We start from the raw sequence: 121,896 nt of genomic DNA, 5'->3' as shown, positions 1-121,896 counted from the left end.
TCTGTAATTATTCTGGCCATCCAACATATTTGGTGCGTCCAACTGTAGCTGTGTTGCTTGCCAAACGTTTGCAACTGAAAGTCTATAAAGGCATTAAGGTCTGCAAAGCTTTGTCTCAACCCCTTCAAACTGTAGCTGCAGCAGAACACACAATGAAGCCCATTTAGACCTATCTCATAATTATGACTTAGTATCTCATAATTATGACTTAGTATCTCATAATTATGACTCAGTATCTCATAATCAGTATCTCATAATTATGACTTAGTATCCCATAATTATGACTTGGTATCTCATAATCAGTATCTCATAATTATGACTTAGTATCTCATAATATTGACTTAGTATCTCATTATTATGACTTAGTATCTCATTATTATGACTTGGTATCTCATAATGTTGACTTAGTATCTCATTATTATGACTTAGTATCTCATAATTATGACTTGGTATCTCATAATGTTGACTTAGTATCTCATTATTATGACTTAGTATCTCATAATTATGACTTGGTATCTCATAATATTGACTTAGTATCTCATTGTTATGACTTATTATCTCATTGTTATGACTTACTATCTCATTATTATGACCTATTTTTTTTTTCTTTTGACTTTTCCTAAAAAACAAAGAAATTTTAATTTAATTTGATTTTTTTACACTGGCGGAAACGGCCCTCCATAGTAACTCAATGCGTTTACATTAAAACATTAAAACCAGAACCACTGGAAATGATATCCAAACATGTTTCACTTTAAGCCGAGTGGTGGCGCTATTTGTCTTGACATGTGTGAGGTGTCTTTGCCAGGTTTGAATATTAATGTTACCATTGTCATAAATGTGTCAAAGTGGAAACATTTAATAGTGATAATAGTACACACGGAAACGTGGATCGACCACGTGCACATGGCGACTGAACATCCTGACAACAGAGTTTTAAGCCCCGCCCCTCAGTGTGATCACGTGACCCTCTGCGTCAGCAGCACAAACACACACAGACGCCATCGAACCTGATGCTGAGCTGGAGCAAGAAAGGATTCTAATCAAAGGTGAGCCTGTCTGCTGTCACTGCTTCACCTCACTACATTTACTTCATTCTAACTGACACCTTGCTACAGAAACGTTAAAACGTTCAGGATTCTTGTAGCTTCACAGACTAGTTAATGTAGCGGAACGATCCACAACACCAGGGACCAGATCACAAGCTAACAGAGCAGTTAGCTTCCTGTGTGGAAGTCCGTAAACAGCAGCTGGATTATCCCTTTACTTTATATTAGAGACCACAGAGGAGGCTGTAAGTATTTAATTATATTTAGTTTGTATATGTTTAAGCTAAGCTCTGTCCCTGTGCTTGTTAAACTGCTAACGGTGATCTGTAGCTGACGGAGAGCTAGCGTTAGCTAACAGGGCAAGGCAGGTTTATTTATGAAGCAGAGCATGCAGCAGGTCTGAGAGCTTTTTAAAACTAAACACTTATAACGGTTAAAAACATGAGACCTGACTCTAACAGGAGACATTAAAATATAAAATATATTACATACAGGATAAAGAAAGATGCATCAGGGGAAATATGACTGTAGGATAATTTATTTTTAGCCCTGGACTGCATTATTATTTTAATAATTGTTTTAATAATTATTATTTTAATCATTGCTTTAGCATTAATTTACCGATTTATTTATCTATTTATTTATTAATTTTACTGTATTGATTTTATTTTATTTTTTAGTATTTTATTTATAATCATGCCTTTTATAATTTTACCATTGCTGTTGTTTTCTGTATCTGTTATTCTGTGAATCACTGTGGGCTGCATGTTTTTATGTATGAAAGGTGCTATATAAATAAAGTTAAGTTGAGTTAATATAACATATATATATAATAAAAATAAAAAGCATAATTAAGCTAACATATGAAGAAGGTTGAATTTTAAGATCAACTAAAATTCAAGTAAACATTGATCAGCTGAATTTACTGAAACAATTGAGTAGAAGTGATTGCAAGTTATTATTATTCCCTTGTATTTTTAGTCTCTTTATGTGTCTTTAGTTATTTTTTAAAGTGTTTGATTATTCTTTTATTATATTATATTATTATTATTTTTTTTTTTTAGAACTTTGCTGAAGTACTATATAAATGAAGTGGATTGGATCTTTTTCACAAACAGAGCTAATAGATTGATAAAGGAGGTTCCCTAAACCATGTTCTGCTTTCAATACTACACAAAGGATCTTACTTAGAGTCAGAGTCCATGCTTTGACTCGCAGGACGTCTGCGCAGAGATCTGAGGACTGCTGTAAACGTGTTCTTCTTTCTTGAAGTCTGTAGAATCCTGGATGATCTGCAGATTCCTGGTGAGGATTTTAGTTAGACCTGCAAAGACCCCTTCACAGTAACCAAGCCTGCTACTGTCTTGTTTTAACATAACTGCTTTGATTTAAAGACTATTTGTGACACAGTCCTAATCAGACGTAAGATTCCTGGCTTGATTTGTGAGTTTTAATCTCTTGAAGTCAAAGTCAGCGCTGATTTTTAACCTTCATTTTTATGGCCGTACACTATCACATCAAGAAGCTGCAGCTTGTTTACTGTCTGCTGATTCGGCAATAATCAATCAATGTTCAATCAGCATGGCATCATGAAGCACTTTGTTAAAGTCGATAACTAAACTGTCCCTCTCCCCTGATGCTCTTAAAGTTAACATGAGGATAACTTACTGTTATGGTTGATAAAGGACGGTGATATGAGTGCATGGGAGTTTAGCCTGTTAGTTACATGAACCGTGAGAAGCTGCAGGTCTTTTGTTTTAATGTTATGGAGCTAAACTAGTTAAAATAACTGCAGCTATGCAACACATGCTTCCCCCCTGAGTGTTATAATGTTTGTTTTTAATTTCACTGTTTAATAAAAGTTGTGGGTTTAACTTTAGGACCACTAAGGGGGCTGTGCTCTGTGTTTTAGTTGCACTGCTCCACCGACCATCGTCTGCAGAAGTTAAAAACAGGGAGGAATGAATGCAAGGTGTTTGTTTTACACCCTGCATTAGTTTGAGTGTGTGTGCCTGTGTTAATTGGTGCATAAGCAGAATCTCAGCTTATCACATAATACAAAGGGCAGCAAAGAGACTCTTAATCAGCTCGGACTCAGTCGCACAAACACAAGTCTCCACAATGACTTGCATGTTTTAGTTCCTTTTAAATAAATGTTTCAGTGATCCTGCAGCACTCCAGAGCCCCTGTTGCTGGTCTTGGTGTGAGGGTTTTGGTGCTGTGCAGAGATCTGTGTTATGCAGCGTTTTTACTGCGGGTCAGTTCAGTGTGACAGGCTGCTGGCCTGCTGATCTATCTTTGACCACAGGTGCTGAAGCTAAAGTCAATGGATCCATATCAGTACCAGGAAGTAACTAATACTGCACCGTCTTGTGTCGGAAACTCAACGGTCACGTGCAGCAGTAACACTTCAGGATACTTCAACTGAAAAATACTGAATATTTAAATGCAACATTTTTCACTGGATGTCGTAATAAAGCTTCCTCCTGTGCCAGAACTGTTCCGGAGCACCTTGTTTGCTGAAGTAGACCGCTCAGGGGGATCCTGCTGGCTCCATTAAAGTGTCATGTTCATGTAACAGAGTTCAAAGTCCCAAAAAAGGCACCGTGACTTTGATATCAAGCCCGAGGAGCAGCACAGTGGCACGATTTACTGTTTACAGTCACACGGTCACATGCACTCCTCAACAAATCAGACATGCTCACACACCGCTGCACCGAAGTGTTGCTGCTCCTCAGGTCTCACACTGAGACTTTACAGGCCCTCCAAGACGAGTCTGCAGGGCAAGGGTTACAACTCAAAGTTCTTCCTGTTATTGCATCTCTCACCTGCAGCTTTGGATTTATCATCACTGCAGGTAATCCGCGATGGACTCCAGATCGCACAGACTTCCTTTTTGTCTGTCCAGCTCGAGGCCGTCTTACACATCCAGCTCATCAGTGTCCTCCTCATCGCTGGGCTCCACCAGGCTGTACAGCAGAGACTCAGTGCTGAATAATGATCGCTTTCCGAGGGCATCACCTGCCTACAAATCAGACCTGGACCAACAGGTGGGCAGACATTAGAAACTCTAACCCTCCTTCTTTACAGTTCCCCTCAAAACACATGATTCAGATAAATGTTGTGCTGCTTTTTACTTTAAATTAAGATGTACTTGGTACACTTGTTGTATTTTGGTGCTCGTCTGTTTTGGAACATCAGCTTGGTCTAAATGATCCGTGCATGCAGAGGTCACGTTTGGTGGAAAGAGTGAGTTTGAGTTGGATAAAACAGCCGAGAGCAACAATAACAACACATCTCTCAGTCCTGTGCCCTCCTCCTCCTCACACAGTGTTTCACTCCACCATCGTCTCTTTGAACCAGAGAGAGGGCATTCAAGTTATCTCCCTTCTTACTGGTTCCCCTCTGAGTGTGTTACAGACGCTAACTACGTTATCAGTGGTGCATCAGCAGACACTGTGGAGGTCTTTTTATAGGACAGCCTAGATTCCTTGGTGCACGCTGTGTGTATTTCAGTCCTGCTGCTCTTTGGGGCCCATCTAAAAAGATAATGTTACTGTTGGCCTGAGCCCCGTCTAGTTGTTCCTGTTCCTTCCAGAAGAGTCCATGTTGGGTGAAAAAAAGAAGCTCCTACAAAGCACTCACTGTCCATAATTTAATGTATCACTGAGATGAGCACCAATTCCAGCAATCCTCTTAAAATAGTAGCTGTATTATTTTACCTTCCAAGTTTAGCCACACGAACATTCACGATGAACTCTATAAACTCAACACGTGAATGTTTAAAGACACATATCTTGATGTTTTGCAAATCATTTAAAGTTTATATTTAATTAAGAATGGTGAAAGACAACAGATCAAATGTTAAAGCTGGAAAATCTTTAAATATGGTGACAAAGTTTGGAGAGGGAAAACAAAACAGGTAAAAAGCTGCGTAAAGCTAAAAAAAGAACACGTAGAGGAACATCTCCAACTAATGATGTTAATAATCAACAGGTGAGTCACATGACTGGGTGAAAAAAGGACTCAAGAGAGGCTGAGTCTGAAATCACTGCATTAAAAACAGACATGACTCTGTAGTGGAAGTCAATGCATTAAAAACAGACATGACTCTGTAGTGGAAGTCACTGCATTAAAAACAGACATGACTCTGTAGTGGAAGTCAATGCATTAAAAACAGACATGACTCTGTAGTGGAAGTCACTGCATTAAAAACAGACATGACTCTGTAGTGGAAGTCACTACATTAAAAACAGACATGACTCTGTAGTGGAAGTCAATGCATTAAAAACAGACATGACTCTGTAGTGGAAGTCACTGCATTAAAAACAGACATGACTCTGTAGTGGAAGTCACTACATTAAAAACAGACATGACTCTGTAGTGGAAGTCACTACATTAAAAACAGACATGACTCTGTAGTGGAAGTCTCTGCATTAAAAACAGACATGACTCTGTAGTGGAAGTCACTGCATTAAAAACAGACATGACTCTGTAGTGGAAGTCACTGCATTAAAAACAGACATGACTCTGTAGTGGAAGTCACTACATTAAAAACAGACATGACTCTGTAGTGGAAGTCAATACATTAAAAACAGACATGACTCTGTAGTGGAAGTCACTACATTAAAAACAGACATGACTCTGTAGTGGAAGTCTCTGCATTAAAAACAGACATGACTCTGTAGTGGAAGTCACTGCATTAAAAACAGACATGACTCTGTAGTGGAAGTCACTACATTAAAAACAGACATGACTCTGTAGTGGAAGTCAATACATTAAAAACAGACATGACTCTGTAGTGGAAGTCACTGTATTAATAACAGACATGACTCTGTAGTGGAAGTCAATGCATTACTAACAGACATGACTCTGTAGTGGAAGTCAATGCATTACTAACAGACATGACTCTGTAGTGGTAGTCACTGCATTACTAACAGACATGACTCTGTAGTGGAAGTCAATGCATTACTAACAGACATGACTCTGTAGTGGAAGTCAATGCATTACTAACAGACATGACTCTGTAGTGGAAGTCAGTTGGATAGTTTTATGATGTTTGTATTTTCTGAAGCATGAGTTCGATCTTAAACTTCACCGTTCATCTCTCTCCTCTCTGTTAAAGAACTCTCGTCTCCTGAGGTCGTCCAGAGACTACAGCAGCTCTGACAGTCACTCCACCAGCTGGAAGTTGCCCTCCTCTCTGACATCCTCCAGCAGATCTTATGATCGGCCGTGGACTGAATCCTCTCTCAGCAGCAGGAGCAAACCGGTACTGAAGCTCCACAGTGTCATGTGTTTAAAAATACAGCCTAACATATATACACACGTATTTAAGACTTTTCAGAGGCAAGAGGAGGTGACATGTAAACACACTGATTTAACGTCTGCCTTCATTTTCCCAGAGTGATTCTGAGGGGAGGCTGGGGATGCGTTCAGTCCTGTTGAACCCCAGCGATGACGGCGACACTAAGAGGGCCAAACTGTCGTACAGCAACAGAGGACTATACTCCAGGATGAACAGCACCTCGGCCTCAGGATCCACGTACTCCAGCAGTGGGCTGAGCAGCAGCAGAGGTACAGAAAGTGCTTTGAACCTGTTTTCTCTTTGGTTGATGAAAAGACAAGATCCAACATGTCCGCTTATTATTTCACACCATGCAGTTTACAGAGAGCACAGCAACATACCGTCTGCATTGTTTATTTTTTCGTGCCACGCGTTTGTGACAACTTAATTTTTGTTTCCATTCTTTTTTTGTTTAAAGCTACTTATTGTTTATTTACTTAGATACTTAATTGATTTAGCATTTTTTATTTTTATAGTTGGCTGTTTTTGCATTTTTCTTTTATGGGAACTGTGTTACTTTAAATAATTGTTTTTATTATTTTTATAGTTCTGTTGTGTGGACCTCAGGAAGAATAGCAACCACACTGTGGAAGCTAACATCCTCATAAAGAATAAAGAATAAACAGTTATTTACCAGAAAGGCACACAATAAAAAAAAACAAACTAAGATGATTATCTTTAATAAATGTAGATTTGACTGGATTATGTGAACACACACAGACATGGAATAATTGTTGATGCATTATTCTTTGATTTAAGAGTCTGTAGGAAAATAATGGTTTCCTAACTCGGATCTGTGGTTCAATATTTTTTTATTGACGTGTACTGTGTTAGTTTGGGGATTATACTTTTATATATTATATGAATTACCATTTAAATAAAGTGTCAAGATAATCTTAACACCTCAGCTTATCATTTGGTAGGTAATCAGAATCAGAAATACTTTATTTATCCCGGGGGGAAATTCAGTCATTAAAGTTGCTCCTATACATAATAATTAAGAATATCAAATAATATTAATAGAAGAAATATAAAATAAGATATAAATACAAATACAATGAAAATAATGATAATAAAAGTATGTACAGAACACTATGTAGGTTTAAGGTAGCAGCTCCATGGCTTTAAATTCAAACAGATTGTAAATCATTTCTTAAACACTCCATGGTTTCTGCTCGTCTCTGTGCAGGTACAAGTGATTCATCAAGTGACACGTTAGACTCATCCTGGAGTTCATACCGTTTACTCTCCCGGCCTTCATCTTCATCCTCCAATCCGCTGCTGTCCAGGAGAGAGCGAGAGACAAAGACGGAGCCGTCTCTCTCAGGTTTGGGGGAGAGGAGAAACAGAACATCTGGATTATCTTCCTCTTTGTGTAAGTGTGACGTTTGTAAACACATCGTGACCACGTGTGTTGATGTGTTGTTGCTCGTGAGCTGATCTCTCTCTCATTTCTTCTCTCCCCTCAGATCAGACAGACAGGATGACCTCCACGTACGCACAAGGAGCTCGGCCCAAAGAGTCTGCCTACTCCTCCTCCTCCTCCTTCTCCTCCTCCTCTCCCTCCACCATCAGAGAAAGCTCCCTGAATCGCCACCTCTCACCTTCCTCCTCTCACCGCTCGTCCTCTCAGTTACGTGACATCAGCAACAGCAGAGTCTCAGCCCGCTACTCCGGCACGTCATCCACACTCCACTCATCTCAGGAACAGAAAGGAAACCCTGAATCCCCCTCCAGTGTGTCCTCCTCTTACTCCTCCTGGTATGCCCCGCCCCCCTCCCGACCGGAGGCCACGCTCCCTCCGAGACCAGCGCCTGAGGGCGTAGAGTCGGAAGGCCGAAGCTCCACTCGACGTCTTTTGTCGCGTCTCTTTTCGCGGCGCTCCAGTCAGGACTCCTCTAGCGGCTCCTCCAGCGTCCGCTCGGTCGATGACGACACTCCGTCGACCGGAGGAGAGTCCGTGGACAGCGATGAAGGAGCGAGGACGACTGGGGAGCCTGATGCTGCAGGATCAGACGCAAACTTTGGAAGCCTCAGGAACCGTAGAGCAGATCTCGCTCCTATCCAAGAAAACAACAATGTAGGGTATCAGAGCGGCCTGCCTCGGTCCAGGATGGCGTCATGGCGAGAGCCTGGCGTCGGTAGTAGTAACAGCACCAGCAGCAGCGGCGGAGGAGGCAGCAGCTACTCCTGGCTCTCCTCCTCCCTCCGCAGCCGCTGCCCTCCTCTCCTCGCTCGCCTCAGGAGACACAGGGAGGAGAACACGCACTCTGCAGCGGGCTCAGAGGAGGGATACACTCATCCACCACATTTACTGAGAAGATGGGACGACCTTGAGCACAAAACATCACCGGATGATGATGATGAAGATGAAGAGGAGGAGGAGGAAGAAGAAGAAGAGGAAGATGAGGAGGAGGAAGAGGAGGAGGAGGAAGGAGCAGTTGGTGTGGAGGCATTTGGAACAGGTCATCCCTGCAGACTTGAGAGTGAGATTCTACCTGAGCTGGAAGACACCTCGGTCGAGTTTTCTCCTCGCCGTAGAGTCGGCGTGTTTGAGAACGCCTCGGCTCCTCTGGGTCCTCTGAGCGCTGCTGACAGCCAGCTGGAGGGGCAGAGGGAGAAGCAGATCTCCACCGGGGATCAGGAGAAGCTGCGCAGGATCAAGGAGAGGTAATGAATTTGATCTACCACAGGATGTGCTTTTATCACGCTCTGCCCTCAGACGGGTGTTTTTATCCATCACTGATACAGACGATGTGATCATGTGATGTGAGCTCATGGATCCTTCCATAACTCCTTCAGCACGGTTTAGCTTTCATATATGAGATTAGAAGTTGTCAAGTTGTCTCAGTTCAGCTCACTAAATCACAAAGAGTCAGAAGTGAGACATGAATCTGATCTGTAAACACAGAGAGAGTTTTATTCTGTAGATAAAGTGTTTACATGTGAAAAGAGACGTTGTGAAAAGCATCCTCTTCATAAACCGCCCTCCTGTCCTCTTCAGACTGCTGCTGGAGGACTCCGACGAGGAGGAAGGCGACCTGTGTCGAATCTGTCAGATGGGAGAGGAGTCTTCCTCCAACCCTCTGATCCAGCCGTGCCGCTGCACAGGAAGTCTACAGTACGTCCACCAGGAGTGCATCAAGAGGTGGCTCCGCTCCAAAATCGGCTCGGGTAAATACAGAGGTCTCACTTTGCTTCACAGATTCCTCTGAAGCGACACAATTTAATGACTGTGTTTCCTTTCAGGCACAAACCTGGAGGCCATCACGACATGTGAACTCTGCAAACAGAAGCTACGCTTGAATATCGACAACTTTGACATCCAGGAGTTATACCGGACACACGTACAGGTGAGGGAACAGAAACCTAATTTAAAGCATGATTCAGAGTGTTGATCCTCTTGATGTCTGTTAACCTCTGTGTGTGTGTCTGAATAAAAACAGCGTGCTGACTGATCTTTGATTTGTGATTGATTGATTGACTAATTGATCGATACTTGATTCTTGCTCCTCAGTCGGAGTACGATGAGTTCATCAGCAGCGGTCTGTATCTGGTTGTGCTGCTGCATTTCTGTGAGCAGAGGTTCTCTGATGTCCTGGGAGCCGTCGATGCAGCCGGGGTAAGAAAGCACGCACGCACGCACGCACGCACGCACGCACGCACGCACGCACGCACGCACGCACGCACGCACGCACGCACGCACGCACGCACGCACGCACGCACGCACGCACGCACGCACGCACCTGAAAGTAGATTCACCTATAACTCTGCTTCACGTTGAATCTTATCGCTGTATTCTTTTTAACATCGTCTGAAACAGACTGTTATATCGTATTACTCTAAGCCGTCATCACAGTTGACTCAGTGTTTCCTGTCCTCTCTTCAGTCTTCACACACATTAACCCACACGCTTCAGTCCGTCCTGATAACTCTGAAATGTCTCACTGTTGATCTGTGTTCGAGTTCAAACTTTTAAAAGAGAAACTTCTTCCCTTTCTCCCCCAGCTGTTCAACCTGGTGAGAATCCTTCATGAACACATGGACAATCTGCAAAGTATGTTTCTCTCTCTCTCTCTCTCTCTCTCTGCTGTGATGATGTGTTTAATGTGATGATATGTTGCTCTGAGTGAACGACCATGTGATATGTTTAATGCCATCAGTTTCACACACAGCGTTAGCCTCTGAGGGAACCAGGCGTTGACCTCTTCTTATTTATTTTAACATAGTTTTTATTTCACTTAAGGAAACTTAAACAGTCATTTATACATCTCCGCTGCATCTGATGTTACGGAGTTTCATAAATATGATACACTAACAGACAAAACATAAAAAAGACATATCTTAAAATAAATAAATGAACAAAATAGAATAAATAATGAATGAATACAGAAATAATAAAAAAGAACGCCGAGAAATAAGAAATAAATAAATGAATAAATTCAAATAAAATAAAAAATAGATACATTAAATAATGTGATTAGATAAATTAAAACAATAGAGAGAAAAGAATAAATACATTACATTTAAATGTAAATAAAAAAATAAATACAAAATAAATTAAATTAAAACATAAAATAAAAATGTAAATACATAAAATAAAATGTAACTTTAAAAAATGAATACATTTTTTAAATTTGATTTAATAAAAAAAAAAAAAAAGAAAATGTTAATAAATTGAATTAAAATTATAAAAAGGTCTTTTACTTCACAGACACAGTCAGGGAAGGGCTCCACCTTCCAATAAACACATCCCTCTGTAGCCTCACAGAGTCTGTGATTCTTTCCATTAAATAAACTTCAGAAACCTCCTCAGACCACAAACTGAGTGATCTGGTTTTAACCTCTTAATAGTGATAAATATGACCACTGATGTCAACAGTGTTTGTGAAAGGTCCTTTTTGCCTCTTCCTTTGATTCCTTGTGGTGTCCCTATTGTCATTTTTTCAAAAATATATATAAATCTACCTTTTAAACCAAATCATTCTGTAATAATCTGTGAAACCGTTCACCAGAAGAAGTCTGGTTCCTGTCTTCCATCACACTCTGAAATCCCAGCTGCCTCCCTGTTTGTTTTTATTGCTGTATTTATTTTGTGACTGTAGACTTTAATCTAAACTCTCTGGATTTCAGTTCCTCACGGAGAGAGCGATGAAGAGCTCAGAGACAACAGACCGTCCATCGAGTTCTCGGACCTGGACGACGATCTGGAAGAGGAGTACTGAGTGTGTTCCAACAGCAGAATGAGGGTAAAGAAATGTGGGTCAGGGGTTTGTAGTTTCAGGGGGGGGAGCTCCCCCGTGCCAGATGGTGGCTCACCCAGTTTTCCGTTCATGCTTCGACGTTTTGAAAATCATCCGAATGCAGCAGAGAGAAACGCAGAGCGCGCAGGACGAGTCCGCCTCTGTGGCTTTTGCAGATATGCAAACTTGAAAAGAACTTTTGCGTGAATATTTATGTCCACACCATCACATTTCTGTTTCTATTCGAGTGCACTTTATTCAATCATAATAAATAAAAATGCAAGTCTTTTTAACTGTTATACCACAAGTGCTTTAATGTTTAATGAGGACGCAGAGGGGACGACAGCAGGAGAGGAGAGGGAGGGATTTTAAATGTGATGGTCGGCCTGATGCTTTACAGAGAAGATAAAAAAAGTGGTGTTATTCCTTTAATGTCTTTATTTCCCACTGAGGACATGTTGAACTTACCCCATCGTGGATCTCCTTTATGTTTCAGTGTTTTGGAAACGCTTTATGTCTGTACAAATCTGGTTTCTTGCTTTCACTTAAAAGAATAAAGATTGAATGCAAACTGCCATTTCAACCACGTGTTCTTATTTCCTGACATAAGATGAAGTCTGAGGCACGGTGAGGTTTACAGGGAGCTGCTCATAGATTCATGAGGACAGGTTTCTCTTTGATGGTTATGATGGAGGTATTGATCCACTAAAAGCTGCTGAGACGAACTCCAGGTCTGTGTTGAAATATGCACACATCACTCTCTCCTGTTCATGGTAAAGTAGAGCTTCCATCCATCTGTTATCTTTATTACTCATTCTATTCAGGGATGTAAGGGGCGGAGCCTAACTCAGCCTTCAATGAGAGGCAGGGTCCAGTCCATCAGGGGCTAATATGTAGAGACACACACACACACACACACACACACACACACACACACACACACACACCTAAGGGTAGTTTAGAGTCAGCAGTTAACCTGACGAACATGTGTTAGGACTGTGGGAGGAAGCAGGAGCACCTGGTGGTGAGAACATGCAAACCACACAGAAGGTTCCTGCACTGACGGGGCTTCAAACCAGGAACCTTCTTACTGTGAGGCTACAGAGCTCAAGGTTCAGACGACAATGATCTTTCTTTTAACAGTTTAATGTGTCACTCATTGTGGATGTTTGATATTCAATCAAGCACCAACAAATGTTATCCTCAGACTCTTTCCAAACAGAGCAGGTCTAGACCGTACTCTATGTTCTATTATTAACAAAGACCCAACATCAAGACAGGATGAGATCCAGTCCCATCTTACAGACAGGACTCAGTCTGATCTCATCTTAATCCACCATGAGCAGAGCACTTTGCAGCATTTAGCAAGTTACAGTGGCAAGGACAAACTTCCTTTAACAGGCAGAAACCTCCAGCAGGACCAGACTCACGTTATAGACACACATCTGCTGAGGCCGTGTTGGAGAGAGGGACAGAGGGAGATGGAGAGAGAGAGAGAGATGATAGTGGTGAGACGAATAGTAGTAGTTGTAGCAGCTGGAGTCTGGCAAGTCCACAGCAGCAGAGATCCAGAGGAACCTACGAGACAAGGGAGCTCAGGGACTCCAGGGAGGTCTATGGTTAGTAACTTTAATGGGACAGGAAGAGTTAAAGTAAGAGACAGGCAGAGAGAGGAGAGAGAGAGGGAAAGACAGGATCCCAGTGTGTCAGTCTAAGCCTATAGCAGCATAACTAAGAGCTGGTCCAAGCCTGATCCAGCTCTAACTATAAGCTTTACCAAAAAGGAAAGTTTGAAGCCTACTCTTAAAAGTAGAGAGGGTGTCTGCCTCCCGGACCCTGACTGGTAGATGATTCCAAAGGAGAGAGGCCTGAGAGCTGAAGGCTCTACCTCCCATACTACTTTTAGAGACTTTAGGTACAAAAAGTTACAGTGGCAAGGACAAACTTCCTTTAACAGGCAGAAACCTCCAGCAGGACCAGACTCATGTTAGACACACATCTGCTGAGACCGTGTTGGAGAGAGGGATAGAGGGAGATGAAGAGAGAGAGGGAGATGATAGTGGTGAGACGGATAGTAGTAGTTGTAGCAGCTTATCCAGAGGAACCTACGAGACAAGGGAGCCCAGGGACTCCAGAAAGGTCTGTGGTTGGTGGTGACGTCATGAGTGAATGAATAATGACTGAACAGGAGAACACTTTGAAGACAGTAAATTTTATTGAAAGGCTTCAGTACCTGATTTGAGATCTGATGAGAAATTAAAACAAACTTTAACATTTGGTTCTGAACGTGATATGAATGAGCCGACCCGCCGCGCTCGGGCGGTTCTAGAAAGAAAACATTCAAACAATCCATCAGAGCATCTTTGGTTCATCCCCAGAAATCAAACAGCTCATATTTACAAAGCATTCACAGCAGAGGCCAGTGCAATTTGGACGTCTCATCACCTCTAAAGCTTCGTTGTGCTTCAACATAATACGACCTATTAAAGTGCGTCTCGCTCAGTAGTTAAGTGCATAGGAGAGTTTGATCTACGTACAGACACAACGAACACACAGCGTCGGATCATTTAGAGGGGAAGACAGAGTCCACATCTTAAGACTCATCAGCAGGACATCAGATTCATGGTTCACATGATGACGACTAAAACAAGAATCAGGAATTAAAAATCAACAGAATCAGAAATTACATTTAAGATGAGCCAATCCAGTGACCTCACCTGTCCTGAAGACACGATTAAAGGCACATTAAGGACATCTTTAAAGGAACAGTTCAACTTTATACACACTTTGTTTCACTCTGACCAACGTGCGTCTCTCAAAGCAGACTTCATGTTGTGATGATCTCAGCGTGAGGAGCGTTTTAGTAAACATTAAAGATCCAGTCTTTAATTTCTGCCTTTGGCTTGTGGACATCTGAAGGACTTACTTTGGTAAGAAATGGATCTTAAATACTTCAGAGAGATAGAGTCAGGCACTGAGTGAGTATTTCAGAGGAAGCTGAAGATTAAAAGGTTTGTTTGTGTTTTTGGTGAACGTTTAAAAAGTCGATTAATGCTCCGGTTAGTCGAGACTGAGATCAAGTTTGAAGACACTGATGGAAGAGTTTGATTTATAAAAGAATAAGTACCTTTAGTTTGCACTTTTTTGTTTCTGGTAGTTTGGAGTGACTCATGGATCAGTGCAAAGAACCCCTGATGTACGCTGAGGCAGCGTCTGTCAGGAGGCATATTTCTACAAATCAACAAATTAAAACAGAAGCAAACAAAAACGTCCCGCTCGTCACGTCGATCACCAGCGAGGAGGAGAAGCTTCAGCCTGCAGGTTTACGTTAGGTAGCACACAGGGCTCTTCAAAAAACTCAAACATTAAGATGCTGGATTGGCAAATATACACGATTCTCTAACAATATTTACAGGTTCACAAATAATCAAAGGAAGACGTCGGCTCGAGCTGGATAAATAAATAATTTAAAAAAGGGGGAAAGGCTGAATCCGCTCATTCTGAAAAAAAGGCTAAAACACACACAGAGGAGGAGGAGGAGGAGGAAGAGGAGGAGGGGGAAGAGGAGGCACATCTGATCTCCCTGAGGCCGACCGACACAGCGAGCTCAGTCAGTTTCGGTGATAATACTGTTGGTGTCAGACTCGTCGAACGTTCTCTTGTAGCGGACGGTGGAGGAGAAGTAGGATCTCTTCTTCTTGTAGATGATGAAGGCGATGGCGAGGAGGAGAGCGAGGACGACCACGATGAAGAGACCCAGAGCCACCGGGGAGCCTGAGGACTCTGAGGAGAAAGAGAGGAGTCAGTCAGTCAGTCAGCTGGTCTGGGTTAGAGCTCAGGTCTGATCTGATGAAGGAAACTAAATCTGAGGTATGATGAGCGCGGTGACAAACTTACAGAGACATCACTACGTTTTGAGATGACTTTTAGTTTTCCAGATTCACTCTTAATGAGCTGTGTGTGAGACTTCAATCAGAGCTCACTCTGTAGTAGTTAGTTTAGTGGAAGTGCAGAGGGACCGGTTTGAGAAAGCCCACTAAAGTTAGAGGACATATAAAACCACATCCACTTAAAGGAAACCCTGAAGCTCAAAGAAAGAAAGAGAAGTCTGATCATATGAGAGGAGTGGAGAGGAGAACGAGTGTCAGATTATTTCTCGGCCAGGACTGAAAGCGTTTGGATGTCTCTGGTTGTTATCTTCTTGTGCTCTTCCATTCCAGCTGTTTCCCTCTGTCCCAGTCCACATGCTAAGCTAAGCTAACATGCTGCACCATATAAACATTGTGCTGTTCAGATATCAGAGTCCTTAACGAGGTGGGATACTCACTGGCTCCAGTTTTGCAGATAACTCGACTGTGGCTCGCCTCACAGTTCACCAGATTCCAGATTCCATTTTCATCTCCGGACATCATGACGGCACAGGGAGGCCCCGACTTCTTCCCCGTCAGCGTCGCCTCAGACTTCCAGTTAGAGTAGGACAGAGAGGAGCCGTCCTGCCAAGACACAGGCTTACCTGAGTGAGGGAGAGAGAGGGGGAGGAAGAGAGAGGGGGAGGAAGAGAGAGGGATATAAGAGATTACATTTGGTGTCAATTAATACAAATAAAACCTGAAGTTCATATTTAGGGACTTTTAACCCAACAATGAGCTAAATCAGAGTAAATGATTTTTTTAAGCTGTTTGAGCAGTTCAATTGTTTTATATCATCACATGTGGTTATTTTAGAAACACTACATTTGGGGAATCTTATTGATATATATAAACAGAATTTAATTAAGCATGTCATGTTTTCTAAATCTTTCAAAAGCTTTCCTTCTTTTTCAAAGATTATATTATTTTAGCATCACTCTGTTTTAATCTCTCTGTAAAGTTTCCTTGAGTGCTGAAAAAGGCGTTTTTAAATAAAATGTTTTATTATTATTATCATTTTTATTTTGACTTTATTCTATCTAATTTTATTTTATTTTATTTTATTTTAATTGATGTTTCTGGTGTTTATCTGATTTAATTTGTATTTATTTAATTGTAATGATTTAATTTTTTAATTTTTCTGTCATTCATCTGACTTTATTGTTTTACTGTAATGATTTTATTTTATTGTATGTTAATGTTATTTTCTGGTATATATCTGATTTTATTTTATTGATCTTATTTTATTGATTGTATTTTACTGATTTTATTGTTTTTTTTTTACATATCTATTTTATTTTATTTTATTGTCATGATTTTATTTTATTTTTCTGTTATTCATCTGACTTTATTGTTTTACTGTAATAGTTTTTCTTTATTTTTATTTGATTTTTCTGATTGTATTTTATTAATTTTATTGTGATGATTTCATCATGATGATATCCCTTTCCTCCATCGTGTTTCAGCCTCGTATAATTTAACCCAGGGGTGTCAAACATGCGGCCCGCGGGCAAAAACCGGCCCGCCAGAGGTTGCAATCCGGCCCATTGAATAACTTTGCAAAGTGAAAAAATTACAGATTAGACATTAACTGCAAATTTTCAATAAAAGTAACTACTATTTTAAATTTGTCCTCTGAGGGTCGCATACAATCATAGTGCTGATGGAGCGCACCTGAACAGCACTATTTCCCGGGACTTTTTTCTCAAAGTGAGAAAATAGATGACTTGCTGTTTGCATAATCCGGTTGAGATTCATTAAGTCTTTTTAGAGCACTATAAGATGATCCACTAACTACTAACACTAGCACAATACCCCTGCATACAACACTGTCCAGCAAGCAAACAGTTCCTTTCGGAGCTGAGGGGTCCAGGATAGCCAACTTTACCTTCATCATTATTATAATCTCTCTGTTCTTTTGCAGTAAACATTACACTCTGTGTCAGGTGAATTGATAACTTGTTTGGTGTGTTTGCAGCAGGTTTCAGTGCTTAAAGAGTAAAATGTTCTGCCCCACTATGAGACTCATCATGGAGAACTGTTTTTGTAGAAAGATAGTTGATTACATTTTCAGCACATACTTGTACTATTTTGCACTAAAACAAAGGGAAAAATGTAAAGTTGTCGTTATTTATAGGTTATTATGTTATGATTTTACTGGTCCGGCCCACTTCAGATCAACTTGGGCTGTGTGGCCCTTTAACTGAAATGAGTTTGACACCCCTGATTTAACCTATTGTTGTTATTTTCTGTCACTGTTCTTAGTGAAGCTCTTTGGCTGCATGCTGAACATATGAAAGGTGTTTCATAAATAAAGCTGAGCTGAGCTTACCTTGAGAATCAAAGTCCAGGTCCAGCCAGGCTCTCCTGGTGATGAACGGATCATCAGACAGGTGGTGTGACACAAAGTCGTTCTCCTCTATGGATTTGATGGTCAGCAGCTGAGCGTCTGTGATCACAGAGAAAGAGAAGGATTGAGCATGAGTCAAATCAACACATGAGGACGTGTTAACGGTTTGTACTGGACGCAGCAGCAGCTCACCCATGCTCTGACACAAGTCTCTGGCTTGCTGCATGCTGAACACGCTGTAGTTGTAGAAGCTGCTGTTGAAGGCGTAGCAGTGATCCTCATGCTGCACCCACATGGACTGGCCTTGACTCTGAGGGCAGTGATTGGACTCTGGGGCCGCCTGCAGTCTGGCTCCTGATTCACAAACACACAATCATCATCAGTCAGGAGCATTCCTCCTACCATGAATCTGATTTTCAGCTGTGATCCTTCCTGCAGAATGACCCTACAGACTGACCCTGCAGACTGACCCTGCAGACTGACCCTGCAGACTGATCCTGCAGACTGATCCTGCAGACTGACCCTGCAGCCTGATCCCCTCACTGTGCCCTCAAAGAGGAGCAGTGTGGTTTCATGAACAGTCTGGTGTCTTACTCTGGGATGGGGTGGTGATGGTGGTGGTGTAACAGATGGCTCCGTCGATCAGTGTGCTGCAGCTGGTCTTTACCCAGGCTCCAGCAGGTGTTACGTACACACAGCTGCTCTCCTGTTTCCCCGAGCCGGAGCTCCCCTGAGCGTCAGAGACCGTGGCTTTGTAGTCCAACTTTGTTCCATCAGACCACTCAAAGGCCGGACCGCTGACCTGCACGAGACAGAGACCGTCGAGTTAGCCATCCGGTCTGAAGTTCAGTCATGTTTAAATACTTTCCTGATTTTATGTCTTAATAAAAAAAGACCCTCACATCGTGGTTCGACAGTCCTATCCAGAGTGGGAAGCCGTCTGTTTTGGCGATAAGCTTCACATGTGCGCTATGCTGGATGTCGTGGACACTCGCCAGGCGACCTCCCCGGTGTTCACACTCCTCCACGGCATGGTACCAGCTCAGCTTTCGCGTGATGACCTCATACGTTAAGTTTCCGTACTGCTGGATGTCCTTGGAGGACTGGTTGTACTCGTGTTTTGGTTCTTTGGAAGAGAAGGTTTAAAGAGTGTGAGATCTTAAAATTATGAGTGAAGTTAAAAACAGAGAAATGTGACTGAATGTGAAATCTGAGAACAAACCGTTGTCCAGTTTGCAGGCCACGATGCTTTGCTGTTTGAACTCTGAGAAGAAGATCCGGTTGCTGATCAGGATCCAGTTGCTGTCGATGGTGACTCCAGCCAAGAACGGGCCGCGCACATCCGGTCTGCCTTTAGCCCAGTTAGAGTACTGGACATTAGTGCCGTCGTACCACTTCATCTGGTTATCTGCAGCAGAACAAGATCACTATTAACCCTCAAACTGAGAAATGTTCACATGTGAGATGAAAAGAATCTGCACGCTGTCTAATGTGCAAAACAAATCACATTTATTGGGATTATTCAGGACCTCGATCTTCATCTGGCACCGAAATGTTCCAAATAGACGTCATTTTTTGCACATTAGAAAGTTTTCTTGCAGTTTTTTAAAGGTCTCAACCGTCTCTAACTCCTGTCTTATGAAACAGAGGTGCTAAATATTTTTACTCCTGAGGGGATTACTGAGAAGAAGATCAAGTCTCAGGTTATAGCAGCACCTCCATGCGTCTATACAAGTTAAGAGCAGCAAGCTTCTTGATGGTGCAGGTGTAGTTACAGTCTATAATCCGGTGCAGCCGTCTGATGTCAGATCAAGTTTCCAAGAAAATCAGTGTGATTGGATCTCTATCAGCACATTCACTGAGTTTAGATTGAACACACTGCAGATCGACAGCAAGTGAAAAAGGAAACTTAAAAGATGCCCTTAATACTTCTCATATTCAGTGTCCACATCTGCTGCATAAATAATCTGGAGGGTGGTTAATTTACATTTTTAAAGGTAAAAAAAACACAAACCGTTTTCATCCTGGAACAGCCCAAGCCACACAAACTGGACCAGGTTCCGAAAGGGGACGAGCTGCTGCTGGATGAACTCGTTCTCCTCTGGGTTTCTGATGGTGAGGATGTCTGCGTCTGCGTCTGAAACATGAAGGCGTCAAATCATGAAACATTAGTCTGGATCTGTCTTTAACTTCTGCATCACAAGTGTTTAAAAAGAAGACATGATTTAAACAAAGGGACGTGAAGAAGAGGTTTGACAGAGACCAGGTGTTTACAGGTATCACTGCGTGTTGTTACTTCCTCTTCATGCAAACAAACAAACAAATGTGAGATCCTTACGGAGTTTTTTGCAGGTGTCGTGAATCCTCCCTTGGTCGAACTCCTCCCACCTCGAGGCGACCAGCTGGAAGGAGTAGCAGTTGTTCTTGAAGGGGATCCAGTTTGGACCGTTGATCTTATGAGGACACTTCACGGCTACGTCCTCCGGTGTGGTGATGATCTCCGCTGCAACACACATTCACATGTTCATGTTTCATAAAGCCAGCGTACACCAGGAGAGTTTTTCAGGGATGTGAGAATGAGCTGATTTTAAACAACACAGAGATCTAAAAACCTGAAAAGAATATTTAAAATGTATCGATTATAAAACAGTGTTTATAATTTAAAACCATATTTGAACTGTGTGGCCTTCCATACATTTTTTTCCTTTAGTGTAAAGCACTTTGTAACTTTGTTAAGAAAAGTGTTCATAAATAAGGAAATAATCATTAAAACAATAATAATAAATGCATAAATAAAATAAATGAATAATAATATCAATAGAAAAAATTAAATGAAAATTATAATTACATTATGATGATCGTTAATATTATTATTTTATTATTATTTGCATTAGCTGAAAAAATGTAGCTTTTTCCAAAAGGACCAAATTCTAATTAAAAGTGACAATAACACAAATATCAATAATTAAAAAAACATACATCAAATAAATTATTAAAAATAATAATAGAAAACTTAAAAGTAATTAAAACAGTAGTAACAATAATAATAACAAATGTTATTTCTATAATTATTTTTTTTATTGTTATCATTATAATTATTATAAATGTTATACTTTTAAAAGTTGCAATGGCTGAAAACATGTAACACTTTCCCAAAAAATAAAAAACGAATTTCATTTCAAAGACATCATAATAATGCTCAGTTATACACATTTTAATAATAATAAAAAATAAAATTAATAATAATAATAAAATAAATAAGAACAAAATCGTTTTAGGAATTATAAGGGTTTCAATTTTGATACTTGACTCTCCTCAGGGGTCGAATCACTCGATGAGAAATATGCCAAAACAGTCATTTGAAAGATCGATATGTGTCACTATACTTAAAATGCTAACAATATAAAAATGAATAAACTGTTTAAATAATTCCTCCTTTAACCTGGCTTCAGAACAAACAATCCAGGACCTCTAGTTTCTGTGTATCTACTCATAATCATGCAGTCTTTGTTATACCTCATCATACTCAAAGGTTTTTCAGTAAGACTTCATCTTGTTATATCAGAACACTTTAACAAGTTTGCACAGCAATCACATTAAAGCACATCAGCCAACATCATGAGCTGCATTAATGAAGTAAGCCTTAAAATAACTCCAATAAGTTCTCCAACTCTGAACACATTTATCCTCAGACACTAAACAGGTATGGTGTAAAATGTAACACCGTTCCTGTGAGACTTTCAGAATCTTCTCTTTCTTTTATGTATTTTTTAAGCTCACTCCTCCGTCAGTCGGAAGCAGAACAGCTGTTTGTGTGGATTTGATTTCTCACCATGTGGTTTGTGGCAGATAGCGCCCCCGAGCTCCTCCTCACATTCTGTGGCTTTCCAGAAGCCATCGGTGTCCAGATAGACGCACGATCCTCCGGTGACATCAGAGGACCAGCGGCTGAACACGGTGTGACTGTGGTCTGTCCAGCGGTAATGGATCCCATCCTAAGCACAAACAAACAAACATCAGCGTTACTTTAAAGAATCTTTGAGGTAGAAAGCAAAAATAAAGGAGACTTTGTTTCTATGTCAAGCTTACATCTTCACTGAAGAGCCCGATCCACATGGGCGTGTTAGCCCGGCTCACATGCACAGTCAGGGTGGACTGCAGGAAGGTGTCGGACACACTAGCCAGGTCCATTTTATTACTCCTGCACTGCTCCAGAGCCTCAAACCAGGTCAGGTTCTTAGCCAGCAGCAGGATGGTGTGGTTATTCACATCGAAGGGCTCCTTGAGCATGCTGGGCGCCTCCAGTTTATCTGAAACCACAAAGGAGGGCGTATGAGACTGTGAAACTTTAAGGTATTCCTCTGAGAGCTCGATCTGTTTTGTTGGAGATAAGAGGGAAAGAGACGGTAGACAGTCTGCATTTTTGATTTCACCTCCACCAAGCTTTAAACTAAACGCAGCTTTGCAGCTCAATAAAACATTCAGCATGCCGGATTAAATAACTTGATTCAGTTAACATCTTGTTGAATATCAGACTAACAGAGCAGGGTGAAGGGTTGAGACTGAAGGTACCTGCATAGTGCTGACAAACACCCAATTTTCGAAACTGTGTGCAGGAGGAATAGTCCCAGGTACCCAGCATGGCAGAGTTTGGGTTATTGATCATGAACACACACAGATCCAAACTGGCTGGATCCAATGTCTATCAGAGAAGAAGGAGAGAATAAGAATGAAGCTTTAAACTCAAACAATGTTTAAACATTAGATCAAACTGTGACTGTGAGTCCTCCCGCTTACGTTGACTTTGATGGCTCTGTGCATGCCGAGGAGCAGGGGGTTGAAATTCAGGTAGTTAACGGGGGAGTTGTCCACCCACTCAGGGTCGTCACGTTTGATCTTCAGACCGATCCAGATCATGTCCATGTTCATCATCCTCGGCAGGAGAGTGGTGATGAAGTCTGAAACGCACACATGGAGCAAAACAATGAGGACTTCAAAGACCGACTCTGAGTTTAAAAACTAAACTAATGATCATCTAAATCATGACGGTGTGTTTACCACGCTTCTCTTCTTTAATCATATAACTAGTAGCTCACCTTGCTCCACCTGGTCTGAGATAGTGACCAGCGTTCCTCTCAGAGAATGACACTCTTCGTTTCCATAACTGAATGAGACGGGCTTCTGGCTGGTCATCACAGTGTAGCACTAAAAGAGGGACGAAGATGAGATGACATCACTTTATTTAACGTGTTGTTTTAGAGGTAATGGAAGTGAAGAGAGTCCCACTCATAAGAATATTCAGAGGTGTGCGGTGAGCAGACTCAAGGCTTTAACTGTTTTAATGTTCATCTCAGCAGATAAATAACTAGTTAGCCTTCACAGCCAATCAGAATAGACCAATGAGATGACTTTTCTTTATTTTTGTATTTATCATTATTTTTTATTATTAACTTTTTCAACAAATTAAAAGGCAAAACTAAGAAAACCAAACAATGGCTCAAACATATGTAATAAAAATAATAATAATGATAATAAAAATACGTAATAATAATACTACTAATAATAATACTATTCATGATAATAATAATAATAATAATAATAATAATAATAATAATAATAATTAAATAAATTAATAAATTAATAAATTAATAAAAAACTGGTGAGGATAAATTGAAAATGTGAACAATCTGCTAATAAATTATTTTAAAAAATAAATAAATGAGGAACAAACAATAAATAAATTGGAAATAAAAAACTAACAAAAAGAGAATAAAAATCTGCGGATTATGTCGTGCACTCTGGCCGGATGTTCATCAAGTCTGCAGACTGTTTTGTATTTAAGATATAAAATGATGATTTTACAGTTAAAGCACACTGATTTAAGTTAACCATGTAAACTCAATAAAATGACATTGAATTTATTATATAATATTTCCTGTATCTTTGTCTTTTTTTTGTTGGAAATTCAGTTTTTGAAAATGTTCCTGTTTGTTTTTCCAGCAAAGTATAAAGTGATCCTCTCCACTGATCTCTTTCTGGGTGAACTGTGTTGAGTTCAGTGTGACAGCTGCATGAACAGGAGCTGATCTGTTTCCAGGTGTAATGCAGGGTCTAAATGTAGATACAGTATTGAGCATGTTGAAGGTTCAGACCTTGTTTCTGAAGGACTCAGAGCTGTTCCCACAGGGCAGACCTTCGGGCCGAGGCTCGTGAGGATTAATCTCCACCGATGTGGTGTTGTGTTTCTCACACACAAAAGACAACCGCTGTCTGCAACTGCGCTCGTGCTCTGCAGATGAACATAGGATATGAGAGGTGTTAAGAGTACAGGACAGAGAGCATCAGAGATCTTTTTACTCTCTGAAGGATAAACGGTAAAAAGTCACATTTCGTTCTGTTGTTACTTTATCATTCAAGTATTTTCAGCTGAATTGTAAACATAAGTTACCCTAACTTTTGAGTTTGTGAAGAACTTCACTTCCTTTAATTTAATTTAAGGCGCTTTAATATATTCAACAATAAACTGAACAATCTCTGATCCTATAAAACAGAAAAACAAACACACTAATGTCTTCAGATTTGAACAAACTGTTGATGTAGCTGGATGTTTTCTACATCAGAACATGGATGATCTCTGCATTTTTAAAACTAAAGATCTATCTTTTTAAAACAGCTTCTAATTTGGGGAAACTGGTCTACATTTTAATAAAAAATTTTAACAATAAATTTTATTTTATTTCATCTACTTATTATTTACTAGTTTATTTACTTATTTACTTTATTAAAAAAAAACTTTTCACAGATTTAAATTATCCTCCATTTAATTTTTTTTTTTTTTTACTTTCTTGATTTTATTTAGTTGTAGTCTTTTATTAATTATTGATAGCTGTAACTCTTCAGTCTATTTGTTCTGTATGAAGCTCTTTGGGCTGCGTGCTTGTATACATGAACACAAATAAAGAGGGATTGGATTGAAAAACAGAAACGCACACATAATGACAAAACCATAACTTCTCTTATTCTGGAAGCACACAGCATCTCGGACGCTTATTTTATTTTATTTCATTTCATTTTATTTTATGTTAATTTATTTCATTTTATTTTTCTCATTTAATTTTTTACATTTTTTTATTTTGCTTTTATTTCATATTCTATGAGTTTATCATTTTATTTTATCAATTTATTTTATTTTATTGATCATAATCAGCTGTCATGTCTGTTCAACTGAACCTGTTTCTTCTTAGTATAAAGTTTGACATTGGTGAAAAAAATCAAAGAATCTATATTTGTCTCTCCTGTATCTGATGAATAATCTGTCTCCCTAAAGCTGTGTGATGAAGGTAACACTCTACCTCATGTAAGGGTCATCCTCCTGTTTGCATGGATGGATTCATCGAAATGATTTCAGAATGATGTCGTGTAATATCTCTTAGTGATGCTCGGCTGTGTTCAAACACTGCAGTGAGTACTCACCTGGGAAGTAGTTTTCAGGACTGATGGAGGTGCACCTTCCCAGGAAAATGGAGTGATAGAAGTACATCTGGGTGTACCTGCAACATGATTATATAAGTCCAGATCAACATCACATTATAATGTATTTTATATAAGTCTAAGCATCATAAACATGGGGTCAGTTTGTGTTTGCATGACATGATAAGATGTGTATGTGAGGGAGCGTGCACGCTTACGTCATGGGGAATATCCTCCCAGGCTCTCTCAGATCTACCCACCAGCTATGTTTGGTAGAGCTGGACCTCTGCTCAGAGAGAGAAGGGAACAAGTCAGGCACAGATCAGGAGGACCGTGTTAAGCACATTAAAAAACATCATCAGTGTGAGAGACGTTACCTGATAAGTTTGTGTTTGTTCCTTTCAGATCAAACTATCATTGATAAATTAATGACTGTATTAGAAACTCATCTCAGAGACAAAGCTTGCTTTGTTAACGTGACTCTGTTTCATGACTTCATGTTTGTATTTTTCTTCTGCGGTCAGCTTCAAGGCTTCAGATTCAGTTCTACTTTATTTTTACAGCTTCCAGCTGCATTCTCATGAAGAGCTGCCCACTTCTTAAAACCGAGAAAAGGAGGAAGGAATGTCTCCGGTCATTAGGTCCTACGCTTCAACAACAGATGTCCACAGAGAGGAAATGTAAACATCATAAACTTTCAAAATAAAAGTCAGTTTTATTCATTAAATCTAAACTGTAGGGGCGTTTCATGTTCCTCTGAGCTCGAGGAATATACAGTTACACATATTAATATTGAATAACTCCACCCTGAAACAATACTGATAGCTTAACAACCAAAAAAAATATTATTCTATCATTGTTATTTTTTCACTTTTAACTGTTTTTATTTATTTAGTTTGCAACACACTTTGCAGGTAAACGAATACAAAAACAAAAACAAACAGCCCTCCCTTCACCCCCATAGCCCAGATCTTACATATGTGATTATCTCATGTGTGGACATATATATTTTGTGATGAGATAATAATGTTTTAAAATTAATTGATTAATTCATTAATAAATAAACACACAAAAAATAAAAAATAAAAACAATTTGAAATTGAAAGTAAAAAAAAAATTTGACGTCATCCCTCCTTCTACTATGTTATTGTTCATCTCTATTTGAATAGAGATGAACAATAGAGGGACTTGTAAGCTGTCCTAATATTCTAAAAAGGGGGTCCAAGTCTTGTTAAAATTGTGCAAAGAGCCTTTCAAGGTATATTTTATTATTCCAAGTTTAAGAAAATGCATGGTGTCTCTAATCCATCTAGTGAAGCTGGGAGGCTCATTATTTATTTTCATACATTGTTGTATGTTCTGTGTTCTGCATCACTGTGCAGCACTTTGGTAAACTTTCCTGTTTTTAAAATTTCTTATACAATAAAGTGGACTGGATTGAAAAAGAGGCGTCACAGGCACGTCTACTTTCAGAAGATATCATGTGTATGGGACCGTAACAGCCATTGTAAATTCTGTATTATTTACTCAAACTAAAGAATCTGAATCACTGAGAGGTAATCACCAGATAATTCTCCATTCACTTAAGATGTTTCATCATAAGCAGCTTATTTTAGCTACTCCATCTGATCCATGATGATGATCATCTTTGCAGCCTGTCATTGGTTAGAAATAAAGAGCTTGGTATTTCTCCCCTGTCTGAAATCAAGGACTCTTTATTTTAGAAGAACTGCTGATAGTTATAACACGGAACTTTCCTCCCTCTCTCTGTAACCTGCCATCTAAGCATCCAGACGTAAAGGGGTGCAGCATCAGTCACAAAGAGGGGCGTGGCTCATTAAAAGGCAGTTCACCTGGTTTGATGGCATTTCTTTTATCCAATAATTACACGTCCACTTCCTCTCCTTCTTCACTTACTTCTGTAATCTGGTCGTGGATCCGGCTGGCAGCCGTCGAGCTGGTCGGTGCAGCCAGTTTGCTGCCGTTCATGCTGCAGAAGAGCTGGGCCTCCTCAAACGTTAACTTAGGCTCCTTCATGAACCAGAACTCTGCCCCATCAACGAAGACGGAGGTCTCATGGTGCCCGTCTGAAAAACACAACAAGCAGCTTTAAAGTCACGGCTCAGCTCAACATCCACGAACCTGCAGATCTCTGTCCGCTCCAAAATACAAACTCAGCAGAGACTTTAACAGAAATGTTGGAAAGGTTCGGTCGTTACCAGGATTGTACCACTCCGGGTTCTTCGGCTTTACTCCTGTTGAAGCAACAAAATGAGTTAGAAGAAGAAGAAGTGAACTCAGAACAAACAAACATCAGGATTTATCCGGTTTCATTCGACCTTAAGGTTTCAAATCCTGTGTGGACACATCTCCATCTTTACCTCTCTGTTGTGTTTTATACAATTATGTTAAAACTCTCGTCTCTTTGGCACTCACACTCTGTACTTCTTATAGTCTTACCGCGGGGTATTTGGCAGACCCACTCCAGCCGGGCGTCACAGTGGAACGGTGTGGCGTAGAACGGAGTGGGAGGCAGGTCGTGGAGCAGAAACACAAACAGGTGCTTCAGTGTGCTCCTCGCCGTCTGACGGGGACACAGATAGTTTCCATGAAGTTATTAAGAAGAAGCAGAAACTGTGACAGTGCTGAATTTAAGGAGAGCACGACTGCTTCAGACAACACTGAGACAAGAAGAGGTCAAAGATCAGAGTCTGTCTTTCTGAATGGAGGAGAACAGGAAGAGGGAATCAGAGAAGCTCTGCTCTAAAGCCTGTTTGTTCTGGGATAGGATGAAAGACGTGAAACGCACGCATGCACGCCGAACGCACGCACACACAGGAAACACTGAAACTACATCACTCTAACCAGCCCACCTTGAATGCAGTGCAGTCACGACTGTATGCGTCATCCTCGTAGAAATCCTGGTGTAACACGTCCATAGACACCTACAGAGACATCGAATACACAGAGTTTAACTCCAGAGAGGAAATACTACGGTTCAATAAGACTGGAAAAAACACATGTGGAGGGTTTGAGAGATAGCACAGGGTTTAAACTATAAAATACAATCAAAATATTAAAGTTATTTAGTCCAGCAGAAAGTGATCCGATAACCATTCTGAATGTTTAAGAAGTCTGTTTTCTCACTGTATGGCTGGGATCAGGGTTAGAGTTATGGATCAGGTTTGGGGTTAGGGATCAGGGTTATAGTGAGCGTTAGGGATCAGGGTTGAAGTAAGGGTGAAGGTTAGGGTTCAGGGTCAGGATCAGGGTAAGGGATCAGGGTTTGGGATCATGGTTGAGGTAAGGGTTAAGGTTAGGGATCAGAGTTAGGGATCGGGGTAAGGGATCAGGTTAAGGGTTAGGGATCAGGGTTAGGGTTAGGGTTTGGGATCAGGGTTAGGGTTTTGGATCCGGTTAAGTTAAGGGATCAGGGTTATGGTGAGGGTTAGGGATCAGGGTCAGGATCAGGGTTAGGGTGAGGGATCAGGGTTGGACTTACAGGCTGGCCATTGCTCCACTGCCAGGAGTGATCTGCTGGGTTTCTCCGGTTCAGGCCGACCCAGAAGTACCGGTTGTTGCTGAAACACAAACACGGAAACTTTACAGGATGGATCAAAAAAGAGGAACACATGCATGCATGCGTGCGTGCGTGCGTGCGTGCGTGTGTGTGTGTGTGTGTGTGTGTGTGTGTGTGTGTGTGTGTGTGTGTGTGTGTGTGTGTGTGTGTGTGTGTGTGTGTGTGTGTGTGTGTGTGTGTGTGTGTGTATGTGTGTGTGTGTAGTACCTGATGGTGTCTCTCATGATGCTGTGCAGAGTCCTCATCTCCAGATTACTGGTGAAGCTGGGCAGGTTTCCCCCAAGAGCCTGACAGAACCTCTCGGCCTCCTCCCAGGATCGCTTCCTGCTCAGCCTCTCCTCGTGAAACACCTGAGCAGGTCAAATATCATTTAATAACAGCAGCAGCAGCAGCAGCAGCAGCAGCAGCAGCAGGGAAGACTGGAGCAGACTGAAGCACAGTTTAAAGACTTTTTGTTTTGCTTTGAGTGACTTGTGAAGTTTCCATTTCAGCGCTGATTCAAAGAGCCCTCCTCACACTGATATTTAGAAACTCTTCAGGTTTGATTCAGCAGATCTACACTGATATATTCTCTATATTTCATGCATCTGTTTAATATCAAAACCAGCCGCCTACATTACATTACCCACAAGTCACTCTCCCACAGTCGGTCTGGTTTGTGGTTTTTAATGTTCTAGGTTTCATGGAGCCTCGAGCAGAAAACACACGGTGGGCTGCAGCAGTGTGGACAGCTCACCTGTTATCAACTTCCTGATCTCAGTAACTGATCTACTTTCAGTCGGGCTGGTCTCCACACTCAGCTGAGAAACAACAACAGCTCCCTACAACCACTACCACTACCACTACTTCCTACCATCTGTGAACAGTCATCTCTGAAAACGAGTGAAGCAGTCTTCATGACCTCAGGTGTGCAAAGACAAACATGCAGGTTCCTCTGTACCTTGTAGCAGTATTTGACGTTTGGTTTGGACACCCATCCATCAGGGCAGCTGGTGTTGAGGTCGGGTTCTCGTACTGGAGGTGGAGGTGGGCCCAGGTCTAATCTGCAGATGGTTCCCGCCTTGAAGTAGGTGCAGTTTTTGGCCTCCCACTTGCCGAGAGGTTTCACCGTGGAAACGACGGCACAGCCTCCTTCTCGATCTGAAACACAGGTGACGGACGAGACGATCAGTCTGAGAAAGTGTGACACACTCTCAATGTGCAGCTGGATTACAGAAGTAAATCCTGGAGAATACTCCTCCAGTGTCGTACCAGTCCTGCTTTATGTGCAGAGGGGAGCAGAGAAGGTTTAGACTCACCTGGCTCAAACCAGCCCCAGTTGGCGTACGTGACCACACCTGGAGATCCATCATGGCTCTGCCACTGGTACTCCCCTGTGTTCTTAATGTCCTGCAGCCCGATCCAGAAGTACTGCGGGTCTTTGCTGATGTGCTCGGCGAGTAAGCGGTTTATAAAGGTCTGCTCGAACCTGGAGGGACAGTCAATGTGAAGGTTTGTGTTTTAAATCCTGAGTGATGGAGGAGTTCAAAAATGTCCTTGTGTTGCTGCAGCAGCGGATCAGCGTCATGGTGTGTTTTTAACGTGCAGTAACGTCAGAAGCAGAACAAACTCCTACCTGTTCCTGATGGTGACGTTGCAGCGGTCTTGGAATGAGACCTTTTTGGTGTTCAGCTGATAACAGGAGTTTCCGTGTCTCCTCCAGCCCTGCAGGATCGACAGCAGACATTCAGCATTATGAATATTGATAATGCAGGACGTGCAGAAGTGATCCGGGCGTGGAGGCCTTACAAACGTGAATCTGAATAAACACTTTTTAACTTTTTGAAAACAGATTGAATGTTTCTGATGACATGAACGATGAGCCTCGAGTAAAACGTAGAATAATAACTGAAGCTGAGACGACACTCACATCCTCAAAGGGACATCCTTTTGCTGCAGACTCCTCCACCTTTCCTTTCTTCTGACACATAAACGGCTGCCTCACCGTGCAGTTCTCAATACGCCACCGATGGAGCTGCAGAGAACAGGCGCACATTCGGTTATATATTCCTCATAGAAGCAAAGTTAGACGCAGAGGATCGCTGATACACACACAACAACAACGAAAAAATACAAACAACGGCTAAAACACACACACACACACACACCTCTCCAGAGTAGTAGACACAGCTGGTATCCAGAACGGGCTGAGCTGGTTGGTTCTGGTCCCAGTAGGTGAAGGTCACAGGGGCCTGGTCAATCCATTTGAAGACTGTGGGGCTGACCCCAAACCCGATCAAACCGATCCACACGTCCAGTAACAAACCATCTGACGGATCATAAAAACACAAACGTCAGTCTGTAGAAATGTTTAAAGTCAAACCATCCAGGCGGTGTCCTGAGGAGAGACCAGGTTCAGGTTTTGGACTCACCTGCGTGGAAGTTGGTGCTGATCATCTCTTTGCTGTCGATGGAGTGAAAGCTGGCCAGAGAGCCTCCTCCTCCTCCCTCCGTCAGGTTACAGTGAAGCTGAGCGTCTGTGAAGTTCATAGGTTTGTCCACCAAATTGTAACACCAGCCGTTCCACGGGACCCAGCCGTCCTGACACACGGTCTCTTTATACACGAGAGACTCTGTGGAGAGGAGGAGAGGGAGAGGATGAGAGGGAGAGAGAGGACGAGTTTTATAAACGGAACACAGAGAGAGTTTGACAATCTGAGAACCCGAGAAGAGAGAGAAGAGGGATGGATTTGTATTAGGGAACTAAACGTATGGGGGGAGTTACAAACAGGAGCAGAAGGAACCCTGCTAGTCCCTCCTCACACCCCCAAAATAAAACAAACTGCAGAATCACCTACCAACTGAAATAAGGCAAGCTACTTCTGTATGTAATGTAAAACTCTTCTTAAAACATTTTAAAATATATATTTATTAACTTTTTTTTTCTTTGTTTATTTTTGTGTCTTTCTGTGGAGCACTTTGTAACTTTGTTTAGAAAAGTGCTATAGAAATAAAGATTATTATTATTATTATCACTTTGTGCATCCAGGATGGAGCGTTGGGCTTCAGGAAGCTTTAAGTCTGTTAATCAGGTCAAACACTTTGCTCATATTGGCCTCCACATCCTCGTTTCTACACACCATGACGTGATGAGGATTGCAGTGTTGTCTGTCAGTCTGTCCACCTGTTTGGTCCGGACTTTAATATCTTTAAGGCTGAATCAGGGAGGTGTAATGATATATAAACATTTGGGTTTGGATTCGGTACAGAAAAAATGTAACACATAATATTTCTTCTAAGATTGTTTACACGTCGTCTAAAAGTGCAGCATCGACAGTTCAGGCTGTCGGCCTGCTCAGATCTCTTTTTCTTTAACATTTTAAATTAAATCTGATAAAATTGAATATCAGTAAATCATGCAGGATCTGCAATCAACCCTCTAGGTGCCAAATGTGGGCAGACTCTTGGTTTGGTGAGTAAATGTCATAGTTTGTTTGCCATATAACGAGTAAAAAAAAAGTACCAGGACAATCGTGTTACTGATAAATGACCATGCTGAATTTCTATTGTGTGTTTGATGTATCTACAGCTTCCCCCTTCAGCTGCTCTGATGTCTGCAAGAGCGATAGCAATTTTATTTATAAAGCACATTTCATTACACGCAGGCTCAATGTGCTTTACATGGAGAATTAAAAACATAAAAACATTCTTATAAAAATAAATAGAATAAAAACAGATACACCCAACATACATCAGACACAGCAATCAAACAAACAGTAAGTGTTACTGCACATGCATCCAGTCACATCAGTCATCATATCATTCATACGCTTGAGAAAATAAATATGTTCTGAGGTTTTATTTTTTAAGTGGAGACAGTAGTGATTGACCTTAGGTCAGCAGGCAGTTTGTTCCAGAGAGAAGGACCGCAGTAACTAAAGGCCTCTTCACCAGACTTTGATTTGACTCTGGGTACATTTAAAAGACTTCCTCCTGCTGACCTAAGGATCCGGGTCGGGTTATACACTGTGAGCAAGTCAGAGATGTCCTGGGGAGCTGAACCCAGCTCTGTGAGGTCGGGCTGAGACACACACAAATGATATATACCGAAACGGTTCAGTATGAATACGAGTTCTTTCACACCCTGACTCATTAGACTCATGTTCAGATTATCTTCCTCTCTCAGTTTTATTGATTAGACTTGTTTAGTGATGAAGAATGAGCTCAATATATTAAATTCAAAGTGTTCAACAGAGCTCAGTGAAGAGGACTCAGCTCTGTTCACCACCATGAGATGCATCGAAGTTCAATAAAACAATCAGGAGCGTTAATAACGAGGCGGAGGAAACGAGGAGTCCTAAAGTGTTTCTGCTTTTTACCAACGAGCTCACCGAACAGCTCTTTCGCTCTTTATATCACTCTACAATGATCTCTGTTTTATGAGCACAGAGTGATGAGTAACTGATCTCAAACAAACCACTGCTAGCATATTAGCATTGAGTGCTTGTGTTTCTGTAGGAGTCAGAAGAAGGAAGCTAGGGCAGAGGACAGAGGGAGCAGCGGACCAACCTGTTGTCTCTGTGTCAGAGGCGTTCACTCTCTTCTTGCAGATGTACGGCAGCCGTTTGTTGCATGAGTCAGATTCATAATTCTGTTTGGAGTTCAGGACTCCGCAGTCTGACTCAGTGATCACACCAGAGTACGGCATTCCTGTCACACAAACAAACAAAGAAGAAATCAGATTACACCCAGACTGTGACAGAGGAGCAGTGTTTGTGTTTAAAGTCAGACTAGGAACAGTTTCTTCTGCAGGAAACTCTGACAGGCTGTAAATCACGGAGAACACAAGGAGCTCATATCAGCCACAGCCCAGATGACTGCTGACATTCAAAGTGCAGCGTCAGAACAAGAGGAAACACACAGCCAACATAACACTACAGCTACAAGGTTTCATAAAGCCTCCATTCAGAGCTATTAATGGGTTATTCAGCAACACTAACAATCCCCATGCCACACTGTGCCCAAAAACAAGGCACAATCAGCTTCTCCAAACACTGGCCTCATTGTTTCTCCCACTGTCACCCACTTTCAGTTTATTAGTTTATGTGAGGGGAGCAGAGGCGGCAGCTTGCAGCAGGTTTACTCAGAGCTCAGAGAGGCAGGTGGTTCAATGTGGTTAAGAAGAACCTCTTCCCCACACTGTGCAGTGAAATCTCTCCGCTAAAGAAAAAGAGCAAAGGTTACACCATGCACCAACCGTCGCGGGTTAGACTTTAACGGAAATGCAGAGGTTACAACGCCGCGCCAGTGTTTTACTGTCAGACATGAGGAAGAGAAGTGAGAGGCGAAAGAAGGAGAACTTCATCACCTGTTTCCCAGCGCAGGACGGAGAGAGGGGAGCCATCGGACCACTGCCAGCCCTGAGAGGTGTCCAACTGATGAAGGCCGAACCACATCCGCTCAGGCATCCTTTCAAGGCCGGCCAAAACTGCACACAGAGTAACACATATATCACAAGACACAAGACAAGGGGGCATATCTCAACAAGTTTCTCCTGCTGCAACATGAGTCCATAAAGTATATAGTTTATTAAAGGTATCAGGAAGCTGTTGATAAAAGAAGAAGAGTCAGAGATGGAAACTCATCGGCTCACGATTTGGGAAGTAAGAAACCACATCACACAAAGATGCAGATGCAGAAAATGTGCAGCACAACAGCAAACAGACCTGAGTTCAGAGCATGAGACACTTCAGGGACGATCTGTGTGACATCTTAAGGACATGACGGGTTAGATGATTTTCACTCGGACTGGAAAAATATTGAGCTAAAGACAGAACTGTCACTGAGTTTATGATGTTTGAAATGTGTTTAAAACACTTAAATCCAAAGAAGAATATGAACTTATTTTTTATTTAAATGACGCAGCTCATTCTGAATGTTTGAATCTAACTGTGTCACATCTGAACTATTCTTTGTCTGTTTCATATTCAGCCTCTGACTTCATATAAATAAGGTTCCTCTAAAGTTTGAATAAGTGTTTCATAAAGTGTCCCAGAGGACCGCTGCAAGCAGGATGAACAGAGTCTAAAATGTAAAAAGAAGAGTTCCCTCTGAACGTTCACGCTCTCACTGCATCACTCCTTTTTAATTTTGTGATAAACTCAAGGTAATCACTGATAAAACCCCGTGACCTGGTGTGACTTGATATGAGTTCAGTTTTTGTGAGAGAGAGATCTTTGAAGTACTGAGGTCAGAACCACAGAGTTAAAAGTGGTTTCAGTGACGTTTCCAGTTTGACTTCACATTTCTGTCTGATTATCTTTAAGGCCGACAAGACGGGACTGTAAAGAAATGTGCAAACAAAAACATCAAAATACAACCAGTGACGAAACACGAAAAGACTCATTATTTGACCTATTCTGCGATGAAACTTTAAGGGACAGAAGTTTTATTTATTCATACTCAGTAAAAAAAGTCAGCTTACATGATCTGACATCCACCTGTGATATTTTAATTCTAATGAAGATAACATGTGAGAATAAACAAATAACTAATAACCTTAAAATTGTTGAAGATTTGATGTTAAAACTAGAAAAGAAACTTCATCCTGTGTTCTGTCTCTTTAAATGTTCCTCAAACAGAGGAGGCCTTCAAAATAAAAGCTCTCCTGAAGGATCTCAACATTGATGTAAATACGGTTCCTCAGGTCAGCTGATGAAAGTTTTATGATCTTCAAAGTAGTTTACATTTTGAATCCAACACACTGAAGTTGATGTGTCTTTTTCTCATCTTATAACTTCAGATTAAAGTAGATTATGATGTTATGAGAGGTGCAGCAGTCTTACAGGTTTTGGAGTGGAGATCTTCGGGCTCAGACACACTCAGCAGATCGGCTCCCTGACTCCGACATGAATCCAGAGCTTCATGCCAGGTCACAGCAGCTATGGAAACAAACTCATAGCAGGAGTCCCCTTCCGGCCCGGCGAACAGAGTCTGGCAACCCTCCTCTGCCAAGTCAGAGAGAGGAGGTCAGTGAGAGTGTGAGGGTCTATGAGCATCATGCATTGTGTTAATACTTGAGACAGAAACATCTCGGTGTGCAACAGAGAGGAGTTTTATAAAGTCATGTCTGCACAGTCGAGTTAAAGGTTTTCATATCAGTGAAATAAAGAGTTCAACATGCCGGCTGTTAGACAGTGTCCCTTCTTCCTCTCTCGGTCGTAATCCGACGAGGTGGCACACCAGGACATGTGGGGAAGATCTTCATCTGGGAGGCATCCATGATGCCAGCTGCCATTGTACTTGAAGGGGAACTGACAGGGAGCGCCGTCCGCGTTCCCGTTGGTGGTGTGAACGACTGCAAAGACAAGAGAGTGAAGAACGAGCAGGGTCAAAGGTCTGTTACCTGTCTTTGTCTCTTTTGTTATTTGTAAGTAAGAGAAACACACACACACACACCAGGGCGGTTACTGAATGAAAGTGATGTGTGGTTCTCAGAGAGGAACCACTCTCTTCTTCCAAAGAGACACACACACACACACACAGACCGAACAGACGCTGTCTCAGAAGGAGCTGAATAAAGTCCCGGAGGTGGAACAGAGACCGTTTTGTTGTGACTGTGTTTTGTTGTTTGACCATGAAACCACGAACGCAGGTGACGCACTGAGGAAGCTTGTTGATGCATCTTCATCTCCGCCCTGATCTCCTCCATTTCATGTTTCATGTTTTATTTTGAAGACAGAGAACACCAATTTAACTTTTATTATCTGCATCTTCTGAATTTGCATCTCAATATTTACCGGTAAAAAACTTCTGAGACTTTTTATTTTGATTTAAAAAGTATTTAAAAGAAACATTTCTTGAAGGTTTATAGTTTGAGAACAATTCCCATTAAATTATTTGATTTGTATTAAAAAGATGAATTATTGATCAATTTCATGACAATCATTGTAACGAGGGATGTTCACTAAACAATTACACGTCATCACTCTTGCTAGTCGACACCATGAGTTGATGGTAAATTAATTTAATTATCTATATTTCCATTATCATAGTCCTGAAATGCAGACTTGTATCTACGCTGCAGCACCGAGATAAAGTTGTATGTGTTTTAATCCTGATGTTTTTTATTCTATTTCAGTCAGTATCACTGACAGGGTTTTTATATTTTATATTTCTGATTGTTTTAATCTTTTATCTTTTGTTGTTTTTTATTCTTCCAACATTGTTTTATTTCTTTTATCTGTTGGTGGTCATAACCGTTTTTAGCTTCCTTGATATCGTTTGGAACAGTTGTGATGAGGAATTAAAAATGTGAAACTCTCTTTGTCTATTTAAAAAAATGCTTAAAAATAAACAAATAAATAAATATATGAATGAAGTATAAACTGTTTAAATTAGATTTCACAAACATTACTGAATTGCTGCTTGTTGAGATTGAAATATTTTGAGATTTTGTTTTTTTGTTTGTAAGTTTGTTTCTGAATGAAACGTTTGAAGAGTGCTTTGTTATAAAATAACATAATTACTAGCACAATGTTGCCTATATGGTATAAGTTATGTTAAAGGTTAGGCAGGATAAGCCTTGGCTTAAGCCGACACCTTTCTTGGTCAGCATGTGATTGACTAAAATATATGTGGATGTGTTTGCATGTTTATATGTATGCATGAATGTACTTGTGCATGTATGCATGTGTATGTGTATGTATGCATGTGCATATCAATATGTGTGTGTGTCAAATAAGACATTATGTCTGATCTAAAATCCCAAACTTTGAATCCCTTCAGGTGGAACATTCTTTTTTTGACACCTTAAAGACCCCCCCTGACTCCAGACATCTTATCTCTAAATTTGTCAGTCTGTATGACGCTGGTACCCCAGCCCACACTGTTAAGATCAGAGATACTTGGAAAGAGGAATTGGGTATTGACATATCTGAAGCCATGTGGGATGACAGTCTATCTATGATACAGTCTTGCTCTATAAGCAGCAGAAATCAGCTCATTCAGTTTAAGGTTGTCCATCGTTTACAGTATTCTAAATCAAGGTTGCATAAGTTCTACTCCTTTGTCTCCCCGTTGTGTGACAGATGCAGGATTTCTGAGGATACATTGTCTCATGCCTTTTGGTTTTGTCCTTCACTAACTGATTTTTGGTCCAAGGTATTTGACTGGTTCTCTAAGGCCTATAAAAGACTCTTTCAGCCAGAACCTGGACTTGCAATCTTTGGCTGTTCACAGTCCACTAAGGATCTCTCCTCCTCTGTGCGACGATCACTAACACTGGGGATGATAGTTGCCAAGAGACTTATTTTGAAGCAATGGAAGTCCCCATCCCCTCCTTCTTTTCAGGAATGGATTTCTAACATGATGTCAGTCATACAAATGGAGAGACTAAGGTTCCTGCAATCTAGCTCTTTGAAGACATTGTCAGCTATCTGGAGCCCGTTCCTTGCCTTTTTGGATGAGGCTGACGTGTGATGAAAGTGGAGTATTTCTTTATATATGCAGACTTGACGCATAGCACTCCAGCGTACGCATCTTAATTGGCAGCTTTTTGGCCTTTTTATATTTGTTTTTTTTGTTTTTTTTGTTTCTGCTTTCTCTCTACATTATTTATGTGTGTATGTATGTGTATGCATACATATGCATGTGTGCATATGTGTGTTTATGTGTATATGTATTTCTATTTATTTTATTACTTATCTTCGTTTATTTTGTTATTTAAAATAATTTCTCAACTAACATTTTCTTCACGTGTTTTCTATTAATTTATTTGTCTATTTTTTTATTTTTCATATTATCCATTTTATTTTATTTCATTTCACATGTCTGAGCCCCTGTTTGATTGTATTTGTTTTGTCTTGTTACATTACAAAAGTTACAAATAAAATATTAAAAAAAAAAAAATAAATAAATATGTGTGTGTATGCATATGGATATATATTTTCTTGAAGAATCCCTCAGTGATTGTTTTGTTTTTTCTTTTATTTGTGATTTTTATAATGGCTCCTATGTTGTGGAGGGAAGTATTGGTTGTTGATGCAGACCAAAATAAACCTAATCTAATCTGAAAAAAAAAAAAAAAATCTCTGTCACTTTGTGGATCTTTACCTCCCTGCAGGAAGTTGTTGTCTTCCTCATATTTGTCTCTGATTGTCTTTTAAATTCTTAGTTGTAAAGCCCTTTGTAACCTTGTTTTGAAAACTGCTATATAAATAAAGATTATTATTATTATTATTATTTATTTATTTTATTCAATAATAATAGTAACAATAATAAAAACAAAATTATTATTATTATTATTATTGTTGTTGTTATTGTTATTATTATTACTATTGTTGTTGTTGTTGTTGTTGTTATTATTATTATTATTATTATTATAGTATGTAGGCTGTGTCTGATTAAATTGGGATATAACCACTCAACCAGAGCAATGAGTAACCAGCACAGGCATGAGGATGTTAACCTGTAAGCTGTTTAGCTGTGTTAAATAAATTGTGCTTGATTCTGACTGTTTTTCATTTCAACTGAGCGTCCTATGCTACAAGCTGCTGCGTCTACATGATAACCTCTTTCCTCCTCTGTACTTTTATGGGCTGTAGTTGTAAACATTTATAACTTTAAGGTTCTTTATTTCACTACAGTTTCAGAATCAGTCACGCAGCAAACGAGCACCATAAAACAAAAGTGAAAGTCAGCTTTGATGCTGCTCTCACTTCAGCCCACAGACCTCACAGTCATAAAGCTCATCTGAAAAGTCCCCAACATTCAACAGGCAGACTGAGTCACAGATATTTTCAGGCTTCAGAGGAAATCCTTCCCTTGTTGTTTGCTGGCATGAGAGCAATAACACACTGGAATGAAGATCACTCCGGTTTAAAATGTACCTAACTGAACCTGTTTGGTCATGTGACACGAGGCAGGAGGTAACGTCTTATTATCCAGGGCGTAATGGATCATAAAGTAGGGCAGGACTCACACCCTGTAGGCTGAGGGTGTTAAATTCAACACAAACTGAGTTTACCTCTGCTTCCTCTTCCTGACTGCATTACTGGGTCCTTAGGGGATCATAATGGGAGCTGGAAGCACTTCTCACAGAGCTCAGATCTGCAGCATGGAAGAGTTTTCTCCCTCAGATAAGACCCAGCTCACCCACACTCACCACGGTACGGTCTCTGGCAGATGTTGTCCTGGGATCCTCCTCTAACCCAAGTATCATTAGCATCCCGTTTGGCGGCGACTTTGCCGTCGCTGCCTGACAACACCATCTGATAAGCAGTGTACACAGCCCTGTCCTGGCAGCGCCAAACCAGCGGGACCTCAGAGCCACAGTCCACCAGGGACACCGTCTTAGAGGAGACGTTCAACGCCAAGCAGAGGGAGGTGGCTTCATGGAAGAGCCGGTGACCTGAGCCCCACTTCCACAGCTGGGTCTGGCTGTTTGGTTCGCAGGAGGTGAGGGTCAGGTCTGTGGAAGCCCCCGTACCCAGGCACTGCTCTGAACTTGCATGCTGGATGGTGAAAGCGTCCTTGTCTGTCGAGAAGGGAAAGAAAACACAACATTTTAAAATCTGACTAATGATCTAAAGATGTTCAGCTGAAAGTAAAAATCATGTTTATGAAATATAATCTTTTAATGGAAAAACAAACATCCTCTAAATAATTCAAATCACTCAACACTGACAGGGCAACACTGCCGAGGCTACAACGACAACTTCTTCAGTATTTGAGTGTTTGAGAAATTGGGAAACAATAAAAAATACACATCATTTTAACTCCTGTGATTGTTTTTAATTCTTTCTCACTGAAGAGAGGTTGCTTGAGGGATAATGAACAAACTTGGAGTAGAAATAATTTTGCATTAATCACATTAATCCCAGATATTCACGGAGCAGGACAAATATCTCTGGCTGCAGGTTAACTCTCTATCACAGGACGGCTTTAATGCATCTACCCTTTAAATAAACTGTATCAAGAAACTCATCTTTAACCCCCCTGTTATGTTGCGGGTCAAATTGACCCTTTCAAAAGTCTATTTTAGGCAATGTATGCTTCCCAAACCAGCTAAATGCAGCATAAAAATCTGGGCAGCGTGTGACAGAAGAGGACTCATTTTAATTTATCAACATCACTTCATAAAAAAAAATTAAATAAAAAAAAAAATCTATGTCATGTAAAACTATTGTATTTATAGTTAGGGCTTTAAAATGTATATTAAAAAAAGTTTTATCATTAATTTTAATGAAAAACTAGTGAGTTATCCTCATTGAACCATGACCTGTGAGAATTAAAGAACACCAATGGACTAAATCTTGATTTTAATGATTTGTAATGGAGTTAAAAATAGATTAAACAAAAATGTGTATTGGTATTTTTGGGGTTCTGACACTATTGGATAATTGAATATGCCCCTGGTCAAATTGACCCAGGAACATTATTGCTTGTTCCAGAGAAACGAACATAACAGGAGGGTTAATATAACATTTACATCCTGAGTGTGTGTCAGCTGTTTGGTTTTTACATGTCAGAAAAGTTACAGACACTTTGCATGTGTTGAGAATGAGATGACTGAAAGATATTTGTTTACTGCAAAGAAGCAACAGGAACATATTCACATATATAATCCTGGATTACATAATCTATGTCCTCCATTTGAAAGTTACTGAAGCCATCACTTAAAGATAGTTATTGATCAATTTATGAGTTGGCAGATATTTTGTCTTTCTGATGATTGTGGGTAAAGTGACTGAGTACTTTGTTTTAAAAGTAAACTCAAGACTTACCTTTTTAATCTAGCTTTTAATCTGGAGTTATTTATTTTTAGCCATGGACTGCATTATCATTTTAATTATTTTAAGTATCATTGCTTTAACATTTATTTATCTTATTTATTTCTTGTATTCACCTGATCTTGTTAACACTACCTTATTTTTAACCTTTCTTTCCACTATTAATTATTTTATTAATTTTACTTTATTGATTTTATTTTATTTTAAAGTATTTTATTTATAATCCTGCCTTTTATAATTGTACCATTGCTGTTGATTTCTGTCTCTGTTATTCTGTGAAGCACTCTAATAAAGTTGAGTTGAGTTTGTTTGTGCAGCTTATTTAGAGGCTGTTTCCTGGACTCTTCATTATTTATTTTACATATAAATAAAGTTTATTCCACATCATTTAATCCCTGCAGGTTCAGACTTTACTAAACAGAGACAGTCTCATGTGAGCCTCAGTGCATGGTGGTGCAGCTATCAGGGTTATTATTATTATCATGAGCTGCTAGTGATCATGAACAGAAAGTAAACAGCATTAAAGCATCAGTGTGTGAGTGAGCTGGTGTATGAAGAGCTGCAGCAAGGGGAGGGAGGGAGGAGGGGGGATGAGTTTGCACTTTGTTTAACGTGTCAGAATATAAACTGGATCAGTTTAAAGTCACTAACTAACTGGTTAACTAGTTAGTCTAACTATCTGTCTTTGTTTCTGCCTCCCTGGGAGTTAATCTGACATGTTTGCAGCAGACAGAGGAAAGTTCTCCCGCAGCAGAAGGTGGAGAGCAGAGAGGCGCACAACATGATAAGTGACGCAGACATTAATTTAGAGAGCTTCAGATAAGGAGAACTTACCGACAGCTTCAAGGACAGCCGGGGAACAGGTCCCCAACAGAACCAGAGAGTCCAGCACAGACCACAAACAAAGGCAAAGTGTCGCTCCGGAGGGTCTCATGGTCACGGAGGAGACTTTCTGTCGGATTCATAAAGAATCTACTTCCGGTGAGCTGACTGTGAATGTAGGCCGATCAATAAGTGAACCCAAAGTGAAAGTGATCAGAGAACAAGTCTAACCCAGTTAACACAACTGTCAGCTGTGCTACTCTCGGTCCCGCTCCGAAGCTCCGGTCTGTCAAGCCAGCATGGGCCGGGGGGGGTGAGACATACTTCCGGTTTATCCTACCAAAATAAAGTTTAACAGATATGGTAGAAAATTACATGAGTCCAGGAAAAGGAGAACATAAACTACGGAAGAGGACTAGGGCCATTGGAAAACAAAAATTAAGGTCAATTTTTTAAATAATTATTATTAATATTATGAGAGGTACGGAAGAGGATTAGGGCCACTGGGAAAAAAAATTAAAAATTAAGGTCAACATTTTTTTATTATTATTATTATTCTGAGAAAAAAAAGTCCTAATTCTGACTTTAATCTCAGAATTCTGACTTTAATGTCAGAATTCTGACTTTAATTCTGACTTTAATCCTAGTATTCTGACTTTTTTCTTGTAATTCTGACTTTAATCTCATAATTCTGACTTTTTTCTCGGAAGTCTGACTTCACTCTCAGTATTCTGACTTTAATCTCAACATTTCTGACTTTAATCTCAGAATTCTGACTTTAATTCTGACTTTAATCCTAGAATTCTGACTTTAATCCTAGAATTCTGACTTTAATCCTAGAGTTCTGACTTTTATCTTATAATTCTGACTTTAATCTCATAATTCTGACTTCTCATAATTCTGACTCTAATCCCATAATTCTGACTTTAATCTCATAATTCTGACTTCTCATAATTCTGACTCTAATCCCATAATTCTGACTTTAATCCTAGAATTCTGACTTTAATCCTAGAATTCTGACTTTTTTCTCATAATTCTGACTTTTTTCTCGGAAGTCTGACTTCACTCTCAGTATTCTGACTTTAATCTCAACATTTCTGACTTTAATCTCAGAATACTGACTTTATTCTGACTTTAATCCTAGAATTCTGACTTTAATCCTAGAATTCTGACTTTTTTCTCATAATTCTGACTTTAATCTCATAATTCTGACTTCTCATAAATCTGACTTTAAAGGTGACATATCATGCAAAATTGACTTTTTAATGGTTCTTTACCTGAAATATGTGTCCCTGGCATGTCTACAAACCCCCCAAGAATGAAAAAAATCCATTCTGCCCCTGTTTTGATTTCTACACCTTTCTGTAAATGTGTGTGAAACGAGCCGTTTCAGACTTCCGTGTTTTTGTTACGTAACAACAATATCCGGTCTGTCACGGAGTCAGAGCTCGGAGCTTGTTCAGCCCATAGACTGTATAAAATAATACTGAATCCCTCCCCCGTTTTTCATTACCTGCACAAATATGTGCCAACAAGGAGCTTAGGAGGGAGGCATGCTAGTTGTAGGCTTTCTTAATAAACGCAAAGGTCGGTTTTACTCCCCACGTCTGCAGATTTGAAGATATAGTGGATGATTTTTATTTGTCATGGATAAGTGCTAGCGCTAATTAGCATAGCCACATAGCTATATGTTCATAGCTGTAGCTGTAGCTGTAGCTGTGTACCAAGACACACGTCGACATACTGACAAATAAAACAACAAGAAACACTAAATCTGTGACCAATCCTTCATAAAAGGTCCCGCTGCCTTTCTGGCAGAGGTCGGGTTTACTCCCCACGTCTGCAGATTTGAAGATCTAGTGGATGATTTATCATGGATAAGTGCTAGCGCTAGTTAGCATAGCCACATAGCTACATGCTCGTAGCTGTGTACCAAGACACACGTCTACATACTGATAAATAAAACAACAAGAAACACTAAATCTATGACCAATCCTTCAGAAAGGTCCTGCTACAGGCGCCTCTCCGTCAGGATCAGATTCAGAGGGTTGAAGTAACGCGATCTCTGAGCAGCCGTGTATATTCAGCCAACATGTAAACATTAGATCAACGTGCTGGAGAGCCGAGCCACATCCACTTCCGGAGGGGGCGTGGTCAGAGGGAAAACAGAGTGTTCTGATGAGGAATGAAGAAAAGGACTTTTCAGGCATGCCAAAATCTGATTTCAAAGTGTTTTTTTGAGCATAAACTTTAAATACATGTTTTTGGGACCTCTTAGACCAATATATATTGATGAAAAAAGCATGATATGTCCCCTTTAATCTCATAATTCTGACTTTTTTTCTCGGAATTCTGACTTTAATCTCAGAATTCTGACTATAATCCTAGAATTCTGACTTTTTTCTTATAATTCAGATTTTTCTCATAATTCAGATTTTAATCTCATAATTCTGACTTAAATCTCAGAATTTTGACTTCAATCTCAGAATTATAATAACTATATAAAAAAAATGTCCCAGTGGCCCGAATCCTCTTCCGTAAGTTTTAATGCACAGCTCAATATGAAAATAAGATTCACCAAAGGACACCATATTTGTGAGAACCATCAAAATAAATGTGATGTGAAACAAAAAACTCATGCCTTATTTTTAGATTTTATTTGGAAGGCGTAACAACTCATTTCCGGTACTGCTTTCGCATTTTATCTCTCCTTTCTGTTTCACCCTCCCTCCAAAGTCCCTGAATGCCCGGAAATTTTCCCGTATGCCCTTTTCACGCCCACTAGGTTGTTTCCGTGAGTGGCACGCATGTGTTGATTTTCACCCTGTTAATGCAGAGGAAGTACTCCCCTCCTCTCTCCTCCTTTCCTCTCCTCTCACCCAGACTCACAGAGCTGTGGAAGAGGAGTTGTATTTGTAAACATTGCAGCTGTTATGAATTATTAATAACTTTACATCCTGATGTCAGATAAACTGTCGATAACAGTCCACTCTGTTCTCTCATATGTGGGTTTTGAGCTGCTGCCAACCTCCCAGCCTTTATTAAGACCATGTAAAGGCTTAGACTGTGTTTGGAACCATTACACATGAGGGGACAAAAAGAGGCCTTCAGACTCAGCACTGACTCCTTTAGGACAATATTTATGTTCCTGTTCATTGTGTTAGCACACTGAAAAAAACAACAGGAAAAGATACAGCATTAAGATTGTATTTAAGGAAAAATAATAAATTATCTCATTTTTAAAAATAAAACAAAAGTAGTCTTATCAATATTAAATTATCTGCACATCAGGCCACAAGCACAACCTTTTATTTCCCGGGGAGCCGCAAAAAAACACACAATTGAAAAAATGTTCAAAGTCTATCCGGCTGTTTTGTTCACATGGCTTCATTTCAAAGCTTCCTTCAAAGATTAAAAATAAAAAAACAGCAAAATAAAATCCTACCTTTGATCGGCCTGTTTCCAGTGCTGGCAGAACTACAACACAAGCAACCTGCAAGGTCAGACAGCCATCTTGAAGGGACACATCAATATAAAGAAATACAACACCAAAACTCAGGCCTGCAGAGCTTCAGAGGGTTTCAGGAGATCATGGTTAGACTTTATTAAATGATCAATTCTTTGTTCTGAGTTATTTTGCAGTGTGTGTTTTAAATGAGGAAATTAAGTTTCACAGGATGGAGGAACTCAGCCGATGGAGAACTTCTCTCATTCAGACTCAATAATGAAAAATTCATTTTAAGGCTTAACTCTGATTTATTAAAACAAGGACAATTGTGCAAAAAACATCTAACAATATGCATCAGCAGACAAAATAATCCTCAGTTACAGCCTTTCACATGTTCTGTTAGTTATAAACATACAGGAAAAAAAAACCCTCTGGTATCAATTTACAGCATGTATGCTTAAAAAAATAAAATAACAATATAAAAGTAATACTGATGAGGCGGCCGCAGAGAGCTTGCACAGCCTCTGGAATCTGAATGTACAAAATGCCTCAGGAGATAGATCCGTAACTCCTGCTCTTTAAATCTGTTCGTTGTCTCTGAGGAACGAAGATTTTCTTTCACTTTTACAAACTGAGTCAACCCGAATAATGTCCTAAAGAACGACTGACCAATTATTATTATGACTACATCACCGTACCACAAGATAACAACAAACATCCAGCTTCATGTACCTCTCGTTACAAAGTTAAAGCATCTCTCCTTCTTGAACTCTCTCTTGTTTTGTGCTCTTTATAAGTCTAGAAACTGAAACGTGAACTCTTCAGTGTCGCACAAAAACATCTGTACAAACATCTGTCGTGTTGAAGTTGTGAAATGAATATTAACTGCAGAGAGAAAATCCTTCAAACTCCTTCTCCTGTTAGAGACAGAAACTGTTCGCCTTCATCGTCTCTCCGCGGTCCTGAGGAGTCAGCATCACAGCTTCTTCAGTGTCGCGTGGCGCTCGTACCTGACGTTCAAACGGAGAGAAACCTGTACAAAGACGCTCAGACACTGAGCGTTATTCTCCTGAGCTCGCCTCCAGGTCTGTGATCAGCACGTTCCCGTCCGACTCCGTGGCCTGCGAGCTGGTTTGTCTGTAGTAAGCGTTACCCAGAGTAGGAAGCCCTCGAAAACGTGACGCGCTCCTCTTGTACATGAACCACATCGCTCCTGCCAGCAGGGCAAAGATCAGCACGGCCACCAGCACGGCGGCCGGGACGATACCATGATGAAGAGCTGCAAAGACACACAACACGGTTTTATAAATATTATCAACATGCATCACATTATTCATGATTGATGTCTGATTATATACTGATAACTCACTGAGCTTATCAATGATCAGAGCTGCTTAAAACTCAAATTCTTACCAAGTGAAATTCTCTCATTTTTAGTCAAAATGTCTTCTCCCACTTCATTTAAGATAAATGTACTTAACAAGTAACATTTGAGCAAGATAGAGGGACTTGTTTTAAGACAATGAGTCTTAAATATCTTGTTAAGTCAAACAATCTTGAAATGATCTTGTTTGAGTTGTAATTTAGAAGAAACAAGGTTTATTTTACATTTCATACATTTTTCAAGCTGAGATCTTATTTGTAGAAGACAGATAATCTTGATTTAAGACAAACCCTTTACTTGATTTAAGTAAATGCATTTTATTGGAGAATCTATCAGAAAACAGCTCCATTGATAAAAGAAAGAAAGAAAGAAAGAAAGAAAGAAAGAAAGAAAGAAAGAAAGAAAGAAAGAAAGAAAGAAAGAAAGAAAGAAAGAAAGAAAGAAAAGGTTTTTTTTTTAAGGGTGGGTTTCAGTTTTCAGGCACTGTTTCTTCTAAATCAGATAAAAATATACATCCTCAAACTACATGCACACGATGAAACACCTCCTTTAGGGTATAGCTGGCTTATCCTAAAAAACAACATGACTGAATATTAGTATATCCAGCTCACTATGAGAAGTCATTATATCTCAAAATGTTCAAATTAAACTTTGCAATCTTATTTCAAGTACAAGATGGTCTTAAACCTAGAGAAGTGCCGCTATAATACAACTCAAATTAAGGTGAATATATCTCAAATGAAGAAGTTGACATGAAATTTATTAGTGCAAAAATATATTTTTTGAGTGAAGAAATACTAATTGTTAGCATTCCTGGTTTATTCTGAGACACTAAGCTTTAAAATATTGCTTAAAATAAGTTTTCCCTGCTTATTTTAAGATCAGTTTTCTAAATATTATGTCTTATTTCAAGAAATTTTACCAAGCAAAATTTCACTTGTTCTATTGGCAGATTTTTTTGCTTATTTCAAGGTAAAAGTACCTTGAAATAAGTTTTTTTTTCTTGTTTTTGAAGGGGCATTTTCTCTAGTGTGTATTAAACTGACTGAGGTGTAAATCATTCAAACACACACTTACTGTTCAGCGGCTCCACTTCCACCTCCGGGATCTCCTCTGCAAGACAACACACTGAAGTTTAACACACTGAAGTTGAACACACTGAAGTTAAACACACTGAAGTTTAACACACTGAAGTTTAACACACTGAAGTTGAACACACTGAAGTTTAACACACTGAAGTTTAACACACTGAAGTTGAACACACTGAAGATTAACACACTGAAGTTGAACACACTGAAGTTGAACACACTGAAGTTTAACACACTGAAGTTTAACATGACGCATCGTTTACTCTTCAGACTCCATGGTTTATGTGTCGATGAAACATAATCTGATATAGGATGAGTGATAAGGATCAGTGTGTACATCAGCTGTTTCATCCATCTTGGATCTGTGTGACACATTCTGCTGCAGAGACTTTGACTAAAAGTATTTCAACCTCACAACAGTCATGAACAGAGTGTTCTGCAGATGGCAGCACTTATATCTTTAAATACTAACTTACTTTACTTCTGCAAATGTAGAGATGTTGCCAAAATATCTTTAAGAACAGATTTCGAGAACGTCACATGATCCAAATTGTGATTTTTTTTATCATCAGAATGAAAATGTAAAAAACACAGACTGACTGATCGGCACGTTTAAAAGCAATACGTCAACAAAATATCTGAGGCTGATAAATGTTCCATCTTATTCACCAGATAATTCTACACTAAGTCTGCTCTCTATGGCAGGGAACCAAAGACTTCATAGTTAGATTATTAGAGCCGCTCTGGATGAAATCAGTGAACTCTATCTGTGCTCCATTAATCTAAAATAGCGAGCTGAAAGAAGCCAAAATAGCGTCTAGACTTTGACGGGAAGCAAAGAGTCTGGTGAGGATTATTTTTAGCCTCAGCAGGCGTTTAGGGAAGATCATGTATTCAGTTCTTTCAGGGCTCTTTCCTAATCATTGGGCAGATTCTTTTCTTGCTTTATATGCTGCCATTGGGGTCAATTTTGGGGTCATTGTTCAGATCTACTTGCCTTTAAAATCCAATGATTCTGTTAGAACATTGCTCGACTGCCTGAATGACGTTAAGTCCTGGATGGCCGCAAACTTTTTGCATTTAAAAGAAAAAAAAGACAGAAGTCATAATGTTTGGATGTGGTCCAGCAGATTTTCCAGCAGATTTTCTGTGCCCCCTTACACCAAAGATCTGGTCATCAGTTAAGAATCTTGATGTAATATTTGATGACAGACTGAAATTTGATCACCAGGTTAGATCAGTCGTTAAAAGCAGTTTTTATCATTTGAGGATTTGATCAAAAGTAAAGGGGTCCCTGCCACAGAGAGATCTTGAGACTGTAATCCATGCTTTTATTAACACATGATTGGATTACTGCAACTCACTATATTTTGGCCTGGACCACTCCCTCTTGCACCGCATGAGCTGGTACAAAACGCAGCTGCCCATCTCCTCACTAGCAAATGCAAGCGGGACCACATATCCTCAGTCCTAGCTTTGCTGCACTGGCCCCCGGTTGCTTTTAGAATAGATTTTAATATGTTATTGTTTGTTTTTAAAGCTCTTAATGGCCTAGCTCCCCCAGTACTTGACTGAGCTTCTGCAGTATCATGTCCCTGCCAGGACACTGAGATCGCCTGGCCAGTTGTTGCCCAAAACGAGGCTTAAAACCAAAGGTGACTGCGCCTTGGCTGCCCCTCAGCTCTGGAGCAATTAGCCCCAACATATCCGCTCTGCGGGATCAATTGAGGTTTTCAAATCCTCTCTAAAGACTCACCTCTTCTCCCTGGCTTTTAATCAAGGTTGAGTGGAAATCTGGCATAATTTTAATTGCATTTTAAATTATTTATGGGTTATTTTTGTCATTTGTGCGTCTGTACAGCACTTTGGTCAACTCTGGTTGTTTTAAACGTGCTCTAAAATAAAGTTTGAGTTGAGTTCAGCTTCTTTAAACTCTGCATATTTTATCTGCACAGGATGTAGAGTTGCTTCTTTGCTCCACTTGTTGTTTTTATCCTGCGGTCTTGTCACCTAGATATCAGGTGTTTATTTCAGGGCCTACAGCTGCAGCAGGTCAGGAAGAGTTAAAATGAGGTGTATTCATTCAGGAGGTCCCACATTCATCTTACCGGACACGGTTTTGCAGACAAAGCCCAGCCGCTCATGGCACAGGGCCAGGTGCCACAAACCATCGACCACCCGGGTCGTGAAGCAGGCGTCTGCAGTCAGCATCTTGGAGTCTGGAGGTTTGGTGGGCCAGTTGGTGTAGTCCATTGGGGAACCGTCCACCCAGGACAGAGAGTCAGCTGGAGGCAGAGGCAGAGGACGTCTTTAAGAAACGGGACTACAGGGAGTCATGATGATGGGGACTTAGAGAGAGACGGATCCTTACTGTCGATGTTGAGGTACATCCCTAACCACACAGACTGGTGGAGGTATCCTGAGGTCCACAGCTGCTCCAGAATGAACCGGCTCTCTGTCTCGCTCTCCACGGTCAGGACGTCTGAGGTGTTGACTGGAGAGGGAAAGCAACATAACACACTCAGATACAGTTAAAAGACAGGGTTGTATATTTATTCACTTTACTTCTGAGCATTAGATTAAAGAGCAGCACGCCCACATGTACAGGGTGTCGTGTGGGCGAGAAAAGTGAGGGGGACCAAACACTGACAGGAGGCTTCAAACACAGAGGAACATCCGTGGACGTGAAGTGATGGAGCAGCTAACACCAAACGTTTACTTTCAGTTGCAGAGATTATAGAAGCACGTTGTGTGTTCTTCATTAGCTGTAGAGCTGCTGCAGGCTAACTGTTTACCTGCTCAGAGACTTTTAATGTGAAGCTCACCAGATGAAGAGTTAATATATGAACAATGGGAACAGAGTGTGAAATGAAAGCAGCAGAGGAACAGGGGGATGATATTTCAGTTCATCTTTAAAAGGAGGAACTCGCTTTTCTAAAAGTCTTATTCCTTCTTAATTTATTTATTTATTTATTATCTAATTTAAACTTTAGTTAATTTTAAAGTCCAGTACTGTCTTACTTTAAATTATATATACACATTTATAGTTTTTTTTTTATTTATTATGGATAATTTCATTAATTTGATCTTATCATCTTGTGATTTTTTACAATTACCTCTTAACATTTTATTTATTTTATTCTGTTTTCCTCTGCTGTACTTACTTTTAGTGAAGCATCTTAGTTTAATATTTGAGTGTTTTATTATCTTATTAATTTATTTTATTTTGGTGAGTTTAATTTCCTGTCATTATTATTATTTATTTTATATAATTTTTTATCGTTTTTATCATTATTATTATTATTGTTATTATTACTATTATTATTACTATTATCATTATTATTATTATTATTATTATTATCATTGTTGTTATTATTATAATTATTATTATGATCATTAATATTATTCATATTATTATTTCAGATATCATCTTCTTAACCTTGCATATAGACTCTTTTTTTCTTTCTTTTTATTCTATTTTATTACTTTTATTATCATTTTGATGTACAGCTCTTTGTGTTTCAGTATCATTGTGTTAAAAGTGCTTTACAAATAAAGTCTGAAAGCAGTTCTTCTGTTCGGCCTGTAGGGGGAGCGTTTAATCTACTCAGGAGACAGAAGTGAAGAAGCAGACAATTCTTTAAAGTTCAAGTTATCAATAACCAATATATCAAATTTAACATTAGTGACTGTTTAAGAGTCAAATCTGTAAATTTCTTGTATTTTCTCTGTTTATAGATGTGTTTATTGTTTTGTTTATTGTGTACTGTGATGTTATGGCTTTGAGGAGGAGAGTTGATGTGTTCTGTCAGCCACACTCACACATGCTAGTTATTACCAGCTGATAACTAGCACCAGTCTAACTCCACACTCTGATGTTGTGTTATTCTAACAGCATGTTTTCAGTGTTTAGTCTCTTTAGATCAATAATCTATCACTCCTCACCTCTTTGTCTGCAGTGCTCTCTCGCCTCTTCAAACGTCAGTTTCTGTATCACCGGCTCAAATGTGTAACAGCCGTGTCCGAATTTCACCCACATGGACGGACACACAAGCTCGTACGACACAAACGGTTTACTGCCTGAGAGAGAGAGAGGAGGAGAGGGGAATAATATACGTTTATCAAACATTATGAACATCTGAAGCAGCTTTAATAGATCACACGTTGAGAGCTCTGATTTCTGAGTTTCCCTGAAGCAGCACTGACTTGGTGGAGGGATGTGACACACAGCTCCCGGCAGCGGAGCATCACAGTCAGCTCTCCTCCATCCTCCAGTCACGTCCATGTATACACACTCCCCGGTCACAAAGTCGTCATCGGCCGCGTCCCAGTGTGTGTACACGGTGTCGCTGCCATCCGTCCACTGATAGTTAATGCCTCCCTGTGAGGAGAACAAACACCAGAGTCATGGTGAAGATGGTACAGGAGGAGCTCTGAGAGATATAACAAGTCTGTGTTTACATGTTTGATTTTTAAAATAATGCACGGCCCGGCAAAATTAAATCTGCAGCCAGCTTAAATTGATCGTTCTAACTTCTTAAAAAAAACTTTAACTTCTTAACAGAGAAATAAATCCTCCATGTTAAATTTCCAGAGATTAATTTCTCTTGAACTAATGATTCACCAGAAACGACACACACCCAGCAACCCAGCAGAATGATTCAAAACATCGTCTCTGAACTTACACACACATGATTTATTTCTTTATTAAATGAGGGTGTATGTTTTATTAATGAGTGAATGATGAGCTCATTGTTTGTGACTCATCAGCAGATATCTGACATGACCGGGCAGAGAGGCTGAGATCATTTCCAGTCTTCACTCCTCCATGACTAAGACTTCAAATGTGGACTCAGCAAACCCTCTGATCCACATGCTGAGGCTCTGACTGTCTGTGGGTAAACTACCTCTACATGTGTAAAAGCCCTGGAGGAAGAAACACGTGAGAGGACTATAACTGTCCTGTCAGGAGATCAGAGTGAAACAGACCCAACTAAACTCAAACTCTCCGTCCTTCACTCCTGATATCACTCCGACTTATTCCCCGTGTTTTACTTTTCCTGCAGCTCTCTGCATTAAAACATAAGATCACCAGAAACAGTAAATAAATATAGAGGCTTTGTCAGGTGGTGCATTATGGGTCAGCTGTGGGATAAACTTGATGTTTCTCCATAATTTAAGAGCTGATCTATCAACATGACCGGACTGATACAATGACAGTGTGAAGGTGTTGATCTCATACAGGCCTGGGTCTGTTCAGTGAAGCTCAGGAACTAAAGTCAGTCTACCTCTCGCTCACTTTTCTATGAATCCTGCAGAAGTGATCATTTTAAAACTTGTGTGCACAAGATAAGACGATCACCTAAGAGACCTAAGAGGCTTCATACTTCTTAAACCTTCCTTGGGTCATTTTATCACCATGACTTTGAGACTTAAAAAGCTACCCACATCCAAGAACCAATCCTACAATGAGCAGCCTTTACTCTCTGCTTTTGTAAGAATTAAAACTAAACTCATTACAAACTTCACGTTTAAGAGAGTCACTAAATCCTGGTTAATTCAGAAACAAACCTGCACTCATGTCTGGTTTTCTGCCAGATGTGTTTTATTGTATCTGGCTGTATTTTACATACCTTTCTTTTTTTTAATTTTAACTAAGAGTTTTAATATTTTACTCTCTCAAAGCTCTTCTAGGGCCGAGTGTTGCAAATTAGCATCCACTACAAACATTATGATGCTAGCATGGGGCGGCTGATCTCAGCTTGTGTGTGCATACTGTGTCAGTCCCTAACAAATAAATAGACAAATAAATAAACAAATAAAAAGATAAATAAATAAATAGATAAATAGATAAATAGATATATAAATAAATAAAAACATAAATAAATACATAAATAAATAGATAGATAGATCAATAAGTAGATAAATAAATAAATAATAGTTCTGTTCATCACCATAAAGCTTCAGAGGGTACAGATTTTTAAACCTCTAATCAGATCCAGGCTAGTTCTTTTTCCCTTTTAGCAACAGACTAAGCTTCTGGCTGTAGCTTCATTTTGAGCGTGAGGATGGTTCAGTGGTTTCAATGTTCTCATCTAAGCTCTAGTAAAAATGAAAGCTTATTTCCCAAAGTTTCAAATTAATTCTTTAAATAAGAAATGAAAAAAAAGCCAACACACACACATACACACACACACACACACACACACACACACACACACACACACACACACACACAGTGCAGACAGAGTACACATGAGGATACATACGTCCTGACTGTACAGTCCGATCCAGTGGGGGACCGTCAGTCTGTTGACGAGGACGGTGAGGAAGGCCTGGTGGTAAGCGTCTGTGATGCTCACGAGGTCAGAGTCGTTCTCAATGCACTTGTGCATGGCGTCGTACCAGCTCATGTTCCCAGACACAACCTTGTAGCTGCGGCTCCTGTACTCTATGTTATCATGGACAGGGAGTTGGGAGGGGTGGGCGGGGCGTTTGGAGGTATCTGCAGCAGGAGAGAGAAGCAGAGGAGAAGATTGAATCTCTGAAGAGTTGGTCAGGATGATCACTTTGAGGTGTTAATCAGTTCTCCTTAAAGTGGTGATGGGTGACTCTTTGGGTCATACTGATTTTTAAACCCTCATTCAAATAAAATCAGTGATGTGAGGATTTCATGGAGAGCTAAATGAGCCTCAAACAGCTTCACAGATCAACATGATTTAAAGGTTAAAGCTTTCCAGAGTTAAATCCATCAGAGACCCGAGGTCAGCCATCAGGACTCAGGATGGTTTGTTTTCAGACGTGCTGAGAAACACAACAAGTGAAAGACGAATAAAGAAATCTCACCCTGAGGTTTCTGACACACGAATCCATACGATCTCTCGCTGCACCGCTCATCGTACCACTTCCCCGTCAGGTGGAAGTTGTGGTTGTTGGACAGAACGGTACAAAGTCTCTCACCAACGAAGCCGCTGACCCACTCGTCCTCCTGAAGTCACACACACAGAGACATAAACACACACACACACACACACACTCCTTCACATGAGCACGTTCACTAACAGGGGCTTACATTGATGTAGCTCTTCGGCTCAATCGGAGACCAGTTGGTGTAGCTCACTGGTCTCCCATTGGTCCATTTCATGGTGTCGTAGTCCCCCAGACCGATCCACACGCCCACGGAGCTGCCCTGCAGCAGCATGGTGATGTAGGCTGCAGAGAGACCAGCATGAGGGGAGGAGGATTTAAAGCTTTATCTAACAGATCTGAAGAGGAGCTCAGAAGAACAACATGACCCTGACTGAGTCTCTGAACTGAAGTCCGTCTCTCCTCTACCTTGTTCTATCTCGTCCTCGATGGCGACCAGCGAGCCTTCGAACGAAGAGCAGATGGACTGAGCGTCTTTCCAACTCTTTCCCTCCTTTGGGTCATCCACGAGGTGAAGCAGGAGACACTGAACACACAGACACACACACACACCCACACAGAGCATGAGTAAGCTAACACATTGTCGTCTTGACTTGCTTTTTATTGATTTTATGGTTTATTGCTCGGATCCTTGTTTTACTACTACTGCTGGATTATGATATGTTCTTAATTACTGCCTACTGTGTTTTAAAATTGTTTGTAAAGTCCTTGTAATTTGTTTTGAAAAGCGCTCTAGAAATAAAGTTATTATTATCTATATGTTCATCATTATTCCACGGTGAGCGCTGGGACTCAGGTTAGAGGAGAAGAAGATCATGACTTCATTTTAGACTTGTTGGAGTTATTTCCATTGTTTCATATACTTCATTATTTTACTTTAATTCATTAATTTATTCTTATTTAATGTAAGGTAAATAAAGGATAGGTTTGATGCCTTATGTGTTATTGATATACTCCAGTACTCACTGTGAAAGGTTAGTAGTTTGCATCAGGTGACGTGTTTATAGACGAACTGGTAAGACAGGAGGGGTGGACACCGGGGGAGTTGAATGTTTGTACTGGGATAAGTGAGAGCATGAAATCACTACTGATTGTTTGTAAGAAGCTTTTTTGTTTAATAAAACCATAAAACTAAATTTTATACTGGACATTAAAATCTTTGGATCCTGTGTAGGATCATCTCTCTCTGTGCCCCGAGGACGGTTTGATTTTGAGTTTAGTTTTCTGTACATTGACAAAGTCAAATAAACGCTACACAACTGAAGCAGCATTTAATGCATCAACGAGAACTCTACAGACTCTTTTTAAAAGATAATATTTCACTCAGTAATAACTTTTCTAACTTTTAACATCCCTAAAATATAAAAAAAACTAAATACTCAGATCTAAACTTTAAAGCTTTAATATCTCCTTTCTTTGAGTTTGCACTGATGAGATTCACAGACATCAGTTCCATCTCGTCCTCTCCTCCTATCCTCTCTCTCCTCCTTTCCTCCCCTCTCTCCTCCTCTGATTGTTTTCATTCTGCTCCACACCGACAGAGACGACTTCTTTATGTCCTTTTTACTGTCACAGCGCTCTGACAGAATAAACTCACACAGGGAACGTTTGGAGAGATGAGACAAAGCGTCACGTCTGTGGGTTAGTTTATTTTGACCTTCCTCGTGTTTCATGTCTTCTGTTTCCTGTTTTATTTTGAAGCTAAGTTCTGTTTCTTTTTGCAGATCCCTTTACTTCCTGTCTGCTGTGTCCCGTGTTTGTGATTGCCTTAATGTGTCTCACCTGTGTGTTGTTATCTTCACTGTATTTAACCCCTGAGTTACCTCTTCCTGTGACACTTTGTCTCGTCTTTATGTCAGCGTTCCAGGAATCTCTAGTCATAGTTTCCCGTATTTTGATTCAGTCTTTTTTGGATTACAGTTTTGGATACCTGTACCTGTACTTATTGCTCACCTGTGTACCGACCTCTTGTTTTTTGAATAAACAGACTAAGAGCTCTGGATCTGAGAGTCTCTCTTCTTTGGGCTCATGTCAGTGGTTTAGTTGAGACATAGTGAAGCTTCTCCTTCACGTCTCAGTGTCAGTAAGAAGAGTACATTTACTTTTGAATTTCCTCAAAGTGAAGAAATCTCTCCTGTTTCTTTGTTCAACATATAAAAGATAAGACTGATAATCCTTGAAGGTCGACGTGTCTCATCATGCGAGGCTCCTTTGAAACAGGATCAGCTGCTTTTCTGTTTGTTGTGGTTGACTCAGCGTGAGCATCGTCAGCGGGGGTTCAGTCTGATTTTGTCAACATAAAGAACGTTGAATGGAAACACAAACATCCTGCTTCGACCCGAGAGGCCGCTGGGAAAGAAGTCTGTTAGTTAGAGCTGATCTGAGTGAGAGATCTGAGGGAGTCAGACACTTTCTGCTGATTTCAACATCTTAAGAGAAGATGTGACTAATTCAACCTCTCTGACAATAATCAATAAAACTCCTTCATGCTTGTTGCTGCATAGCTAAATTAAAGAGTGTGTGTTTATGTCCAGGTGTGTGTATGAACCTTGTGTCCGAAGTAGAGCCACTTCTCCGGACAGCCTCCGATGTAGTGCGGCTCTCTGGGCGTCTCCACCACAGAGACGGTCCTTCTCTTGCACACATAGCCGTGCAGGTCGCTGCATTTACTCGTAGTCCACTTTCCTGAAACACACACCAAGACAACCTCAAATCATTCCAGCGTGTGCAGACATTCAGCATCAGTGTGTGTGTTTCTGCAGGAGCATGCATTCAGCATCAGTGTGTGTGTCTGCAGGAGCATGCATTCAGCATCAGTGTGTGTGTCTGCAGGAGCATGCATTCAGCATCAGTGTGTGTGTGTTCCTATAGTAGCATGCATTCAGAATCAGTGTGTGTGATCCTATAGGAGCATGCATTCAGCATCAGATTGTGTGTGTTCCTATAGGAGCATGCATTCAGCATCAGTGTGTGTGATCCTATAGGAGCATGCATTCAGCATCAGTGTGTGTGATCCTATAGGAGCATGCATTCAGCATCAGTGTGTGTGATCCTATAGGAGCATGCATTCAGCATCAGTGTGTGTGTTCCTATAGGAGCATGCATTCAGCATCAGTGTGTGTGTTCCTATAGGAGCATGCATTCAGCATCAGTGTGTGTGATCCTATAGGAGCATGCATTCAGCATCACAGTGTGTGTTTCTGCAGGAGCATGTATTCAGCATCAGTGTGTGTTCCTATAGGAGCATGCATTCAGCATCAGTGTGTGTTCCTATAGGAGCATGCATTCAGCATCAGTGTGTGTGTTCCTATAGGAGCATGCATTCAGCATTAGTGTGTGTGTCTGCAGGAGCATGCATTCAGCATCAGTGTGTGTGTGTTTCTGCAGGAGCATGCATTCAGCATCAGTGTGTGTGTGTGTGTTCCTATGGGAGCATGCATTCAGCATCAGTGTGTGTGTGTCTGCAGGAGCACCTGTTTACCTGTTGAAGAAGACATGGTGACACACATCCCGTTCTTCCTCGGGTCGCCTTCTGCCCAGTTCTGAAAGTCTAAGTCTGTCTGGTCTCTCCACCTGCAAACAAACACATTCAAAACTTAAATCAGTCTGAGTTCATGTGAAATGATCAGCTTCAGATTTTACATTCAAACTAATCGTCAGCTTCCCGAGTTCAACTTTAATAACACTCAGACAAACTCATACAGTGAGCTGGACTGCCTGAACTTATTTGGTTTTGTCTGTTTTGGGATTGTCCTTTCGATGAATTCCCACAGCAGTGAGGAATGTCTAACCACCTCAAGGGACAGTGAGGGTTGCCGGTCTGCAGCCACACTATTTTGAGGGTCGTGGGCTGAAAAGTTTGGGAACCCCTCAGCTGGAGGACTGAGGTCAGAGCATCTCCAAACCTGCAGCTCTTGTGGAATGAACCCAGCCTGCAGCGGTCAGTAGCTATCAGAGAAACAGCGACAGGGACATGGGCAGAGAAGGAGTTTTGATGCACTTGGAGAGCAAAGGCTGGACCAAGGGGTTCAAACCAAACAGAAGAGCGACTGGAGATCAAAGAGCTGAAAATAATGAGCATGTCAGAGCTGGACTGCAGAACAATGAGAGAAGGTGGACTGGAAGAACAGGTCACAAAGTTCTGACTTGGTCTTCAAATTCCCAGATCTCAATCCGATTGAATGTCAGTCGGTCGATCCATGCAGGCTCCACTGCACAACTTACAGGACTAACAGGACCTACTGCGGACGTCGTGGTGTGAGATAAAAGCACACCTTCAGAAGTCTGGTGGAGTCCATGTCCCATCAGGTCTGTGTTGGTCCTGACCTGATGAGAGGGGCTGATAGGTGTCTCCTTACCTGATCAAACTACTGCACCTACAAACTGTGTGCTGGAGTTTAATATCATGTCAAATCTGAACATAAATCTTTAATGTGCAAGAAGCATCCGTCATTTGAAATTCAAATATTGTGAAATGTCTCCTCAGTTGTTTCTTCACTGACATGTTTTAACTGACAGCATTAAAGAAAGTGTAAGAAACATAAACTCCTGCACACGTTTCAAGTTTCATAAATCTATCTAACAGCATGTTTCTGTCCTGGAGTTTGTTTTCTCTCTTACACACCTCTCCTATTAAACTGATGTGAAAAGTATTTTCGTCGAATGTTTCCCTGAATCATTTCAGCAAAGAGACATTTTTTAAAAACCACAAACACACACCTGACCTCCTCTCCGGAATGCGGGATGGACAGACCAATCCACCAATCAGTCGGGCCGTGTGAGAGCTGAGGAGACACGGAGATGAAGAGGAGTTTACTGCACCCGGTTTATAAATCTGGTCCTCCCTGCTGAGCCTCTCTGAGTCTCTCTGACATGAGCTACCATCATCCTCTCTTTAACTCATGCTTCTCCTCTTTCATCGCCTCATTAAGACTCTCCTCCTCCTCACTAACATGAGACTGAGCTGGAGTAGTGTCAGTGACTGACCCGTTTCAGGCGCTCCTTAATGAAGTGCAGCTCCTCTCTGGAGTGAACCGACAGCAGGTACGCTCCCATCATCTGACAGGCCAGAGAGACGGCCTCCCAGCTGAACGGCTGCTTGGCCAGCAGGTACTCAGCTCCACGGTAAAACACCCAGGGCTCGCTCTCTGCAGGGGGGAGGAGGACCAGTTCAACACCAGACATTTTACAGGTTTTATATTTTAAGAAATCTCTGGATTCAAAAAATCATAGATATATAAATATATACATTTTAAAGTAATTAATAAAAATAATCCCAACACATTTTTCTTGCTGTAAATAATGTTAATTTGATGTTTTTGTTTGTTTGTTCTTGGGTTATTTTTATTTTAAAAAAATGTTTTAATTTTAATTTTTAATTTTTCAAAGCTTGACACAGTTTCTACATTACTTACCATCTAGATAATGAAAAAAGGAAAGAAAAATAAAGACATAAATTAATAAATAAAATAAACATTTATATATAAATTAATAATATTTTTATTTTTATTTAGATTTTAATTTAGTAGAAAAGCTTTAAATAATTTATTATTATTATTATTATTATTATTATTAATAATAATAATGATAATAATAATAATAATAATAATAATAATAATAATAATAATAATAATAATAATAATAATAATAATAATAACAATTTTAGTATTATTATAATTTATTTTTTTTATTATTATTTTTATTTAACCAGGAGAAAACTACATTGAGATTTTTTTAAATTTTTTAATTTAACCTTTATTTAACCAGGTAAGTCATTAAGAACAAATTCTTATTTCCAGTGACGACCTGGCAAAAGGCACAGCCTTTTGATGGGTCAGGGATAACAGTAATGAAACAAACACAAGGATAAAAACATAAAAGAAAAGTTAAAGATGACAGGACAAAACAGAGCAAACAACAAACAGCGTCAGCAGGAGTCCAGGATTAAAAGGATTAAAAGCAAGTGCAGGTGTGTTTAAGGGAGTCCATGAGAGAGTTCCTGAAGGCTGATTTTGAGATGTAGTGGACCAGTTTTAAAGTTTTCTGTAAATTGTTCCAGTCTGTGGGCACAGCAGACTGAAATGATGACTGACCGATAACTGAATGTGTTTTTAAAAATCTCTTTTTAAAGTGTGTCCTGGCCAAGATCAGCAGCAGCACATTCCAGAACAGTTACAGACAAACAACACATAACTCTAAAACATTACAACACATCATGGGATTCAGAACAAATGTCATCTACAAATCTACAAACTGAAGCATCTTCCTCAAGAGCCTTCAGTCTGCTTTTAAACACAGAGACAAAGAAAGAGATGAAAATGGGACTCACGCTCAGTGTACCAGTAAGGTTTTATCAGCTCTTCATCTGCAACGTAGAGAAGAGATTGGTTAGCAGTCCACCCATCAGTCCAGGTGTGTGTGTTAGTGTGTGTGTGTGTTCACCTCTGGCCAGCTTGCAGATCCACTCGTGTTTGTTGTCGCAGGGCTGCGGCATGAGAGCGTTGGTCAGGTCGCTGTACATGGCGCAGTCTCTCCGGTCGTCCTCTTCGTTCTTATCCTCGATGAACGACGTCACCACCTGCACAGGAACCGACCAATCAGACGACGTAATGATGCTAACGTCCTCCTAATATATCACCGTGAGCTGCAGCAAGCTAAGTGAACACGTCAGAGTACTCACAGGAGATCCATCAGACCACTCCCAGGCTCCGGGGTCTTCAGGGTCTCTCTTGTTTAAACCGACCCAGAACCAGCGGACCTCTGTGCTGAAAGAGAGAACAAGAAACGCACTGAAGCACGGTTCATCTGAGCATGGTTCACCTGAGCACGGTTCACCTGAGCATGGTTCACCTGAGAATGGTTCACCTGAGCACGGTTCACCTGAGCACGGTTCACCTGAGCCAGGTTCACCCGAGCACGGTTCACCCGAGCACGGTTCACCTGGGCCAGGTTCACCCGAGCACGGTTCACCTGAGCACGGTTCACCTGAGCATGGTTCACATTTAAACGTCACGAGCCGATGACTAATCCTGCCCACGCGTCTCTGTGCACATAAACCTCAAACACAACACCTTAATGCACATATTCATCAGCTCCCAGAGGACGGTACCAACCCTTCAAACATGGTGCTGAGGAGCTCCTTAACAAACACCTGCTCCTCATAGAAGCGGAAGCTGGCCAGCTGAGCCCCGAGGGCCCGACAGAAGAAGTCCGCCTCCACCCAGGAGCGCTTCATCAGGACCTTCTCATCGTGGAACACCTAGAAGAGACAGGCTGTCAGTCAGCTGAGAGGTTCAGGTCACACCCTGATACTGGATCAGATCAGATCAGGACAAGCCCACCTTAAAACAGTGGAACAGCCCGGAGTGTGACTCCCACCCCGGAGGACAGGGGGCGAAGGCGTCGGTGTGATGCTCAATTAGTGTGACTCCGTGGAAGCTGCTGATGTTCTGCTTACACACGGACAGAGCTTTATGGGAGTTACAGTCCTTCACCTCCCACTGACCCAGAGCTGGACCGCCTGACATCACGACACAGCCTTCACCGCTGACTGAGGAGAGGAGGAGGAGGAGAAGAGAGGGAGTAGAGAGGGAGAAAGAAGGGGAGAGAGAAGGAGAAGAGAGGGAGAAGCGAAGGAGAAGAGAAGGAGAAGAGAGGGAGAAGAGAAGGAGAAGAGAGGGAAAAGAGAAGGAGAAGAGAAGGAGAAGAGAAGGAAAAAAGAAAAGGAGAAGAGAGGGAGAAGAGAAGGAGAAGGGAAGGAGAGAGAGAAGGAGAAGATAGAGGAGAAGAGAAGGAGAAGATAGAGGAGAAGAGAAGGAGAAGTGAGGGAGAAGATAGAGGAGAAGAGAAGGAGAAGAGAAGGAGAGAGAGAAAGAGAAGATAGAGAAGAGAAGGAGAAGAAAAGGAGAAGATAGAGGAGAGGAGAAGGAGAAGTGAGGGAGAAGATAGAGGAGAAGAGAAGGAGAAGAGAAGGAGAGAGAGAAGGAGAAGATAGAGAGGAGAGAAGGAGAAGATAGAGGAGAAGAGAAAGAGAAGATAGAGAAGAGAAGGAGAAGAAAAGGAGAAGATAGAGGAGAGGAGAAGGAGAAGATAGAGAAGAGAAGGAGAAGAGAAAGAGAAAGAGAAGATAGAGGAGCAGATTAGGAGAAGAGAAGGAGAAGAGAAAGAGAAGAGAAGAAGAAGAGAAGGAGAAGAGAAGATAGAAGAGAGAGAGACAGGAACATAGAAGATGCGTCTGATGAGTCTGATGAGTCAAACACAATCACAGTAAACTGATTTCTAACTGATTCCAACATCTCCTTACCTGGTTGGTGTTTGTTCCAGTTGGTGAAGGTGAGAGGAGTCGAGGAGCCTTTGTGAGGAGTCCATCCGTACTCTCCATCCTTCCCGTGATCCGTCAGGCGGATCCAGTAAGACCTGCTGCTGTCAGCTCCTCTGGCGCTCAGCAGACTGTTGACGAACGCCTGCTCGAACCTGTGGGCTCAGCAGAGGAGAGAGCCGAGGTGAGGACAGAGACGGGATCATAAAAGCTTCTCTAAACAGGTGGATGCAGCGAGTGTTAAAGCACCTGTTCTCCACAGTGAGGAGAGGAGCGTCGCAGTAATATGAATCCAGTGCATCGTAGAAGGTCTGCTTGTGGGTCGTCACCATGTAGCAGGAGTGAGCGTGTCGCTTCCAGCCCTGCAACATGAATAACAACATAAACAAGTCCATCAGCTGTCACCAGTTCATCGTTTTCTTGTGTTTTCTATCATAGAAGTTAAATTTTCCAATTAGCTTTTAAATCATGAATTGGCTGATGATCATTCTTTGAAGGATTTGCTTATTAATAAAATCAAATATTAACCTGATGCTGGTTTGAGTGAAAAAAAATTCAGGTGATCCCTTCAGTGATTTGAGACCTTTCTGCACACCACACACTGACTGAGCACTGAGTCAAAGTGTGTGCCGTGCAACCAATCAGATGCAGGGAAGGGCGCTGACACTGTTCTGAGGACTGGATGCTATAACATGAATGTTTTTACTCCAAACATGTGAAACAGTTATTCTGGGAGTCATACTTTAATAAAAGGGATGATGCTGTTAAAGAGAACTCTCTCTGCTGATCTGAGCCGAATGATCTAAATCAGGGGTTCCCAAAGTGTGGGTTGGGACCCCTGGGAGGTCGCAAGACACAATGGTGGGTCGTGAGATGTCTTCCAGATTTATGTTTTTTAAGTTATTTTAAAATAGTACATTTTACCCATTATAGTAAAAAATATTGACAAAAATAGTAGCTAAACTCTGAAATAAAGCCTTGAAAATAGAGAATGTAATGAGTTTTCTGCCTTTCTTTGTTGCCAGATGACTCCTAAGTTTAGGGTTAGTGAACCGGTAATTATTAAAAGCATCAGTAGCAGTAGGTTAACTCATAACAGCACAGGAAACACAGACACATGCTCATATAGGTAGGCTAATTTTCTGCAGACCAGCTAAATGAAGCCACATTAAATCCTTTAAAGACCTTGAGTGTCCAGAAAGGCACCTATAAATAAAATGTATTATTATTATTAACCCTTGTGGTGTAAAGTGAAGTCTCTCTGTGTGTATTCAGGTCTGTGTGTATTCAGGTCTGTGTGTATTCAGGTCTGTGTGTGAGTTAAAGTTGTGGGTCTGTTTTGACATGTGGTGTCAATATACCTCCAGCTCCTCCCTGTGTTTCCTGTCGACCCCCCACCCTGCCTACACTCTGGTCCTGAGGTTAGAGAAGACTAAACCCAAAACTCTCCACAAAGAGACCGTGAGGTAAAGATGTTCCTCTGTTACCTGCCTCACCTGAGCCCGAATGCAGACACACAGACTGAGGTGGAAACCGGCTCTTGTCTGCTGCATCAGGGTTTATTAGAGACTGGTTGAGCCTTGTCCACTGACAGTTTGCCTTCAGGGACATTTTCCGGCCTCATGATCCTGGGCATGGAATAGCCTGATGACTCAGGGGTCTGATATTCTTGTAAACAGAGTCAAGGAGCAACACGAACACCAGACAATACGTCAGCAGAGGAGTGAATCAGCTCATTGTGCTTCTGAACCGGCAGCCTGCTCGGAGCCGCAGCCGGCGTGTGTCCCCGCCTGGTGCACGTCCCGCTCTGTAAGGAGCTATTGTAACATCGGACTGAACATAATCTGACACCGAGGGTTACGAATCAGGTCCAGATTTATTCATCCCTTAAAGGGAAACCAGGTTAGGGAATAAATCACTTCCACATCCTCTTAAATCTAAATAAACCTTCCTCCTGCAGAGACTCAGAGCAGAGGAAATGATCTTTATAAGCTTCATTCAGACTCTCCTGCAGATCATCCGAGAGCCTGAACCTTAAATAGACAGCTGTGTTCTGTTTGACTTCACGCCACATTCAGTGAAGCTCCAGAAGAAGACAGGACTTCTCTGTCCCCCTTAAAGACGCTTCAACCGCAGAGTACAAGCCAGCCTGACTGTGTGCTCACCTCAGGACATCCTTCATCCCAGGTCCCCGGGTCCAGAACAGGACTGGGACTCTCTCTCCGACACACGGCAGGCAGTCGCTCCTCACATGACGCCAGAAGCCAGTTCCCCTCCTGTGAAGAAATTCATATTCAGATCTCATGAGTGTAAATTCACGATGAATGGATTAAAGCAGACATGATTCATTTATCACCACACTGACTCAAATATAAGAGTTTGTATTTCTTTTCAGTAAACCTGATAAAGAGGGACGTCTGCAACTTCAGGTGAAGTCTTTGAATTAGGTTTCTGAAAGTGAGAATTCTCCTAATGACTGAGGTCAGAGGTCAATAACTACTACAGAGAAAGCGGGATGAAAGATGGAGAGACACAGTGATCGGCTCAGAAGAAGGCGGGGTTATTCAACAAAAGAGGCGGAGCTATGATGCTGATGAAGATGATGGTTAGTGTGATGAGTGGATCGATCGTTGTGTTTTTATCCTCCTCTCCTTCCTCTCGTCTTCCTCGTGTGTTTAGTGATTCAGGTCTTCTGTTTTAGTCCAGTCTGTTGTGTTTCCTGTTTTATTTTGAAGGTCTTGCCCCCTGGGTTTCCAGTTTAGAGTTACTTCCTGTCTTTGTGTGTTTCCCTCCTTTTTGATGAACCAGATTAGTTTCCGGATTAATTTTTCTGGGACACCGTTGATCTAGTGCTCAAAGCGTGTGTGCGCCTCACATACAGAGGCTACAGTCCTCACTGCAGAGGTTGCAGATTGACTCCAGGCCTCGACCTTTCACTGCATGTCTTCCCCCTTCTCTCTCTTCTCCCCACATTTCACGTCCCTCTTCAGTTTTCCAATAAATGCAAAATGCCCCCAAAAATATATAGAAAACAGTTTTCCAAAACTTGATCTTTAAAGACGGAATTTAAAATCAGGTCTTCTTATAATCAGATTAATACAGTATGTAGTTAAAAGAGAGAAAATATGAATCAGAGACTTAAATTTGTTTGATGGTTGGAGATATTAAAATGAGAGACGTGTTCTTTTTCTTTTTGTAAATAAAACTGTTGATGGTTTTGACAGTCAAACACCTGCACACACACATCTTCAGAGACATGTTCCCCAATCACAAGCTCACTATTTTAGGCTGTGTTAAAGCTGAGATCTTCATCACATTAACTTCAAAACATGTCATCAAGCTTTTTTAATTTGACTCCAGAAAATTGACCAACTGATGACCAGCCAGTGAATAAAACTCACACACACAGGAGTAAAGAATAAATAAGAGCTGCAGGCCCAGAAAGCTCAGAGAGAGTTCAGATTAAAGGAGCATTGACTCAGCGACTCACCTTCTTATCTGCTTTAGCACACAGCGTTGTGTCTGTCAGGTTGTGTGGAGGGTGATACTGATGCCACTGAGTGAGAGTCACTGCGGAGCCGTCAGACCACTCAACTGTCGGTGACGCCGACTGTTTCCAAAGACCGATCCACACCTCCGTGCTGTCCCCAGAATCTGTGAGACAAACACACCGGGCTGTTCAGATACATAAAACAATCTGAAGCAAACAAACATCACGTCTCTATCGCCTGAAGCTCCTTACAGTTGGACAGGAGGTTGATCAGCAGTTCCACCTCAGACAGGGAGTGGACACTGGTCAGATTGGCCTCCAGAGATGCACAGGCTCTTGCAGACTCTTCCCAGCTTCCTGCTTCTGTCTCGGTCAGCAGTCGGTAGCAGAAACCGTTATGAGGCCACCAGCCATCAGCACACTCTGTCTGGATGTACTGCCAGCTCTCTGTGAGAGGAGGAGGAAGCAGAAACAAGCAGAGAGAATAAGACACAGCAGATGAACACGTTCATAAACACAGACTCACAGCAGACATTGTTTTGGTCTCGCAGCAGACAGAGCAGCAGAGAGGAAGGTCAGAAGTTCACTCCCCAGGTGCTCTGCAGCTGTCGAGGCTACACCGGCTGAAAGATTCTTCTAGGCTCATAACTGACTCATAACTTCTGCTCTCTGAGACACCTGAGGAAAACCTGAGGACACCTGAGGACACGCAGAGCAGCGTCTGACTGTGAGTTTAACATGTGAGAACATTCACTCACCAATCGGCTCCACTCTGCGCGTGTTGTTGGGCGTCTTCTTGCAGATGTAAGGCATAGCAGACTCACAGGACAGACTCTGCCACTGACCCTCAAACGCCGAGTTATAAACTCCACACTGTTTGTTGTCCTGCAGGGGGCTGGCAGGGAGAGCTGAGGGGAACACAGAGAGGGGAACACAGCAAGGGGAGACCGTCAGTCACATGATTAACATTTTAATACTTGTGATTTTTTATAACTGACTTTGTGTTTTATGCAGTATGTTATCTGGAGGATGGAATTATGTGAAATTATTGCATATTTTAACTTATTTTCCCAGGTTAAGATTTCCTCTTTCGAAAACTTAAACTTGTTTTTTTTAACTTAATTCTCAGTTTTAAAAAATCATGCCTGCAGAGAATGTACTCCTAATTTTGTTATGATTTGAGGTTCTACATTTCTGAGGTTAAAACCAAACATATGCCTTGCATAGCTTTGATTTGCTGTCTCTTCTCTGTCATTAATATTTGACATTTAATATTTGAACCCTTTATTAGAGACACCTTAAATCTGCATCAGGGTTTAAAGTTGTGATGATACGACTGAATGTTTTAAATGATTTTGAAGAGATGAGAATATTAATATCTCCACAGATTTGACTGTTTCATATAAATATGTAATGTTGTTTATTGTTGTCTTCCTTTACTTTTTACCTTGTAAAGCTCTAAGCTCAACATAGGTGCATTTATATAAAGTTGACTTGGAAAATAAATTAAAATCTAAAAATTGTTGTAAATAAATTGTTTAAGTTTGTTCAACATGCGGCAACAAAAATCTTTTCTATGGGGACAAAGAAAATATTGCATTAAATTTAAAGGAGAATGTTTAAATCTCATAAAGAGGTCGTGCCCTCGGTACCTGTGGTGAAATTAACCAAAGATAAAGGTGCTCCATCAGACCACTGCCACCCCCGCCCGTCTTTCAGATGGTTCAGCCCGATCCAGACCCTCGCTCCAACTCCTGCCAGACGATCTACAACGAGAGAAAGTTATACGATAAAAACAATCAGTGAAAATAGATCACTGTGGACTTTAAGTCTCACTGTGAGAGTAGAAAAATAATCAGAGCACTAACAAAGCAGAGAGTCTGAACACTTCATCCTGTAGTCTCTTTAAACAGAAGCAGAATGCAATACTGGTGTAGTTTTAGGTCTTCAGCTCTGCGTCTGAATCCAGCTCCTCTCTAGTCCCTGTGAGAGTCTCTACCTGATGCCTACCTCCGATGTACCTTTGCTCGGCCAGGCTGGTGATGCTGAGCAGGTTTCCTCCCTGAGCCTGGCAGGTGGACAGAGCCTGACTCCAGGTCAGGATGGTGTACAGGTTGAACTGGTAACACGCCTGCAGCTCCTGGTTCGACTCCCAGAACTGCTCACAGCTCACATCTGTAACAAACGCATGAACTTAGACACCAGGAGGAAGGTGATGAAGAGGAGGAGATGAGACAGCTGGGACACTTCGAGTACTGGAGGGAGTTTATCATAAAGCTGTTTAGATTAGATAGAAGGTTGTAGTTTTTTGGCATGTTGAACCGTTTTGGATTAGCCAATCAGAGACTCTACAGGGAGTAGGGGAAGAGAAATCTAACTGGGGCGCTGTGATCCCAGTATGTGGTCTCCACTGAGACCTCCAGAAACCAGAGCAGGTACTCTAAAAGCTTTAAAGTGAATGCTTTAAACGATAAAATCTTTATCCTCCTTTTTTCTGCAGTTTGTTTCAGAAACTTTATTCAGCTCCAAGAGGAGCAAAGGATTGTGGGAAGGATGGACATCAGGGCTTCATGCAGGTACAGGTTTTATTCTGACTCTTGTAGGTCAGCTAACACACCCTCTCAGGTTGTGATCCTCCTCTGGTGTACCTGTGTGTCCTCTTTACCTTTAACAGGACAGAAGCCCCATCTCTCCGCCTCATCGTAGCGGGTGGTCGTAGCACACCAGGGGAGGTTGTCTTCTCGGCCCTCGGTGGTGCACTCATAGTACCACTTGTTGTTGTATTTGAAGGGCAGGGCACACGGCATGCCCTGAGCGTTCCCCAGCAGAGTGTGGATCTCTGTAGATAAACACACACAGTGTTTGAGACCAGGAGTGGATCAGAGTCATCCTAACAGACCACATGTAGGACAGCTCACCTTCATACGGGTGTGAGCAGGGCCCCTCTTTAGGCGTGTTGTGCCTCTTCCACAGGTGATACGAGTTTTTCTTCACCACCACTAAGCGTCCGGCCACCGCCAGCTTCCACTGCGACGGCCCGTACAGCATGTTCTTGTTGCAGCGCCACCACAGCACAGGGAGGCTGAGGTCGCACTCAAACATGCTGAGGGGCTGCGTGGTGTCCGACACGTTGAGGCCCAGACACATGCTGGTGCCCAGGTTGAAGAGGCGATGTCGAGAGACCCACTTCCACAGCATGCTCCGCGTGGGCCGCTCGCAGTCCTCCAGGACCAGGTTGGAGCGGTCCGCTGTGACGCAGCGCTTCAGAGGCTCGCTCTCCAGGATGAACAGACCCTTTTCTGCATGGAGGGGAAGACAAAAACAAGAAAAGAGGAAGGAGAGGAGAAGGAGAGGAGGGAAAGAGAGGAAGATGGAGAGGCACAAAAGAGGAAGTGAGAAGTTGAAGTGAAAACGTGGAAAGAGGAAGATGTTTTGTTCTCCTAGAGCAGAGCAGAGAAAGTCCTGAGGGGGGTCTCCTCGCTCTGTAACGGGATCCTCAAACTAAACAGAGGACGTAAACTCTGTTCATCTTTACATCTGTTCCTCCTTCACCTCACTGCAGAGTGTCAGAGACGTTCACACTGTGAGTGTTTACCATGAGCTGCAGGACAGATTGTTTTTGCACGTTTAGACTGAGATGAACTTGAAGGTCTGTGTGTAACCCTGATCTGTATTTACAGAGTCTCTGATGTAGCCGTATATAATCAGGGCTGAGTGTGAGGACATCCTTCCTCTCTGCTTGGACTGGAATAACCCAGAAGAACAACATTCAAACATCAGCTGCAGGCAAGGACGATGAAACTAGGAGTTGACACATCAGACTTGGATAATTTGAGTTTCATGTTAATGTGAGAAAGCCTCAAAAAGTAATAATGGAACAATAATAATGATATTAATTTCCAACAGTCAGAAGGTAACTGATAGAGACAGCACACATATGCAGATAACTTCTGTCTGACTGCACAGCTGATATGATTAATTGATTATCAAACTTGTTGCAGATTGATGAACTAACGACTCATTGATTCAACCTCTCACAATAAAACATGCAATCAGAGTAAACATCCTCATGTGCTCTCAGGAGCTGGAGCATGAAGACATATTTTCAATGATCTGAGCTGCATGAGGTGTTCATGATCAACAGCACATCTCTGCACAGAGGTGTCAGGCAGTGATGTGTCGATCGCGAACGATCCGGTTCTAAGAGCCGGCTCTTTGAGGTGAACGATGGGAGCCGATTCATTTTTATTTTTTCATCTTTTCCTGTTAAAGCCTCACGTGACCGGAAAGCTGAGAAAACGAGTGACTGCAGGAAACGCAGTAAATATTTGGACGCTTTTCAACAGCATGGACAGTTTAAAGGCAGCGTGTAGACTGTGCAAGGTGAAAATGTCATCAATCAGGGTCCACGAAAAACCTGCAAAGGCACATTTTAAGTGCCTGTGAAGGTTCTCAGTCATCCAGGTCATGGACATTAGAACCAGTGGCGGTTCTGGGGAGGGGCCAACAGGGGCCAGAGCCCCTGTAAAACTGAACCTGGCCCCCCCTGTGGCCCCCCCCTCCACACCAAACAAATTATACAATAAAAAAACCTTCTGTATCGCGCCGATGTTACAGGTAAACACATGCGTGTGGCACTTGGTTCCAGTCCCTTAGAGCGCTAAGGGACTCATATTGAGTGTAAACAGCCAAACAGCTGCTGTCAGTCTGCATTTTGATATAGTACACAGTAGTATATATGTTTATGTTTAGTATAAAGGGATGCACTGATGTTTTTCCAGTTTGTTTTCAGCCAGTCCTCACCCTTCTCAGTCTCTTTTGTCAGGGTTGAATGTGTCCCTCTGACAACACCCTTGGCCCCAGCCTGGCCCCCCCAGTAAAATTGATCTAGAACTGCAACTGATTAGAACTGTTTATCCATCAGTGCAATTGGAAGAATCTGCTGTTAATGAAGGTGTTTAAAAGTTTATAAATCAATAAATACAATCAGAGATTGGACCTTTTTGTCTAATTGAGATGGGTCTTGTTTTTGTACTTTATAATTCATTTTTGTAGCACTCTGCTCCATGTTGAGTATAAAAATAATAATAATAATAATAATAATAATAATAATAATAATAACAATAATACATTTTATTTATAAAAGCACTTTAAAGGTTTATCTAAGACACTGGACAAAAAAATAAATTAAACAATAGATAAGCAAAGGAAAGCAAGGCAAAAAAACAAAAAACAAAAACAGAAACAAACAAAAACAAACAAACAATTAAAAAAAAATCACTCAATTATAGGTTAAAAGCATTTCTAAATAGGTGTGTTTTGAGCTGAGTATATAAATAAAGGCTTATAAATAATAAACATTTGATATAATGTATGATTTTTACATTAGTAACTCGTTTTACTTATAATTTTACATTATTTTAGGTAATACATTAATTTGAACGAGACAAAATCTGAGGAGCCACTTGGGAGTCGAAAGAGCCGAGCCAAAAGAACCAGATCTCTAAATAGAGCCTGGATTCCCATCACTAGTATCAGGATTTCCTTCAGCTCCTGGATCAACAGGTAGTAAAACTACTGTCTGAGCTGCAGCAGTGAGCCACTAGGGGACTTGAAACACACCTTAAGTGGGTCCCGTGAAACCGGGGTCTTAATGAACTTCAGTCCCCGTCAGTCTGCAGACAACACATCCTCTGAGCACAGACAAGAAGCTGCACAGAGCAGACCCTGTTTCCTGCTGTGTGTGAATAATCCTGCTCCATGTTCAGAGTCAGAGCAGGATCAAAATGTTTATTCTGCAGGTCTAACACAAAGAGAAACACACAGGGACTTACTGTTAAACTCCACGAGCTGAGTCTGATCCAGGACCTGGTCGCTCCCCTCGGTCCCACACACGCAGCTCCTCGACAGGACCACAGAAAGCAGCAGCAGCACTGGAGACACGGAGGCGCAGACACGGAGACACGGGGAGAACATTTCGACTGCGGGGTGAAGGGTCGAGGAGTAAGAGTCCAAACATTCCGAGGGTCCAGGTCTCAGAGAGTCCTTCAGGGTCCGCACTTTGTTCCCCTCATAGGAAAGTTAGTCCGAGCTGGTCTACAGCGGGGGAGCAGCGACGTCACTCTGACGGAGGAGCAGCTGCTGCTCTCCGGCCTCAGAGACGCATTCCTGCCGCTGAGGCCTGTTTCCACTGAGCCACGACGCTGCAGAGCTGCACCAAGCTGCAGACAGGCAGGCTGCAGACAGGCTGGACAAAATGGCTTCAACTCAGGAATAAACTCACAGAGAGAGATGTTACCATGCTGTAGGAGAGTCTGACTCACTGACAGACACTAGGGGTTAGTTTTTACAACACTTAGTGGAAAAACAGAATTCCATATTTCTATTTATTTTATTATTTAAAGGCACTATGAGGAGTTTTTCACCAGCTGAGAAACAGACTGAAACCAACACTGATGCCTCTGTATGACCTTCAAAAGCAAACAAAACCATAAACAACAACACTGATGCCTTCTCTGTTGTCATTTTTAATGCCTTATACCACTCAGTGGGGGTAGGTGTCAGACCACATGATTGACATTTGACTTTAGAAACATCCTTTTTCAGCTGTTCATGGCAAATAATCACATTGAGTGATAAATCTGGCTGTTAAAAAAAGCAGGGTGAGGTTTTTGTTGAAAACTTTTGCATGTACAGAAGAAGAGATAAGAGGTATCAGTTTGTGCACAATGGGGCGCCAAAATTGATATATATCAAAAGTTCCTCACAGCAGCTTTAACTACTATTTTTTTAATGTAAAAACTACCTCTGCTACTCACCACTGCACTATTATCATATTATTTTAGCATGTACATATTAGTCATGCCTATTTGTTGTTCTTTTGTATTTATAGCTGATGTTATATGTCTTATTCTTATGCCTTGTACGAAGAGAGCACAGTTTACCAAGTCAAATTCTTTGTGTGTTCAAGCATACCTGGCCAATAAAGCTGATTCTGATTCTGAAAAACTCAAAGTTTCACTAAAGTAAAAGAAACTGAACACTTAGTTTGGCCACATACAGCCCAAGTTGATCTGAAGTGGGCCGGACCAGTAAAATCATAATAACCTATAAATAACAACAACTCTAAATTTTTCCCTTTTATTCAGTGCAAAAAAGGACAAGTACATTCTGAAAAATGTCACATTTAATGAAGTATCTTTCTACAAAAACAGCTGTTGTATGTTTTGCCATGATGAGTCTCATAGTGGGGCAGAACATTTTTATCTTGAAGCCCTGAAACCTGCTGCGAACACACCAAACACACAGGTAACCCAGTCACCTGACACACAGTGTAATGTTTACTGCAAAAGAACAGATGTTATAAAAAGGAAGAAGGTAAAGTTGGTTATTTTGGACCCCCCAGCTCCAGCATGAACAGTTTGCATGCTGGACAGTGTTGTCTGCAGACCATAGACTGTAAAAAATATCTGTTTCTGAACGCTGTTTTGAAGCCAATCGGCAGCTGCAGCCATATTGCTTCTGTCGAGCCAGTGTGACGTAAAGAGGCGGGCTTTGAGCCTCCTAGCCAACAGCTACAGTGTTCCCACAGGCAGCTGTGCCTCTCATTGGAAGACTAGTAATCTCAATATCTTCTAAATTGCCGCGTTAGAAAAAAATTCACCCCCCTCACAGTGAGAGGACATCGAGAAATGTTTATTTCTGCTACAAAGATCACTTTTTCCCATTCATGTGTATGTGACTTCCGGTACTTCCGGAGCCAGCCTCAAGCGGATCCTCGATGAACTGCAGCTTTTAACACTTCCGCATTGACTCATATTTTTAGACCAGAGGTTGCCGCTTGCTGCAGACATGTAGTGCTAGTGTTAGTAGATAGTGGATCATCTTATAGTGCTCTAAAAAGTCTTTATGAATCTCAACCAAATTATGCAAACAGGAAGTAATCTATTTTCTCACTTTGAGAAAAAGAGTCCCGGAAAAAAAGCACTGTTCAGGTGCGCTCCGTCAGCACTATATATTTTTTTGCCCAGAGGAGAAATTTAAAATAGTAGTTACTTTTGTTGAAAAATTGTAGTTAGAATCTTCTCTGTAATTTTTTCAGTTTAGTTGTTCCGCAGGCCGGATTGGAACCTTTGGCGGCCTGTTTTGGCCCACGGGCCGCATGTTTGACACCCCTGATTTATCCCTTCATGCTATAATTTTGTGTTTTTTTTATAGTGTATGGGCTGCATCCTTTAACACAGGGGTTCCCAAAGTGTGGATCGGGACCCCCTCGGGGATGGGAGACACAATTGAGGGGTCGTGAGATGTCTTCCAGTATGTTTTTTTAAAGTTATCTAAAACTAGTAAATTTTACCCATTATAGGAAAAATATTTACAAAAACAGTAGCTTAACTTGAAATAAAACCTTAAAAATAGAAAATGTAATGGGTTTTCTGCCTTTCTTTTTGCCAGATGACTCCTAAGTTTAGGGTTAGTGAACAGTTAATTATCAATTAATTAATTTTATCATTATTTTAGCCAAATATTTGTGTTCAGTTTCTTCAATGAGGACTTCAGTTATTCAGTAAATTTTAACTCACGTTTGATTTCCCCATTGGAGGAATTTTTACTCATTAAAAGGAATTCAGGTCTTTTTTTTTAAAGGTAATATCTTGAAATAAGATTTCTTCTTGATTTGTCAGATGAATGAGGCTCATAATAAATTCAATGAGATACGATTTTACTAGAAATAAGACAAAAACACTTTCTTAGTTTTGAGTTTTTGCAGCATAATCAGAGGATTTCCAAATACTAACAGATAGGAGTGCTGACAGGGAACATGGGCATCGTGAAAAACTGTCAAACTGGGGAAATCTAACAGAATAAGGTCCCTGTCACTCGTGCCCTTAAAACAGTCTCAACTTTCCTCCGTCATACAGCGCCCTGCTGCAGTCAACAAACGTTAGATCCTCACAATTTTCATGATGCAAGTTAAAGCTGTCTTCAGTTTCACAGCTTGGCCGACTAAATGCACCTTTTTTTTTAACCCCACAGCAAAACAGAACTCTAACACCAGAATATCTGACTCCATGTTTTCTGTGTGTGTTGATAAAAATTAACCATGTGTGAGGACTGGAGATGTTGGAGCAATATTTAACTCAGTGTCTCGTACAGAAATAAAGACTGAGACTTTTATAAATATGTCAAACCTTCAGTTGTGTAAATGTGAGAAGAAATCAAAGACCACAGAGCTCCATGTTGTCTGCTGAGTAGGAGCAGTTAAATAAAGTTTATTACTCTTCCTTTACTGGTCTGGAAAGAGAGAGAAACAGAAAGTCTCTTTCTGATCGAGCTCAGTGTTTCACTGCACACTAATTAAACTTTGAATCTGCTTTTCATGCCAAGTCTGAACAATCCAGTCATTTCACTGTTGGTCAGAAGATTACAGAACTCTTTTAACACATAATAAACCCTTAATGCCAGAAGTGTCATTTCACAAGAAGTCAAAACACGTCTTAGTTTGTGACACTACAAAACTCAACAATGGAGGCTCAGCCTCACTTTACATAAAACAACCAAACACAATATTTAAAATCATCCCCCTGCATATTTACATTCATATGAATAAAACAAAGACGTTCAGTAGTAGACCACGAGAAGGTAGACGTTTGTTTCCACAGCCGCGTGTTACAGCAGACGAAGGTGTGTGAAGTTTGTTCAAAGGTAACGCAGGTTCAGTGTTTAACGGCACAGTGCACTTTACAGCAGCAGGTTCATCATGTAGTGTTCATCACAGCCAGCTCCACTGTGGGTCAACGTCTCAGGATCAACACTTTTCATTCAAAAACACACTTCATCTCTCATACACACGCACACATACACACACACACACACACACACACAGACACACACAGGTAAGTGCACTCAGACGGCCTGCGGCTTGTCCTCAGTAGGTATCCAGTGTAATCATCTTTTCTCTCTCTCTGTTCTTGTAGGTAACGTTTTTGAAAGTTGACGTTGAGCTTCTGAACAGAGGGTTGGTCCCCTGGAGGATGAGAGAAGACATCAAACATTAACTGACTTTAGAAACAAGAACTAATCATCAGATTTAATGTCACTAAAACATCTTAACTAAGACTACGTTCAGATTTCTGTTAATGACAACAGCAAACATGGTCAGACTAAGATCCATACTGTGTGCTCATACCACTCAGTGGGGCTGGGGAGGGAGGGGTTAATTTTCTGAGACTTGTATATTTATATTACAAACAGGTGATTATGTATCTAAGGACCTGTATAGGTTATAACTATTCACATATATGCATCCTGTTCCTCCTGACAGAAGTCTCATTTCTCTATATTTAATGGACTTTTTTCTTTTTAAATATAAAAATTTGGTTTAGTTGTAATTTCATTGAATTTTGTTCAATATACATAACTGGCAAAAAATTACAAATAAATAAAAAGAGCCATTTTTTTAGACTAAAATTGTAAATCTTTCAAAACAGATTATTTATGCTTTTATTTTGAAGGAAGGCTTTCTTTGTCAGATGTCTGCTGGCATTTTTAGTTTCTTGAAAAATGTCTCAGAGAGCAGAAAGTTCTTCTTCAGTCAGGGAGGATTTCAGTGCTGTGGATTTGGTGAGTTTGTATCTCAGCAGCAGGTCAGTCCATGTTCATCACATCATCAGACACATTACAGCCGTCATTAGATTTGTTGTATTTAAACCCTCTGAGGATTTTTGAAATCAGCATGAACAGATGTCAAATCAAAGCAAAGGACACATTTAAGTTTCCAGGAGTTACTCGAGAATCCTTAAATTATTTAAAATCCATAAAAATACGTTCAGCAGAAACTGGTTCTATTTTCTTTTAATGCACCCAATTTTTAAAAAGTGTAGTCCAGGAATAAACAGTGTTATAGTTATAGCTGACAGCAAATGTGCTCCATGCCAACATCATACTTCCTGATTACATCCCTCAGAGCATTATGGGAACTGTAGTTTTAAAACTGAAAGATTGATGTCTATTGGAATAAAGTGGGACAAAGAAAAACAACAAGAGAGGTTAAAAATTTTAATTTATCTCATATTGTTTTTAGTTATTATTGTTGTTCAGTAATTTGTGAGTGTACTGTAGATTTTGTAGTTTCCTGAACATTATGAAACTTTTAAATCCTCAGATCATGAATAAATATTTTTCTTTCTATTTTGTCTATTAAACTGAGTTTGTTGTTTTTATCATCCTATATTTTCCTCAGTTATTCCTGTAACATGAACTGAAAAGCCTTTCATTCATCCTTTTAGCCAAAAGTAAATGAGTATAGGGAAAACTTAATCAAAATGTGTCTGTTATTTTACAACAGAAGGAAATTAAGAGTATAAGTTATTCAAAGCTCATCGCACAGATTAAATGTGATATTTAAATCACTTCATAGTTGTTGTTTTTTGTTTTTTTCAGGGTTTGCTGTCATGAATCTTTCCACCATTTTCCTTACCGACTGCCACTTCGCCTTGGATCTCTCCGCTTCAAACTTGGCCACCTCTTTGCGGTCGTGGACAGACACCAGCACCTTCCACACGCCCAGCAGGATCAGGCCGATGCACACGATGGAGAGCGAGACTCCCAGGATAATCATGGGGATGTTGGGAGGCTCTGGACAACCTGTGACAGAACGAGGATCGATGGTTAGTCTTAAAACTAAACTCTCTTTTTGATTTCACGCGTTGTTGTAGAGCTCACCGTAAATCTGGAGACTGTAGGCCATGATCCCGGTCTCCCCTGCTACCACGCTGAAGGAGATCCAGCACTCGTTCTCAGTCATTAGCGTGCATTGCATAGAGGCGCTCTTGTCATAATCTGGAGACAAAGTGAACAGAAATATCCATAAAGCTCAAATCCATCGTATATCACCTTCCCTCTCTGCATTGTGCTGAGAATGTAAAAGGATATACTCGCCCTGTTGTGCTGTCAGTGTGATTTCCATATCAAAGACTACAATCTGGTGTGTGTGTGCGTGTGTGTGGACCACATCATTGTATTTCACATCTGAAGCCTGAAAAATCCTCAGCGATCATCAGATATACCTCTCAGCTTGCACAAGTATCGCAGGTTTAAAATAATCTGCTGTATAAAGGAAGACGGGGTCCTTCGGCTATTCACAGACACCACAATAGCTCTGCCTGTACGACAAGGTAAATAATATGTTCCCCATTGTCCGCTGCTGGCCGTGGACATGCCCGGTGTTGTGTTAGAGAGAGAGGGGGGAGAGAGACACCCGAGTCCATGCAGGTCAGCATTCCTCCAAATCCCTGACCCATGGGGAAACTTAGCACGGCCTGGTGTTGATACCACGATAAAACACACGGAGCCAACTCCAGCAACAACAAGCACGTCCAACACAGTCTGCCAGGAGGACCAGGTATATGGACCGGGTTTATCTAAAGACACTGAGGCTGGTTTTAGAATGAAACACAAAGAAGACCTGCTGGAGGATGAAAACCTAAAACCAGAAGTCTCATTCTGAAGCTCTGATTCTAACGCTCACACACCTCATCTCTTTGGTATGTTTGTCTTATATAAAACACTCCTGCTCCATTTTCATAATCAAATCAGAAGTTATTTCCTTCCAGATATCGATTTCAGTCCATGTTTGTGCGAGATAAAAATTTGCCTGCACCGACTTGAATCCTCTGAGGTTGTTGAGGTCTGTTTTTAAAATTGTTCCTCCTCGTCTCTTCCAAGAAACAATTACATCAAGCTCTGCTGCCAAAAAGCAGCTCTCTGAGTACCTTACAGTGTGCTGATGGAAACATCAAACTTGGATTATAATCCATAACAGTGGTTATGTTTCTTAAGTTTCAGATTCTGAAGCTTCAAAGCATCAAACACACAACAGCAGTCCACACCCTGAACCGCTTCAGATCTTCACTGAATACAAAGGAAACTAAATATTCCCTCTGATGCTTTAATTATCTGAAGGTTCAAGTATCAGACTGATTCTATAAAAGCTGTCCTGACGTGACCTTTACTGTTTGCAAAATATCTCAATCATACAGAGTTTGCAGTTTAAGGTTTAAGACAATCACACACTCAAAAAAAGCAACATGGGTGACTGTTTTAACTGTAACATGTAGCTTCTATTATATTAATTCATGTTTAGTGGTTAAACATTTTTAAATCATGTAGTTTTAACATGACATGCAAAATCCTTAAAACTACAAGACTGCTTTATGTTAACACAACCTAATGGGTTTAAGTCAAGCGGCAACCTCTGGTCTAAAATATGAGTCCAATGCAGAAGTGTTAAAAACTGCAGTTCATCAAGGATCCGCTTAAGGCTGGCTCTGGAAGTACAGGAAACCACATACACACCAATTCAAAAAAGCCGATCTTTACAGCAGAAATAAACAACAAGACGAGTGTAGTCTGGATAGTTAATTTCTCCATCGACACACACTGTACAGGGGGTACATTTTTTATAACGTGGCAATTTCGAAGATATTGAGATTACGAGTCTTCCAATGAGAGGCTGACTTGATTGACAGGCGGAAACACTGTAGCTGTTGGCGAGGAGGCTCAAAGCCCGCCTCTTTACGTCACAATCGCTTGACAGCAGCAATATGGCTCCCGCCGCAATTGGCCTCAAAAAAAGCTTCAGAAACAGATGGGTGACGTCACAAATACTACGTCCATATTTTATACAGTCTATGGTTTAGGTAGGAATCCCATCTGCAATACCTCTCCAGAGCAGAAGGTGGCAGTAACGTGCGACAGGCCCTATTCATCAGCCAAGGTAGCATGCTTTTGGGGCGCTGGTGGCCTGTATCGGTCTAAGCGCCCCACGTATCGAGGCTATAGTCCTCGTCGCAGAGGTCGCCGGCTCGACTCTCGGCCGGTCGACCATTCACTGTATGTCTTCCCCCACTCTCTAGTCCCCACGTTTCCTGTCTCTCTTCAGCTGTCCTGTCAATAAAGGTGAAAAAGCTCAAGAATATAACTTTTAACTATTATGTGAGGAAGATGGTTTCTGAATTTTGTCTGAAATTGTGATATTGAAGAAATGCTGGAATTATGAGGCAATGATGCAAATGACACGTACTGAGGAATGTATGAGAATTTTTTTTTTCTGTATTTTAGTTAAGAAACCTTTTTTAAAATTTCTTGTAATTGTATTTATTTATTTCTTTAATTTTCATTAATGTAAGGTTTTGTCTGAAATTATTTGAAAATGTTTTCTGACAATTGAAGCATTACTTTTATGTATTTATACTACTACAAATAAATTAGTATATAATACTTCTCTTATAATTTGTATCAACATTGTTTTATTTCATGTTTTCTGTATGTTTTAATAAAATGTGCACGTACCCTGTTAAATATAAAAATAAATAAAACATATTTTTTACAAAAGAAAGACTTCTTCACATTTTCACCCTGACTAGATATCCTCCCAGCATCGGCACAGCCAGACCTGCCACCCTGAATCTCAACATGTATTAATATACATCAATATATATTATATATGTTATTATATATTATCATATATCATGCAAAGCAGAGTTGTTAGATGTTTGTTGTTGTTTTATTTACCTGCTGTTGTGTTGATTGTAACTTTCGGGGTGCTGCACCTCTGCTCACACGACTCAGCACTCTCTTTATCTTGCAGATGGCACTCCACACAGGACCTGGTGTTAACACATCAGAGACACAGACGTCGTCTATGATACACATCCTTTAAGGGGACTTTAATGAGTCCTCCATCACTGACAGAGTACACACAAAGACATCTCACTGCTGGTCACTTATCACAGTTTTCCCAAGGCCTCTCTCTCCGATCGGCCTGTAACTGTGGGATCAGATGGCACTCGCCCTGACAGCTGCTTTATAAAGCAGAAAGGAAATCTCCCGCCGCTGTGTTTGGGACATTAGCTGTCTTTTGATGTCTCATGGAAGGTGTAGACACATGTGAACAAGGGAACCAGAACCTGATCCGTCTGTACTCCAAAGAACAGACGGATCATGTGACGCAGGGAGACAACATCTGATGTCTTTCATTTAGAGATACAACAATCACAGCCCACAAACTCCTCCACATTACATCCTTCTCTCTGAGATGGTGTGAATGTGTTCTCACCTTGCAAAGCTGCAGGCGTCTCCACATGTTGGGCACTTCTCACACCTGTCCCCAGATGCTCCAGGTACGGTACAGATGCACTGATCACACTCACATCGACCCCGGCCGCTGCAGACCGAGCCGTCCTCTGACATGCACGCCTCGGTGCTGCTGCTGCAGTTACAGTACTCCCCCGTCCAGCCGGCTTCACAGTGACACTCCCCACAGTCACACCTCCCATGGCCTGTGAACACTCAGACATTAAAGGAGCAATCCCATAAAAACATGTTAAGTATCTATAATAAATAAATATAAAACTCACCTCCACAGAGCTCCCCACGGAATCGAGCACATGAGTAATCATCACACTCGCAGAAAGGTCCGTAGATGCGTCCAAAGCTGGAGGCCTCACACACACACTGTCCGCAGTAGCACTGGCCCTGACCGCTGCATATCGAGGACTCGTTGTTAGAGAGGCAGTTACTCAACAAAGCGCTCTCCTCATTGCACTCGCACTCTGCTCCCATGAACCCTGGCTGACACTCGCACACGCCGCAATGGAAAGCCCCCTGGCCCTCCACGCACTGGCTGCTGTTCGCTTCAGGAGGCCGCTGGCAGTCACACGAGCAGAGAGACTCCAGCTCAACGTCCAGGCTGTCATGGAGGCCCACCGGTTTGAGGGAGAAGTGACGGAGCCCAGAGAGGCATCCAGGGAGCTCCACAGAAACGTTGAAGACTACCTGAGGAGCAAAGACAGAGCAGATTCAGTCCCTTCATCCGCCTTCATCCACCTTCATCCACTTTCATCTACCTTCAGTCATCCTCATCCACCTTCATTAACCTAGATTCCCTTAATTCACCTTCATTCACCTTCAGTCACCTTCATCCACTTGCATCCACCTTCAGTCCCTTTATCCACCTTCATTCACCTTCATCCACCTTTATCCACCTTCATCCATCAGTCACCTTCATCCACCTTCAGTCATCCTCATCTACCTTCAGTCGTCCTCATCCACCTTCATCCACCTTCATCCACCTTCAGTCACCTCGAATAAAGTTGACCTTCATTCACCTTCATCCATCAGTCACCTTCATTCACCTTCATCCACCTTAATTCACTTTCATCCACCTTCATTCACCTAATTCACTTTCATCCACCTTCATCCAACTTCATTCACTTTCATCCACCTTCACTCCCTTTATCCACCTTCAGTCATCCTCATCCACCTTCATCCACCTTCAGTCACCTTGAATAAAGGTGACCTTCATTCACCTTCCTCCACCTTCCTCCACTGGGTGTCTTCTAGTGAATGTCATAAACTGAACTATTATAATAATACTACTAATAATAATAATAACATTAATAATAATAATAATAATAATAATAATAATAATAATAATCATATACAATTAATACTACTTCTACTTCTACTACTACTACTACTACTACTACTACTACTACTAATAATAATAATAATAATACTAGGGATGGTCATTTCAAGCATAAACACTACTCAACAGTGAAAACTAACTATTCACAGATTATTGGAATAGATCTCGGCGCCCCCTGCAGACATGAGGAGAGAGAGACCCTGTGAGGGGGTTTGAGTTTGGTCTCTCTCTGAGTTTGGTGAGCTGATCATCCCGGTGCAGGGTCAGGTGTCAGGTGTGTGTGTCTGATTGCCCCTGATCTGGAGCAGGTGTGTGAAGCTTATATAAACTCCTGGGCTCCATTTAATGTCTGTGCACAGTTATGCTGGTTAGATGTAGGTATGGATTTGAGCTAAATAATCTACTTTAACCTCTAAAGTTTGATCTGAACCTCTTTTTCTTTTTGTAGAAGTTCCTCCAGGACTCTTAGTTTCTGCAGAAGTCTCTCGTTTATTCAGATTCTGAATCTCACAGAGCCGAACACATTTTACCGACACACAGCTCTCATGCTTTCTTATGTTTTCTGAAATGTTTTTATAGAAGTGTTTTCAGATTTTTAACGGCAAAAAGCCAACATCTGTCAGATCCCCTATGACCACTGTCAGGAGGTTGTACCACATTACAACCAGAGGCTAATAATAAAAACAGAAACATACATATTAAAGATTAGATAATGGTCTCTTTAAGTATTCTGTTTTTTATTATTAAATGTTACTTTCAAAAGACAGCTAAAGACCCAGCTCTTTAGGAAGCACTATGCACTTAGCTAGACTGTTCTCCACTGTTGTCCCCAGTGGTAGATCATGTCTTCCAGCTACGATTGACTCTCACTGTCCTGCTTTACTCTGGGAATCTGTGTTCAGCTCTTGAGTGACCCAGCACTTGGTACTTTGGTCATTATTGTGGTGATATTAATTGTTGATGATGATAATGGAAGGTCTTAAATTGGTTGGTTGCTTCATTGTAGATGTTCCTTATTTCGGGAAAAAAAAAAAAAAAAAAAAATTCCTTATTTACTTTTGCGCATTGCCTTTACACTGCTTGGCAGTACCTGCACCCAAATTGACTTGAAGCACTTTGTTACTCTTACTGATCTTGTTTCCTCTTGTCTAGATCTTTGCTTGTGTTTTTCTTGTTCTCGTATGTACGTCGCTTTGGATAAAAGCGTCTGCTAAATGACATTGTAACATTGTAACATTGTAAATGTTATATGAATATTCTAAAATCCAGAGTGTCACAGTTTCTCTCACAGCAACGCTTAAAGAAGTCCTGACGGCGTTACTGAACTCTTCTGTGTTTGGTTGATCCAAAGACTCATCAGGCAGAACTGAACCAGGCTCTGCTGGACCAGGACCAGAGGGAGACCACATTCAGAGTCCTTTAATCAGTCCCTACATGTTCATGTTATGTTTTTACATTAATTCTCTAATTATTGTTCTTGTTCATACATTTCTAAATAACTGAGAGCTGTGAGCGGATATCTTCTTCAGGAGGAGTTTTTACATGTTTACTCTTTTGTTGAATAACCAGGCCTCATATCTTTATTTCCTTTACTTTAATAGAGTCGTGTTATATTATAGTACCTATATTTATACTGTTGTTTGTTTTTCAGTAGTCCACAGAGCATGTAGGCTTCTACCTGTATAAATGGTTCTTTATATAATAAAAAGGAGTGATTGGAGGAGAAGCGACCGACCGTCTCTCCAGGTTTGATGTTGGAGCAGTGCTTCACGTCAGGCTGAACGCTCCCGTTCGGGCAGATAGCTGTGAAGGACATCTTGAGCTCTTCAGTGTCTCCGAGGACCTCCAGCTCGACCTCTGAACGCAGCTCCTGGAAGACAGTTTGTAGAAGTTTCAGCCTCTTGAATGGACACTCACTGAGCAGAATAAATTCACCTTAACAAAAAGAACTGACGGTAAAACTGAACACTGACGCGTGCTGTAAGAGGAGGGATTTCCAGGGCGTTAAGAAGAATTACACTTTCACCTTGCCCTGACCTGTAGCGTGCTGAAACACCTATCTCTGTTTCTGTGTGAGTCATCATCCCAGGTGTGCTGTGCTGCATAAAGCACCTGAGGAAAGAGTGACAGCTGACCTCAGCGGGAGGAAGGCTGTGTTTGACTGACTAATGACCTCTGTGACGGCCTGTCTGGGTGCCAGCGGAGGCTAAATTGTGTGTTTCCTGTAGGCCTGTAATCGTCCTCAGTGCGTCTTTAGGGTTTCTAAGGAGAGGAAAACAGGGAGGTGTTCTTAAGACGCACAATCAGAGACGGATTCAAGAAAAGAGGGCTCAAAGACTCTGATGTGTTTCAGTAAATATGATGCTCAAGTCTCGGTGTAAAATAACAGGTCAGTATAAATAATAACAACTCTATAAATATACCTTTCATTATTCTGAACCAACAACAAATCTCTTCAGTCAGTGAGAAATAAGGACTCCCTTCTTCATAGGGGTGAACGTGACGGAGACTCAGAGAGGGAGTGATGAAATAATTAAAGGACTCGCCGCCCGTCAGCACCGCCAGGAGGGATTTACAGAAGGGACATGAGAGGTAGACACAGAGGAAGACAGAGAGAGAAAGACAGAGAGAGAGAGAGAGTGGAGAAGAAAGAGCGAGTCAGAGGGGCGAGGGGATCAAACAGCTGGAACAAGCAGAGACTTGCTGTCAAACATGCTGATGCAGAGTACGAGGTGGTGAGGGAAAAACGTAACAGGAGAAAGAATGAAAGAGGAAAAGAGAGGGAGTGAAGGAGGAATGGAGAAAGCTATGATGTGAACAATAAGATGAACAGATGGTCAGTTCCTGATTGAGAGACTGAAATATGAGGAAGAATTAAAGTTTCTCTGATGTTTAAACGTCAGGTGTCCTCCTTCTTATTTCCTAAGAACAGCGTCTACCTGCATGCCCCCAAGGTTTATTTACTTTGTACGCTGTCACAATCAGCTCCAGGATGTTTCGAGAATCCATGGCGAGGACCCCGACTGTGGCGCCAGGTATGACATTTGCATAGTTCTGCAGAAAAACAAGAGATAGACAGAAAGTCAGAGGAACAAATGTGGGCAGACGTGGCTCAAACATGTCCGCTAACTGCGAGGAAGAAGTGAGGGCTAGTTCCAACAGGTCGAATGAGAGTGCAGCTCCATGAATAAATATGTAAAAACCTCAGTAAACACGGCGCTCACACAGCTCCTGACACAAAACATACCAGGTAGTTACTCTTCTGATTCTCTGTCACAGCAAATATGAGCAGGATATTGTTCTCCACCACCTTATCACTCAGCTGAGCCAGAGTGGGATACTCCTGAGGAGGGACAATGGAGAAATGTCAACAGATACTGAGGCAGAGATGATTCACCGGGGGATGACTCATGAAAAATAAGAATGCAATTAATTTCAGACGACGGATTAAAACAAAGAGAAACCTTTATAATGGAAGAAGTTACCTGCACTGTGGACATGGAGTATTCATTGTTAACATCCATGTGACACTGCCCATCATTGGGAACCACGATGCCGGCCAGCTTACTGTCCATCCCAAAGTGTGAGTCAGCATCACTGACGAACACCAGCAACCGCATGGAGTCATTCCTCCAGCCGATCCTGTCCTGTGAGGAGACACAGAGGTCAGCTCAGGCTTCTTAAGAACATCAGATTAACTACATGTGACTCTGTGAGACAAGTTCCTGCTTTAAAGTGTAGTTTCAAACAAGTCCAAAAACACCAACTGATGCTTTAAATATTTATTAGACCTCCAAAATAGTCCAAAAATAATCCCCACTTTATCTCCTTTTAATCACAGTTTCTATAAACTCCATGCTTTTTACAACATTTAAAACAAAACATAACAAAAGTTTATGTTCAATTTTTTTAAAATACTTTTTGTATTAAAGAAGAGAGTCATAAATGGAAATATGAGGTGCATCCATGCCCGGTTGATTTTTCCTTTATGGTGTTTTTTGTTATCAATAAGAAACAAAAAAATAGTGGCAGATCTGTCTTGATTAAACCAAACCAGCTGATGCTCTTAAAGATTCAATAAAAGCTAACTGAACACCTGATTCCACCTGATGGTTCAGGGATACTTTCTTATCCAAAGGCATGAAATGTTGGAGTCATTTGATAAGTCAAATATATTTTAGGTGTGAACATAAATAATCATCAAATGAGACAGAAGTCCAAAGAGAGCATTCTTACTTCATAACAAAACTAAATCTCACCCCACAGACGGAGGCCTGCATGACGGCGTCGAAGCCCCCCTCCAGCAGGTCGATGTTAGCCGTGATGCTCTGCTTCCTGATGATCTCGTTGAACTCGTCTGTTTTACTCGTCAGAGACAACACGTGTTTGTATCCGAACGTTGGCACGCAGGTATATCTGGTGCCCCTGAAATAGAAGTCAAGAGTCAAACGTCTGACATCAAACCTCCATCAGGACATGATGCTTTGAGATGTTTGATGTATACCTGCAGGGGTCAACAAGCTCCTCTTCTGTTATCTTAATGAAAGGCAGGACTGGTTTCTCCACAAAAGAGCCAAAGCCCATCCTGAATTTACTGGTGAGGTTAGCCATCTCTTTAGACAGAGTGGAGCCCAGGTCTTTGATCATCTCCAGATCGTCCACCATGGATGCTGACAGGTCCATCAGGTAGTAGATGTCCACAGGATAGTCTTCAGTGTGCTGAATCTTCACCTGGAAAGTCACCTGACTACCTGTGCAAAAACAGGATCACACCTTACTTCTGCTTTCAATGAGGAAGGACTCCAACAGAAAACGATTCAATGAAAACATGTTCAGGGTTCTCACCAGGTCGAAGCTTGAGAGACATTTTCTGTGGGGAGATCTGAGTGCTGTTAACTTTCCCGGTCTTCCTCCCAACAGGGCGATTCTGCAGGATTTGGCTTTTGGAAACAGGGTACTCCAGCTGGTCCCGGGGACATCCCTTCTCTAATAAAACATCCAGTGTGTCACATCGATCGCTGACGGTGAACCAGTCTGTGAAGTTCTGAAAGATAGAGGTAAACAGTCTCACACCGTGCCGTCTGAGGATAAAACATGGTGACTGTGTGATGCAGAAGAAGACAGATTTATGATCCTATTGGTGCAATCTTGTCCAAACAAGCAAAGCCATGCATTTAATGATGCATTATAATAAACAACTTAAATCGTGTTTTATCATATGCAGCCCTGTCTGCTCACCTCCTGTGTGCACCAGGCACAGTGAGAACTAAGCTGCAGACACTGGTCACAAGTCACAGCGCTGCCAGCTGAACATGATCCTGCAGAACACATGAACACAGAGCAGATACAGGCAGCATGTGAACACCAAGAGGAGTCTGCTGCAGAGAGTAAAGGTCTCTGCAAGGATTTCAAAAAATTAACATAAAGTTTTTACAATAAAAGTACTTTGTAATATTAAATTAAGGATGTATCCCAGTCATTACATGCAGTACTCTTTAACTGGTGCAGGTAAAATCTCAATCAGGCTTCTCCCAGTTAAACATGTTAACTGGTCATAAATACCAGCACAGCTTTTATGGTGTGCCTCTGAGAGCCTGTCACTTTGCTCTTTATAAACATGTTGCCCTTGATGTTGAAGTCCTGCTTACCCTCCACGGTGTTGATCCAGTACCGCAGAACCAGGCTCAGCAGTAGAAGCCCCATTAGTCCGTGAGGTTCCTGATGATGAGGGAGCAGAAGCGGAAGAAGAAGGTCTCAAGGTGTCTCATAGTTACTGCAGTGAAACATGTCCAACACCAGCCTGCTGCTCTCCACCGACTGAGAGACTCATAGGAGAGCGCTGCTACCTGGATCAGGAGGAGGGGGAGGAGGAGGGGGAGGAGGACTCTACCTGTGCTGCCTTTTATGTTCACTTCCGTCCAGGTGAGAGAGCGCGAGACTGCAGAGGGGAGAACCACACAGGTAGCTCACATTCTAACCTGCTAATCCTTATCCAACTGTAATAAACTGAAGCAGCCTGTTCCCACAACCTTTGGTCCTACTTTACTTTATAATAGAGGGAGACATTAAACACCAAAACAACCAGACTGAGTGTTAATGAACTCACTGAGTGTAAAGGGTTAATGCTGCTGGAACTAGCTAAAGAAGCTACTCTTACTCAGCTGTTCATACTCAATTATATTTAAGCTTTAAAACGTTTCAGGATAATTTATAATGGTAATAATAATAATAGAGGTAGTAATAATGATAATCAAAATAAATACAATTATAGAAAATAAATTAAAATAAATACATTAAAATAAATAAATAAATTAATAATAATAAGAATGATAATAATTAATTATTATTATTAGAATTATAATCATTATAATAGTAATCTTAATTTATAGAGAACTATTAACAATCTGCATTACAAAGTGCTTAATGCATCAAAGGACAGGCGCAAACTCATGAACATTTTAAAGGGCCATACAATTAGTGTGTGTACAATTACTATTAAAAGAAAACATAAAAGCATTTAATTTTATTTATATTTATTCCACCATTTATTTTTAAAATCTTGATACCAGGATTTTTTTTATTTTACCTGAAATATCAGCTTGAAAACCAAAGAGGTGAAATATTTCACCCCTTGAATATAAATGTATGTATAGGCCGATGTCTATGAAGGTTCTCAGTCATCCACGTTCATGGTAATCCAAAGCTTGATCTGTAAGGCAACTGGACTGGTAGAAATTCTTGAAGAAGTTTCACCTCTCCTCTGAAAGGCTTCTTCAGTACTGACCAGACTGGGGAAGAGCTAGAAAATATAAGCCTTTAAAAGATGTGTGTGTATTCAGGTAGTCACAAAAATGTCCTAAATAGGGTCGTTAGTCTAGTTCCTGGCAGTTGTTCTCCTATCGCCTGACTGAAAAGCGTGTTTAATGATTGTAAGTCTTTTCCACTTGACTTATACTACAGCAGTAAAGTTGTGCTAACACAGAAATGAATCAGTGTTATGTTTTAATATCTAACAGTATGAGATCTTTAACTTATATTTACCTTCATCATCATTATAATTATAATTATTATAATAATCATTATTATGATTATTATTATTATTGTTATATTTTTTAATTATTAATTTATTTATTATTTATTTTAACTATGTAAGTACATTGCTGTATCCTCTTGTCCTGTGTTGTAAGCTGCTGGAACAAAATAATTTCCTCCAATAAATCAATAAATTATAACGTATAAGTAAGTATAAGTATTTACTGAGATAATGCACTTTTAATCTCCTTATTAGTGAGCCTACATTAGTTGATATTGTAATGTTAAACTGTTACCATATCTCTGCAGGCTGGATCTTATTACCCCAAAAGTTTCATGTTGTATTTGATCATGTGAAATCATGTGTCCCTGTAGTGTTAGATAGATTTAATTTGAATCACATTATAATTGTAAGGAGAAGATTCCTGATGAACTTACAGGTCTGTTGTTTACATCCTCCCTTCATTGGAACAATCAGTAAAGCGGCTCTACGATGTTCATGTTACAGTTGAACTGTGACCAACGGAGCATAATAAAATACAGACAGGCCACACCATAAACAAACACCGCCTGTACACCCCCCCCATCACCCAGACACCGAGAGGAGGGACGTTAATCTTTAACCACACACGGGCATGAATCATTGTTCCTGACTGAGCAGAACTTTTCAGCATAATGATTAATATAACTTAAGACAAAAGTGACCGTGTGGAGCTATCAGGATATGAAATGTGACTGAGCGTGTGTGTGTGTGTGTGTGTGTGTGTGTGTGTGTGTGTGTGTTTGATCTGAGGGGGAGCAGGGTGAGGCTGCGTAGGTGTTGAACCATTGACAGCTGCAGTTCAAATATCCCTGCTTGTCCTAGGAATCTCCCTGATCATCACCACACCCCTCTGGATCTGGGTGAGTCCCATCTGTCACCCTGAACCAAACCCCACCTCCTATCGTCTTATACTAATCCCTCTCTCCCCTCTTTCCTCTTCTCCTCTCTTCTCCTTTCCATGGCACCTCTCTCTCCCTCCTCAGCTCTCAGTGTTTTGATCCACCTTCCCTCGCTGCCCTCCTGAGGGTCCGGCCTGTGAAATTGGCATTTCATGTTACACCTCCTTTAGCTTCATTCCTCCTCTCATTTCCTGTATGCCAGTCCTCCTTTGATCCACTCTCCTCCTCCCCTCCTTCAGCTCTCCGTGCCTGTCATTATTTTTCTGAATTTAGTTAAAAAGTTCCTGGCATGATGCAACCAAACACAGCTTTCTGTAACTCCCATGCCCTGTATGGCAGTGAGATATATGCTGAAGGTGTAATACGGTTTCACGGTTGCACCATCCTGTTGCTCTTTATTCTGAGTTTCAAACCTGTCGCCTCTCAGTCAGAGTTCAGGGAGTATAATGATCTCTAACAGCAGCGTTTAAAGGAGAATTAGCCTCACAAAATTAAGCAATCCATAAATGACTGGCCCACATATCTCTCTGTCAGCACTACGCTTTTACTACACTCAGAAATGGAGGTATACATTAACCCTGCAATGAGCCGACTCACCTTCAGGGGCGTCCTCTGATAACATGCTGTCCCGTCTCAGTCGGTCTTCCTTGTCATCAAGTGAAAAATGGAGAGGAGTGGAGAAGCATCAGGCCAGTACATTCAGTCCTATTGTATCCCAGCAGCCGTCAGAGTAACAGTAAACCTATTGTAACGGCGCCCTTTATGAAGCATGGCGCTCGGGTGACCCTGCTGCCCATGCTCCTTGGCTCATGTGTGCTTTTTTGTGTGCGTCTGGAAGTGGGTGAGTGTGTGTGCATGCATACTGGGGTCATGTGTGGGTGTTTGTACAGGCTCCAGCGTGCTCGTGTGTGTGTGTGTGTGTGTGAGTGTGTGTGTGTGTGTGAGTGAGTGTGCATGCAGGGGGAGGCTGTGATGATAATGAGTGACAGTAACAACTGCAGGCTGTGAGACTTCCAGGACCGAGCTTCTTTATTAAGAGGAGACCTGACTGATGAGCCAGTGTTGCGCTCTAGAGGCTAAAGCTGGTGTCAACTGCCGCACAGCAATCATGACTCCTGAGTCTTTCTGATTGGTTTGTGCTCCCTATGTTAGTGTGTGTGTGTGTGTACGTGCACATGTTTGCTCAAGTTCAATTACTTCCTGCAGTGAGGAGGAGGAGGAGGAGGAGGAGGAGGAGAAGTGAAGGAGTATGGGTGCTGTAATGCCGCCTCCTCACTGAGGTATGGCAGGAATGCAGGTGTACACCAACTCGAGTCTGTAAGTGAAACGACATGATAGAGCAGAGGTCTACTCTATAAAAGAGGTAAAGATTTTATTGCCCTTAAAGCACATTTTTGTCTGATTGAGTTTTTTGATTTCTACAGCAGTCAGTGTGTTTTCTTACATAAAGCGATGCTGAGAATCTGCAGCCTGTAAGTGACTCTGAGGCTGATCTCAAGGCCTTTATTATCATAATGCAGGTTTCTGTAAGAGTTAAGAAAGTCTGACATCTCCCGTCACTTTGTCAGAAAGTTTGTTTAAACCTTATTTTCTGGATGCAGCACACAAGCATACATCTTGTTTGTAGTCTCCTGTGTTATTTGTAGTCTTTGTCTCATGTCTTGTGTTCCAGTTTTCCTTGTGTGTGTATTTTGATCCATGTTTCTTATGTCTATAGTGCTTCCTGTTTTATTTTGTAGTTCTTCCTCCCCGTGTGTCTGATATAGGCTGTTTTCAAACCGCCTGCAGTATTCGTAGTACGTACTGATTCAGCCTAAAATCAGCATGTAGTATGTGGACAAAGAGTAAAATCTGCAGTATGATCAACTCCCCGGATGTTGTACTGATTCAGGAACATGTCCCAGTCTGCATCGGACCAGTCTCCCTCACGTACTGTTTCCCACAATGCACAGCGCTAACGTTCTCCTTCTTCTTGTTTCCGTATATGACGGAGGGACTCAGTTTTTATGTGCTGTGAAAATTATTAAACTCCATATAAACCACCTCTTAACTTTTTAAATCATAAGTGATGCTAAAGATGCAGTTTATCTATCAGCTTGGCCGTTGTTTACTTCCGCTTTCAGAAACTGGAAATCCAACAACGCCTGACCCAGCATCCTGCAGACCAGATCCAACGGAACAGTAATACTACCTTCAGATGCAGTATGCAGTATGCAGTATGCAGTATGCAGTATGCAGTATGCAGTACACTACATTCGTAGGCAGTATGTGGCAGGCAGATTCGAAAACAGTCTTAGGCTGCTTACTGCATACTGCGTTTGAAGGTGCTCTGTAATCTGTCTGTTCTGTTTGATCTGGTCTGCAGGATGCCGGGTCAGGCGTTGCTGGATTTACGGTTTCAGAAAGTTGAAGTAAACAACGACCAAGCTGATAGAGAAACTGCTTCTTTTTTAAAAAAAAAGTTTAATTATTTTAGCATATTCAGAACAAAACAACAAAATCCAAGGCTCAATTTGTGTACAAAGCAGACTTTCAGACAAAGATATGTACTGTCACCCCTACTGTCAGCAGAGAGAGAAAAACAACAAAAAACAATAACACAAGTATTAGTACATAATAAGTCGTCCTCCAACTCCAACAAAACTGCTTCTTTAACATCCACGTATGATTTAAAAAGTTAAGAAGTGGTTTATATGGAGTTTAATAGTTTTCAGAGCACCTAAAAGCTGAGTTCCCCCGGTCATATATGCAAAAAAGAAGGAGAATGTTAGCGCTGTGCATTGTGGTACATGAGGGAGACTGGTCTGCTGCAGAACGACACATATTTCTGAATCAGACATCCAGGGAGTTTTGGCTTACTGCAGATTTTGCTCTTACTCACATATTGCAGACTGAATGAATTAGCCCGTATGCTCGTTCAGTAGGCGGGCCTCTTGCCTTGTGTTTCCTTCCTTTTTGATTGCACCCTGATTATTTTCACCTGTGTCTCGTTATCACATCTGCGTCCCTCTAATTATCTGGTGTCTGTGTGTGTTTTTCCTCCCTTGGGTGTCAGTTCATTAGTCTTGTTTGCAAGTTTCCCTGCTTCTTCTTGAGTGTTCCTTGTTCCCTTTTGTTAATTTTGTTGGACTTTGGAATTTCGATGATATTAGTTAGTTCAGTTGGTTTTTTTATTTAATGATAATAACAATAATAATGATAATCTTTATTTCTAAAGCACTTTTCTAAACAAAGTTACAAAGTGCTTCAAAAAAAGACAAAAATAAACAAAGAAAAAGTCTGCATTCTGAGTTACCCTTATATGTTTTGCTTCAGTTGTCACAGCCTACTGACTGTTGACATGTATCTCACACAACCCTACTTAAAAAAACAGACTATCCCTTTAATGATGGGTTTTACCGTCACTACACACATTGATTCTTTTTCAGGGTTTAAAGTGATCAGATTTAAGACTCTTGTTCTCATAAATCTTTGTACCAAACTCATGCCAAGCCACGTTTTGTTGTTGTTGATCTACTTCCGACAGAAATACAAATACAACCTGATGATGGGACAAAAGTCAGTGGATTCATCTTCTGGGGACGATGAGTGTGAAATTTAATGATGGTCAATCCTGAAGTTATCAAGGCAGGCTGAAACAAAGTGGTGGACAGTTTGAGGCTTACATTTACATCCTTAGAGAAACCAGAAAAATCAGAGAAAATGTTCTCCTCAGACTCTCTCCAAACAGAGCAGGTCTAGACCGTACTCTATGTTCTATTAAAGACCCAACATCAAGACAGGATAAAATCCGGTCCCATCTTACAGACAGGACTCAGTCTGATCTCATCTTAATCCACCATGAGCAGAGACCTTTCTCGCATCGAGCAAGTTACAGAGAAAATGACAAACTTCCTTTTACAGAAACCTCCAGCAGGACCAGACTCATGTCAGACACACATCTGCTGAGACCGTGTTGGAGAGAGGGATAGAGGGAGATGAAGAGAAAACATAAAAAAACAACACAAGAAACATTTTGATTTAAAGATTATAAAACATTCAGAAGGAACCGAGGACGAGTCACAGACGGAGACATTTTCACATGATGTGTTTGCTTGTTTATATTTCAGTGAGCTCGAGTTGAGACTTTTTTTTAGAGATAAATAAACAGATAGAAGTCTTCTTTGTGTGACATCAGGTCTCTACCTGAAGTTTAGCATAATTTAAAGCCAGAGATATGAGATTAGCCGACAGTTAGTATCATCATGTTAGCGTGTAGCTCTGCACCCATCTCTGTAGAAGCTTTAATGTTAAGATACGTTTTCTGATACTATCATTGACTTAACATTTAGAGTCCAGCATTTTAAACCCTTCGTGTTGAATTGTTGACATTTATCTCACTACATGAGAGACACTGGATCCTGAATCAGGCCGCTCCGTAAAGCGTCGGTGCCCTGAATCTGACCTTGGGCTCTCCTCGGGGGATCAGTGCCATGTGTCCCCTCAGCTGTGGAGAATTAAAAGTGAGACACCGAGAGGATGAGAGGAAAGAGAGAGAGACAGAGAGACTCTATGCAGCATGTATCTTGTGTTCAAAGACTTGGTGCCCATGTGTACAAAGCGCCTTTGATTGACACGTGTGTGTGTGTGTGTGTGTGTGTGTGTGTGTGTGTGTGTCTGTCTACATGTGTAGGTATATATATATATATGCCTGGAGTCAGACTGGATGTATGGCGTGTGTGTTGAAGCAGGGGGGTGACAGTGGGTGTGTTGTCTAATCTTGCACTCTGGTGGTTTGATCCCTCTGACGGGTACGGGATGAGGGCATGGTGCCTTTATGTCTCCAGGATCAGCTGTGCTAAGTCTGAGATCCGGTGTGAGAGTGAGACAAAGGCTGCAAGCCGGGAATAGAGCAGGAAGTGAGTGGGACATGAGTGCACATGTTGCTGCTGTTAGTCATCTGATCCAACATAAGTTTCATACATTACAGGAGACATGGTGGTATAGAGGAGACATCAAGCTTGTGTTTGTGTGTGGAGAACGGGTTTGAATCACAGCGCCCTCTGCTGCAGATCATCAACGCGGACCAATAACAACAGAAGATACTGAACTTTAGTCCGGTTTCCTTTTTTTTTTTATAAAACTTAGTCTAAATTTATTTCAGCTTCATTTAACATGAAGATCAACTCTCTGTTTGGGGGAGTATTTTTAAGCCTGTGACGAAACGTGTGTATTATTATCTGAAGCTTTGAGGATGATTTTAAATCTGCAAATGAAAAGTAATGAATGTAATTAAAGCTACAGAAAACAACTTTTTAAAATGTGTATTATTTATTGTATATTATTATTGTGTACTGTATTTATTATTATCATTATCGCTATTATTATTATTATTATTATTATTTAGGATTATTTTTTCTTACCTTGTTAAAATCTATTTCCTCATTTAATATACAAATGATCACAATTGTCTTCATTTCTGTTGTAATTGTAATAATAATTATTATTATTATCATTAAGTTTCTGTTTGTTTGTTTGTTTTGTTTATGTTGTTGTAAAGCACCTTGTGACCTTTGTTCTTGAGAGGTGCTCTATAAATAAATCTTACTTACTTACTGACTTATTTTGTATTTATTATTATTATTTATTTATTTTCCTTGTTATTTAAGAATGTTATTGTCTTAATTTTATTGTTATTAGACATTGTCAATTACAAGTGTTTAACTTTTGTCAAATTCCTTTCAAAAAGTTCTAATAAACAAAGTTATTTTTTTTTAAAAGCTACCGAATAATTTGTTTTTAATGTCAACAAAATTTCATGAATATAAAAACAAATTTAAAAATCACTTAAAGTGATCTGCAAGTTTAGTCAGAGTTGTAATGTGGTGACTTCCCTCAACTGTACCTGATCACATCCCAGCATTACTGTACTACAGTTAGCATTAGCTAAAATTGCATTGACCAGCAGCTTTGGGAAATTATCTTGTACAAAAAAAAGGAGCCACATTAAATTAATTATTTCATTTTTCACCATTTTATGGACCCTATTGAACAACAACGACATCATTGTTCATTTCAGAGTAATTCTGTAATTTGGTATTCTCATAAAAATTATAAACAAGAAGCAAAATCAGATTAACTTCAGAATAATCCTTTAAACTCCAACACGCTGCCAACGAGTTAGAAAAATGTGGAGGCAATAAAAGGACAGGAGTCAGATGTGAGAAAGAGAAGAGCCTTTTATTCATCACTGTTTTAATTCCAATGTTTTCAAAGGAGAGAGCGAGGAGAAGATTGTTTCAGAATCAAGTTGAAGGTGAAGGGAGAGCAATGAGGAGAACATGTACAAGATTTTTGCTTTTTTTTTGTTATTTTACAGGTTTTTCAAGCAGAAAACGTTCCGAGTGGGACGTACGAGCAGGAGGTACAGCTCGTCTTCTTCCCCTCATGAGCGTTTACTGCCACAGTACTATTGATCGGGAGTAAACCCTAACCGTACAGCGCTGACCTTTTTCTGTCTTTACATATGAAATCATCAAATTAATGACAAAATTGAAAATCAAACAATAAAACTCACTTTTTTTTCTTCCACTTTTGGCCCTGAAGTTTTATAATTTACAAACCTTATTCTGAAAAGCCGACCTTTGAACTACACGCCGTCAGTCATACGACTTCTACTTCCATCCATCTCTTATGAAATACTACAGAGTGTGAAGTACTCCATTCGTGATTGTTGCATTAATATTGCATGACTTTAGATTGAAGACGTAGTTTGTTTCATCCCAACGTGAAGCCACCGTACAACCAAACCCTTGCATGATGTTTGGAGAGCTTACAGAAGTAACCCGACAGTGACTTTCAGTCTGAGGGGAAAAGGAAAAGTGTTGAGTCATCTCCCATCTGTCCAGAAGAATGCACCGGATAAACACATGTAGCCTGCATTCACCTGCTTCAAACACATCATCAACCAACTATTTCAAGGAGAAGCTAAAAATCTGAACCTCTAAATGGAGCCTAACAACTGAACAACACTCATCATGTGGAGGAAAAGAAACACCAGAACAGAAGCAATGACAAATAAAGGTAAAGCAGAGTACAATGTTTCTGTGCAGATCAGAAAGAGAAACGCTGCGAGTGGGAGACAAACGGCAGAAGTCCTATCCAGCCAGCTCCTGAGCGTGGCTTCTTTTTGTTCTGCTTCGTCCACTGAGGTGAGGAAGAGGGGCTTTACCTGCAAACCCCACAACAAACACCAGCAGACTGCAGCAGAACCATGAGGTAGATCACTGGTCAAACCGACCACAAGAGAAAAAAAACTCCTAAAAGATGTCCATTAGGTGTAAAACTTGTTTTCATAAAAGTACGGCTCTTTTTTTCCAACGTCACACTTGGAAGTTTTAAAAAAAGGAAAGAGTGAAGTTAAGGAGTTACCTTGCTTTGAGTTTGTCACCTTTCTTTTTTTTTTCAGTATTGCCGTGGGACTCTCATTGTCTTTATTGCTAACAGAAGACTTAAATAGCCAAACACGTGATGGAGGTCTCACCATGTCATTCACACGTTTGATCAATCAGATAGAAATATGACACCTGATCAAGTTCAATGAACACATGTTGGAGAATGTTTGATGGGACGTAAGGAAGGCACCTTTTTCCGTTGATAAATTCATTAAATCCTAATGAAATGGTCTCGTGTGTCGTCTGTCGAGTGGAGTTAAACATGAATCGTTTTTTAAGCCGTCGTGGGGCAACTTCAAAAACCAAATTGAAGCTATTTTAAAACTTCAGTGCAAACAAGGTTTTGCAAGGTTTTCATACATCACAAATAAAGGAGCTCTAAAGAAACTGTAGGGGTGGGGGAGGGGGGGGTGTCCTCAATCTCATGCATTTTAATATCACATCATACTGGGGCGGTGGGGGTGGGGTGTGTGTGGAGGTGAAGGTAGAGGTAGGGGGGGGTCCTCGGGCATTTGTTTGGGAATCCTTGAAAAAAGAGAGAAAAAGAAAAAGCGTGTGGTTTCTTATCAAAATAAATCTGCTGTTTCTTTTGTTTTCTGTGATTAGCCAACTGCTCGAGTCCGTTTACACTGTCCTCATTTTCCACCACAAACGTCAGGGCTGTGCAAAAAAAGTTCATCTGGTCCAATCAGAGACGGCGGTGACGTCATCCAGGTGATGTCATCAGAGACTTCCCACCTGCCCTCTGGCTCACAGAGCGGGAAAAAGTCTACAAAGACGACATGACAATCACAGTCAATAAAAATAATCATAATAATAATAATAATAATGCGTTAATACAACATTTATTATTTAATACAGACTTTAACACGGTGCTGTTTTTGATTGAGGAGTGGCATTGAGTCTTAAAAGCTGTTATATTATTGAGAGCAAAAGCACTGACGAGGTTTTATCGTGCAGTTAAACTGAATTTAAGTTTGTATGAAAACAGGGCGAGCAGTTAAATCTCATCGTTTAATTCCAGCCTCCCTTAAAATAAATAGCAGAAGTTAAAAAACTGATGAGCTAATTAATAAATATGTATTATGTGTATTTATAACTTTCTTCCAGCAGGTCTGCAGAGAATACTAAAAAAAGAAGTCTATATTTTCTGATAGATGTTTTTAATAAAGCCTCTTCTGCAAAGACGTGATAAATAAATATAACTTGGTTATTACAGTAACAGATATTCCTCGATTATTGATCCATTGAATCCAAATTTAAATGACACCATGTTGTCAGATTAGAGTGTTCCCCTCACTTAATGTAACATGGACGTATTGTTGTTTAAAGTAAACATCTTTATTGTTATTATTACTTATTTATTTATTTTTTATGTATTTGTTTTTAGTATTATAATTATATTATATTATATTTAATTTTTTTATTGTTATTCTAATTGATTTTTTACCTTTTGCATTCATTTATTTTTACTTATTTGTTTTATTTATTTATTATTTAAAAGGACCATGCATATTAATTAACACTTCTGTAAATATGCCAGAGTTAGCCAAAAGGCTATAGTTTACATCCGTAGCCCCTTGCCAGATGTTAAAAAAAGGCTCCCTAAAAAGATCAAGATTAAACAAAGATAAAATAAGATCAAAATAAGAAGGTAGAGGAGAAACCAAAACACAAACAAACAAACAAACAAACAAAAAAGAGAAGAAAAGAAAAGTACAAACAGCACCACTTTTAAATATGAACCTATTTATCTCATTGTAGTTTCACTATTTTTGTTTTCCTTTCTATTTATTTATCATTTATTTTAAATTATTATAATTTATTATTATTGGTTGCTTTTTCGTTCATTCACTTATTGTGTTTCTTATACAGAAAACATCTCTACATTTAATTGTTTACATTTATCTTTTGTATGTAATGTGTAAAAATTCAAATAAACAGATCTTTAAAGAAAATAAATAACGTAAACATCTTGTAGTTATTTACGTCAGACAGCTGGAGCGTACCTGTGATTACTTGCTGAGCTGACTGTAAGGAGACGAGTTGTTGGAGGAGTCCACTTGCTGCGGTGTGCCGTTTTCCTGAAAAGCAAACATCATCTCTCATTCAGAGCGAGGTAATGATATGTTCTGTGTTTGCTCTGCAGAGATAATTGATAGTTTTAAAGAACAAACACTCCACGCTTTAAGACGATCAAATGAGCATCGTCTGTTTTCATTTCCTGAAACACATATTGTTCTGAGATTCATCGCGGTGTCAGGGACACTGGGTCAAAGGTAAATGAGACAGAGACTCACAGCTGCTGCTTGCATGGCAGGATACTGAGGCATGTAAGCTCCCTGGACTCCGGGGTTAGCTGAGATATACTGCAAGGGAAGAAAATCACAACATTCACTGTTAAAACATGTTTACCAAAACTCTGCTTTATTAATGTGGCACTCTGAACCCAACTCTCAGCACTCTCAACACTCCAGAGAGCTTTGAACCTCAAATAAAATGAATTTGACATTTATGTTTTATGGACATCTATTTATATTTTAAAAAAACCTTGTCCCCTTGTTTGCATTTGGATCTAAATGTAGAAGTCATGGTTTTGGCATGAAAGCACTTAAAGGTTTCCCTCATTGATGAGGTCTTATGTGTAGGGCTATACAAGCCCAGTCCACCTGAGGCATCTAACATCACTTTGCAAAGAATAAAAAAACCTTGTTTGCTTACAAAGCTCAACGTGCTGTATTTTAAAATCATCAACATTTCACTATATATCATGTCAAATATCTTTCTTATAAATTGTATTTGTATGTATGTATGTATGTATGTATGTATGTATGTATGTATGTATGTATGTATGTATGTATGTATGTATGTATGTATGTGTGTATGCGTGTATGTATGTATGTATGTATGTATGTATGTATGTATGTATGTATGCGTGTATGTATGTGTGTATGTATGTGTGTTTGTATGTGTGTATGTATGTGTGTTTGTATGTATGTATGTATGTATGTATGTATGTATGTATGTATGTATGTATGTATGTATGCCTTTATGTATGTATGCCTTTATGTATGTATGTATGTATGTATGTATGTATGTATGTATGTATATATGTAAGCCTTTATGTATGTATGTATGTATGTATGTATGTATGTATGTATGTATGTATGTATGTATATACAGTATATATATATATATATATATATTCTTTCAATTGATGTAGGTATGTATGTATGTATTTTGTATTATTATAATTATTATTATTTTTAAATATTATTATTTTAATATATTTTATATATAAAAATGACTATTTAAAACATAAAAAGCTGTTTGAATATTGGACCTGTATTGTAAATGTTTGCATTTTGCCAATAAAAACAAATCTTGAAAAAAAAAACTATATATATATATCATGTCCATCAAATCATCCATTTAATTACAATAGGTCATAAAAAGGTATTTTCTTTCACAGTAGATTGGCATATTTTGCAGATAAATGAAATGTGTGTGACTGTAACTGTGACCAAAGAGAGCTTGACTTAAAGCCAACTTCCGCTTCACATCAGATTGCACAATGCTGATTTTATTTTAATGCTATCTGACCATCTTTCATCAGGAAGAGTTTGGTTAAAGTAAAACAAATATAACTTTATTCTCTGTTTGGAAAACTAAACAGTGTGACACCTTGTTAATCCAGAAGAACCCAGAAACATGTCCCACTTCCAGATCTGCTCATCTCACATTAACACAACTATAAATAGTTCTAATCTAACACATCTGAGTGCGTTTGGTTTGATAACACTCCTCATGTTTGATCTGAATATATGTGTGATGCATGATATCCCAGAATCCCCCTCACCGCTCCACTGTTTCCAAGAGACAGCTGACCCATCTGCTGAGTAATCATGGCTGAGGGGTGCAGTGACATGGAGGGATCCACAGAGGGAGACATCACAGCAGCCTGTAACACACATGAGTTTATTCAGCCTTATATCACATGATTCCAGAGAGAACAACAGACCAACAGATATAAAACACAGCACACAGGCAGCAGAGACTCCAGCAGGTCTGTTAAATACAGTGAGGGGTATTATATCAGCCGGACTGACTTCAGAGTTAGTTAAAGAGAAGATAGTTTGAGCCAAGAGGTTTGATAAGGTGTGTAATCACAGGTTTCAGCCTTATATATGTTATAATACTCTACTGTGTTATAAGCATTAAGTGAAATTTGCCTCTGAGTGACATTAAAGGGTTAAAATATGTGAACGGTTGCCGGCTCTAGTTTTCAAATGGAGCGTATTCCTTTAAACATGACGCCTTCAGGGAATAGACCATTTCCTAGTAAAAAGAGGGGGAGGGGGCAGATCAGCAGAGACACTTGTTCCACTGGAAACCATCTGTTGGAAGAGTCAAAGAGTCACAAGACTGTCTCTGCTTCAGGCATTTCCTGCTGGATCCACAGAGAGGGAGGGGGGCGGTGGCTGAAAGGCTTTTTAGTTGTTCCATTTCTCCTCTGAACACTCAAACACATACGAGATGTAAATACACACAAGGCCTTCCCAGAAGTGGCCTCAGCTCTGCGTCTCTGACATTTGGGGAAGTTTTGTTGGTTTGATTGTGTCAGCAGAGCTCAGCACTCAGAGTTACTGTGAGCTCAGAGCTTTGGAGGCGCCACACACCCATTTCCTGTACCCGGAGGTGAAGAATGAGAGGATGAAAAAAGAAGCGGTTCCCTTACCGGGTGCTGCATGATGTACGGTTGATGTGCCACCCAAGAATGACTCTGTACCTACAGGGAGAGGAAGAGCCAGAGACAGATGGAGGACAGGGTTATTCATGAGTCATGGATGAAAGTTTTACACCACAAGCTCACTATGCTAATGCAAAAAGTGCTGTTTAAATTAAAAAACTTTGACTTTCATAAAAGTAGCTCCCTTTTTCCTTCATGACAGCTTTGCACACTCTTGGTATTCTCTCAGTCTGCTTCATGAAGTGGTCTCCTGGAATGGTTTCTAATCAACATGACCCTTGTCAAGAGTTCATTTGTAGAATGACTTGCCTTCTTAATGTGTTTGAGACCATCAGTTGTGTTGGGTAGGTAGGGTTAGTACACAATGGATAGCCCTATTTGACTACTGTTGTAATCCAGATTATGGCAAAACCAGATTATTTCATAGTTTTGATGTCTTCAGTATTAATCTGCAATGTTGAAAATATTTAAAATAAATAAAAACCACTGAATGAGAAGGTGTGTCCAAACTTTTGACTGGTATGGTATATTGTAGGAGTTCCCAAAGTGTGGGTCAGGACCCCCTGGGGGGTCGTGAGACACAAATGGGGGCATGAGATTTCTTCCAGAATGTTTTTTATTATTATTATGTAAACCAATTGTGTTTATCTCCCTTTTGTTTGTACTGTTAATTATTATTATTTCTTTATTAATATTATTAATTTCTAATTTTTGTATTTATTTATCTTTTAGTTTTGTATTACTTATATATAATTTGTTAACTTCTGGTGAACAAAGAAATACTGAAAAAATGCAATAAAAAAGGTGAATGTCAAAAGTTATGTAAAAATAGTAAATTTTATCCATTTATATTAAAAAATATGGACAAAAATAGTAACTTAACTTTAAATAAAACCTTGAAAATAGAAAATGTGATGATGTTTTCTGCCTTTCTTTGTTGCCAGATGACTCCTAAGTTTAGGGTTTCTGACCAGGTAAGTATCAAAAGCATCAGTAGCAGCAGGTTAATTCATAATGGCACAGGAAACACAGCCACATGCTAATATAGGTAGGCAAATTTTGTGCAGACTGGCTAAATGAAGTCACATTAAATCACTTTGAGAGACAGTGGGGGTCGCAAGTCTTTGGCACCTATATTTCAGGAACCCCTGGTATAGTGTATATATATGCACTATGAACATCTGGTCCTTTTAAGGCCACTTTTCCCTCTCCAGGATCTCAACCATGAAAGACAAAAACAGTCCAGGTTTTGTTAGTGTCTCCTCTCTTGTAATAAAACAAGAAACTTAGACTGTCAGGCTAATCTAACTCATGAACTCTGTCTACTGTATCCATGAATCCTCCTTCCTCTTGTCCATATCACCTTCTGATTAGGTGTTAGATAAACTTCCACCTCTCTGCCCGTCTGTGTCTCTTATTTGCTTCCATACTGTAACCTGAGTAGAGTCCGTCCTCCCTCACTCAAAGGTCGTCCCTGTGGCCGCTCATTAACACGTCCTATAGTCAATGCTTTTATTCTCTTAGGTGCAGTGACTTCATCACCTGTGCCAAACAAGCCTCTCTTTGAAGCTCTTACACTCTGTACGCTTTAGGTTTGGCAATCATTGAACTGAATGTCTTTGTAGACGCTTCCAACAAACACTCGCAGCTTAAGTTCATGTTGCACTCTGAAGTGAAAGCCTCAGATGCTGATGCAGTCAGCTGCAAAACCTGAGATGAGAATGAGTGCATGAATCTGAACATTAAGAGTCCAGAAACTAAAGTGGTGTGAGTGGATTCACATCTCAGATGACTTTAAAAAAGGGAACTGAACTCTGTTGTGAAAGTTGGAGGTGTGGTCACTTTAACTTTCTCTGAGGAGATGCCAGTTTTGATTTGCTTGTTGTCTGAGTATGTGCACCGTAATTATGAATGAGTTAGGGTTCATAAGAAAGCTGCACCTCCTCACTTTCTGAAGGGTTTGAGTCACCTGTGGGGGAGCACTTCCTCTGACGTGCTCCCTTTTCATTTAAAGAGTCAGTAAGGTGTTGATATACACTGGTTCAGTGATGGATCTCTGCCTCCACATTTCTACCACACGGATCTGAAAAACCCAAACATGTTGCGGGTTCATCTGAAGGACATCTGGCAGACGGCGATTAAAACCCTCTTTTGTGTGTCTCCTCTGATTCATCCGCTCTGATTCAAACTGATGTCATGTGATGGATCATATCAGTGCTGGAAGTGTTTCTAGGTCATTAATTCATTTTCTCAGAGAGCAATTTACGTATTAGTAAGAAATTAAGAAGCAGTGAACAAAACCTCGATTCAGAGGAAGCGTTACTCAGAGACGATGACTGGATCTGCTGAGAGGAAGGGTTTTTACTTTGCTCCTGAGAACCACAGAGCTCATGGTCTCTTTGCGAAGCTTCAAACTCCTCAAACACTAAAGAATTAAAGACACATCCAGGATCACTGAGAGGCTGAGGGGTAGCAGCTTATACGAACGTAGTTAGCTTTAGCTTTAGCAGCACAACCCACACACACAAGCAGAAAGACACCGCAACCTCAAACTGTGAGAGGTGACACGAGTTCAGCTAAGGGCTGCCGGCTGTGGTTTGCATTCAGGAGGTTTTGCAGTACCTGGTAAGCAGAGACTGGAGACATGTAGGGAGACATGGTCGGCTGCACAGTCATGATCCTGTTGGTCACTGGATACGGAGAGGGGTAGTACCTGGAGGACAGCCAGCATGTTAGAGTACAGATCAGGAGTTATGACTCCAGGTGAACCTTAAATAACCTGAGAGAGAGACTTACCCGTTCTGTATAGCAGCTGAGGAGGGGTCATAGGTCAGAGTCATCGCACCCTGAGGAGAGGAAGCACACAATGTAACGTTTAATATGTTAAAATCACATTAATTTAATAAAACTGCAAACTTGTTTTACATTAAATACATTTTAATGAGTTTGATGGACTTAAATGTACTTTGTATTCAACATTGATGCTGATTTTTAAGTATTAGGTAGTAGAGTAAATGGGGGTCCTCAGAGACGTCACTCCAGTCTTGGACTCTGAAGGTTTCAGGATTTTTATAAGTTTCTGTTTCTAGTTTCAGACATTTTATGTGACTGTTTTAAAATGTGCACCAGATGCACCATATTAGCACACAGATGGATGCATAACATAATAACATTAACACATAACAAAGAGGGGCCAAGTCGTGTAAAATAAGAAACATACTAGTCTGAGGTCTCCCGTCTGTCCGTTGGGAACGTAGCCGCTGTGAGCGTGTTTCTTCCTCTGACTGTCTGCAAACTTACACAGCAGAGGCTGAGACGGAGCTGCGGGCAAAACACAGAAAAACACACCTGTAACGTGTCGCTCTGTAATCAATCATTGGAGGAGACGTGTGCAGAAAGATGAACCTCTTTCTTACCCAGAGTTCCAGACGCTATCTTGATAAACTTGCCATTGAAGTGAGAGATGACGGCATTGCACTGCTCCGTTGTGTCCATCCTGACAGGAGCATAAACATCATAACCTCATTATCAGATTACACCGACGCTCATGTGTTTCTGTGAGGAACGTGAGGGCGGCACAAACTCAGTCAACTTTAAACCCTTCTTTAGAAAGTTACACATCATTATGTTAATTCTAGTTTACACTCTGAACAAACCAGAGAGGAACCAAGTGACTCCCTCATATATCAGAGACACTGATATGAAGTGAAACGTAGAAACATCACAAAACAAAGATGTAAGTCCTTTAAAGACAACAGGACAGGATGGACTCCTTTTAATAAACCTGAAATTTGAGCTTAAAGAAAAAAGACTGAGGGTCACCACGTCGCTTTGAGAAAATAACACCCATTAAACGGATTTAAGTCAACATTTATACCAACGTTAAATATGAGAAAGATCATAGTCCAAGCTGTAGGAGTGTTTAACCACCTCTGTAAGGTCAGAACAAACGCCGGGTCTCATTAATCAGCTGTGACTCACCTGGCGAAGCCCACTCCTCGGCTGTTCCCGCTGTAGTCTCTGAGAATCCGCGTGGAGACGACCTGGCCGAAGGGCTGCAGCATGTTCTCCAGCTCCTTCTCGTCCACAGAGAGCGGCAGGTTGGAGATGTACAGGTTTGTAGGGTCCTGCTCCTGTTGCTGTGAAAGAGGACGGAGTAAATAACAATGATCCATGTTTGATTTATGTTGCATTCTGTGTTTGACTTTAGAGAGAGCATCAAGATAAACAACGAAGAATCATTTCTCATAGATGAAGACAAACACAGTCGAAAACACGAGTTCTATCTTTTTCATTATAAATTCCTTTATTCTTAAATTGTAAGCTGTCTGTGCATCTGTTTGTGTGTGTGTGTGTGTGTGTGTGTGTGTGTATTGGTTGTTGTTATTATTTTAATATGTATGTACATGTAATTGTATTGTGTTTATTTTAGTTTCTATGTGGTCCTTGCCTTTCAGGGTGGCACTGCTTGTTTACGCTTGTTCACTGTGAAAATAACAATAAAAACTACTAATTATATCAAAATTATTTCCTTTATTCTTTATGATGTAAACACTTAATTTATCATCTTTGTTTTAAACACCAAACGGCTCTCTTCATTTTAAATTCTTATTTAAATATTTTACACATAATTCAATATTTGAATCCTTTAAAGCACCCGTGAGTTGTTTTCAGCTGCTTTAGAAACAAAGTGTAAACAACACTGTGAGCTATTTATGTGCAACAAAATCAAATTAGACTACAATCAAAGAAATATAATATTTCCATGTTGTTATTTTAATGTTTGAAATGGCTGCTGCGGGGTCAGCGACAGACAAAGTGACGCTGCTGAAACGTTCATGAGAGGTACACAAACAAGTAAAGATAAGGATAGGATGTATCAGTGTGTCCACAGGGGGCGCCAAAATCAACATGCAAAAAAGTTGCTCACTGGAGCTTTAAAGATACATGCAGGTTATATTTACGTTAAGGATTCATGAGCTTTTATTCTCTCTTTTATTTGTTGACCATGTTTATTTATCTGCCTTTACAATACAAAGACACATTCCTTGTATTAAGAATAAGATAAAATAATAACCGAATAATATCTATATATACAAATAACTAAAAAAACATTAACACAGTAAGCATACAAGAGAGAGAGAGAGAGAGAGAGAGAGAGAGAGAGAGAGAGAGAGAGAGAGAGAGAAAGAGAGAGAGCGCTGCAGCATTTCTTACATTAAAGACTAACTATAATAATACTAATTCCTACATGAAACTGGTCTGTGGATCAGGATTTGAAACTCTTCTTAAGTGTGTTTAAGGGTCAAAGGAGAGCATTTGGTTAAACAAACATTAATAAGCTCTCCCACACACACACAGACACACACACTGAGACACACACACAGAGACCCACACACACTTCATCTGTGCTGTGCAGCAGCTCAGCGCCTCCACGGTCTTCCCTAGAAACAGCAGGAGAGCAGCGTAGCCTAGCTACCACAACACACAAAGTGTTTGTTCCAAACAGAGCAGCTACATGCAGGTCTCAGGAGAGCAGCGCTTCATCACTGAACTCTCAGGCGAGGATTTAAAGGGAGACGCACGGTCAGGGAGAGGGAAGGGACTGCAGTGAATTAAATGATCCAGACTATTTCCTCTGCCCACTGCGGGACTAATCACAGACATAATGCCGTGTTTGTCATCTAAAAATATGTCTGAAAAATGAAAGACGGGTGTGCTTCAGTTTGAATTAGTCACAGAGGATCAAGAATGGCTCAAAGCACTGGTTCAGTTGCTACAGTGCTTCAGTGCAGCTAAGCTTACATCAGTATGCATGAACGATAATTGTTAATACTCAGTGACATAGTAATAATTCTGGTAAAAATCTGCTCCGTCGACACAGTTCGACCTCGGCAGGATGGTGTGTGTGTGAGTGTGTGTGGGCTGGTGGTCCTGTGTGAGCGCGTCACTCTGACTGACAGGTTATCTGGCAGACAGAGACGTGACATCTGGTTTCTACAGTGAAAGTAAATGGGGTCACGGGAAGAACAGCTTGTCAGCTCAGGTCATGTGACCAGTCTAATGTCATTCTCCAACACACACCGGGCTCAGGCCCACAGACATGATCACAAGACAGACAAATATGCACACGCACACACACAGACACACACGTCTGCATGAAACTCACCTTGGCCATCTGGGCCTGTATGCCGCTGGTTTTCAGAGCATGCACTGCCTTCAAAGCAGCTGCCGGGCTGTCAAAGTCCACGAAGCCGTAACCTGGAGTCGGTAGAAGCATCGTTATTTCATAAGAAAGCAGCTTTTGTCTGTTTTATGTTCTTCTATGTGATGATAATGTTTAATACCTGCAAACCTACAAAGATATAGCCTCTACACTCAGTAATAATTTATCATTCAGAGTCTAATAAACATGTATTAACAACATTAAGAGTCCGATCTTTCTCTGAATGATTTAAAGACATAGTTCATCTCAGCCATGTCTGACTCCTGCAGCTCAAACTATTCTGCGCTTCTGTGTATACTTTATTATTATTTTATTTTTATTTATATCTTGTCTTATCTTATTCCTTCTTTCAATTAATATTTTGACTTTTTCATACAGTGTATAAGAGCATTCTGGGGAACAAAGTTCTTTAATGACAGGCTACATTTTAACAGGGACTATATTTTAGCTGAGGTAGTGACTTCATTGACTCTTCAGCTTAAAATGTTGAACTGTCCCTTTAAGAACCGAACTAGTGCTTATGTATAACTTACGAAATACTCATACTGAGCATACCTTTGCACCATTTTCTCAAACAAACCTCAATGTTTGTGATTTTTTGAGTGTTTTCCTTTCTTCCAATCACTCAGCGGTTTTTCACGCGTCTCAGTTTGTTTGCAGAAACTGGAAACCCTTCTGTAGTTATGCGATCTGTCGTGTCCTGCTTTTGTTTTTGTCACAGTTTTGTTATCATTGCATTGTAACGCAGCGCAGACAGAATCTCTGCTTCATGTTCACGGGGACGGATTACAAAACCGAAGCGAGCATCGAGTCGCAGCGAATTGATTTCATGCATTTGGAAACGAAAACGTGGCGCTGCCTGAAAATACAGAAACCTAAAACATGGCTTACATCTCTTACATGTTCAATCCTATAAGAATAATAAAACACTCTACTCTTTATGGAGCCTGATACTCAAACACAGGGTAGAGATGTGATCCAGCTCTACCTGAGGACTCATTTATTTCACACCTCTGTATTCTTAACTGTTCGGTCTCATTCAGTGATCGATGAGATGTTTCCTGACTCACCTTTACACTTGTTGGTCGTCTTGTCCAGGATTGCCTTTGCTGATTGAATCTTGCCATACCTGGGTAAAAAAACAGCAGGTAGAGATCTCTTACAAAGACTGCAGAGAGAGACAACACGTTTATGAAGAGCGCTTTTAATAACAGTGACACCTTGTGACTTCAGACACACATACTGAACATTATCTCTCTGCTTTTCTACGTGTTTCCAAACTATGTCAGTCCCCAGGTTTTGTTTTAACACTGACTTTAAGTTGAACTGTGACAAAAGCTTCTATCTGAGAGCACACACACCACGCAGACTGAATGCCCAGCTTACATCTCCATTCAGACCTTGTTGCTATGAAAAGCGCTTTCATTTCTGCTTTGTGCTGGCAAACACCATTGGGAACATGAACAAAACACAAGCAAACAGGACACAAACAGCTGCTGCTGCTGCTGCTTACATGGGTGAATGCCTTTCTCCATATGCTCATGATTCAGAGGGAAAGAGAGGAGACAAAACTGCACTAATTATGGTATCCACTGCTCGGACTGAAGCCCACAGGATCCAGTATCCTACATGCTCTCTGGGCTGGTTCACGTGACTCTTATTTTTCTTCTTAGAAAACAATCACAGTTACCCGCCTGTTAGACATACCACAGCCCAGCTATGACTCTACCATGTGTGCGTCTGTTTATAGAGTGTGATGGTTGGAGCTTTTACGCAGCCGGGTACATTTTGGTTAAAGCTGTGTGTTTTTGTGAACGCCAATGTTGATGTTTTTCCACAAACTGCAGACTGTCAGCATCTTTGGTTCAATTTTAAATAAACTTCTGTTCATTAAGTCAAGAGGAAAATACTTCATTTCATTTTGTAATCTTTCCTTCATATAAAGAGGAAAAAACTATCAGAAGCAGGCTGTTTTCTGCTATGCTAAACTCGTTTCAGCTCTTAAAGTTTGCACACAATTAACATTTTTGTGAAATATTCCTTTTTTATCTTGTTGCTGAGAGTTAAATGAGAAGATTGATACCACTCACCAACATGTGCTGTACATATAAAGCCACCTACTGCTACTGTTAGCTTAGCTTAGCACAAAGACTGGAAACAGGGGGAAACTGCTAGCATGGCTTTGTCTTCAGGTGACAAAATACGGCTCACATGTTAAACATTTTGATACCACAAATAAACATTACAGAACTGATATTGAATTAATAAGATGCTGTTTTACAGATGTTAGATGTTCACCTGTTCCTGGTACTTGGCAAGGAAGCAGGTAAGTGTACATCCAGGAACATTAAACATATTTATTTGCGTTTAGACTTTAATACAGAAGAGTTCATTAACAATGTGTTATAACAGTCTAAGATGCACGGCGTGGATTCTAATGCTATCTGTGTTTTTATGGTTTTGTGGTCAGAGGGGAGCGTTATCAAATCAAGGCTGGTATGTAAATGGTATGTGACGTAACCCCTTTTTTTTAACCACATAATCAGAAACACTAGTATGCATGAACACATTTGCATTCCTTAACCCTCCTATTATCCTGGGGTCAATTGGACCCCATTCCATGTTTAAAGTCTCTAAATTAATGACTAACATCATTTTTTTTGGCTTCATATTTCATCGCTTTTCCTCATTTAATTGGGACAACTGGGAAAACATAAAATTAAAATGTTATGTTCCAATTTCCTGTAAAAAAAAAAAGTACACATCGGTGTTCCTTGGGGTCAATTTGACCCCAGGCTGTTTTAACTGTATATAACATAAGAAATATCAATATTTTACACACATTTATTTTGGTTGTTTTGGATGATATTGAGGTCACCAAGGACACTTCTGCATGTGACTGCAGGGTGTGCTGGGATCCAACCGCCAATCTTTAGATTGAGATATAATATTTCCAGCCACAGTGTCTCTAAAGACACAGACATGTGTCCTGTGTCATTCCTTTTGATGACATAGAAACAAGGCAGGACAAACTCGCAGCAGTTTGATGTTCTGTTTTACAAATGAAGTCCTTCTAAATGCTTTAAATTATGTTTATGCTTGAAATATGTTTTATTTAAAGGTAGTCAACAAAGAAACATAAAGTACCTGACACATCAGCCTGGCTAACAATCAGTTTATGGAGGTTTAAATCGCTGGGGTCAAATTGACCCCAAGGATAAAAGATGTTAGTAAATTTGAGGGTTAAACGGTGCGTGTACTCACTGGTGACAGAGCTTGACCAGGTCCAGGTCTGTAGTAGCGGGAGGCAGGCCGCGGATGTACAGGTTGGTTTTGCTGAGCTGCTCCAGGCCTGTGCTGCTGCTGTTGCTGCTGCTGCTGGGACTGGACGGAGTCATGGGGTACGACTGTACACAGGAAAGCCACTGTTAGGAAGTTTATGGGAGCTGGATAATCTAATTTAAACCCAGGTCAACAGAGATCACAAGAGAGTCTCTCCCATATGAAACCAAACCCCAGAGAAACACTGAGCTCACAGTCTGACTCTTATTACATGTACATGCCACATTACATGAAATCAGGGTTCTTCTTCAGACCAAGCTCTGCTCAGCGATGATGATGAAGATGAAGAGGATGTTTACAGCGTGGTCTACAGTTTTAGGACTCTGTACCTTCTTTTTACTTCATCAAACTAAAATGACACTGAAATATATTTCACAGTTTAAATCTGACATTAAAAACATAAAGTGAAATAGAACAGATGAACATATCTCAGCTCTCTTGATATCTGAGCTTCAGGTGTTGGCCAATCCCAATAATGATCTGATTCCAGGGTTTGATCATCATTTGCACAATCATCCATTTACATATGTTCATTTTAAGTTGTCACGACACTGCACTACCTGCACTGTGTACATAGGCTGTTTCTTACTGTATTTTATTGTCATTTTATATTTTAATTTTGCTATTTAAGAGTTGGAAGAGAGAAACAGCATCTCTTTCCTGTATGTCCTCGCATATACGGTGAAATTGACAATAAAAACCTTTGAATCTTGAATCTTGAATCTTGATTGATAACCTGTATGCCTCACAGTGGGATAGAAACACGGATGGATTCTTGGACTTCAGTGTTTGCAGGATAAATGTTAGACTGTTTCAGGTTTTGATGGAGGCTGTTAAACGTGTAGACATTACAGCATGAAAGTAGATGTAGCTCGGTCCCTGTGGGCGTGGTAGCTCCCTCCTCCTGTCTTATTATATATACATAAAGGCTGCACAGTGACACAGTATGAGCAGGTACACATTAACATACATTTGATTTAGAGGGATCAGATCATGTGATGTCGTATCGAGCTTTGAGTCTGATTGGGAACAGATCAATATAAATATTGGTGAGTTGCATCATCGTTAAGAGTCACTCTGTGCTCTGATGATAAAAACCCAGAAGCCTTAAAAATCTCATTAATAATCTACAAGATTAATAATCCATACTATCCAAATCAACAATCACACATCCTCAAACAGTTCCTGTCTTATTACATGTTTTAATTTAACACTTTTAATTTACATTCTTATTGAAATATCACATTAAAGCTATAATCTGTCTGATTATGCAAGACAAGGCTCTGAAGACTTCTGCACCACCCTCTGGTTCTGTATGGAGTGAAGGTTCGGCGTTTGAGCCCCTGATTCTTGTCCCCTGAATCCCCTGATCATTAAAATGTATCTATATATTTATATTTTTATATTCCTGTGTGTGTAAATCCATCCTGCATCCTGCTGCAGCGTTTATCAGAAACTGTTTCTTCATCCTCGTCAGCCAAACCACCCCACATTACTGCCCTGCAAAGCATTTCCTTCCCCTTACTCATTCATTAAAATAGCTCCCAGCCACCCCAAACCCTCTTTAGATCAGATCAAAGACAAAGGCAGCATCACACCATCTGTCCATAACCAAAGGACAATCCACTCCATCAGAGCCAAGCCGTGCTAACGGCCGTGCCAACGACAGCCACTGAGATATACGTCCTGGCCGTGTGATGATGGTGAAATGCTCGTAGCAGCTCCTCCTCTCTGACTTCTGATCGCTGTGGCAGGAACAGGAACATCTGGAAGGCCTGTTCAAGTAGAGGCCTTACATTTTGTAGGTATGCAATTACCGTGCAGACTTTGAGACCACCAAGGGTTCACATAAGGCCTCTGAGATTTCACGCCTACTCCATTAGAGGGCAGCTATAGGTTGGTACATTTCACAGAGGCATCATCACACCTTATAGCAGACTGAAGCTGTATTCCACCCACACTGAGAGCTCATTCACTGCCTCCCTGTGAGCTCAGATCTCTCTCCGACATGTAGCTTACAATTCAAATATACAGTTTATCACATATCTGAGGCTGTAATCTCAGAACTGAATCCACGATCTGCTTCTTCTGACACCGATTTCCACCATCACAGGTTATAACATCAGCTGCCTCACACCTATCTCTCTCATCCTCCTCCTGAATCAGAAGGTGTGATGGAAGAAGAAGGGCCTTCAGTTATCTCCTTTATTCACCTGAGAGGTCACAATGAAGGATGCAGGCAGGCATGTTCACTCCAGCACACTGACACACATTACACTGACCCCTTCCCCCCCCTCCCCTCCCTCCCTTCATTAATCTATAAAATGGACTACAATAACCAGCATGCATACTGAGCAGAGTGGGCGAGTGACTGGGCAAACAAGGTTATATGGACGGAATGATTCCAGTCTCTATGGAGGAGAACAGATCAGCTGCTTTATCACAGCTTCAGCTTCATATCAGATCAACCCAATAAGGACACTGAGTCCATTATTTTACAGATCTGAACCCATTTAGTGTTAAAATTATGATTTCAGACGCGTCTGAGGCAGAGAGGGCTTCCCAATGTCATCCTTAGCTGCTGCTATCCTCCTGTGTTCAGATGGAGGAGGAGGAAGAACGCACAGAAACGCACAGAATCATGTATGAGAGTGTTTTCGGCCTACCTGTTTACGGCTGGCTGTCTTCAGCGGGTTGCCTGTGTTTGCAAAGATCATCCTGGAGGTTACAGATCTGTGGTTTCCTCCTGCAGATGAGTCGCAGCGATGATCCAGTTTAAAGAGACGCGATCCGAGCTGTGAGAGTCTGAGCCTTTAACACATCCGCATACTGCACAGGGCTGTTGGTTACAGTATCAAAGCCTCGGGTCCTGCATAGGTATACTGACACATCTATACAGTCAGATGCACACCGAGCGATGGACCAACCCTCCGGTCCGGTTCATTGATCTACGACGTCCTGCTGCAGACCGCTCCACAGTCCCACCTACTACAGACCAAACCATCTCCGCCCTGCAGGGAGGTTCACATCAAATAAACTGCGTGGCCACAGCCTGAAAACCCGCGATGCTGCTTCTGTTTGAGTCACAAAGAGGGTTGAAGGCTGTTAGGGATCGGGGTTTGATTTATAAAGACGCACGGATGGGTCGGGGTTTGGTTTTTACGCACACAATCAATCGGGATGAACACTCGCCGCCTTTCATGTTGTAGTCGTCCGCACATACCAAGCATTCTTCACCCCCACCTCCACCAACCACACACACACACACATACACACACACGCACACACACACACACACACACACACCCTCTTCCTCTTCCTACCCTTCCCCCCATCCAGCACACTACATGTCAGAGAATCAGGATGCAATGAAACCTAAGCAGGGGCTGGCCTGGGCTGGCCTGGGCTGGAGGTCACAGCCTCCCTATAAACTCAGCCTGCAGAGACCAGCTTCATATAAACAGAATAAATGTGCAGAAATGATAAATACTCATTCATATGACATATAGTTCTCTGTGAAGCTGCCTCAGCCTTACAGACTCAATAAATAAAGTGCTGTGTGTTGATCATGTGACATAAAGGATAAAGTATAGAAGCAAATATTGACTCCCTGGGAGAGAATAAATCAAGAGAGCGTGGACATTTATACTTTTCAGTCTCCCTGCTGGATTGATTTGCTTCCATGCAGTTTATAAAAAGTGTAAACTCAGTGTTTTCTCGTATGACTCTCAGATAACACACAGCATGAATAACAGAGGAAGAGGAACTGCAGCTTTTAATCTTCTGAAAGGCATCCAGTGTTTATATAAAGTAGTTTGTCTCCATGCTTTAAAATAAGCTGGGCTCTTCATTTCTGATCTCCTGGGTTTGACCCCGGAGACCTTTTAGGTTCATCAGACAAGGGCTTAAATAAAGCTTTAAGTTGTTGCATCCAGATTGAGGAACTGCCCCCCTCATCACTCTGCATTCAGACCCTCAATAGTGTCAATCAAAAGGTATTTAAAGCTCTGTTCTTCATCCTCCGCCTCACAGCAAGTTTGGCTTTTTGAAGGTTTGCTGGTTTTTGTAAATTTGAGCATTCCTGAAGGAAGTTTACATTTTCCAGTTTAAAGCCTAAAAATAGTGACTCCTTCACTGATGCCTTTATGTTTATATCCCATGCATTGCTGTGTGTAGTTACCATGATTTATAACTGCCAACAAAAGATGAAGGATGCCCTCATGATGCTTTTACAGAACATGAAATGTTAAAGTGCCAAAATCAAAAATAATTTCCCAGATGACGCACAACTTTTCTGATTTATGATACACAAGATATCCGAAGCTCCAAAATATGCAACAACATCACAGAGTCTCTTTAAAACTGAAAGAGTATTCCTGACTTCTCAGGGTTAGTGAGTTTGAAACAGCAGTTAGACGTCAGTAAACAACAGAAAATATAAATATGTGAGCTTTTAGCCACGTAGGTGGTCGTATCTGTAAATGAGAACTGGTTCTCAAACATTTTTTACCTGGTAAAATAAAGGTCAAAAGATGTTTCATGGCTGGATTATGCTTTTAGTTTTTATTTTTTTACTTTTAAATTCTGGACTTGAACATTATGTTATTTTGTATCATACTGTTCTGTCAATCATATTGTATTTTTTGACAACAAAAGAAATGTGTATGAAATGTAGGTAATGAGAACCAAACCAAACCAAGGGTTGGGGGGTATATGTAGTTGTTTCTGTTCTCTAATTTTTCTTTTGTTTTGTATTTTAGTGTTGTTATAGTTGTTTGCTTCTCTTTAATTTTCACTGTGAAGTTAGACTACACATTTTTTTTCTTTGCTCTTATCCTCTTTATTTAATATTTGTATTATTGCTATTATTATTAGATGTTTGACTTTTTTATTTTCAAACTGTGAATTTCAATTATATTATAATTCATATTATTTTTGTCTTTATTTCCTTATTTGCATAAAATGTAAAAAAAATCATAATAATAACTGAGCACAAATGATTTACTTTGACTGTAAGAAATAAAATAAAAATATCGTAATATAAAAAAAAGATGTTTCATCATGATTTATACCAAAACCAAAGAAGACAAATGGCGGACTCATTATTTCAGACGTGATATCAATGGCTCTGATCGTACAAACTGGCATGATATGTTAATGAAACACAAAACATGTTGGCCATACCACAATATTTATATACATACTGTACAAACAAACTTATTTTAAAACCATATTGATGTAATTTCTGAATTCAAGTAGAGGTCACAAAAAAACCCAAAATAGCAAACAGGTCTCCTCAGATTTGTGGGGAAATTATTCCCAAATAAGCTCAGGGTGTGTTGTTTGTTTGATGTCTAATATTTCATGTGGTTTAAAGATGATAAACGTTGATGTAGCCGTAACACACTCTTTAATAAACAGATGTAATCCTGTCATACGATGAGGGGGAGAACATTCATTTCAACTTATCTCTGCAGAGAAAGACTGTTGTGACCATCAGAGGCTCGTATGAATAAAAGCATCCTTGCGTTCACTATTTTACCTTCATAGTGAAACTTGTGACCTTTATCTTTCTGCAGACTTCACGTCTATAATCGTGTAAACTATCTATTTATGTAGAAACTGTAAAGAGACGACAGGAGAGGAAAGGAGAGAAGGATTATAGTATGACCAACGTCCCCACAGACTCTGAATCACAGTATATGAATGTATAAAACTTCTAACGTTACACATCTGTGTATATTCAGAGAGCTTAAATTGACGGATTGGCAGATTCAGCTCAGAATTTTTAATCTCTTGATGCAAAGGAACATATGAGGCCTCAGAGGCGCTGGACTTAACTCTCTATGTATACATTTCCCTTTCACCTTCACTGACTCATTTTAAATTCACCAACACAGTGTAGGTCTTTCCTCCAGCATCCGTCCTGATGTAGGCCCTGCTGGAGATTTATAAAGCAAAGCCAAATCCAAATCCCATCAGGGTGCAAGGAAGCTCTTAAAGCATCAAATTTCCCTCCCTTATTTCCTCCGCTGGTGGGATTAAGGTTTCATGCTGGTGTCATGTTACAAGCTACTTCTGATGTTCCTTGGAAACTCCAATCATTGCTATCTGAATGATCGGCTGCAGCAGTCTGTGTATGGATTGGTTATTGATCAGCAGTGAGCTCTATTAGTGTCGGGAGAGATTTCATAAAAGATTTAACAGTAAGTTGTGTTTTTTTTTTTAAATCAAGCTACTTAATGTTTCATCTTTTGAATCTTACTTTTCACCTGCTCCATTTCAAGTAATCAGATATCCAATAGGTCAATTGATCTGCTGTTTCGTCACATTCATCCATTGTTTGTCTGGGTAATTTATCAACAAGCTTTGGTCTGAATGTTTGGAGCAACAACATGAATGGATTTCAGATTGAACCATTGGAAAGCAGCCGACCAATCACACGCAGTGCTGAATTCAATGAGACGACCCTGTCAGCAATAATGACTCAGAAAACAATAAACTGGATCCACTTCGAAGTAAAATAATGACAACTTGCTCCTGTATTGGGTCGACTCTGATCAAGTTAATGCTTACATCACATCAGTATTGTGTTGGTGTGATTGTATGGAGGAGTTCTGAATATAAAATGAAACAGCAACAGAAAAATGTACAAATAGTTCTGTTTAGATCCCAGTCTGGATCTTAAAGGACACTCAGCCCCTCAGAAGGATGCACATCCTGGTTTAGACTGCTGAGGGTCTTGATTTGTGTCGAGGTAGCAAGAGGTCCTGCGGGTGTGGAGAGGGAGGGACTGAGGAATGTGGATGATTATCTGTGTCCTCCTCATCCTCTGAGGAATCAGGGAATTAGAAATTCCTGTTGAAGACCTCAGCATGCCAGCTGACCTGTCTGCTGGGTGAGATCGTAACAACATGTTCTGCTGGACTCGTAACAAGAACACATGAAGCTGAACTTTTCTCACAAACCCAGTGATGGTGTGGCTTGGCTCAGAGTTTGTGGCTCCTTGGGGAATAATGAAATGCTTGCAAGCTGAAATATGAGAACCACACACACATCACAGCCATTTTCATTCATTTAAGTCAAAGAGGGGCCGTGTGTACGATCACAGGGTTGTTTCATTTCTCTTTCATTTGTCAGAGTAACACCAGCACTGTCAGGTTTTGAAGGCAATGTCCAAACAAGCAATTAAAACATGTGGCTGATTATCTTTGTCATTGGCATGTTTACCTTAGAGCTATTTAAAATATTGAAAACGTGTCATAATTTTGAGACAAATGCACATTATATGAGGCAGTTTGCATGTTTGCCTTGGTTTGTAATTAACAGATACAAAGATAAGCCATAAGCAGTTATACAGCTAAGCATCAAAATAACTTTATAAAGGAAACTTATTGCTGACAGAGATATTGAGACTTTTAAACGTAAACTAAAAATGTATTTATTAGTCTGGCTTTCATGTAGGGTTTAACAATTGTATTACTTACCTTTTACTGTAATATTGATTTAAATGTTGCTTTATTATTTTAGTAATTTTAACTGTGATCTTTTTCTATTTTTATTTATTTATTCATTATTTTATTTATCTACTCAGTTTTATTTATATTTTTAGCATCAGTTTTATTTTTCAACTCATATCCTTACCCTTTTTAAATATATCTATTTTAACTATTTGTATTCTTAATTTTGATGCTTTAACTTATTTTAATTACACATTTTTTATTGTTTGTGTGCATTAGTCTCTATTTCATTTTATGTTATTTTAATTTGTATTATTATTATTTGTATTATTATTATCATTATTATTTTCCCCTTATATGTCTTGCCATTGTTTTATTTCTGCTTCTTTCTTGTTTTCAATCGCTGTAAAGCACTTTGGGTTGCATTTGATTTTTATGAAAGGTGCTATATAAATAAAGCTTGATTGATTGATTGATTAATTAATTTCATTTTCTATAACCCATTTCAAGTTTTTGTAAAAGACTACAAAGCATTGTTTTTGCAGCCAAAAGGAGGGAGGCCTAGTAGTTGGATGCATAGCCGCCTAATGGGCTACAATTACCAGTAGTTATATTACACAGCGCCCCCTTCCGGCTCATTTGCGCAGCTGCCAGTTGGTTAACACGTCATCAGTGCGCCGGAAGTAGATTTTCTGAGAGAAGAAAAAGAATCTGGCTGATTCATGGTAGCAGCAGGTTTGAGTAGACTACACACAGAAACACAGACTTTTCTAATCATCTATTGGAATATCCATCAGGTAAGAAGACTCAAGCTTTAACATAGTTATATACTTTTATAAAATACGTAATGCAGATTTAGTGTTGTTGATTTGAGGTCGCTTTCATGTTGAGATGACAGACGCTTAGCATGAGTAAGCTAACAGTAAGCTAACGCTGTTTGTAATGTTAGCTGTCAGTTGATTAAACCGTGAAATTAAGTTATATTTAATCAGACTTTAATATTTATTAATTGTGTCTGCAGTCTTTTAA

General features: G+C 40.5%; 6 protein-coding genes across 9 annotated transcripts in view; 2 read left to right on the top strand and 4 right to left on the bottom strand.

The window, feature by feature from the left end:
* The first annotated feature begins 930 nt into the window (after positions 1 to 930).
* Positions 931 to 12,222, top strand: march7 (membrane-associated ring finger (C3HC4) 7). Of its 4 annotated transcripts, XM_034680178.1 has the most exons (13): positions 972 to 1,049; positions 1,148 to 1,294; positions 2,114 to 2,354; positions 3,907 to 4,099; positions 6,175 to 6,321; positions 6,455 to 6,626; positions 7,586 to 7,771; positions 7,866 to 9,066; positions 9,401 to 9,570; positions 9,646 to 9,749; positions 9,914 to 10,018; positions 10,405 to 10,453; positions 11,530 to 12,222. In XM_034680178.1, the coding sequence occupies exons 4-13, from the start codon at positions 3,917 to 3,919 to the stop codon at positions 11,619 to 11,621; spliced, it is 2,409 nt and encodes an 802-aa protein (XP_034536069.1). In that variant the 5' UTR covers positions 972 to 1,049; positions 1,148 to 1,294; positions 2,114 to 2,354; positions 3,907 to 3,916; the 3' UTR covers positions 11,622 to 12,222. The 4 variants fall into 4 exon arrangements, with proteins under 4 accessions (XP_034536068.1, XP_034536069.1, XP_034536071.1 ...); XM_034680180.1 differs by lacking the exon at positions 972 to 1,049 and having other exon boundaries at positions 1,153 to 1,294; positions 2,229 to 2,354; XM_034680177.1 differs by lacking the exons at positions 1,148 to 1,294; positions 2,114 to 2,354 and having other exon boundaries at positions 931 to 1,049.
* A 1,610-nt stretch (positions 12,223 to 13,832) lies between these two features.
* On the bottom strand, positions 13,833 to 42,832 carry ly75 (lymphocyte antigen 75). The gene is made up of 35 exons (XM_034680176.1): positions 42,552 to 42,832; positions 40,091 to 40,462; positions 36,110 to 36,283; positions 35,772 to 35,933; positions 34,295 to 34,414; positions 33,496 to 33,636; positions 31,359 to 31,559; positions 31,095 to 31,255; positions 30,857 to 30,961; positions 30,563 to 30,651; positions 30,246 to 30,415; positions 29,888 to 30,087; positions 29,155 to 29,297; positions 28,870 to 28,948; positions 28,241 to 28,312; positions 27,828 to 27,951; positions 27,587 to 27,622; positions 27,285 to 27,454; positions 25,586 to 25,653; positions 25,371 to 25,447; positions 24,050 to 24,186; positions 22,994 to 23,102; positions 22,695 to 22,855; positions 22,470 to 22,599; positions 21,987 to 22,207; positions 21,730 to 21,892; positions 20,236 to 20,400; positions 19,912 to 20,034; positions 19,120 to 19,305; positions 18,800 to 19,023; positions 18,492 to 18,699; positions 18,090 to 18,251; positions 17,880 to 17,996; positions 15,967 to 16,152; positions 13,833 to 15,422 (listed from the first exon to the last, which is right to left on the bottom strand). The coding sequence occupies exons 1-35, from the start codon at positions 42,649 to 42,651 to the stop codon at positions 15,247 to 15,249; spliced, it is 5,232 nt and encodes a 1,743-aa protein (XP_034536067.1). The 5' UTR covers positions 42,652 to 42,832; the 3' UTR covers positions 13,833 to 15,246.
* Positions 42,833 to 46,275: 3,443 nt separating this feature from the next.
* pla2r1 (phospholipase A2 receptor 1) lies at positions 46,276 to 73,405 on the bottom strand. The gene is made up of 30 exons (XM_034680306.1): positions 73,028 to 73,405; positions 70,112 to 70,492; positions 69,859 to 70,032; positions 69,204 to 69,368; positions 68,846 to 68,959; positions 67,952 to 68,101; positions 67,446 to 67,640; positions 67,194 to 67,357; positions 65,869 to 65,979; positions 63,953 to 64,065; positions 63,689 to 63,858; positions 62,727 to 62,935; positions 62,499 to 62,644; positions 62,066 to 62,150; positions 61,828 to 61,963; positions 61,715 to 61,750; positions 60,373 to 60,533; positions 60,106 to 60,170; positions 58,868 to 58,959; positions 57,935 to 58,071; positions 55,795 to 55,912; positions 55,532 to 55,671; positions 55,306 to 55,447; positions 54,729 to 54,964; positions 52,666 to 52,840; positions 52,405 to 52,539; positions 50,831 to 50,953; positions 50,568 to 50,744; positions 48,449 to 48,484; positions 46,276 to 47,266 (listed from the first exon to the last, which is right to left on the bottom strand). Exons 1-30 carry the CDS (start codon positions 73,167 to 73,169, stop codon positions 47,049 to 47,051), a joined length of 4,446 nt encoding a protein of 1,481 aa, XP_034536197.1. The 5' UTR covers positions 73,170 to 73,405; the 3' UTR covers positions 46,276 to 47,048.
* A 3,022-nt stretch (positions 73,406 to 76,427) lies between these two features.
* Positions 76,428 to 89,606, bottom strand: itgb6 (integrin, beta 6). Its single transcript, XM_034680907.1, has 15 exons — positions 89,331 to 89,606; positions 88,921 to 89,000; positions 88,528 to 88,726; positions 88,187 to 88,433; positions 87,942 to 88,107; positions 87,168 to 87,329; positions 86,930 to 87,025; positions 86,647 to 86,736; positions 85,418 to 85,552; positions 82,613 to 83,030; positions 82,312 to 82,534; positions 81,768 to 81,862; positions 78,918 to 79,034; positions 78,673 to 78,839; positions 76,428 to 77,220 (listed from the first exon to the last, which is right to left on the bottom strand). Exons 1-15 carry the CDS (start codon positions 89,383 to 89,385, stop codon positions 77,122 to 77,124), a joined length of 2,349 nt encoding a protein of 782 aa, XP_034536798.1. The 5' UTR covers positions 89,386 to 89,606; the 3' UTR covers positions 76,428 to 77,121.
* An 8,250-nt stretch (positions 89,607 to 97,856) lies between these two features.
* rbms1a (RNA binding motif, single stranded interacting protein 1a) lies at positions 97,857 to 116,672 on the bottom strand. The gene is made up of 14 exons (XM_034681000.1): positions 116,074 to 116,672; positions 113,330 to 113,472; positions 111,136 to 111,194; positions 110,009 to 110,100; positions 107,821 to 107,978; positions 107,256 to 107,335; positions 107,060 to 107,160; positions 106,636 to 106,685; positions 106,462 to 106,552; positions 103,828 to 103,878; positions 102,949 to 103,050; positions 101,390 to 101,458; positions 101,099 to 101,173; positions 97,857 to 99,858 (listed from the first exon to the last, which is right to left on the bottom strand). The coding sequence occupies exons 1-13, from the start codon at positions 116,122 to 116,124 to the stop codon at positions 101,105 to 101,107; spliced, it is 1,116 nt and encodes a 371-aa protein (XP_034536891.1). The 5' UTR covers positions 116,125 to 116,672; the 3' UTR covers positions 97,857 to 99,858; positions 101,099 to 101,104.
* Positions 116,673 to 121,528: 4,856 nt separating this feature from the next.
* The window catches only part of psmd14 (proteasome 26S subunit, non-ATPase 14), a 5,678-nt gene continuing 5,310 nt past the window's right edge, over positions 121,529 to 121,896 (top strand). The window contains exon 1 of the mRNA XM_034680944.1: positions 121,529 to 121,664. The gene's annotated coding sequence lies outside the window, so the exon portion shown is untranslated. The remainder of the gene's footprint in view (positions 121,665 to 121,896) is intronic.

Source organism: Notolabrus celidotus, chromosome 3 (assembly GCF_009762535.1).
Source record: "Notolabrus celidotus isolate fNotCel1 chromosome 3, fNotCel1.pri, whole genome shotgun sequence".
Lineage (NCBI taxonomy): Eukaryota > Metazoa > Chordata > Actinopteri > Labriformes > Labridae > Notolabrus > Notolabrus celidotus.
The sequence above is the reverse complement of the archived record's forward strand: the minus strand, read 5'-3'. Positions and strand labels throughout refer to the sequence as shown.

Bases quoted from the DNA above. Each gene is read 5' to 3' on its own strand.
- itgb6 (XM_034680907.1), bottom strand. From the start codon at position 89,385: ATGGGGCTTCTACTGCTGAGCCTGGTTCTGCGGTACTGGATCAACACC. The intron at 85,553-86,646 runs GTAAATAAACCT...ACTGTCTTCCAG, and splicing joins TGATTGTGACAGCGTACAAA to GAGCTGCGTTCAGAGGTCGA. The intron at 81,863-82,311 runs GTGAGAACACAT...TGTTAACACCAG, and splicing joins GACGCCTGCAGCTTTGCAAG to GTCCTGTGTGGAGTGCCATC.
- march7 (XM_034680177.1), top strand. From the start codon at position 3,917: ATGGACTCCAGATCGCACAGACTTCCTTTTTGTCTGTCCAGCTCGAGG. The intron at 4,100-6,174 runs GTGGGCAGACAT...TCTCTGTTAAAG, and splicing joins AATCAGACCTGGACCAACAG to AACTCTCGTCTCCTGAGGTC. The intron at 9,067-9,400 runs GTAATGAATTTG...TGTCCTCTTCAG, and splicing joins CTGCGCAGGATCAAGGAGAG to ACTGCTGCTGGAGGACTCCG.
- rbms1a (XM_034681000.1), bottom strand. From the start codon at position 116,124: ATGATCTTTGCAAACACAGGCAACCCGCTGAAGACAGCCAGCCGTAAA. The intron at 103,051-103,827 runs GTAAGGGAACCG...TGTGTGTTACAG, and splicing joins CGTACATCATGCAGCACCCG to GCTGCTGTGATGTCTCCCTC. The intron at 101,459-102,948 runs GTGAGGGGGATT...CTTCCCTTGCAG, and splicing joins CTCTTGGAAACAGTGGAGCG to TATATCTCAGCTAACCCCGG.
- pla2r1 (XM_034680306.1), bottom strand. From the start codon at position 73,169: ATGTTCTCCCCGTGTCTCCGTGTCTGCGCCTCCGTGTCTCCAGTGCTG. The intron at 64,066-65,868 runs GTGAGCACACAG...TTCATGTTGCAG, and splicing joins GGGATGAAGGATGTCCTGAG to GGCTGGAAGCGACACGCTCA. The intron at 63,859-63,952 runs GTGCTTTAACAC...CTGAGCCCACAG, and splicing joins CTCCTCACTGTGGAGAACAG to GTTCGAGCAGGCGTTCGTCA.
- ly75 (XM_034680176.1), bottom strand. From the start codon at position 42,651: ATGAGACCCTCCGGAGCGACACTTTGCCTTTGTTTGTGGTCTGTGCTG. The intron at 24,187-25,370 runs GTGAGTACTCAC...GTTCATCTGCAG, and splicing joins TCCTGAAAACTACTTCCCAG to AGCACGAGCGCAGTTGCAGA. The intron at 16,153-17,879 runs GTAAGCTCAGCT...TCCCTCACTCAG, and splicing joins CCTGGACTTTGATTCTCAAG to GTAAGCCTGTGTCTTGGCAG.